The following is a 108,803-nucleotide window of genomic DNA, read 5'->3' as shown; positions in this document are numbered from 1 at the left end:
TTGTTCATGAAATCTTGACATTGTTGGTTAGTGCGGAAATTTTAAACACTAAGCATTTAGGTTTGAGTTTTATTATATAATATTTACATTATGTGAGTTTTCAGTTTTAACATATGCGTATGTCATGTATGAGTTTTATTTTAGATTATTTTGGCTTTTACTTATTATAAGGATGGTAATGAAACAGGGTGAAGGTAGATGTTGCTAAATTCACTACCGCTCCACAATTGGCACACGTTATTACGTTTTTATTCTTTTAATAGTTATATATGTACAAAGATAAAATAGTAAATTTATATAGTGACGCAAGACAAATTACCATAATTGTTCTATACCCACTGTCCAAAAGAGAAAAATTCACCTCACCTTACCTTGCATCCATTTTCTTTTAAATGAAGTAAATCGATTCAAAATTTATCGAATTGTTCAAATTTTACCATTCCTAATCTATTATGTTTTTTTAGTACTTTGATTTTTCGCTATAATTGCTTGAAGAGACATGCATTTATACTTGAAAATAATCGAGACAATGTTAAAAATGTGACAAAACCATTATATTGGATGATAAGTTTAATAGCAATGAATGTGTATATACAATTATATATTTATTGGAAATGGTAATATAACAAAAAAATCCTTAAACTAATACACTTTATTTAATTAAGCCTTTATGCTTTTCTTTGACCATATAATAATTTTTAATTTTTTTATTCACGAGAGTATCTAATTTTTTAATTATAAGTGAATATACATTTGAAGAAACTCAAATACCGAAGTTATAAACAATGTTATTGAGATATGAAACTATATTAAAAGGATATAGTTTTAATTTTTAATTTTTAAAAGGAGTCCAAATGCAATTTCTTTGTTTCAACCAAGGGAGCCCTGAATTATATTAAATAATAAAAGTACTTATACTTTAATTAAAATTAAAAACTTTACTGAATAAAAATCGAACAACAAAACCTTATTTAATTATTGGAACAATATAAAGGCTTATTTGAAAAAATATATTATCAATTTTCATCCACAAAATGGAGGAAAAATTAAAATATGCTTTCTATATATTTAAAATATGGTCTATCTATTTTTACTTTTCAATAATTTAGTCACTTTACTCTTTTTTTTTATTTAAAAATGCAGTTTCAATTGTTAACATCGTTAAAATTATTATGTTAAATTTATTGGTGTGACATTTTGAAAATTATTAAAAAAAATTAGTTTATCTACTTTTATTTTTCAAGAAATTAGTCACTTTATTTTTTTTATTTAAAAATTTAGTTCAGATTGTTAACATCGTTAGAATTATTTTATTAAATTTAATGGCGTGACACTTTAAAATAAAAAAAACCCTTATTTGGTAACCATGTAACAAAAAGATAATATTTATAATGGACCTTAATTTAATAAAATAATTTTAATAGTATTAACAATACGATTTGCATTTTTTAATTTGAAATGTAAAGACGCTAAGTTATTATAAATAAAAATAGAAAAATTAAATTAAAATTTGTTATAATAAACGTCGATAATGACGATATATAGAACGATCATAAATCAATAAGAAAAGAAAAATAAGAACATACAGATTTTACATGGTAATCTTTTCAGGAAAAAAAAAACATGGGCAGAGGAGAGATTCGCTAATGTTAAAAAATAAATGATATAAAAGGAGTTTCGACTATATCTATTTAAGGGTTGAAAACCCCTGTTCTAATAGGAGTTAAGAGGAGTTTCAACTACATCAAACAGAAGAAAGATCTTGCCCTCGACACTTTGCCCCCACAGATCCCCTTATTTTAACATTATATTTATTTATTCAACAAGTGACGAAATTCAGGTCTCGCAAACTCTAACAAAAATATATAAAAAAATATAGGGACTTGAAACGTATTTTAACCTCAAAAATATTGTAGAAAAAAAGAAGAAAAATAATGATAACTAAAGACTTTATTTAAGTGGGGGCATTGAAGTCGTTGATACTTCAAATCTAATTGATATGATTAGAGTTGCTTAATTGTTTCCTTTATTTCCTTTTTAATATAAGGCCAAATATTTAAAGTTGTATTTCCTTTTCTGCTAAAAGCATTAATTGGTAATGATTATTGTTTTTTCTAAAATTGATGTTTAATTAGACAATTAAGGGTTTTGATTATACTAAAAATTCAACATAATTTATGGGTTAATATACCTTGGTTTTATTTTTTACTGTGGTAAAAGGATAAGGTCGGAAAATTTTTTTGAGGTCGGAATTAAATTATAAATTTTAATAAGAGTTAAAATTTGATTTCACCGTTGTATTAGTTAATATTCTTATAATTTTTTAAAAATTAAATTAAAATTTTATTATTTTTGGGATCAAAGTATAAATTTACCATAACTAATTTATAATTAAAGGTAAAAATTATAATTTACTATTTTTTTTTGGAAGGGCAAGGCCCCTACGTACCCCTCTCTCTGGCCTCCCCTGATGTGATGCTCAAATTTTTTTATTCAATTTTAATATCTAAGTTTGGCTTCCATCGCATAAAATGAGATGTGGGACAAACAATGTTAACTTTTTTACGTGGTCCAATGAAATAATTGGAACGTGCCAATGATGACATCATCATTTTTCATCATCCAAAAATTATATATAATAAATATTTTATGTAATAAAAAGTTATGTGAATTAATAAATATTGTAAAGATTATAAAATTTTTATTTTGTTTGTTTTTTTATGGAACTTTATTTTTCATATATATTTAAATTTTTAATATACATGTTTCTATTAATAATTTTATTTTTTTAGATTTTAGAATTTTTTTTAATATTTGGATGATGTTGTCATTGTGATCATCATTGTCGTGTATCAAATATTGGATTGGATTAGCCATGTGTCAAATATTCTTTAGGCAATATGAAAAAGTTAACATCATTTGTCTCGAGTATCATTTTGTATAACAGAAACTAAACTTAAATATCAAATTGAACAAATAAAATTAAATGCCACATTAAACATTAAAGTCAAAATTATATATTAAATTGTAAATTAACTCGTAATTTATTAAAAAATAGTAATGAATTTTAAATTTTAATAATATAAATTTTGCATGTTATTCGTTAATCTCTGGTTTTAAAAGGAAAAAAAAGAGAAAATATTTAATTTGTTGGGATTATAATGAAAATATTTATAAAAGGTAAAAAATAAAATATTTATAACTATCTTTACTAAATTTTATAAGCACCTTGTTCCCCGCTAAAAATACAAGTTAAGAAAAATATATATTTTTTAATGAATCATTCTAGGAAATCCTATCAATTGGTGTGGATTTTGTTATACTATACGTCAATAATTGCCGTAGGAATTATCGCAAAGCAATAAAAAAGAAAAATAAGAACTCACAGATTTTACGTGGAAACCCATTGTCAGAAAAAATTATGGGCAAAGAGGGAGAAATTCATTAATATTGAAAAACAACGATAAAGAGGTTTTCGACTACACACGTTTTAAGAGTTAAACAATATTGTTATAATCAATGTCTAATAGAAGAATTATAGTCTTATACAGATTTAACTTGTTCAACCTTCGGTCTTTCGCCCCACAAATCTCCAAAATTGTCTATCTATTTTGTTTATTTAACAAGTGAGTTGCGCCTCAAACTTGTCAATCTTAATCAAACGAGATTTTGGTCACACAACTCTAATAAATTTGTTTAGGAATTAATAAAAAAGAGGGATTTTTTTTATATAAATTTGGGCCATAATAATTATTATGATAACCAAAAGTAAAATTTCCAAGGTGTCATTTTGTTTTTGTCTTTGGGGATTCAAACCAAAATGTTATGATGAGATGCTAAATGATTCAATGTACTTTATGAACAATAAGATTTCCTATTTCTTTTTCTTTTTTAGCCCTCAATTCTTAATTGGGTTTTAATCAACAATGCTTTTAAGTGTAATTGATAAATAATTTATACTAACATTATGTATTAAATGCAATAATTGAAAGAACAAAAATGAAAATTATGGCCAAATTTATTTAATTAAAAGTTTAGATACATAATTGATGCATATGAGTATAAATATAAGTAATCATGTTCAAATATTTTGAGTAGTTTAGTATAAAATTTATTTAATAAAAATAATAATAAGGTGCTGAAATTTATAAGTAGGTCCAAAACCCAACATGAAAAGTATCCCTGAGAAGCTTGTTATTGAAATTAAAATTATCAACCACACAATACCACTTTAGTTTAAAGGAATATCCAAAGGGTTTATCTTTTGGTAAGTGTTACCTTTGTATTTGCTTTACTTTTTCAGTTTTGATCCTTATACTATACTAAAATTTTAAATTTTAATTTTTAAATATGATTTGATATTTATACTAATATAATGTCATTAGTATTAATATCAATTTTTCTTAAAAACATTATTCCAAATCAAAATTAGTTTGAAGAACAAATTTATATTAGCATTTTAATCGAAATAGATTTATTATTCGATATTAATTCATGGTGCATATGAATGTGAGCTAAGACATATTCATTAGCTAATTTGACTTCCGTTCAAATACAATTATCAAAATTTGAGTTGCTTAGAAGAATAAGATTTTCAGTATGTCACATCATAAAATTTAATAGAAGAATTTTAACGGTATTAACAATTGCAACTAATTTTTTAAATCTAAAAAGTAAACGGACTAAAATCCTAAAAAGTAAATTTGCAAACAATTATTTCAAATAAAAATTATTTAATAATTCTTAAATTTTTTATATAGAATTTTTAGGTTATTTCCACTATTTTAAATGGAATCCGGTTCAATTTGGATGACTGATTTTTAAACTTGTAATTCTTAAATTATCCAAAACCTCGGTACGGATCAGTTTTTGGTTTCTCAATTTTTCTTGCTTATAGTTGTATGTATCAATTAAAGGCTATATTATTACTACTTTGAGATTTTTTTTTTCATTTTTTAGTACAAACTACAAGTAATACATGTTCGATTAATTAGAACTACAATCAACTTAACATAAAGCACGAATTCCGCAAAAAAGAAAATGAAATATGTTTGAATTTAGGCTGTGATAAATTTGGACAAAATCTAAATATAATGAGACTTAAACTCAAAATAATTTGGAGAAGAATTCACGCATAACGAGATTTGGACCTAAATGCTTTAGGACTTAGAGGAAAAGTCGTAAAATTTTTTTAAGGGCCAAGAATGAATTAAAATTTTTAAGGGGCCAAACTACAATTTACTATTATATACCAACTTATGATTTCCTAAAAACTAAAGGGACTGTATAAGAATTTTTTATCTTTGGGCAAAAGCCACTTCCTGCCCTTCCCTCCCCTTACCCAACGTCTCAACCTTTAAATGCTTATACTAATTTCTTTTAAATGCTTTAATTATATATATATATATAAAATAAAAGTCATGGTAAATATTAAGGTCTCTCTTATCTTAACCCGTGATTAAGAGTTCAATTCTTACATTATCAATATCTACTCTTTTAATAGACCTATAGAATTTAGAGGATTAATTATTCAAGCATAGAATATCCTTCAATTTATATCATTAGGCACTCAAGAATCCCACTTCACCTAACGGCTTGAGACTTTCAAAACCAGACAATCTATAATCTATTTTAAATACAATAATTAAGAACCAAAGAAGATAATTAAAAGAGTGATAGTTTTCATAATTTGTCTTCTAATGCACTCCAAACTTAGTAATAGTTGCAACCAGATAGATTGAATTGAGAACGGGGCAATATACCAGTTTAGATAAAAGATTAAATGGATTTTAAACGAATTTTTTGAAACTGTTTGAATCGATTAAACAATTCAACTGAACCAATTAAAATGTGTCGAAACCGCTTTTTGAAAAACAAAAATTTAGTTGTCGACCTTTTTTTAAAATAAAACTGGAGTCGCCACCGATCCTTTATTAAGGTGTGACCGGCACACCTTAAAAACTATTTTGGTCTGCGAATTTTGAAAACAGGTTCGGGAGTCAGTTACGTACGAGGAAGGGTTAGCACCCTCGTAACGCCCAAAATCGGTACCAAATTGATTATTTGATGTCTTTTGTGTCGAAAGTTAAAAAGATTTTAAAATAAGCTTGAATGATGAAATTTGCAAAAGGATATCTAATTGTTCAAGTCATGTACAGAAATCGAGTCCCAATACGTTAGGGTACAATTTCTCATAATTCCCCAAACTTGAATATCACTTTTATTTTATACGAAAATCTTCATTTCGAGAAAATAACATGCCACACCCAACACGTTAGGGCACAATAAGTTAAGTTTCCAAAAATGATTTTTATGCATTTTGAATAAAAATATTCTCAATCATTTAGGATTGACAAAGAAAATCAGAACCCAATACGTTAGGGCTCAATTTCCCTTGTAAATCCCAAACCTCAAATAATACTTTTATTCAAAAAAAAACTTTTAAATCAAAAAAACTTTGATGACGGATTAAAACCAAAATATATTTTCAAAAGGGTATGTTAAAGAGCTAATATACAATATGATACAAATCCTTTAATTTTCAGTATACACGAATAAATATTTGCAAATATATATATACAAATACAATATAGCAATAAAGCTGCAAACATGTGTTCACACATATCTAACACATATACAAGTATACATACCAATAAAAGGAATAAAATATACCCAATAAAACAAACACAAAAACATGTATTCCAAATAAAAAAGGGAAAAAATGCATATGTATATATTTACAAAATAGCAAAAATATATGAGTATGTATAAATATATAAAATATAAAATATATAAAAGTCTAAGAAAAGAAGCATATACAAAAACGTATGTACATAGGCATATATATATGGATGCAGAAAAAAAATTAAGGAAATAAGATAATGTATATAAAACAAAACACGCATATATAAAAACCTAAAATACATGTATATTAAATGGGCCTAGGTATGATGTATAAAACCTGTGTAGGTATAGATGAAATAATGGTAATAATAACAATAAATGAAATCATGATATAGCATAATTTTTTAAAAAACAAATTAAATAAATAAAGTAGCCAAAAAACTAAATTGAACCTAAAAAGGAAAAAAAATGGGTAAATTTGAAGCAAATTAAAAGACAGGACCACATTGAATGCGCGTACAACAGTGGAGGACCAAAAGGGAAATTATCCCCTCTTTCCAAAACGCTGCACAGCAGGGGACTAAATTGAAACGGACATCAAATATGCGGTCCAATTTTAAAACAAGTAAAAAGGGTTTAACTGGAGCGCGCTACAAAAGGGAGGGACCAAATACGTAATTTTCCCTTTGAAGCCAAGCGCGCGGATCCTCCCCTTCGGGTCGGGTCACTGCGCGGGTCAAGGCTTAGACGAAACGGCGCCGTTTTACTTCATTACTTAAAACAGATTTTTTCTTTTAAAAAACATTTTCATCAGATTGGAAAGAGAAAAAAAATAAAAAAAACTCCCTTTGCTCTGCTAGGGTTTCGTCCCTAGCATCATTGCACCGCCGTTCGTCAGCCTCCTCGCCAAAGCTCCGATCGCGACGGAGATGGCGACGGCGCGACGCTCTCGGGTAAGTTTCCTTCGTTCTTTTTGTATTATTATTTTACAAAACAAAAAAATATCAAAAGAATAGATGAAAAAATAAAAAATAAAATAAAAAAATAAAAAAACGATTCACCTTCAAGAAAAAAGAAATATTCTTTGCAAACTCAGTATTTCTTTCTATCTCTGTTGCTGTTTTTCAAAAAAAATTTCTTCCTTTTTCAGTATACAAATTTGGCTTTATATAGCCCGATAAAATGCTTTATTTTTACAATATTTTCTTCTTGGACTCTTAGTCCGTGTTTGCAGGGATCGTGGGGAGTGGTCGGTTCCGAAACGTGCGCCGATTAGTCTTGCTGGCGACGCTGGAAGCTGCTGGGAGCATTGAGCAGAATGCGGCTAATGGCTACTGCTTCTGAATACTTGCGCTGGGCCATGCCGAAATCGGGCTAGGGCAAAGCCTAGGCTTTGGGCCTGTACTTGTTGGGCCGTGTATTATTTTATGCAGGCCTGGCAAAATTGGTATTACAGCTGCCCCTCTTTCCTCGTTATTGTGTAACGAGAATAGAGCAAAGACTTAAAAAAGACCAATTTTGCCTGGTCGTATGGACTTTGGCGTTCTTTTTCTTCAAGTAGCATCGTTCTTTCCTAGCGCGTCCTCAGAGGTATAGGAACTGGCACTTCAAACTACTCCACTGGAATGTCGGAGAGATAGAATTCATACGTTGTAACTTCTCAAATAAACAAAATTTGCTATCTTTAATGTATTCCACTGCAACTTCAGGGAGATATGACCTATAGCTCCAATTTGTTCTGCTACAACCAAAAAATAAATCTTGACGCGATCTACTCTACTGCAACCTCAGAGAGATGAGATCTGCGGTTTTAATCTATTCCATGTCTGCTCCACTGTAACTTTAGGGAGATAAGACTTGTATCTTCGATCTACTTCACCACATTTATGGGAAGACAAGATCTGCTTTCTTCGATATACTTTACGCCAATACATGAAGACAAGATCTGCTTTCTTCGATCGATTCCACTGTCGACCGGGGGATAGGATTACTGGCTTCAATATACTCCACTGCAACTTCAGGGAGGTAAAATCCGCCATCTTCGATCTGCTCCACTACTGCTTAGGGAGGCAAGATCTGTAATCTTCAATTTGTTCAACTGCAATGTCGGGGAAACCAGATCCGCCGTCGTAGCTTCAATCTGTTCCACCACATCGTCAGGGAAGTAAGATCCGCCGTTGTGGCTTCAATCTTTTTAATTGCAATGCCAGGAAAACTAGATCCGCCGTCGTAGCTTCAATCTATTCCATTGCACTGCTAGGGAAGTAAGATCCGCTGTTGTAGCTTCAATCTTTTTAATTGCAATATCCGGGAAACCAGATCCGCCGTCGTAGCTTCAATCTGTTCCGCTGCACTGCTAAAGAAGTAAGATCCGCCGTTGTGGCTTCAATCTTTTTAATTGCAATATCCGGGAAACCAGATCCGTCGTCGTAGCTTCAATCCGTTCCGCCGCACTGCTAAGGAAGTAAGATCTGCCGTTGTGGCTTCAATCTTTTTAATTGCAATATTCGGGAAACCAGATCCGCCGTCGTAGCTTCAATCTGTTCCGCTGCACTGCTAAGGAAGTAAGATCCGCCGTTGTGGCTTTAATCTTTTTACTTATCAACCCGCTCCATTGTTACTCAGGGAGACAAGGCTTTATGATTTCACCGATCTGTTCTCTGTGGAATATGACCTGTATGACTCACTTTATGAGCCTAATTATGCCTAATGATTAGGATGTCATGATCAGAATGAATCAAATGCTCCTAACTAGGTGTGTATGAATGACATTTGAATGTTATGTCATGAAAAATGAATATTGAATGCTTAAAGTCATTATTGCTCATTAAGGCTTCCTTTGTGACAACAACGCTTCGTCAAAATTTGAAAATTTTAATCTTGACTCTTGACTCCTAGATATCTCCGACCTTTTAACCCGGTGGAGTCTAAACAATAGTCCTGCTTCAGGCTCCTGTGTTATTTTGAGATTTTTAGAGTAATATGAAAACTTCCTTTGTGAAAGTTTTATTAGTCCATTAATCGTTATTCTAATGCAACATGCTTGCGAAAAGATCATAACGATGGATAAAACAAGATTAGTTTGGGAGCATAGCTCGCAATGGATTGTCAAAGATAGAGGAATTTTCTGAGGATATTTATATTGGAGAAGAAGAATGAAATATTCTAAAACAACGAATTCAATACAAATACTATGATCAGGTGCCCCAGATATATCTGATTTGAATTTCTCTGTACAAACTTTTTTTGAAGACCCTTCTGAATTCAACACGTGTTTAGAAGATTCACAGTAGTTTGTTGATGCCCCAAGATGTCGTCCACTCCTTTCTGCCAATTTAGGTGCAACAAGACTACCACGTGACGAACAAAATTTGAGTCGCCTTTTTCAGGTTTTCAACTCAAATCCCCTTTGGTCTTAAGGTGCCCTTTTGCGGGTTTTCACCTTAGCCTCTCCTCTTTTTTGGGGGGGGGATCAAAGCGCCCTTTGCGGGTTTTCACCTTGGTTCCCTCCCTTCTTCAAGTAAAGTACCTCTTCACCGAATCTGAATTTACCGGATTAGGCAAGTTTTTTCCATCCATTTCAGCCAGGATCAGGGCTCCTCCAGAAAAAGCCTTTTTTACAACATAAGGACCCTCTCTATTCGGCATCCATTTCCCCCTAAAATCCTTTTGTAGATGAAGAATTTTTCTTAACACCAGGTCCCCCTCGTGAAATTCTCTAGGTCGGACTTTCTTGCTGTAGGCTCGCATCATTCTTTTCTGGTACATCTGACCATGCTGAATAGCCTTTAGCCTCTTTCCCTCTATTAAGTTCAATTGATCGTACCGAGATTGAACCCATTCTGCTTCATCCAATTGTAGCTCAGACAAAACCCGGAGAGAAGGGATTTCAACTTCGATAGGTAAAACTGCCTCCATGTCATAAACTAAGGAGAAAGGCGTTGCCCCGGTGGAGGTCCTGGCTGACGTTCGATAAGCAAGGAGGGCAAACGGTAATTTCTCGTGCCAGTCCCTGTAAGTTTCAGTCATCTTCCCCACAATCTTTTTTATATTTTTATTGGCCGCTTCCACTGCACCATTCATTTTTGGGCGATACGGCGACGAATTGTGATATCTGATCTTGAATTGACTACAGACTTCTGCTATGGAGCTGTTATTCAAGTTCAACGCATTATCGGATATGATTCTTTCAGGCATTCCATACCGACATATAATCTCCCTTTTCAAGAACCTACTGGCTAATGACTTTGTAACGTTAGCATATGAAGCAGCCTCTACCCATTTGGTGAAGTAGTCAATAACCACGAATATGAAACGATGCCCATTTGAAGCCTTCGGCGATATTGACCCGATAACATCCATACCCCACATGGAGAAAGGCCATGGAGAAGTCATGACATGAAGAGGCGAAGGAGGTGCATGCATTTTATCACCATAGATTTGACATTTATGGCACTTTTTGGAATAATTGATGCAATCCCCTTCCATGGTGGACCAGTAGTATCCAAATCTCATTATCTGTCTGGCCATTGTGAAACCACTAGCATGCGTTCCACAGATGCCCTCATGGACTTTCTCCAAGATTTTCTTTGCTTCCACAGCGTCCACACATCTTAGCAGAACTTGATCCTTTCCCCTCTTGTATAAGATCTCCCCATCTAAGACGTAATCAATAGCTAGTCTTCTCAAAGTTCTCTTTTCATTCTTTGTTGCCTGGCCAGGATACTCACGATTTTTTACATATCGTAGAATATCTTTATACCAAGGGCTATCATCGATTTCTTCTTCTTCAATATTGTAACAATAAGCCGGGTCTTCATAGATACCCATTTGGATTGGCTTCATATCCTCATGTCTGTTCACATTGATCATGGAGGCTAAAGTGGCTAGTGCATCAGCCATCTGGTTCTCGTCTCGTGGGAGATAGCAAAAAGTGATGTCCTCAAACTCCTTAATCAATTCAAGGACCAACTTTCGATAACTGACTAATTTGGGATCTCTCGTTTCCCATTCACCCCTGAGCTGATATATCACCAATGCCGAATCTCCGTAGACCTCTAACACTTTGATTCTTCGCTCTATAGCTGCACGAATCTCCATGATGCATGCTTCGTACTCTGCCATGTTGTTTGTACAATCAAAATCTAATTTGCAAGTGAAAGGATAATGATCACCATTCGGGGATACTAAGACTGCCCCAATTCCATTACCCACAGCATTCGAGGCTCCATCAAAGTTCAACCTCCAACCGTGACCTTCTTGGGGACTTTCCTCAGTAGCCGCTATACACATCAGGTCTTCATTTGGGAAATCAAAACTCAACAGCTGGTAGTCCTCCAGAGCTCTACTAGCTAGAAAGTCAGCAATTGCACTCCCTTTCACAGCCTTCTGGCTCACATAAAAAATATCAAATTCAGACAGCAAGATCTGCCATCGGGCCATTCTCCAATTCAAAGCAGTTGACTCCATCATATACTTTAACGGGTCTAACTTTGAGATTAGCCAAGTCGTGTGGTATAACATGTACTGCCTTAATCTTCGGGTTGTCGAAATCAAGGCACAACATAACTTCTCAATAGGCGAATATCTCATTTCACAGTCAGTGAATTTCTTGCTGAGATAATATATCGCCCTTTTTTTCTCCCCGTTTCATCATGTTGGCCTAGTACACACCCCATGAAATTATCAAATACTGCCAGATATAATATCAGGGGCCTATCCGGGCTAGGTGGTGACAGCACTGGAGTGTTAGACAAATACTGCTTCACCTTGTTAAAAGCTTCTTTGCATTCTTAATCCCAAGTACCAGGATTATGTTTCTTCAGAAGACGAAATATAGGGTCACATTTCTCAGTCAGTTGTGAAATGAACCTAGCGATGTAATTCAGTCTTCCGAGGAAACCTCGAACTTCTTTCTGCGTGCGAGGCGGAGGTAAATCTCGTATTGCCTTGACTTTGTCTGGGTCAATCTCGATTCCCTTTTCACTAACTATGAAGCCTAGCAACTTTCCTGACCTGGCCCCAAAAGTGCACTTCGCTGGATTAAGCTTGAGCTGGAACTTTCTCAATCTTAAGAATAACTTTCTCAAGACCCGCACATGTTCACCCTCCGTTCTAGATTTCGCGATCATATCATCAACGTAAACCTCGATTTCCCTGTGCATCATGTCATGAAACAAGGCTACTATGGCTCTTTGGTATGTCGCTCCTGCATTCTTTAATCCAAACGGCATTACTTTATAACAAAACGTCCCCCATAACGTAATGAACGTAGTCTTTCTCATGTTTTCAGGATGCATCTTTATCTGATTATACCCAGAAAAACCATCCATGAAGGAAAACAATGAAAAGCCCGCAGTATTGTCTACCAATGTGTCGATGTGGGGCAATGGGAAGTTATCCTTTGGACTAGCTCTGTTCAAATCCCGGTAATCCACACACACTCGTACTTTTCCATCTTTCTTTGGAACTGGTACGATGTTAGCCACCCACTCAGAATACTTGACTTCTTGCAAAAATCCGGCATCAAACTGCTTTTGGACCTCCTCCTTTATCTTCAACACGATATCAGGCCTCATCCTTCTGAGCTTTTGCTGCACTGGCTTGCAATCTTCTATTATAGGGAGACGATGAACTACCATGTCGGTACTCAACCCCGGCATATCCTGGTATGACCATGCAAACACGTCCTTGAACTCTCGGAGTAATTCGATGAGGTCCTGTCTTGTCCTTGCAGATATATCCGATCCGATCTTCACCTCTTTACCTTCCTCCAAGCTTACAATTTCTATTGATTCCCTGTGAGGTAGGATTTGCTTCTCAGTCCTTTCTACCATTTTCAAAAAGTCAGGAGACAAATCACAGTCTTCGTCATCCTCAAAATCATGCGATCCCTCTAAACACATGTTTCGTTCAAAAGGAGACTCTAAATTTGTAAGAGTGACATTCGTATCATTGATATCGTAGGACCTGTTATAAAACAACAATATGGATTCAGGAATCTGTTTGGTACAATATGGTCATGAATGAAATGCAAGTGTAGTTGAGAGAGACTTAAAATAACTGCTCTTATGGAAATAAATATTTGCTCCAAAAATGACTGCAAACATGAACTTTATTAAAATAACGATTTTCTGGACACAAGCCTATTTCACAAAGGAATCCTTATCACTTCTAGGCTAAAAAGCAATAAGGGTGTTCTGGACATTACTCTGAGGAAATCCTAAAAACTATACGTATTTCTTCTGCAGTCCAGTTGTTTAGCTCCCTTTCCAATTTGTAAGGACGAATATCTGGCAAAGTTCTTCCTCGCGTCGCTTCTTCATACACGGCATGAATACTCTCTAGCTCCGTGTTAATACTTCTGACCCCTAGCATTCCTGGATAGACAAATCCTCCTGATACAAAAGTCTTGGATAGGTGAGGAAAGGTCATGGGTTCCCATTTAACTTCATCTCCTGCCAAACCTTCTTCTCATTTGTTTCTTCTCTCGCTCCATCCTCATTTGCTTAAGATCTGGTTTATAACCTAAGCCAAAACGATCGTGCTTGCCCTTCAATACTGAGACCTCGACTCGACCCTGAAGATATCTCCCCAATCCTTTCTCTGGCAAAGCTCCTTTTCCAACTGTCAATTGCAGCCCCATCCCTGTGGTCTTTGATATTCTCGACATCAGGATCTTGTTTCCTTCAAAGATGAATGTTGCATTTACGAACTCTAAAGAACGGAAAGAGCACTCGATTGCATCATCACTCGTCTCCAAATAAGGTGCATCGTTAGTCACAGATGCAATGATATCCTCCTCAGCATCTATCGTCACCACCCGACCTTCTGACAGCAACTTCAATTTTTGATGTAACGATGACGGTACCGCACCTGCTGAATGAATCTATGGCCTTCCTAATAGGCAACTGTAAGAAGGCTTGATATCCATAACTAAGAAGTCTACCTCATAGACAGTTGGGCCGATTAACAAGGGTATGTCAATTCTTCCCATGACTTTCCTCTCGGTGCCATCAAATGCTCTCACCATATTCTGACACGATTTCATATGTGAACTATCCATAGGTAGCTTGTTGAGCATGGATAGAGGCAATACGTTCAGTGCCGACCCGTTGTCTACCAGAACTCCCGGTAATATACACCCTTTACACCTTGCAGTGATGTGTAAAGCTCTAGTAGATCCCATACCTCTAGGTGATATTTCATCATCGCTGAAAGAGATGAAGTTATCAGCGTTTATATTGCCGACCAGTCGATCCAACTTGTTAACAGAGATATCGTCGGCCACATAAGTTTCATTTAGCACCTTCAGTAGTGCATTTCGATGTCCCTCCGAGTTCAGGAGTAAAGCTAGCACAGATATGCGAGCTGGTTGTTTATGTAGCTACTCCACAACGCTGTACTCGCTATGCTTTATGAACTTCAAGAACTCTCTAGCTTCCTCCTCCAGGATTGGTTCATTGACCAACAATTCAGGTTCGACTGCCTTCTTCTTCTTTCCAATCAAAGTTCATTCTTTTATTGGCTCTACTCGAGCCTTCACCTGTTCGTCATGCCCTCCTTCATCATGGTCCTCCTTATTAATTACGTCCTCCTTCCCTGGGATTGTCACATTACAATTGGAATTCCAAGGAACCCTCCTGTTATCCTTGTAAGTAAACACGGTCGGTTTTTGAATGATAACCTTTGGTGCTACTCGCGCTCCAGCCTCACTATTCTTAGGTCGTGAGATGATGACCACAGGATGGTTAGCCTTTGGAACTCTCACTGCCAACTCTGACGTACATACATGACTCTCCTTCTGAATTCCTTCACAAAATTCCATCTCTTTATTATCCATCATACCCTGTACCACAGCTCTGAACTCCGTACACTCTTGGATTTCATGCCCCATTTCACAATGGAACTCACAGTAGTTCCTCCTCTTCTCACAGCTTTCCTCTGAAGCAATTAGCCCCTTTTTCACCATATCTTTCCAGACCCATCTCAAAGGAGTCTTCACGTCCGCAATGTCTGCCTTAATTTTTCTGTCCTCGCCTATCATATTTATTCCACTATCAGTATGGTTTGGTAGTGGATTTTCTGCTTTGGTGGCTTCATCAAATTTAACAACACCCATACCAATGAGCCTTTCAACCAACTTCTTGAAGGCCGTACAGTTTTCTATGGAATGCCCCGTGATTCCTGCATGATAGTCGTACTGTGCATTTGCGTCGTACCATTTGGGGTACGGGGGTTGTAAGGGCTTGAGATAGAAAGGAGAAACTACATGTGCGTCGAATAAGTTTCGGTATAATTCCCTGTACGACATAAGAATTGGCGTGAATTGGGGCCTCTCCGTATTTCGCCTTGTACCAGCCTCTTGTCTCGACGGGCTTTGCTGATTGGCAGCCACCTTTCCTGGCTGACTCACTGTTACTGACTTCGAGTAACCCTTGTTGTACATGCTCGCGTTGTTCACCTTGTTTTCCTTTCTCTTCGAAACTGATTTTCTGTTACTCTCTCCAGCATCGATCTTCCCACTCCTGATGGCATTCTCAATCATCTCGCCATTCATTACTATGTCAGGAAAGCTTTTTGTGGCACTTCCTAACATATGTGTTATGAACGGTGCCTTCAGGGTGTTAATGAACAACATGGCCATTTCCTTTTCCAGGAGCGGTGGCTGAACTTAGACTGCGACCTCCCTCCATCTCTGCGCGTACTGCATAAAGCTTTCGCTCAGCTTCTTCTCTATGTTCTGAAGGGTGATTCTATCAGGAGCCATGTCTGTCACATGACTATATTGCTTCATGAATGCTTGCGCTAAGTCTCTCCATGAACCAATCGTGGTGCGACTCAACTGATTGTACCACTTGGATGCTGCTCCTGCAAGGCTGTCTTGGAAGCAATGTATTAATAGCTGGTCATTATTAACGTATCCAGCCATTCGCCTGCAGAACATGGTGATATGAGCCTCTGGGCAAGTCGTCCCATTGTACTTCTGGAATTCAGGCATCTTAAACTTATGAGGGAGAACTAGATCTGGCACTAAACTCAGCTCTTTTGCGTCAATGCCTCGATAACCCTCAGTGACTTCAATCGCCTTGAACTTTTCCTCGAGCCACTTGCATCTTTCCTCTAACTGTCTCGGTAACTCCTCCTTCACTCTTTCTTTCTCAACCACTTCATCAAAGTCAGGAATGGCAGAGTTAATAGGATTATTTTTGGGATTAAAACCCGGCCCAGTTTGGAGGTTCGAAACACCAGCTCGAAATTGCTGAGGCATGATGGTGACAGTAGGTTTGCGCGGGTATTCAGCTTGAGCTCGCTCATGTGGAGGGGTGAAACCTGGAGGATAGAAAAGTTCATCATCATTTCCCTCATCGACATCTGTCATGGGGCCCTTTCCTTTGTCACCTCCCTTAGTTATCAGTTGGGTTAACTTTGCCACTATATCCTCTTGAGATTCCCGCATCTTCTCAGACATCTCTTCTTTCATCTTGTCTAACCGCTCCTGCATTTGTAGCTGAAGCTGGTCTTGCATCTCTTTCTGGTACTGTTCGAGCTTTTCTAATCTCTGATCCATATCTTTTGTCTTTGCTCGCGTGTTGTATCGGTGTCGGGTTGGTTGGTTGGTTTCCAGGTTAACTGAGCAATAATTTTAACTTATTAGGATTTAATAAAGGTCTTTAATGCATATGAAGTGATGCTAATGCATATGATGCGATGCATGAGGTGAATGCAAAAAAGGCGTTAATTATAATTCAATTCCACTCAGAAAACTTTACTAGAGAAAAAATTTCTTTACATAAAACAACTATAAATACTGCTTTGCCCTAACACATAGAACTTTAATCTCCCTAAGTAATGATGCCAACTTTTGCCTCTGTTCTGATTCCGATTCATACTTCACACTTAGTACATCAGCTTGTACTGCCAAAGTCTGCAGGTGCTCAGCTACCCCTTGAATCTGAACCACAGCTTCTCCCATGATGTGATCCCTTCTTGCAACTTGATCCTGAAGATAATGAAGCTGTTCATTTTGATGATCTTCATTTGCTTCCAGATGTTCAATTCTGGCTTCATAGTCTTGTAATATTACCTCCAGTTCGGCCACCCTAGCTTTTAATTCATCCTTTTCGTTCTGGCTTTCGGACAAACTCCTCTCAAAGGACTTATTTTGCTTTTGAGCCTCCTGAAATCTCTTTTCCCACCTATCAGCCTTAACCTTTTCTTCTTGAATTTCTTGACGCCACTGCTCTGAGGTTTTTCCCAATCCAGCAGTTCTCATTGACATACGTAGCCTCTTATAATCCACCTTTAAGCTATTCAAATCCTCCTCAGCTTTGCGCTTTTCTTTCCTCAGGCCTTCGGTTTCCAGCTTCTGAACATCCACATCCAGCTTCAGACTCATCTTTTCCTCTTCCATTTGCCCTATCTTCTTCTCAAGCTCAGAATTTCTTCTTTCAAAATCTTGTTTTATGATTTCTAGCTCAGAAGGGACCATATGTACATGCTTTTATACTAATTGGCTGTCTCCTTGACCTGGTACAGGTATATTATCATTGACCCTCCTACCCAACCAACTGATATATTCAAGAGTCATCGACGGACCTACTGACAATTTCTTCAATCGACGAGTCTGCCTCCAAGCATTTGTCATTTCTCTAATCTTTTTCTTGTAACCATCACACTTATACGAGAACTCACTTTGAGCTAATCATTGGGTTGTAGGTACGAACTGCCTCGATCTATACTTCCTCAATACCAGTAACGGTGCATAACCAATAGCTCCCCAAATCCCAAGTAGAGGAACCCAATCGAAATCTCCACATCTATACAATATCTCATCTGACAGCAACCAAGGAGCTCTCCACTCAATGTCCTCCTCTTGAAGATTCTGAAGAATTGCAATCCATCTTTCTTCTAAGGCCCCATCTTGCATCGGTATTTCCACTATTTCTTTTAAGGGCGAATAAGTTTCAGAAAAAACTCGATAAGAAAATTTATCAACCTTCCTAAAATGACTGTGAAAGAATGCCAAGAGAAGCTGTGCATATCCAATGAATCTTCCTTCACCTACTCTTCGGCATTCGTTCAGTGACCTGAAAGTTTCTGCTAAAATTGCTGGAACCGGTGTGACTCCTTTATCAAGTCGATCGAAAAGATCAGTGACTGCTTCATCGATATGTCCCAAGGCTTTGGGAAAGACAACTAGGCCGTAGATGCTCAAAGCAAAAACATCAACCTTCTTCTTCGTGTCTGGATGTACTTGAATTAAATCTCTCAGATTCTTCCAAGGAATACATTTACTATCTCCCTTCTGTTTGATTCGTGCTCTGACCCACTGCTCACTCATCCCAGTTATATTCACCAACTTCTTCAAAAAGGTTGGAACATTATCAGCTCTTGAATAGGCTTTATCCACTTGAATTTTTGAACAACGAAGCAATGCCGTGTATTCCTCCACTGTAGGCACTAAATCAACACTTCCAAAGGTGAAACAACAATAAGCCGAATTCCAAAATTGGGCTAAGGCACGGAACAGGCGCTTATCCACCTTTACGTCGAGCAAGTAAGGTAGGTCTCCATAGCTAGAGTAGAAAAGTTGCTTAATCTCGTCATTCCACTGATCCCAAATTTCCTTTAGTTCCTGTAGGCTATTCTGAGTCACGCTAACACGAGTGATGTCCCACAACTCTGACACATACCCATCGGTCAAACTATCACCTTTCTCTTGTTGTGCTGTCTCAGACCAAGTTTGGACAGCCGCATTATCTTCCACCTTATCAAGAAACCCTTTTTCCATGATAAGCTTCCTATCTAGCAACCGAATATGAACTAACGCCCTTTTAGGATGAAATGTTATGCAATCATGATGTCATGCAATCAAAACAAAAGAAACCCAAGTCAGTATCACATATAAAGATATAAACAAGCATAAAATAGCAAGAAACACCTAAACAGGAATCCCCTAGGGTTTTGGGATAGTTCTACCTAGGTCAAGTTCCTAAAACTCACTATATGAGGTTTAGTTTCTAGAGTAAGGGTACCCAAACCAGCAGATTCCTCGATCCTCACCCATTATAGGCTCATGTGGATCGAGTTCGGTTCAGGGGGACACATTTTCTTATGGCTGCACGGAGATGAAAATCTCACGAAGACATAGGTACGGATGTATCCCGGAAGCGGTCCACTACCCTGCACGGAGGTGAAAACCTCACGAAGGACTAGTTTCTCGCTCCCACTTAAAGGGTAAAATGCAAAATGCAAATGCAAGGTTACCAACATACCGAGATGAAAAAACGATAAATGCGAAGGGAACTCATGAATTTTTTTTAAAACTTTTGATTTTCGACACAAAGGCAAATATAATCAGTTTATGGCTCGACTCTCAAGTGTCACCAGCAGAGTCGCCAAGCTGTCGAAACCGCTTTTTGAAAAACAAAAATTTAGTTGTCGACCTTTTTTTAAAATAAAACTGGAGTCGCCACCGATCCTTTATTAAGGTGTGACCGGCCCACCTTAAAAACTATTTTGGTCTGCGAATTTTGAAAACAGGTTCGGGAGTCAGTTACGTACGAGGAAGGGTTAGCACCCTCGTAACGCCCAAAATCGGTACCAAATTGATTATTTGATGTCTTTTGTGTCGAAAGTTAAAAAGATTTTAAAATAAGCTTGAATGATGAAATTTGCAAAAGGATATCCAATTGTTCAAGTCATGTACAGAAATCAAGTCCCAATACGTTAGGGTACAATTCCTCATAATTCCCCAAACTTGAATATCACTTTTATTTTATACGAAAATCTTCATTTCGAGAAAATAACATGCCACACCCAATACGTTAGGGCACAACAAGTTAAGTTCCCAAAAATGATTTTTATGCATTTTGAATAAAAATATTCTCGATCATTTAGGATTGACAAAGAAAATCAGAACCCAATACGTTAGGGCTCAATTTCCCTTGTAAATCCCAAACCTCAAATAATACTTTTATTCAAAAAAAAAAACTTTTAAATCAAAAAAACTATGATGACGGATTAAAACCAAAATATATTTTCAAAAGGGTATGTTAAAGAGCTAATATACAATATGATACAAATCCTTTAATTTTCAGTATACACGAATAAATATTTGCAAATATATATATACAAATACAATATAGCAATAAAGCTGCAAACATGTGTTCACACTTATCTAACACATATACAAGTATACATACCAATAAAAGGAATAATATACCCAATAAAACAAACACAAAAACATGTATTCCAAATAAAAAAGGGAAAAAAATGCATATGTATATATTTACAAAATAGCAAAAATATATGAGTATGTATAAATATATAAAATATAAAATATATAAAAGTCTAAGAAAAGAAGCATATACAAAGACGTATGTACATAGGCATATATATATATGGATGCAGAAAAAAAATTAAGGAAATAAGATAATGTATATAAAACAAAACACGCATATATAAAAACCTAAAATACATGTATATTAAATGGGCCTAGGTATGATGTATAAAACCTGTGTAGGTATAGATGAAATAATGGTAATAATAATAAATGGAATCATGATATAGCATAATTTTTTAAAAAACAAATTAAATAAATAAAGTAGCCAAAAAACTAAATTGAACCTAAAAAGGAAAAAAATGGGTAAATTTGAAGCAAATTAAAAGACAGGACCACATTGAATGCGCGTACAACAGTGGAGGACCAAAAGAGAAATTATCCCCTCTTTCCAAAACGCTGCGCAGCAGGGGACTAAATTGAAACGGACATCAAATATGCGGTCCAATTTTAAAACAAGTAAAAAGGGTTTAACTGGAGCGCGCTACAAAAGGGAGGGACCAAATGCGTAATTTTCCCTTTGAAGCCAAACGCGCGGATCCTCCCCTTCGGGTCGGGTCACCGCGCGGGTCAAGGCTTAGACGAAACGACGCCGTTTTACTTCATTACTTAAAACAGATTTTTTCTTTTAAAAAACATTTTCATCATATTGGAAAGAGAAAAAAATAAAAAAAACTCCCTTTGCTCTGCTAGGGTTTCGTCCCTAGCATCATTGCACCGCCGTTCGTCGGCCTCCTCGCCAAAGCTCCGATCGCGACGGAGATGGCGACGGCGCGACGCTCTCGGGTAAGTTTCCTTCGTTCTTTTTGTATTATTATTTTACAAAACAAAAAAAATCAAAAGAATAGATGAAAAAATAAAAAAATAAAATAAAATAATAAATAATAAATAAAACGATTCACCTTCAAGAAAAAAGAAATATTCTTTGCAAACTCAGTATTTCTTTCTATCTTTGTTGCTGTTTTTCAAAAAAAAATTCTTCCTTTTTCAGTATACAAATTTGGCTTTATATAGCCCGATAAAATGCTTTATTTTTACAATATTTTCTTCTTGGACTCTTAGTCCGTGTTTGCAGGGATCGTGGGGAGTGGTCGGTTCCGAAACGTGCGCCGATTAGTCTTGCTGGCGACACTGGAAGCTGCTGGGATGTAATGACCCAAAATTCACGGGCATCAAAAAATATAATATCGGGCCACCGTCTTAGTAAACTGAGTCTGAAAATAATTATTAGAAATATTTACTAGATTAGTTGTGTATTTAATTAGGTTTTAGAAAGGTGAATTTAGTTTAATTAAGAGTAATTATGAAAAAATGATTAAAATGAATAAATGGTAAAAGTCTAATTATAAATCAAAAGAAAATAAAAAGGATTAAAATGGAATTAAGCCATTAATAAGAAATGGGACGGTAAAAGTGATAAAAATCTTAGATTTTTATGTTTTATATATATTATTTTATTATATAATATAATATATTATATTGTATTATATTATATAAATTAAATAGATGACAAATGTATGGTAAAGATTAAGACAACTGTAATAGTAATAATTACATAGGTACACTTGTAATAAAAATAAATATATGCTTAAATAATAAGTAAAAGATTTTTATAATTATTAATATTATTAGTTATAATAAAAGAAATCAAGTAAAGTAAATAAAAGAAAGTAAAGAAATAAAAACAAAACAAAAGAAACAGAATAGAAAGAACAAATAAACAGAGAAGCAAACGAAACAGGGGAAGAAAGAAGAAAAAAGAAAGAAAAAGGGGAAAATAGATTTTTTTAAAGCTTGGAGTTAATTTAGTAAGTCAAATTAGCCCTTTTCTCTTAGTTCTAATGTTTTAAAAGCTTTAAAACAAAGTTTTGATGGAATCAAGTTGATATTTTGTAAGTTCATAGGTTTTCAAGAATAGTTTATGTTGAACAAAAGAGATGAATTAGGGATTAAATTGAAGGAATTTTAAGTTAGAATTGAAAAAGGGATTAAATTGTAAAAGAAACTATAAGTTTTATGTTTTAAGGACTAAATTTAGAGAAATTCGAAATTAGCAAAATATGCTGAAATTTTGATAGTTAAATTTTAGTTTGGATGAAATTTGAATAGAAATAGAGTGTGAATTGAATTAGGGAAGTAAGTGAATTTGGTTAGGATTAAATTGAGAATTAGGAAGAAATTGAAAAGAAATTCAATTATTTATTATAATTAGTGCTGTAATTAATAGTATAAATTATTATTATTTTCGTAGCAAATAAAGAACCCGAGGCATCAGCATCAAAAGGAAAAGGGAAAGCTATCGAGGACTAAAGCGGGAGATTTACGGTTTGTATTACTATAATTCAAGTTATTTATTATTAAATGTTAAATTTTAATTTATGTGTCTAGTAAATAAAATGTGAGGTAAGTATTAATATTAGTATTATTATTAGTGGGAATTAAATTGAATAGTCGATATGAATAATATTTGAATTGTTTGTTGATTGAAAGCAGAAAATGAATTTGAATCGAATTGTGAATGGTATTAAATTATATGGAAATGTATTGAGTTGTGAAAATGTGTGAATTTGTGGATTAATTATTGATTGAAAGGTGGAAAAATGATTGAATTGAAAATGTGAGAAATTGTGATTGAATTGAGATTATATGTGATTTAAATACCCTATTAACTAGTCGGGCTGAGTCGGATATAGTTGGCATGCCATAGGATTGGAAGAGTTCAGGGATACTTCGACCTCGAGTCGATGAGACACTGGGTGTCCCAATATTTCTTCGGATAGTTTCGATGAGGTACTGGGTACCAACTTTCTTCGGCTTTGCCGATGAGACACTGGGTGTCAACTATTGCTTCGAACTATCCGATGAGGCACTGGGTGCCATTCTGGTGTGTTTGGTTGGATCCGTGTATCTGCCAAAGTCCGAGTTTTGTTAATAGGGTAAATGATGAAATGATAAACCGAACGAGTTGGTCAAACGAGCTATTGTAATGATATGAAAAAGTTGAATTGTGAATTGAAATGTGAAATGAGATTGAGAAATGAACCTAAGGTTCATGATTTATTCAAACTCAAATTGTGGATATACGATATTGGTTGATGAATTGCTATTGTTGAAATATTGAATTTAAATTGTATATACGAATTATGCATTACATGTTTATTATTGTTATAATTTGAATTATGGTAATACCACTGAGTATGAAATACTCAGCGTACGGTTGTTTCCGTGCGCAGGTCGATAGAAGTCAAAGGTCCCGGTTCAGCATCCAGATTAATCCCGACTTCAGCATAACTTTGGTGATGTATATTTTCCTTTGGGTAATGTGGCATGTACATAGGATGTGTATAAAGGTTGTTATGTTTTAATATAAATGGTTAAAAAAATGTTAGTATTAAAAATTTATGAATTATTATGAAAGAAGTTTATCTATTTTGATTTATTTATTACCTTGTTAAATTTTAAATTGATATTATGTTGATTGAGTTTGATTAGAAGTAATTAGAATAGAAAATGTGAATGTGGAATGAATTGGTTGATTTGGTTATATTTGGAAAAGATATGGTTTTAATTACAGGGGGTTCTATGTAAAAATAAGCAGAAATGCTACCGAAATTTTTATAAAATTTATAAAAAAAAAGAGATGAAGTCAATAGTAAATAAACATATGAATTTATGATTTTATTTCAATATGTTTGTAGTTATTTAAGAATTTTTTTTTGTAAACTGTCTGATATGTCCGGTAATGCCTCATAACCCTGTTCCGGCGATGGTTCGGGGTTAGGGGGTGTTACATGGGAGCATTGAGCAGAATGCGGCTAATGGCTACTGCTTCTGAATACTTGCGCTGGGCCATGCCGAAATCGGGCTAGGGCAAAGCCTAGGCTTTGGGCCTGTACTTGTTGGGCCGTGTATTATTTTATGCAGACCTGGCAAAATTGGTATTACAAAATGGTTTTATTTTTTTATATGAATTCTAATAATTTAATTAATTAAAATTAAAATAAACTATTGAACCGGTTGAATCAAGATTTAGTGATTTGATTGATGGACTACTAGTTTAAATTTAACAACATTGAGGAACATTTTTTTAGATCCATGATTATTAAAAATTTTAAGTCGGATCAGACAAACTGGATAGAAAATCGACTGAGATGTCAGTTCGGATAAAATGTTGAACCGGTTTTGAATTAATTTTTGAGCGAATAGTTTTGAATCGGTTGAATCAGATTAAAAACTAATTGAATCGATTTTTTATTTTAAAAATATATATTTAAATTTTTATAAAAAAATAACAATTTATTTAATTAAAATCGAACCGATCGATGAAATTAAAAATTGATGATTTGACTAATTTGGTTATTAAAAAACCTTTTGAAAATTTTAAGTATATGATTATTAAAATTGTGGGTTGAATATTTTATTAGCAGATCACATGGCTATTGATTAATGTATTCGAAATTTGTTTCTAGGATTTGAAAAAATTCGTAAATTAATAATTAAAAATCAAGAAAAGCCCACAAGAGAAATTAATTTCATTCAATGAAACATGAAAAATGTGGCATGGAAAACTCATTTCATCACAACCACAGTACAAATAAGGTTAGAAGGTTGTGTATTATAAGATATAATAAAATATTTAAAAATAAATATTAAAAAAGAAGAAGAAGCGCGTAATAAAATTTTAAAACAACTTGTGGAATAAAAAATATATACTATCAATGTACTAATTACTAATCCAAAATATTACTTGTCCAACTTTTTTTCCGTTAGCGTGTAAAGCATGGACATATATAAATTACTAATAAATATAAGGGTAGATTACACCCATGGTCACTAAACTATTTGTAAATTTTTATTTTAGTCACCTAACTTCAAAAAATTACAAAATGATCATTGAACTATTTGAAAGTTTTCATTTAAGTCACTGACTTGTTAAGTTTCTTCTTCTTCTTCTTCTTCTTATTCTTTAAGTATGACTAGCAAACTCTAAGCGACAATTCGACATTCGGTACAATGGATTAGTACTTATCGAGAAATAGAAGAGCATACCTTAGATCCAAGTCAATCTAATGGCCAGTCTTGAAGATTGGAGAAAAAAATATTTAGATTTTAGTTCACAGATTCATGATGCTTAAAACTATTTCATGAAAAAAAAATTGAATTTTAAAAGAGAAGAGGACGAAGAGCTTTTGATTGGTGCAGACAATGTGCACAGAGAAGGCCATATACAACAACGACTTTAGTAGCTCGGTGACTTACATGAAATTTTTTGAATAGTTTATTGACGGTTTTGTAACTTTTTGAAGTTGAGTGACCAAAACGTAAATTTTTTAATTGTTTAGTGACCTTGTGTGCAATTTACCCTAAATATAACATAGAGTACTTTTAATTTTACACATTTATATTTAAAAATTTAATTTTTGGAAGGAAAAAAAATTGAATGAATGTTATTGACTGAAGGCATATAAAAATGTCATGTGATAAATATATTGATATTGAGTATGAATTAGTTAAAAAATTTTAATATTTATATTTATTTTCATTTTTTAAATTATTTGATAATGTATTTTAATTACAGTGGTTGAGAATATAATTTAGTTGCTGATTGTCTAATCAAGTTGAGCTTAACTGAGGTCAACGCTGCAGATTTTTTGTATTGCACCAATCGAGGTCTCAGAGTTCTTTCAACAATACAAAATTAGTGGTGTCTTTGCTTAATTTACTTTGATGTTATTTTCCTTTATTTATCACACACACAAAAAAGAAAAAAAAAGTATTAAAGGTTTTTTTCCCCTTAATTTTTCTATGGATGAATCTGTCAATTTGTACTTTCCCCACATTTTTCAATATAAAAAGCACATCAATTAATTAATTTAATTTTGATCCAAAAAGTTATTATCTCTGTTCCACTAAATTTATTTTTAAATACTTTAATTAATTAAAATTTTACAAAAAATATATTTAAAAACTATTTCGTTAAATATTTTTATCTATATTAAAAAATAAAAGGTCAAAAATGTGTGACAACTTTAATTGCATAGAATCATAAAAGATTTAAAATCATATTCACGAATGGTTCAAATTTATTTTAATTTAAATCTCATTAAACGTGATTCATGTTTAAATTTATTTTAATTTTAATTTAAATATATGTTAATTATGAATCTAATTATATGTGGTAATAATTAATTCACTTGTATCCTCTTAAAAATAATAAAATAAGATAAAGATGTGGTTTTCAGAAATCAGGGAAATTAATTAATAAATAAATCAAACAAAATCACATCGTTAATCGCATGTGAAAATTTTGACTTTAGCCTTTTCATAATTCAATTAAAAGTCTTGAAGATTGAAAGACTAAAAAAATCATATCAGCTTTAGTTACTCCTCACACTTGTCCATCCTAAAATCAACATAACCTTAATCAAACTACAAATTTATTTTAATTTAAGTTAATTTTTAGTTTAATCTTAGAATTTAATAATTTTTTTCAGCTTGGATTCCGTTAAAATGTGATAACGTGTAAATCGCTTGAAAATTTAAAAAATATAATATATATTTTAACAATTTTTAAGGTGATAAAGTAACATCATACATTAACAAAATCTGAATTTAGAGACCAAATAAAAAAATAAATTTAAGTTCAGATACTGTTATGGACCTAAAAATTTTCAAAGACTAAATATTATTTTAGCCCGTTTAAATTTTAACATAAACATAGATAGTAAAAATAACGCTAATGTGCCAATTGAATTTTTGCTTGATCGGCATCGACATTATTGTCAGTGCAAGAGGACGTGAGTTTAAGTGCGCTGAAACATTTTATTCTACTATTTAAGAGTTGGAGAGGGATTATGAGTAATTTTAAATATTATACAAAAAAGAACAAATAAAATAAATATTAAAAAGTTAACCCAATATCTTTGACCCTTTTTCTTTTAATTTATTGAAAAAGTGAAAAGAAAAATTCTTCTCCAAGCTTTGTATCTCCTTATAAATAACTATTGTTCTTGTTTCTTAGAAAAACAAAAACCAATGAAAGCAAAACAATTGTATGCCAAAAAGCTCAAAGGTTCTAGCATTATCCTTATGGACCACATTGCTAAAACAATAAAACATCAAATCTCTCTAAGCATAACTCTTCCTAACCAGGCAAGGTATATATATTTTTTAATTCACTTTGGTATGAAATATTATACACATTTTAAGGTATCAAATACAAATTCAGGATTTGAGAATATAGATGAGGGCAATTTGGTCAAAAAGCATACTTTTTATTTATTTATTTAGGATTATGCACCAATGAGCAATATTTTCTTGAACGAAATTTGAGATTTTTTCTTCTGGTTTTGTCAAACTCTGACATTGATATTCTTAAGTAGGAGGAAATCCAGAGAACTCTTTTAACTTTGTAATTGAGGTTGAAATTAAATTATAATTTTTTTTTATTTTTTAAAGGACTAAATATAATTTTACTGTACAGTGACTTTCAAGGACATATTTTTTATTAAGGGCCAAGATTACCCCTCTCTGTTTAAGCAATCATATTAATTATAAAAGCAAATTATTATGGACTCGGTAATTAAGCATGGTTAAAAGTAAGAACAAATTGATTAAAATTTTTAATTGAAAATCTTAAAAGAATTTAAAATTTTTAAATTTAAATACTAAATTTCAAAATTTTTCGTAGGCTAAGGAGATAATTTGACCTTAATGATTCCATAGTAAAGGACTAAACCCATTTGTAATTGTATTTTCTTGCATTTGCATTGGAATTTCATCCCCGAAATACCCATTATTATCTTCATAATACCAAGGCATGCCACTGGGATTCAACAGCCACCCGTCAACCGGGTCCATGCACACGAACTCCGTCCCTGACTCAACAGATTCGTAACTTGTCCCTAAACTCGGCAACTCCACTATCTGGCTCAGCTCCTCAGGTGTCGACACGTCATCCATGTTCATCGATGACGAAGACGAAGAAGACAAAAACGACGTCGTAGCATCGACGTTGTTATTAGTATTATTACTTAAAAACTCCATTGCGGCTGCTTTAGCGGCGGCGGCTTGGACATCACGGGGCGAGTTAGAAACCGGACGCGGCAACAACTCAGCGAGTTCAGGGAAGTTGAGGATCGCCGAGTTACCCTTGATGCTCAACGCGGCAACGTCGTGAGCACGTGCCGCCATTTCCGGCGTCGAGTAAGTACCTAACCAGATCCGGCTCTTTTTTCGGGGCTCACGGATTTCGGATACCCATTTACCCCACGCCCGCATTCGGACCCCACGGTAAACCGGGTGTTTACTAATACTATCCCTCGGACGACGCTTTTCGGGTACCGGGTCAGTTCCCGATCTCTGTTTACCATCATAAGACTTATTGCCGCGAGTGATCAACTCAGATTCCGAGTTTGGTGAGTCAGCCATTGCCTTTTTTTAATATAATGCTAGTACTATGTAAATCATGCAAGTTTTTATGAGTTTATGGAGACAAAAAATGCAGTTAGGGTTTTTTTTTCTTGGTGGGTTTTCTAAGAGAGGAAAAAGAAAAAAGGAAATGAGAGGAAAGAGAGAAAGGAAAGAGAGGGAAAGTGGAAGGAAACAACGAAATTTGAGGCAAAACGTAGGCGTTTTATAAGTAATTTTCTCACGGTAATATAACGGACCAACTCGACCGACCATGGATTTTTAACGATATCTCAGTGATTTAAATAATGATTTGTTTAATACCAATAGTATAATAATTGTAATAATAGGGGTTAAATCTTAAAATTATCCCTCAATTTTGGTCAAATAATTTTATACATAAAATTTTGATTTAATTTAATTTAATTTTAACAATTTATAACATAGTTATTGATATAACACATCATTTTACGTTTATATATATTATATACACAAATAATTATATTTATCTAATATAAAAATAAGTTGATGAATTTATTTCTTTAAATGTGTATGAATCAAAATTAAAATTCATGTATCAAATTGCACATTGAATCAAATAACATGTATAATTTTGAGATTATCTCGGATAATATATTAGTAATAACGATTTATTCAAAGTTAAAGTACCTTGGAGATCCCTTAATATAGGGATTGGATCAAATTAGTCCCAAAACTATTAAAAATAATCAAATAAGTTCAATTGTAATAGTGCTAACATTTATTCTATATAAAATATCTTGAAAATTATTGTTTTTCAATTGCAGTTCGATTCCAAACAAAAAAAATTCATTTACAAAATCATAAAAACTTCAAAAATGTTAGCTTTTCTAAACAATAAATGATAACTCTATTATAATTTGACCTAATTTGATTATTTTTAGTAGCACATGGACTAAATTGAATCATTTAATAATAGAGGGACCTCTTACGTATATCCACATTTATTTATATCTCAACTAACGAGTTTAATAGCATGATATAACATAAGTTGGTTATTTTTCAATTTGGTTTTTAGATTTTTTTGTCCATATTAATCTTAGAATTTAACAAAAAAAATCAATTTGATTCATGAACTTGAATTTCATTAAAGCGTGATGATGTGACACATTCGTAGAGTGCCATGTCATCACCTATATATAATCTATAAAAGTACAAAATACTTTAAAGAAATCTAATTTTAAAAGTTCCACATCATCACAGTGCCACGTCATCACCTATATATATATATATTAAAGTGCCACATCATCACACTTTACCGAAATCTAATTTTAGTGACCAAATTGAAAATGTTATGTTTTGAGACTAATGTGAAAAAAATGTTAAATTTGGGGACTAGATTTTACATGATGTGTTTTTAACCATTTTGTTGACCTCAAAGCTTTGCTATATGTGGTTGATCCACATTCGATGGTCTAATCTTCTTTAGACATGCTATCATTTGTAGCAAATAATAGGATGAGATGCCATTTATTTTTATTTTATTTTTCATAATTTTTAATGGGGTTAGCTTGAAAGTTCAAATTACTATTTATAACAATATATAAAATAATTGGGAGACGGAATGGGTTGGTTGAGATCTAAATCAAACTCTAATGCCTATAATATTTAAATATTATTATTTTTATACTTTTACAACTCAATGATGGAGATGTTCATGAGTCGAGTTTAACCAAATTCAAGTTGGATCCATGCATGGTATCAATATTGTACATAATTGCCTAAGCTCAATGCAGTTCAAAATACTAGACTCAAATTTTACCAAAATCTGTCTATATTTATTAATGGATAACCAAATCTATTTAGGCCCGGACATATACATTTTTTTAATTTTTCAAAGCTATAATTATTTTTATTTAATATTTAGTAATTATATATTTTTATTTTACTAGTTTTTTTTGCCTAAGTTAATTTTTTGAATTTAATATTTTTATCTAAACATTTTCAAGTTTTCAGTGGACTTTTAAATTTGGACAGATAATCCGACCCTTAAACATGTCAAAATATTCCAATGACAACATATCGAATATTAACTATATATATATGTCTATATTAAAGATTTGTAGTTGGTACACTGTCAATGCACTCTTTTAACTTCACATGTGGTTAAAAAAATTGCCACGCATCCCATTCTTTTTATCTATTTAATTTTTCTTTATTATATCCTACAATTAAAGGTATTCATTGATTGGGTTCATATTGGATTTATGCATGATATTAGTACACTTTATGCTTGTTTAAGCTCAACCTAGTCTAAAATATATGTCTCAAAATTTGTCAAATTTCACTTATATTTGTAAATGGCTAATCGAAGCTCATTTTAGATCCACCCGTATTATTTATAAAAAATATTTAAACTATTTTAATTAAATATTTAATATTTTAAATATAATCAAACATAATATATATTTAAAATGTTTATATCATAATATTTATATATATTAATATAATTTAATGACGATGCCTTACAAACTATATAATGTGCAAAAATAATATAATATGATATAGGGTAAACTACAATAGACGTAACACAATCATGGTTTTATTTTGTTATCTAATTATGAAAAGTTACAAAATAGTCACATAACTATTAATACAATTTTTTTGGTCACTTAACTATGAAAAATTACAAAATGATCACCTGACTATTCAATTTTATTTTATTTATCACCAACTAGCTAATGTAAAAATAGAAACACCCAAAAATATAATATAGTTGAGTGACTAAAAAAAGACAAAATTGAATAGTCGGGTGACCATTTTGTAACTTTTCAAGTTAAGTGACTACTAATGTAGTTTACCCTATAATATATTACACTTAGAAAACAAGTCAGGTTGGGGTCAAGCTTTGAATGTTTGAGCTCGAGTCCAACTTATATTTTAAACAAATTCAATTTTTTTTGTCTAAACCCATCTTTCAAACTTATTATTTTTGTCCCAATCCTCCTAAATTTTAGACTCAACTTCAAATTTAGACAAATAACTCAACCTTTAAACGAGTACACCGATGTTACCCTTACCCTCTCAACTCATATATGAATGAATTACAATAAATGGAATCCATGAAATAACAATATATTCGAGAGTGATTTATATTGGAAAATATGGACATCACATATATAAGAAGAGTAAGTACATATTATTATTTACTATCATAAAAAGTTAGCCCAATTTAAAAGTGGTATAATTTGATTAAGGTTTATTAGACTTTAGTTATTAAATAAAGTACAGGCCAAATATGTGTAGATGGTCTAGTAACTAATTTCTAATTAATGACGGGCTAATTAGAAATTGGGGTTAATGTGCAAAAGTTATATATATTAGGGTTATAGTTCCCAAATTACACACACGTAACTTTTTTTAACATCTTATCTTTAGAAAAGAGAGAGTCACGTTCTCTGAACTATTTGTGTGCTAGTTTGAAAGATCAAAACCATAAGATTTAAATATTTCAATAAATCGATGGATTTAAATATACTTCCATATCTAAATTTTATATTAGATATTGTTTTTACGAGTCTAACACTTTAATCAAAAGCTTATTTGTTGAATTATTCATATCATATCACGGATCCAATTCTTGAAAAAAAGTAATATCCTTAATTAAAATGAAGAAGAACACGTACACTGTGACTTTTCCAATATTCTACTTATTTTGGAATGCTTGAAACATTGAAAATGACTTATTAGAAAATAAATAAATCAAAGAAAATGCAAAGCCATGAATGGTTTTAGAATATCTTTGATTTTATAATTTTTTTAACAATTTTGATTCAATGTGTAATTTGATACGTGAATTTTTATTTGGTGCAATTATATATATGAAATTTTAATTTTGATTCAATTGTACACATTTAAATAATAAATACATCAATTTATTTACGTATTAGATAAATATGCAATATATAAAGGTAAATGGTTGTATATTAATAATTGTGCCAGTGATTTGTAAAAATTGAATCAATTGAAAATTTCATGTGTAAAATTGCACAAAATTAAAGTTTTATAGTATACATGGATGTTTATGAGCTGAGTCAAGTTGGGCAGTGACTCGATTTTAAAAAACTAATATAATACTCATAAGGGAAATTGTTATTACATTGTCTGTGGAGCTTTTAGACTCCATCAGTAGAGTTAGAGGGTTGACAAGTGTCCTATAAGAGTATAGTAAAATATTTAAAAAAAGAGGCACATATCAATTTTTTAAGGTTGTTTGTGGAATAAAAAAAGTACGTTGCCCTATTAATAAATATACTTTCGTATTAATATTTAGGGTTATTATTTAGCATATTGACGGTATATTTATTTAACTCCACAATTAAATTAAAAATTGTCATATTTGTGGAGTTTTTGAACTTCACTAATAATGTACTAAATATCCGAGTTAGGGCAGCTTGAGAGGAAACTATTCTTACCCAAGTCTAGCAAAGAATGAGTCGATCAGTCGGTCGGTGAACAAATTTGTATATATAATTATATTAAAATCAATGTTCCTAATGTATAATATACGAAATCTAAATTTGTATTGGTAGAGTTTAACCTGCCAAAAAAAATTACCAAGTGTCGTTGATTTAATGAAATTAAAATCAATGTTCCTAATGTATAATATATTAAAATTTTTAAAGAAAAATTAAACATCAAAATGCTTTCATTGTCATGTGATTATCATCGTTTGTCCTTGGACTTTCTTTTTAATCACTCCAACATGATAATGACATGATTGGAAGAGATTAATTCGGAAGGTTATTTTTTAATATATTTTAATTATTTATTTCCTCTTCATTTGAATTACTTTTATATTAATTATTTTTACTAAACAGTATGTTCAGAGTTTCTGTATTTTTTATATCTTTAAATTTTCATCTTATATTTTTATTTTTAAGTATGTACTCAATTTATTTTTTGGATTAAAAAATTAATCTATTAAAGCTACTGGTGTGACATTCTAAATTTAAAAAAAAATGTACTCACTCAAAAATCACGTGACAAAAAATGACAATATAATGAACTTGAATTTTATAAATGATTTTAACGATGTTAACAATTCTAAAAATTCACGTTAACATTTTAATTAGAATAAAATATTTAAACTAACTAATAACATTATAAACGTTGAGGTACCGATTTTATGTTGATGGCATGAGTATTGTTGCCAATAGAGGAGGTCGTGGGTTCAAGTGCATTGAAGCGCATTATCTTCCTATTTATGGGTTGGGGAGGGCTATGGATAATTTTAAGCAATATGTCAAAAAGAATAGATATAGTCAGGATTTATAATAGGATTGTTCTTACTTGTAACTAAATTTATAATTTTGACAAAAATATAAATTTATAATTTTTTTAATCTCAAATTTAATTTTTATCTATCAAATTTATGGTGACAAACAAACAATCCTATTCTTAAATGACAAAACCTAAAAAAACTACTAGTCTTTGAATTTAGCAAAAAAAAACAATGGCCTAAATTCTCTTACCCAAGTTAATGTTCTTCCTCATATAACAAAACTACAAAAGTGTCTCAAATCAATACCATGTTTGTGAGCTGTTAAAAACTAAGAATCTAATTGATGAAATAAATTTGTTTTTTATGCCATTTTCCTTTATTTTTAAATTTACGGGTAAATTACACTAATAGTCACCCAATTCTTAGTAAATTTCTTTTTCGATCACTAAACTATTAGTAAAAAAGTTTTGGTCATCCAATTATAAAAAGTTAAAAAATGGTCTCCTAACGATTCAATTTTATCTTTTTTGGTCGCTGTTGGGTAATGGTGGCAGCTTTTAAAATTGGCATGGTAGCAACTTTAACTCTCAATATTTATAAATCATTTCGATTTAGTATTTATTCCAAAATAAATTTAACCCTCAACATGTACATGTTGTGTAATTTGATACTTTTTCTTACAGTTTTACTTTTCTTTGTGATCATTTCACCTAAAAAGCTAAAAAACGACAACCAATCAATATAGCACATGCCATAATATTGCTAACATACATTAACTTTGATTTTGTGCACTTTTATACATTAAAATGTTAATTTGATCCATTTTTTACAAACCACTAACATAATTATTGATATAACATTATTTTACATTAACATGTTGCATATACTAATTATATTTTTTAATATTAAAATAAATTAATATATTTATTTATTTATTTAAATGTAAATAATTGAATCAAAATCAGAGTTGCATGTGTATATTTGAACTACAATAAAAAATTCATATGTATAGTTATACTAGATAAAAGTTCATTTGTATCAATTTGCACATTAAAACAAAATTTATGTATAATTTTTATATTTACCCTTTTTCTAAAATAATAAAATTTCATTTATCTTCTACTAGTAAAACCAAAACCCTGAGTATGTTTGGTTTGGTGTATTGGCATAGCCAATACACCCCTAATCGGTGGGCCCACTTAATCCCATGTTTGGTTAGGTGTATTGCCCTAATACGGGCCTATTACGTTACGTACGCAATCCTCATTTTCTCTGCTTCAACGTTGATTTCCAATCCCTTCCAAAAGAAAGGATTAGCTAATCGGTGTCTGTTTTACCCTTCCCAGCAGAAATCGTTCTCTACCCCACCCTCTCCCTCTCCCTCTCCCTCTCCCTCTCCCTCTCCCTCTCCCTCCCCCTCCCAACATCAACAGAAGTTGCCACCGAACCAAACCTCCACCCGCTCAGATCTTTCGCCGACTTTCATCTTGGCATCTTGGCATCTTTCACCAACATCAACAGAAGCGGCAAGTGCTTCTTCTCTTTTTTTTACTTAATTTGGATTTTTAATTTTCTTCCTCATGATTGTTTTGTCGACAAAAAACAGATTTGTGTTCTTCAACTATGGTGGGTTTTGTCTGTTGAAATTAGGGGTTTTTTGGGGATAAATTATCAATTCTCCTGCATTATCATTCTATCTTGTATCCTTCAGTTGTCTGTTGAAATAACTCTAGTTTGGAGTAGAAAGTTAAAACTGCGTGGATTAGGCTTCTGTTTTTTTTCCCTTTATTTCGCCATTCAAACTTCATGTGTGGTGAAGCCGTTATATAATGATAAAGTATGATTGAGTTTATAATATCGTAATTACATGGTGGATTTTAATTTCTAAGCAAGAAGTTCTGTGGCTGAACTTTCTGTTTTGTCGTGGCCAAGCAGGAGTTTTAATTGTGAAATGGTCTCTGAGGATACTGTCCACGCATTAAAAATGAACAGCTGATTAATAATCTTGACAACTGCGGAGAACTTCTGATCTATTGCATTCTCATTTTTTGGAGTTTCTGTTTCATTAGATCAATTCATTTTATACAACTTTTCTTGCTTTTGTTTGAATATTTGTTTTATGCTGTTTCTCTTTTCTTGGATTTTAATTTTGATCTAAAGTCACTTGATTTTTGGATTTTAGTTTTGATCTGAAGTTACTTAAAAAGTAGCATTTATAATCTTCAAGATGTTCGATTTTCAGTATTTCTGGATCTTATTATGCCTTGTTTGTTGAGAAATTCTAATGTGTGGTTTTGGATATAGGTTTAGTTGAGGCAAAAGTACCATGTAACCTTTTAGTTGAATGTTTTACATGTGGAGTAGTGTATAATCTATCATATGTTTTACACACTGCTGGGAGGTACTCAGTTAAGCGTTTTAGAAAGGCTCAGTGCCCCATTGTTGAGAGGCTTACAAACTCATTGATGATGCATGGCCGAAACAATGGAAAGAAACTTATGGCAGTCAGGATTGTGAAGCATGCTATGGAAATTATTTATCTCCTGACTGATCAGAACCCAATTCAAGTCATTGTTGATGCCATTATCAACAGGTGGCCTATATGACCTTTAAGAATTTCCTTTTTCAAATGTATCACTAGCTGACTTTAATCTTTAAAGTAGCAGATGATGTTAATTAAAACATCTTCCAATTCTGGGTTATCTTTGTTGGATCAATCTTTGATAATCCTTGTTGATTTTTGATTGATAAAACAGTGGACCTCGTGAAGATGCTACTCGTATTGGTTCTGCTGGTGTTGTGAGGCGTCAGGCTGTTGATATTTCTCCTATTCGTCGAGTGAATCAGGCCATCTATCTCCTCACCACTGGTAATCGTGAGTCTGCATTCAGAAACATTAAAACTATCGCTGAATGTTTGGCTGATGAGCTTATTAACGCAGCAAAGGGATCATCTAACAGGTAAATAACAGCCTTTGAACTCCCGTGTTTAAACCTTATTTTGCTTTGAAACTAGGAACTGTCCTTGCAATCCCATTTATTTACCACAGCTTGCTTCATCATTCTCGCGTTGTTTGTGCAGCTATGCCATCAAGAAGAAGGACGAAATCGAGAGAGTTGCCAAGGCCAATCGTTTAGGAATTGGTAGGACTTTGCATAAACCATGGCAGTGGACACTTCTGTTTTTTATTCAGTACTTTATAAGTTACCTATTTTGTGTTCCGAACATAATATGAATGTTCCGTTATTTAAGTTGAGATGTTATTGAAGAAAGCATATCCTGTTTTGGTTATATATGCTGTACTTATTTTGCCATGGTTTGAAGCTGTTGAGTTCATCTTTGCTGCAAACAAAGAGATGAGAGTGCTTGATGTGGTTGTTTTGACCACATTAAATCGCCCTGCCTGTTGCTGATAATTAGTACTTAAAAAAGAGACAATTAAAGGAAGAAATCAAATTGAGTTTTTCCAATTATTGAGCAGATGAAATTATACAAGTCTTTCAAAAACATTGTTATGAATTTCTAACCCAGCCAATAGAAGCAAAGAAAAAAATATTAATTGGAGCAATTGTACAAACTTCTGTTTGAAGTTAAATACAAAGGCCGTAACACTATTGAAATCAAGCCTTTCAACCTGCATTAACAATGGAAGAGACTGCAGTTCATCAACGTCAAATTTTATATGTTTTATGAACATGATTCTCTCTATCTACAGATAAAGAAATTTTTTTTGGAACTTTATACTACAAAAGTCGATTTAATAATCCCCGTTCTAATACTGCTTATGTTGTTTGGCTTGTTTCAGTTGGAAATATAATTTATTAGTTATAATTATTTTAAATTTTATTAAATCATATATTTTAATTAAAATATATTTAATATTAATTATTTCATATTTTCTTTTATAGTATCATATATTATGATTTGAGTAAATTCATATAAGAATATTAATTATTAAGAATTTTATTAAATTATATATTTTAATTATAATATATTTAATAATAATTATGTTAATTTATATTTTACAGTATCATATATTATGATTTGAGTAAATTCATATAAGAATATTAATTATTAAGAATTTTATTAAATTATATATTTTAATTATAATATATTTAATAATAATTATGTTTAAATATGATTAAATTATTTATTATTGATATTAATAATCTTATTAAAATTTAAATAACAATAACAATAATAATTTACCAAAACAAATTTCTGCTAATTATAAGAATTTTATTAAATTATATATTTTAATTAAAATATATTTAATAATAATTATGTTTAAATATGATTAAAATATTTATTACTGATAATAATAATCTTATTAAAATTTAAATAACAATAACAATAATCATTTACCAAAACAAATTTATGCTAAGGGTATTCTAGTCATTTTAGTTTTTTCCATTATGCTATTACACCTCTATTCCATTCAACCAAACACAAGATTACTATTACGCCTCTATTCCATTACATTTAACCAAACAGTTGATTTGCTATTACACCTCTAATCCAATACACCTCTAATCCAATACAGCGAACCAAACGCACCCTAAGGGTAGAAAAGCTATAGCTTGGCTTTATTTTGTGTTTTGGTTTTTTATCCTATACATAATGAATGGCCAAACCAAACCCTTTTTCTATGTTTTGTGTTAGATATTTTTTTAATAATTCTTTTTTTTTCTATTTTTTTATGATTTTTTTCAAATTGTTTTGTTGATTTTTTTATGAGAATTATGTTTTTATTGATGATATGATTGTGCACTCTTTTCCTATTTTCTTTGTTCAAATTTAAGCATTTATATGAGTAGGATAAGAAAAGTGTTTTTAAAAAGGTACAAAATTTTTTTAACCAATTGAGTCTTAGCTCGATTGGCATCAATATTGTTGTCAGTGTAAGAGAACGTGGGTTCGAGTGCAATAAAGCGCGTTATTTCCTATTTAAAGATTGGGGAGGGGCTATGGATAATTCTATTTCTTATATAAAAAAGAACAAATGTAATAAGAACTTATAATGTATAATTTATTTTTCCTCCCCAAGTGCCAATTATAGTATCATTAATGGGCTAAGGACTCCTTTGGGCCGACCAAATTTATTGCCGAAATAATGATTTATGGGATTTCAAGTTTAAACCCCAAAGTATCATTTTCATTATGGATCCATATACTTCTATAACTATATAACAATGTAAATTGCTATTTAATTATGGATAATTAATTTTTGCATTCTGAGATAATTATAAATTTAATTACGGAGTTTTTTATTTTACCATTAATGGATAGAACAATAACTTTTTAATTAAACACAAATCCTTCAAATACTTAAATAAGAGAATATTACGTGTTTAAACAACCGGTAACCTCTAATATGCTACAACAACTTAATCTGCATAATCTTTAGTGCAGTATTATGTTTGTTATGGTTGTCTGTTGCAAAATGTTGTTTTATCTTTTTTTCTTATTCCATATCTCTTTAGCTAGGTTGCGCCAATCGGTCACTAGCGACCACCCTGAACGGAGGGCTAATAAACCGACAACACCGTAAAAGAACACGAAAGGCGCTATCACTGCTCGTTGGAAAATATACGAAGGAGTTGTCAATTGGACACCGTATAGGAAGACCATATGAACGGAAGCAATCACAAACCACATCATTAACCGAACGTACTCCCATCGGATTGAATTCGCTTTGAGCTTCGAAGGGATCGTCAACATTACTATAATATTCATGGATGCCAAGAATCCAATGGAGTCCCACACCAAGAACCAAGTTAGGCTCTTCGGCGTGACTTCTCCCGCAATTGATTTGCCTTGTATGTGGTTCCCCGTAAGCGGCCTATCCACGTTCGAATCTACATTTCCCCCGTCTTGCCAAACTCCCCCAGGAGGATTCAATGCTACTTCGAATGTCACAGTAGCTATTAGTACTGCCGCTACCGTGGTACCTCTTCGCATTTCCTCGAGCCATTTGAAAGAATCCACGTTATTCTTTTTCGAGGTTGAGTCTTTCATCGTCATGTCTACTTCGACCACTGCATCGACCACTGCATTGTTAGGTCGAGATGGGTCGGTTAATACTTGGTTTTCGAGTTTTGGCATGCTTGCAAGATGGAGCATGTGGGCAATCTCTTCATCATTTGATTGCTTTGGACCTTTTAGCAATATATCCAAAGCCTTTAGATTATTGGAATTCACTGCGTTCACATCAAGTTCAGGTTGTTGTAGTAGTAAATTCATTACCTGCATAAAAAAGTTTAAAATTATATTGTTAGTACATGTACTTTGACAATAATCAAAATTTAGTCCTTAAAATTAAATCTAGATTTAAAAAATTCTAATCTAATAGTTTAGTGTGTCAGCATTTTCCCTAAAAACTTGTCATCAATAAATCCATAACATCATATTATCTTGAGAAAAAAATCATAATAAACTCAATAAATATATTTAATATTATGCAAATTTTGAAGGAAGATACAAATGAAGTCCGCAATTGAATTAAAATTTTTAAATAAAAAAGCAAATCCCATTAACTTGAACCCTAAACTTGATTTTAATCATAAAAGCTAACAACTTGAAGCCATCAAGCCTAAACTAAAATCTAATTTAAATTCTAAGTGATTTGACTTTAAAATAGATAGAACTTGTAATGGTTCGAAATGACTAAAACTCACAATGATCTAACTTGAAATCCTGAACTCCGATTCCAAAACAGCTGAAACTCAAAATGATTCGAATTTGAGGTGATCAAATGGGCCTCCTAAAATGGGAAAATATCATTTTGACTCCTTTAAATTTTATAAAATTATAGGTTAGTGTATACTAAAATTACAATTTTAACCCTAAATAATAAAATTTTAAAAAATAATTTCTCTCTTTCTCTCTTCGTGACTTGAAAATCTGAACCACGCGAATAAAAAGTAATGAAATTTAAAATAACCCGAATCAAACTAAATTAAATAAAAGCTAAAATTTTAAAATACAAAGTCACCAAGACATATACCTCATGCTGTTTCCTCAAAGCAGCCAAGTGCAACACGGTGTTACCATCTTCATCCTTCAAATTCAACATCTCTTTAGCTTTAATCCCATCAATTAAACCCTTAACAAATTTACATCCATTTTCATTCTTCCCAGCTAAATGCAAAATCGTCTCCTTTTTGTCAGTAATCTCTTTAATAGATTCCGGGCAAGCCATTACCAATTCTCCGGCGACTCTTTCCCGTCCTTTAATCACCGCTAAATGCAAAGCAACACGGCCCTTATCATCTTTCCTTCTACAAAGCTCGTGGCCGCCGATCTCCCTTTCGATTTTCAGCAACTCGTTCACCGTTTCGACGTGTCCGTTCGCGGAGGCCAAGTGAAGTGGGGTGTACCCTTTGCGATTCGCTGTTTTGGCGAGACCTGGATTTTGCTTGAGGATTTGGCGAACGAAATCGGCGTGGCCGTGAGAGGAGGATACGTGCAACGGAGTCTCCAGTGAAGCGTGGTGGGTGTTGTCTTCGAGGATGAGTGGATCTTCTTCGATGAGTTGAAGTAAAGTTGAGGTTTCGCCTTTGCGAGAAGCTTCGAATAGCTTCTCGTCCATGGCGGAAACTCGCTGTTTAAGCGGTTTTTGGGGGTTAAACTCAATAATTTTGATGCAAAAATTTCATGGAAGAACGAACCTCTTTTGTATTGCAGAGTCAACCTTAATTGGTCAACATTATTGACAATAAGGTAATAAGCTCCATAACTGTGACGTGATAAGGTTCCTCTAGAACCTGCATAGTTCTCTAGGGTGAAAGCAATTGGTAAGTATTTGGTAAAATTACCACTTACGTTATTAGTAATTGTTAAAAATTAGTTTTTATACATCGGCGTAAGGTATATATAACACATTACATGGCATTGTCTAGATATTCTTGCAGCCAGTTTTTAACAATATAAATTAATGAAATGTTTAACAGAAATAACTAATTTACTCTTTGGTTTAAGGTACAGGACTAATTTTTTCATTGTTTTAGTAGAAAAAGTAAAATATAATCTAACTCGTAATATATGGGCCTTTATGGTACTTTAACCATAGGCACTTAAATTACAAGGACATGATGAAATTGATCTCTATATTATTAAAAAAAATCAAATAAGATCAAATTTTAATAGAGGTAACGTATACTGTTTAAAATATGTAAATTACTGTTTAGCAGAGTTCATATTTTGAAAGTTTTTGTGGTTTTGCAAATGAAATTTATTTGTTTGAAGCTGAATTACAAATAAAAATAAATTTTGTATAATTATTTAAACAATAATATTAACTTAATTATTCTTTAATTGTATGATAACTAATTTTACCTATTTTATAATAGAGGACTAATCTGATTTAATCCCTTTCACCATTCTCTAATGCTAGTTTAGTATTATTTTTTGAAAACGTTTTTTAAAAGTACAATGGATGAGTGATTTTAAAACGTGGTAATGAAAAGTTTAGTTCATGATTTAAGCTTTAGCACTCTCGAAAGTTGCTTTTAAGAATATAAAATATTCATTTTAAATATAATGTTGTAAAATTAAAATATGTATTTAAATGGTATTCAAATTCGTTAGTATTATTATATTTCGATAAAAATATAAGAAAATAATTTATTATAACTTGTTATTGATATTTCGACATATAAAATATAATTTTTTGTTGATGAGTGGTATCAATAAGGGAGGATACAAAGAGGAGATCAGGGTGATGGAAAGGAGTTCAATTCACTTAAATATGTAGAGAACCAAGGAAGGACAAGAGGAGTAAGATTGCTACGAAGGCTGAGAAGCCTAGGTGTAAAGAGTAAATGCTCAAGGTTGCTATGCAAAAGAAGATCCTTTTTCCCTCATCTTGAAAGGTATTTATATGAGATACTCATTTGTCTGATAGTTGTGACATGACAGATTGTTACTAAGGAGTTGCTATTATGGAATGCGTGGGAGATGTATGTGGTGGGATTCATTCTGTTATTCCTTTGAGTCAATACAATATTGTTATTATCAGGTAGAGCTTCACAGCCTTTGAAAGGAGTGTTCACAATTGTATGAGTGTTTAGACTGAAAAGTGGATAGCTAGGCTATAGTAGCAGTTGGTTTGACGTTGGTGTTCGTCCGAGAGGTTGGATAGCTGGTGACAATTTGAAAGACGAGAAGCAAAGGACCATCCATGGGTGTCTTTCTAGCATCTCTCGGAGTGCCACATGTCCAATCCAAGCAATGTTTATAAAATTTGTCCTTTTAGATTTAGGATCAATTTGATAGAATGTACAAACATTGATGGCCTAAATTTATTATCAGGCCAATAAAACAAAAGTCGAACGGAAGAGTGACTAAATATTTAATTTTAAAAAGTTCAAATGAATAAAATGGATAAAAAAATAGTTGAGTGAAAGGATTTGATTTGATTAAATTGTATAGATAGGGCCTAGGTTTGTTTTTAAAAATTTTCCAAACCGTCCAACCTGCGGAAATGGCGAATTTCATTGTTTAAGATATAATATAGTATTTTCTATTTAATCTATTTATAAAAATATATAAGTATTAACCTAAAATTAATTATATATATTTTACAATTTTGAACAATGAATTCAAGCCAGTCCAAAGCGGATCAGACCAATCGAAACTAGTGGGCTGCTGGTCATGAACACCTTTAATTACAAATTATATAAGTTTAAATAATTATAATTAGAATAAAATTAATATAAAAGCATAAATTAAATTGAAATATATCTGAACTTATGAGATTTTTTTTGAGTAATCTCATAATAGGTTTTAATCATATCTGTTCTTTTTAAAGATAATGCTTAGAACTAACAGGGACAGAGTCAAAAAAAATTTTTAGGGAGCCGAAATTAAATTGTAATTTTTATGATAGTAAAAATGTAATTTCACCATTTTAATAGCCTATATCTTTATAAATGTTAAAGGATTAAATCAAATTTTTATCATTTTTAGAGAGGATCAAAGTACAATTTTATATTTACTAATTTAAAATTTTAAAAATCTTAAAGGGCTAAATGAAAAACTTTCCATTTTAAGGTGGTTGAGGCTCCTACCAACCCCTAACTATGTCGCTGTCCATAAATAGGAGGATCATAATGCGTTTCAACACACTTGAAGCATATGTCTTCTTGCATTTACAACAGCATCCTATGTCGATCAAATTCATACTCAATTCACCGAAGTCATGAAAAGTAAATTGAAAATAAAAAAGAGAAAAAATCCAACACCAAACAAGACAGATTTAAGTATTAGCAAAAGTAAATTCAATGTATAATTATTATATTAGAAAAGGATAGATTAGGCCTTGATTGATTATAAAGAACGGTTCACATTTTTTGAGTTAGAAACTAAAAATAAAAATAAAAGTAGCATCTTATCTTTGTCGAGGACAAATTGTGGATCACATAAAGGCAATGCAACCCTCAAAAAGGGTGGGTTAGAAAATTTTTATTTTCTTACTTTTTTATTTTAAATATAATACAAAATAATTTTAAGATTTTTAAATATATTATATATACACACCAATTATCAAGTACATATTTATATCGAATCTAAAGTCTAAACATATATACTATGGCCATATGCAATTTCGAAATTAAAAAAAAATACAAAAAAATAATAAAAAAATATAAAATATTACTATAATAATAAACAATATAAATCTATTACCAAAATAAAGAATTACCTCATTAAAATTTAATGTAAGATTGGGTTTTAAATTCTCAATTAAGTATTTAAAGTTTTGATTTTATTTCAATTTACCCCAAACGTGATAAAGAATGCGACGCATGATACGTTTTTACGATAAAAGGGGACGGAATAACCAAATTTAATTGTCAATGATATATTAATTTAGTTTTCGAATTTTAAAAATTATAGAGGGACTAAAATAAAATTTTTATATCATCGTTAATTCACAACCTCACTCACCCTCGCTCACGCACTCTGGGTTACCACTTTGCACAGACAAAAGCAGAGAAACAAAGAAACGAAACTCAGGTAGAGGGAGAAAAGGCTACAGTTACGGTCACAGTCATAGACAGCTCTGCTAGGAAATTGAAACTGATTGGAATTTTCATTTGTTGTTTTTAAAATAAACAAAATTTAGTATTCTAGAAGATGGTGAGGATAATTCCCATGGCGTCGTCCTCAATACGACCTTCGTTATCTCCGTTTAGGTGCTCCGGCGGTGTTTCTTCATCGCGGTTTGGTGTTTCCCTTTCTCCGGTTCACCTTCACCGGCACCTCGGTTTCTCTAATCTCGGCAGCGGTAAGCAGAATTTGTGTGTGTGTTTATATCAAATTAATTTCCTCTTATGCCCTAGAATTTCTTTTACTGATTTAATTATTGATTGAAGAAATATATGGAATCGAGCATTGATGTGAAATCTCCGGAGTTCATAAAGAACAGATTTATAATGCAAATTATATTAGGCTTAATTGCACTAGGCGTACCAAACTATGGCCTAGATTCTAGATTGGTCCCAAACTTCAAAAGACGTTCAATTGAATCCTCAAAGTATAGTATCATCGTCAGTCGCACCATTAGCTTTGTCGAGGGTCCCTGATTCTGTTTAGAGAAGTCTGTGAGGTATTGTCTGTTGAGAGCCGGTCGATCCTCTAACATGTCCGGAATTGTCCCCGAGGAGGTTTTGTTTCCTGATTATGTCATAGAAAAGTCCGGGAAGTGTCGTTTGCATCTAAACAGACTGCCGAGTTTGGCCACAGCTGTGGCTCTTAGCATCGCTATTAAACCATGTGAACCACCCTGTACCAACTAAAAACAGCTCTCAGGCTAAAATGGAGCATAGACACCCAAAAACACAATACCAGCTTAATTGTTAAATGCCAGCTTAATTTGGGATGTAGCATATTTAAAACATGTAAGCCAAATTTGTAAACATTACTTGAGTATACTTACGGTATGATTTGCTTGGATTTGATGTGTTAAAAAATAGTCCTCCTGAATGTTAAGGACACAGTTAATTTTTTAATAAGTCAAGTTATTCATACAATAGATATGAGCGTATTTACAATTTGATTCGCATGTTTTTAAAATGTTTTATATAAGATCTGAACTGGCATTTAATACCTAAATTGATAGTTAGCTGATACAATATTGATACTTTGAGGACTTATTTAGAATGTTTTGAAATTTAGGGACCAATTTAGAATCTAGGTGATATTTAGGGACTAATTTATTGAAATAATTTCATTTTTCTCACTTGTCAGATTGTGAGAATGAGTAACAATATCTGGAGTTTCTATTGAGTTTTATAGAATAGAAGAAATGATTTTGAAGATATTTGATGTAAATGTAATCTCTTTTGAAATCTTATCCAGTTGTTCCGCAGTCGCAATTCTTTGGTTTCAAAGCCTCTAAGATGTCGAGAACTGAAGAAACTAAGCTAGGGAAGCCTCTGGTTGGAAATGTGGTACGAGCAAGCACGGCTGCTGCACAAGAAACCGAGGCCCTACAGTGGGTTGAAAAGGACAAACGAAGAATGCTCCATGTCGTTTATCGAGTTGGGGATTTGGATAGGACCATCAAGTATGTCATTTCAAGATAATGCTATTGTTGTTAAAAAAAAAAAAAGATAACGCTATTGTTCATGTTTCTTTTTATTGATCTTGTGAGCGGAATGTGAGTAAATGGATTTATTCTTTTGTATACAATCTTGTGGTTTGAATCTTTGTATCAAACTCGAATATGTTGTGGTTGCAGATTCTATACTGAGTGTCTGGGGATGAAGCTGTTGAGGAAACGAGACATACCAGAGGAGAGATACACGAACGCCTTTCTTGGATATGGGCCAGAAGATTCTCACTTCGTTATTGAACTCACTTATAGTAAGCTATCACCTAGCGGACTACTCTTTGGCTTTTCTAAGCTATAATAAATCTGAAATGTATCTATATAAATATATATATATGAGATAAATTTCTATTGTATACATGAATATTAGAGTTGACAGTATATATGAGCTTAGCTATAGATAATTTTTTTCCTTGAATGTTATTACCAGATTATGGAGTTGACAAATATGACATTGGAACTGCATTTGGTCATTTCGGTATTGCTGTTGAGGATGTAAGTTCGAACTATTTTAACAAGATGATAGACTGTTATGTATCTTAGAACTGCTATGTCCTTGTTTGCATAGCAGAATGCTTATATGCTCCCCTGATTAGGTTGCCAAGACCGTGGAACTCGTAAAGGCCAAGGGTGGAAAAGTAACCCGAGAACCTGGTCCGGTGAAAGGTGGTTCTACTGTAATTGCATTTATTGAGGATCCTGATGGTTACAAGTTTGAACTGCTTGAAAGGGGACCTACTCCTGAACCTTTGTGCCAAGTAATGCTCCGTGTAGGCGATCTTGATCGTTCCATAAATTTTTATGAGAAGGTTAGAGTTTCAGATATTGGGCCGCGGTATCTGCTGTTATTCACATTCTTTTTCATGAACACCCTTTTATTTTATTATTATTATTTTTGGTGCGTGGGGTTTAAGTCGTGCCGTAGGTCTTAGTTTCTATCTCCTTTTGTTGCAGGCATTTGGCATGAAGCTTCTTCGTACACGAGATAATCCACAGTACAAGGTAAATAACTTTCCTCTATTTTGTATGGTGAATAGAAACTGTTAAAATATGTATTCCAGGGAGAGACATGGAAAAAGAGGATTCAAGTGTATATTCTTATGTTGCTCTGACGCTTCATTTTTGTTGAATTTACCATGTTCAACACTCGTGTCTAATACACGGATACAAGAATATAATCCCCAAAGATCCTCCATATACATGTAAAAACTTAGAAAAATCTGACCATACCTGTTTCGGGCACCCATGTCCTGAATTGCTTTGTTTATGGCTATATGTTTTGGTTTTTTGTGTTAATGCGATTGATGAAAATATTCCATGAACCTTTTAGTAACAGTATTAAGATAATATACATTGACATATGTTTGTGAATTTTCCTTTAGTATACTATAGCCATGATGGGTTACGGGCCTGAAGATAAAAATGCTGTGCTCGAGTTAACGTACAACTATGGGGTCACTGATTATGACAAAGGAAATGCTTATGCTCAGGTAGAAAATTTTCTGCTTTCTTTTCACTTCAGTGTGAAAAAGATTGTTTTCGTAACTGCATTCAGTATGTTTCATGATTCTACTTGTTTTCTCTGACCTTATTTCTTAATGCCGGAAACAAGTTAAACGCATATCAATCACGTTTCTGCAGATTGCAATCGGCACAGATGACGTTTACAAAACTGCAGAGGCAGTTAGACTTTTTGGTGGAAAAATTACCCGAGAACCTGGACCTTTACCTGGTATTAACACCAAGATCACCGCGTGCTTAGATCCCGATGGTTGGAAGACGGTATATATACCTTTTGAGCCATTTATACATTGATGCTTGCTTTCTGAAACCCAAACTTCTTTTTCTTATTTGCTTCTCGTTCATCTATACCACCTATATCTCAAAAACGAAAAAAGTATATCGACATTGTTCTCTAATTCGTATGCGTTGCTCTGATACCGAGTTTTATTAACTTTCTGGACAAAAGACTCTTCTGTCAGTCAGGATTATGAGACTTCTTTACGTCATTATTTGCAGGTTTTCGTCGATAACATTGATTTCCTCAAGGAATTGGAGTGAGTTTCGGTTGAACTCGTGTTCTTATCCTTCAGACAATGAAATTCGAATCCAAGCTGAAAGGATTTGTCGAAGAAAGCCTCCATAGAGAATGGCAGCCAATTCCGTTTTGTAGATAAATGTTTTTGCGGTGACAATCGGGTAGCCCGTTAGATTCGTTAGCGAAGAAATCTTTAGATATAAAGTGTATGTTCAGTGATCTTCCTGTTTTTATTTCAATGAAGCATTTATGTATATTTTTCGATACATATTTGGATATGGATATTGAAAAATATGATCTTTTAAATATATTAAAAAATCTTGAAAAAAAAATGAATATATCGGTTTTATACATACACTTTAGTCCAAACATTTACATCTATGTTTAAGATATACCTCTAAAAACGAAGATTCTTTTGAGGATATACAATAATAATATTATGGTACAAACATTTTCAAAGACAATCAAAATAAATTATTTGTAACGAAAAAGAAAAGTGTTATTAGTAAATTGGCCTCTAATTTATACTTCAAGTTTTAGATTGGTCTTAAAATTTTTTTTAGTTATAAATGGTCTATGAACCATCGATTCTATCTGGGTTTATCAAAGATAAATATCAATCGATAACAATATGACATGTGACATGTTATTATTAGCTGTGACATACATTTTGAATTAAAATAAGATAAATTGATAGTTTAAGAATCACTCTAGATAAAAAAAAAACTTAAAAAGACTAATCTAAAATTAGAAGCTACTTTACCAATAAAATCATAAAAAAAAAAACAAAACCAAAATTATATAGAAGTATAACATTTTATATATCTAAGATAAGACAAATTAAAACAAATAAAAATAAAAATCCAATATGGTTTAATAAACCATTCTCTTTTTAATTATTTTAATATTTAAATTTCTTTAATTAAAAATTTTAAACTTCCATCAGATTTTATTTTATTTTTTAAACTATTTTTAGATTTTAATTAGAAATTTTTAAACTCTTATATAGTTTTGTGATATGTATTTTATTTAATCTTCAAAATCAACAAATTATGTAATATTAATATTTTAATTATAAATTATAATTTTTTATATAATTTAAAAAATGCATTTCTATTTAATCTTGAAAATAAACAAATCATGTAATATTTCCTTTTCCATGAGTCAAGGTTTAAATATTTAATATATTAATTATAAATTTTTAATTTTTATATAATTTTAAAAAATGCGTTCCTATTTAATCCTGAAAATAAACAAATCATGTAATATTTCCTTTTCCATGAGTAAAGATTTAAATATTAAAATTTTAAATAAATTTAAGTTGGAAATATAAATCATAAAAATGTAGTCAAAGTGAGGACAAGAAAAAAATTCGCAAATAAATAAATTAAATTTTTCATATGATCTTCAAAACAATAGTGGGTGCAATAAAAATGTAAATAGAATACTTCATATATATAGACGATTCAATGCTTCCAGTCAAATATTTATGGCAAAATTTGTATCCATATCGATCGAAGGCAAGGCACCCCATTGTAGTTTACGAAGAGCATGTAGTAACCAGGTTGCGCAATGTTGCCATTCATGGGAGCTTGAAGAACAATGTTGTTTGTATTTGGGGTTACATCTTTATTAAATTCCAAAATTCCCAATTGAATCAATCTCTGATTCATGCAGATCCCGTGGGTCACAAACGGCGGCGAGTAAATCGTCACTTGAAGCTTTTGTTGGTCGATTACACCGCTTCCACGGATCTGCACTGTGAATTTCTGGCCATACTTTAATTTGTTATCGGACTTTTCGGCAATGATCTCTTGTCGGAACATGGCCAAGTTAGGGTCCAAGTAATGTGGTGAGAATTTCTCGACCCGAACTTCGGTGGGAAACAATGCATCATCGAGGTAACCTGGGTTCGTGTTGCTTCCGGCGATGAGGACTTTTGCATCAGGGAGGACAGCGAACGAGGAGTGGTACATGCGAGGGATGTTGGATGGGTTAAGCACGGTGAACTTGGGACTAGTTCCATCAGTTTGGAATTTGTACAAAACAGGGTTCAAATTTGGCTCCCTGGCGTCATCCCAACCGGCTGAACCAGTTTTTGCACCGTTAACAATAAGCACATCTCCTGTTGGAAGAACTGCCATATCTCCCAACAGACGAGCTGACGGCATGTTAAAGATATTCCATTTGCTGTCCCTTTTGGTGAAATCAAGGCGAGCACAATCACAGCTCCCGGGCAAAAACACCTTAGGACGCTGCAAATCAGCTTTTTCAAACGCATTGTGCGGTGCTCCACCGCATATCAAAATCTCGGCGGGGATCACACTACGATCCTCATTAGGCTTGAGTATGATCGGAAGGAGGCAAGCACTTCCTGACGCAGGATAATTACGAGCACCATTAGGGAGCACCGGGAACTCGTGGATGATTTTGTGGGTCTTAGGGTTCAAAATAACTGAACGATTGTTAGCGAAGATGAAGATGTTGCCGTCAGTCGAAAGGTAAACGAAAGGGTACAAATTATTCTCCACGGGATCGTGTGTTTCCACCAAGAAATTGAAATCAACCACATCTTGATGAGTGTTTTTCTTGCCTTCTGGTGGAACAAATTCATATGTCGGGAAATCTCGACCTCCGAACACCATGAATTTACCGTCACCTAAGGTTACTTGTGTGGCATACCTTCAAACCCCCCAACCAAAAGAAAAAAAGAAAAAAAAAGAGAGAGTCAAATTCAAGCTTTTAATCCTTAAAAAAATAAAAAAAATGTAATAAAATTTAGGGTTCTTACCATCTTCCATTTGCAAGTGCACCGGGATATTCTTTCCAATCACAAGTATCGCATAAGTCGAGGATTCTCACAGTGTCGGAGCCATTGTTAAAACCACCAGTGCTTACCAATCGACCATTGATATCAAGACCACCCGATGAACACCAAGTGTCATAGTTCAACTGTAAAAGAAAATGAAAAAGTTAAAAACAAACATAAAATTGTAAGAAATCATGACGCAAATAAAAAATTGAGAGAGTTTTTTTTCCCTCTTTGAGGCTCCATCCAACTACTATTGATGTTACATCTCGTCTCAAACTCAAATGTTTTTAAAAAATATTGATCTTAAATAATAGGGTTAGATCCTAGTAATAACCAAGAAAAACAAGATTAAAAAAACGTACCCTAAGTGGCCTAAGCTTTCCTGTTTCAATGTCCATGAGAACCGAATGAGCAAAGCAATCTTCTTCATTGGTTCCCTCGACGTGTCGGCATGGCGGTCCCGGTAATTTTATCTTCGAGATCTTCCATACTGTGGCGTCAAACACCAAAGCTTGATTGATCTTAGGAAGCAATATCAAATGCATGGCAGAAACACCGCCATTCTCAAGGAACAATTCCCAACTTCCTTTAAACGTAGTTGCAGCCTCAATCAAATTTGCATATCTAATTCCATCATTGTCTAGAGACGCAACGAGGGTATCATCTTCGGGCTTCCCAACCGTCACCTCGGTAGTTCCACCTTGGTTGCCGATAGTAGCAGTTGCATCATTATCAACAACCAAGGGACCGCTAAAGAAACCGCCACCATCGGTAGCAAGAGTGTCTGGCCCCTTGAAACCAGCTAACTCGGCTTTGCCAGGATGACGGGAAGGGTACGTAAAATGTTCACCGTTCACATATGCAAAAAAGAGAGGTAATATAATAAGAACTCTCCAAAACAAACCCATCGTTTATTATTTAGATATACAATGTAAAACTTAGCTTGTTTTTTATTCTGTGAATCATCTGCTTCGTTTTTTCAGAATGGGTTTCGTTGCCTTTTATATGCATTTTTACGTTTCAAAGTGCATGAATTTCGCGAGGAATTAGTGATCTCACCATGTTTAGAGGAAGATTAGTTAATAAAATGTTAAATTTGGCTATTAATTCTTGTATTATATTTAAATTGTAAATTTAGTCCTTAAACATTAATTTGATATTTTTTGCCACTATACTTTTCAATTTTTAAAATTTTAGTCTTGACTAAATGGTAACTGTTAAATTCATTTAGTTAAATTATGTTATTTTTAAAATTTAATATCATATGTGTAATGCCATGTCAACTTGCTATTTTTATGCATTACTCTAAAAAAGTTGATTGATTTAATGATTGTTGTTTGTGTCAAAATTTAAATTTCAGAATTTGAAAAGTATAGAGACTAATAAAAGTGATCTAATTAGAGAATATGGACTAAATTTACAATTTTATACAATTGGCATCGAGCTATTTTTCCGTAGGACCTCCCTACAATATTGTTACCGCAATAAAATTTAACCACCAAGCAGTGGCGGAGTCAGGGGACCTAACCCACCTAAAATGGAAAAATTTTCATTGAGATATTTAATAGTTTAATTATAAAATTTTAATTTTTATATAATTTTAAAAAATGCATTTATATTTAATCTTGAAAATAAACAAATCATGTAATATTTCTTTTTCCATGAGTCAAGATTTAAATATTTAATATTTTAATTATAAAATTTTAATTTTTATATAATTTTAAAAAAATCATTTCTATTTAATCTTCAAAATAAACAAATAATGTAATATTTCTTTTTTCAGGAGTCAAGATTTAAATATTTAATATTTTAATTATAAAATTTTAATTTTTATATAATTTTAAAAAATGCATTTTTATTTAATCTTGAAAATAAACAAATAATGTAATATTTCTTTTTCCATGAGTCAAGATTTAAATATTTAATATTTTAATTATAAAATTTTAATTTTTATAATGTTGACACCATTTTTTTGATAAAAACGAGGTCGACTTGGGTTTTGAAAAATGAGACTGGAGTCGCCACCAATCATTTTTTATGAGGTGTGATTGGATCACCTTGAAAAGTGATTGTTTTTAATAAACGGTTTGATTTTATTAAAACAACAAGTTTGGTCCACGAAATTCAGAAAAATTGGTTCGGGAGTCGGTTACGCACGAGAAAGGATTAGCACCCTCGATGTGCCCAAAATTGGTACCTAGTTGATTATCTAATGTCTTGATGTCGAAAATTGAGAACTTGAAAATTTTAAAAATACGATCATTGTATTAAAATGAAAAGTTTTGGGAAAAGAAGCATATTTCACGTGATTCGAGAAAGAGAATCATACCCAGTAAGTTAGGACACAATGGCTCAAATTCCCGATACGCGAATAAAAAATGCTAAAATTTACTTATTTAAAAGATATTTTATTATCTCGGGTTTAAGAAAGGGATCATGCCCAGTAAGTTAGGACACGATCTTTTCTTAATTCTCGAGATCGTTTAAAACTTGAGTTTGAAAATATTCGTGCATTTAGATTTATTGTGAAAATCGAAACCCAGTAAGTTAGGGTACGATCTTCTCGAATCTAAACACGAAATGCCATTTTTTAAAACAAATTTTATTATATCGAGCAAAATAAAAACACGAAGTCGTAGTAAAAAAATGTGAAAGCAAATTACATTGTTGTTACACATGGCAAAACCATAATGAATACAAAAGTATAAAAATGATATGAACAACGATAACAACATACAAACAATAAAATATATAAACGAACAAGATTAAATCCTTCATTCAAAATACTAAATGAAAACAAAATAAATAAATAGTGAATACAAAATGAAACCACGGTAAATGTAAAGAGATGTATATATGTGGACATAAATTAAAATATGTGTATATATATATATGTATATATATTTACAAAGGTTAAAATATGTACATATATATATATTAAGAAAGGTATACATAAATATTACAAAACATAAGAATATATGTATGTAGATGAAAATATATATATATGTGGATTATAAAAATAAAATAAATAATATACATATTTTAATATGTATAAAAAACATATTTATATAAATATGTATATAAAATTGAGTATTTATATATTAAATAAGTTAGAAAAATATATATATGTATATGTATATAAAAACAATTATATAATAATATATTAAAACAAGTATATTTAAAAATTTCATAAATGAATATAAAAAAACATAATAATAACAATAATATTAATAAATATAATAATAATAGTAAAGATAATAATAATGATAATAATAATGATAATAATAAAATAATGAAAAAGCTAAAAAGGGGACTAAATTGAAATGAAAACAAAAAAAACTGGGCGTATTAGAAATAAAAAAGACAGGTGGGACCAGATTGTGACGCGCGCAAGTGGAGGGTGGCCGACGTGATGTAGGCGGCGGCAGTGTGATGTTGGCAGCGGTGGCAGAGGATCAAAAGTCAAGGGGCGGTGCCTAAGGTTTCAGTCTCTGAAACCCTAGGCAGATATTTTTTAGGGAACTTGGGCCCGGGCTATTGGGCTTTGGGTTTGGGTGTAAATGGGTTTTGGGTTTAATTGTTTTGGGCTGAGGGTTAATGGATTGTATTGGGTTTTGGGCTAAAAATTGTGCTTGTACATATATAATTTTAAAAAAAGCATTTCTATTTAATCTTGAAAATAAACACATAATGTAATATTTCTTTTTCCATGAGTCAAGATTTAAATATTTAATATTTTAATTATAAATTTTTAATTTTTATATAATTTTAAAAAATGCATTACTATTTAATCTTGAAAATAAACAAACCATGTAATATTTCTTTTTCCATGAGTCAAGATTTAAATATTTAATATTTTAATTATAAATTTTTAATTTTTATATAATTTTAAAAAATGTATTTCTATTTAATCTTGAAAATAAAAAAATCATGTAATATTTCCTTTTCCATGAGTCAAGATTTAAATATTAAAATTTTAAATAAATTTAAGTTGAAAATATAGATCATAAAAATGTAGTCAAAGTGAGGACAAGAAAAAAATTCGCAAATAAGTAAATTTAATTCTTCATATGATCTTCAAAACAATAGTGGGTGCAACAAACATGTAAATAGAGTACTTCATATATTTTTATATATATAGAAATAAAATAATTATATATAGTGTATTCGACGATTAAATGCTTCCGGTGAAATATTTATGGCAAAATTTGTACCCACATCGATCGAAGGCAAGGCACCCCATTGTAGTTCACGAAGAGCATGTAATAACCAGGTTGCGCAATGTTGCCATTCATGGGAGCTTGAAGAACAATGTTGTTTGTATTTGGGGCTACATCTTTATTAAATTCCAAAATTCCCAATTGAATCAATCTCTGATTCATGCAGATCCCGTGGGTCACAAACGGCGGCGAGTAGATCGTCACTTGAAGCTTTTGTTGGTCGATTACACCATTTCCACGGATTTGCACTGTGAATTTTTGGCCATACTTTAATTGGTTATCGGACTTTTCGGTGATGATCTCTTGTCGGAACATGGCCAAGTTAGGGTCCAAGTAAGGTGGCGAGAACTTCTCAACCCGAACTTCGGTGGGAAATAATGCGTCATCGAGGTAACCTGGGTTCGTGTTGCTTCCGGCGATGAGGACTTTTGCATCAGGAAGGACAGCGAACGAGGAGTGGTACATACGAGCAATGTTGGATGGATTAAGCACGGTGAACTTGGAACCAGTTCCATCGGTTTTGAATTTGTACAAAACAGGGTTCAAATTCGGCTCCCTGGCGTCATCCCAACCAGCTGAACCGGTCTTTGCGCCGTTAACAATAAGCACATCTCCTGTTGGAAGAACTGCCATGTCTCCCAATAGACGAGCTGACGGCATGTTTAAGATCTTCCATTTACTATTCCTTTTGGTGAAATCAAGGCGAGCACAATCACAGCTCCCGGGCAAAAACACCTTAGGACGCTGCAAATCAGCTTTTTCAAACGCATCGTGCGGTGCTCCACCGCATATCAAAATCTCGGCGGGGATCACACGACGATCCTCATTAGGCTTGAGTATGATCGGAAGGAGGCAAGCACTTCCTGACGCAGGATAATTACGAGCACCATTAGGGAGCACCGGGAACTCGTGGATGATTTTGTGGGTCTTAGGGTTCAAAATAACTGAACGATTGTTAGCGAAGATGAAGATGTTGCCGTCAGTCGAAAGGTAAACGAAAGGGTACAAATTATTCTCCACGAGATCGTGTGTTTCCACCAAGAAATTGAAATCAACCACATCTTGATGAGTGTTTTTCTTGCCTTCTGGTGGAACAAATTCATATGTTGGGAAATCTCGACCTCCGAACACCATGAATTTACCGTCACTTAAGGTTACTTGTGTGGCATACCTTCAAACCCCCAACCAAAAGAACAAAAGAAAAAAAAAGAGAGAGTCAAATTCAAGCTTTTAATCCTTAAAAAAATAAAAAAAAATGTAATAAAATTTAGGGTTCTTACCATCTTCCATTTGCAAGTGCACCGGGATATTCTTTCCACTCACAAGTATCGCATAAGTCGAGGATTCTCACAGTGTCGGAGCCATTGTTAAAACCGCCAGTGCTTACCAATCGACCATTGATATCAAGACCACCCGATGAACACCAAGTGTCATAGTGCAACTGTAACAAAGAAAATGAAAATGTTAAAAAACATAAAATTGTAAGAAATCATGACGCAAATAAAAAATTGAGAGAGTTTTTTTTCCCTCTTTGAGGCTCCATCCAACTACTATTGATGTTACATCTCGTCTCAAACTCAATTTTTTTTAAAATATTGATCTTAAATAATGAGGTTAGATCCCAGTAATAACTAAGCAAAATAAGATTAAAAAAACGTACCCTAAGTGGCCTAAGCTTTCCTGTTTCAATGTCCATAAGAACCGAATGAGCAAAGCAATCTTCTTCATTGGTTCCCTCGACGTGTCGGCATGGCGGTGGTAATTTTATCTTCGAGATCTTCCACACTGTGGCGTCAAACATCAAAGCTTGATTGATCTTAGGAAGTAATTGCAAATGCATTGCGGAAACACCGCCATTCTCAAGGAATAATTCCCAACTCCCTTTAAATGTAGTTGCAGCCTCAATCATACTTGCATCTTTAATTTCATCATTGCCTACAGACGCATCGAGGGTATTGTCTCCGGGCTTCCCAACCGTCACCTCGGTAGTTCCACCTTGGTTGCTGGGAGTAGCAGTTGCATCATTTTCAACAACCAATGGACCGCTAAAGAAACCGCCACCATCAGTAGCAAGAGAGTCTGGACCCTTGAAACCGGCTAACTCGGCTTTGCCAGTATGACGGGCAGGGTATGTAAAATATTCACCGTTCACATATGCAAAAAAGAGAGGTAATATAATAAGAACTCTCCAAAACAAACCCATCTTTTATTATTTAGATATACAATGTAGAACCTAGCTTGTTTTTTATTCTGTGAATCATCTGCTTCGTTTTTTCAGAATGGGTTTCGTTGCCTTTTATATGCATTTTTACATTTCAAAATGCATGAATTTCTCGAGAAATTAGTGATCTCACCATGTTTAGAGGAAGATTAGTTAATAAAATGTTAAATTTGGCTATTAATTCCCGTATTATATTCCTGTATTAATTCCTTAAACTTTAATTTGATTTTTTTGTCCCTATACTTTTCAATTTTTAAAATTTTAGTCTTGACTAAACGGTAACTGTTAAATTTATTTAGTTAAATTATGTTATTTTTAAAATATAATATCATATGTGTAATACCATGTCAACTTGCTATTTTTATGTATTACTCTAAAAAAGTTAATGGATTTAATGATTGTCGTTTGCGTCAAAATTTAAATTTTAGAATTTGAAAAGTATAGAGATTAAAAAAAGTGATCCAATTGGAGAATATGGACTAAATTTATAATTTTATACAATTGACATTGAGCTGTTTCTCTGCAGGACCTCCCTACAATATTGTTATCGCAATAAAGTTTAACCACCAAGTAGTGGCGGAGTCAAGGGGGCTGGTAGGGGCCCCGACCCACCTAAAATGGAAAAATTTTTATTTAGGCTCTTTATAATTTATAAAATTTTAAATTAGTAATGGTAAAATTGCACTTTAACCCTTCAAAATTAAAAAAATTGATTTAATCCTTTTAAAAATTATAAAGATATAGACTTATAAATTTTACTGTGAGAAAAATATATAATTTAATTCCGGCTCCCGCAAATTTTTTTTTTTACTTCGCCATTGCCACTAAATTCGGGATGGATTGGTGTTGTTTTTGTACTCCTAGGACACTAGAATATCAAACCATAAATGAAAAAAGACATGCGAGAAAAGGAAAAGCATATTAGCTAGTGATTATGAGGCTCCGATTCTTGATTGGAGGGGACACCAAAGGCCTCCACCCTTCCATCCCATGGATAGATAGAGAGAGAAGGTAGAGCTTTTGATTTTTTTCATGTTGTCCAAGAGTTGAACAAAGGATTTTTCGTGCTATCAAAGAGTTGAGCAATGAAAATAAATGGCGAGTGCCTAATCGAATTGATCAAGTCATGTAGGAACAAGGTTTCAAGTTTACTGGTCTATTAGGATGCCTAAGCTGCAGCATACATCATTGCATCTATCATAATGATAGATGGCTTGTCTCGCGGCAACATTTTCTTAAATTCTCTCTGCGCTTGATTACTCGACGTTTATTGCCGGCATGAGAACACAATTTAATATATTGTAAAGGAGATAGCACGATTTAATTAAACAAAAAGAAATAAAAATAAAAAAATACAATATAATTTACTAAACCACTCTCATTTTAAATATTTTAATATCTTTAATTAAAAATTTTAAACTCTCATAAGATTTTATATTACGTTTTAAAACTATTTTTTTTATATTTTAATTAGATGTTTTTAAACTTTTATATGGGTTTATGATATGAATTTTATTTATTCTTCAAAATCAATAGATTGTGTAATATTTCAATATTTTAATTATATATTTTAAATTTTATATAACTTTACAATATGCATTTCTATTTAATATTGAAAACAAACAAATCTTGTAATATTTCCTTTTCCATGAGTTCTATTTAAACTTTTAAATAAATTTAAGCGATTCATAAAAATCATAAAAATCGAAATATAAATCATAAAAATCTAACTAAGGTCACGACGAGAAAAGCAATCACAAACAAATTAATCCAATAGTCCACATTTTATATTGTATATGATCTTCAAACCAATAATGTGTGCAACAAAATGTGACCAAAGTGATTCATATATTTTTATTTATAAAAAATATAATAATTACATATAACGGCTTCGACGATTCAATGCTTCCGGTGAAATATCTATGGCAAAAATTGAACCCACATCGATTGGCGGCAAGGCACCCCATTGTAGTTCACGAAGAGCATGTAATAACCAGGTGGCGCAATGTTGCCATTCATGGGAGCTTGAAGAACAATGTTGTTTGTATCTGGAGCAACATTTTTGTTAAATTCCACAATTCCTAATTGAATCAATCTCTGATTCATGGAGATCCCGTGGGTTACAAATGGCGGCGAGTAAACCGTCACTTGAAGTTTCTGTTGGTCGATTTCGCCATTTCCACGGATCTGTACTGTAAATTTCTGGCCGTACTTCACTTGGTTATTGGACTTCTCGACAATGATCTCTTGTCGGAACATGGCCAAGTTCGGGTCCAAGTAATGTGGTGAGAATTTCTCGACCCGAACTTCGGTGGGAAACAATGCATCATCGAGGTAACCAGGGTTCGTGTTGCTTCCAGCAATGAGGATTTTTGCATCAGGGAGGAGTGCAAATGAGGAGTGGTACATGCGAGGGATGTTGGATGGGTTAAGCACGGTGAACTTGGAACCAGTTCCATCAGTTTGGAATTTGTACAAAACAGGGTTCAAATTCGGCTCCCTAGCATCATCCCAACCTGCTGAACCGGTCTTGGCACCGTTAACAATAAGCACATCTCCCGTTGGTAAAACGACCATATCTCCCAACAGACGAGCTGACGGCATGTTTATGATCTTCCATTTGCCATTCCTTTTGGTGATATCAAGGCGAGCACAGTCGGTGTTCCCTAGAAAAAACACCTTAGGGCGCTGCAAATCGGCCTTGGTATACGCATCATGTGATGCGCCACCGCATATCAAAACCTCGGAGGGGATCACTCTACGATCTTCATTAGGCTTGAGCATGATCGGAAGGAGGCAAGCACTTCCTGACGCAGGATAATTGCGAGCACCATTGGGAAGCACCGGGAACTCGTGGATGATTGTTTGGGTGTTAGGGTTCAAAAGAACTGAACGATTGTTAGCGAAGATGAAGACATTGCCGTCAGTCGAAAGGTAAACGAAAGGGTACAAATTGTTTTCCACGGGATCGTGTGTTTCCACCAAGAAGTTGAAATCAATCACATCTTTAAGGGTGTTTTTCTGGCCTTGTGAAGGAACAAATTCGTATGTTGGGAAATCTCGACCGCCGAACACCATGAATCTACCATCGCCTAAGGTTACTTGTGTCGCATACCTTCAAAAAGAAACCCAAAATACTCAAATTCAAGCTTTTAATCATTAAAAAAATGAAAAATGTAATAAGTTTAGGGTTCTTACCATCTTCCATTTCCAAGTGCACCAGGATATTCTTCCCAGCCACAAGTATCGCATAAGTCGAGGATTCTCACAGTGTCAGAGCCATTGTTATAACCGCCAGTACTTACCAATCGGCCATTAATATCAAGGGCACCCGATGAGCACCAAGTGTCATAGTTCAACTGTAACAAAGAAAATGAAAATGTTAAATAAACATAAAATTGTAAGAAATTGTAACGAGTTTGATGTCTTTTTAAAGCAAATTATTTTCAAGTTTTGCAAATAAAAAATTGTATTTTTTACCTCTTTGAGGCTCCGTCCAGCTAATAATAACTAAACAAAACAAAATTAGAAAAACGTACCCTAAGTGGCCTAATCTTTCCTGTTTCAACGTCCATGAGAATCGAATGAACATAGCAATCTTCTTTATTGGTTCCCTCGACGCGTCGGCATGGCGGTCCTGGTAATTTCATCTTTGAGATTTTCCACACTGTGGCATCGAACATCAAAGCCTGGTTGATCTTAGGAAGCAATATCAAATGCATGGCGGAAACACCGGCGTTCTCAACAAACAATTCCCAACTCCCTTTAAACGTAGTTTTAGCCTCAAAAATATTTCCGTTGCCAATTCCATTTTTGGCAGCAACTTGAGTCGATTCGACACTATTTGCACTGCCATTAGTATTATCACCGTCGGCCTTTCCAAGGTTTTCAACCTTCACCTCGGTAGTTCCACCAGGATTGCCGTCAGCAGTAGATCCATCGTCATCGGCAATCAAGGGACCGCTATAGAAACCACCACCGTCGACGGCAAGAGAGTCTGGCCCCTTGTAACCGGCTAACTCGGCTTTGCCAGTATGACGTTTAGGGTACAAAAAATGCTCGCCGTTGACATATACAAAAAGAAGAGGTAATATAATAAGACCTCTCCAAAACAACGACGTCATTATTTATTATGTTACTATATAATTTATAAATTAACTTTTTTTATTCTATGGATCTACTGCTTGGTTTTTTCACAATGGGTTCCATCTCCTTTTATATGCATTTTCACGATTCGAAGTGCATGAAATTTAGGGAAAATTAGTGATTGCTCCTTGTTTAGAGGAAGATTAGTTAGTAAAATGTTAAATATTTTGCTGTTAGTCCCTTTATTGTTCCTTGTTTAGAGGAAGTTTAGTTAATAAAAAGGTTAAATTTTGGTATTAGTCCCTATATTATGTGTAAATTATGAATTTAGCTCTTGTACTTTAATTTGATCATTTTTAGTCCTTGAACTTTTTCATTTTTAAAATTTTAATCTTGACTAAACTGTAACTATTAAATTCATTTAGTTAATTTTTTTTATTTCCAAAATATTATATCATATTTGTATTGCTATATTAACTTGATATTTCACTCATAAAGAAGTTAGTTAATGGATTTAATGAACAAATAGTAGAATCTGACCTTAATAAAAATATTTTAGGTTTTTTAATAGCATTCCTTGTTTAGAGGAAGATTAGTTAATAAAAGGTTCAATTTTGTTATCAGTCCCTATACTATGTTTAAATTATAGATTTAGTCCTCACACTTTAATTTTAGTACGTCATATACTTTGTGAATTTTAAAATTTTAATCATGATCAAACAAAAAATGTTAAATTCATTAAGTTCAATTCTATTATTTTCAAAATATGATACTACTAACATATTATTATGTTTAATGTCATATCAACTTGTTATATTCACATATTAGATTATGTTATGGTCAAAGCCCCACTCAAGGTGACCTAGTTGAATTGGGAGAAGTTGTAGGTATTATTGTGGGGCAATCCATTGGAGAATCAAGAACGCAACTAACATTAGAAACTTTTCATACCGGCAGAGTATTTAGTAGAATTTGACCTTAATAAAAATATTTTGGGTTTTTTTATTAGCTCTCATTGTTTACAGGAAGATTAGTCAATAAAAGGTTAAATTTTACTATCAGTCCCTAAACTATGTGTAAGTTATGAATTTAGTCCCCACACTTTAATTTTAGTCATTTTTAATTCCTATACTTTCCGAATTTTAAAATTTTAGTCATGATGAAACGGTAAATGTTAAATTCATTAAATTAAATTCTATTATTTTCAAAATACAAGACTACAAACATATTATTATGTGTGATGTCATGTCAACTTGCTATTTTCACATATCATTCATAAACATATCAGGTTAAAATTGGAAACCCTAAGAAATATGAGTATTTTGGGTAGTTCTAATTAATTTAATTTTCTAAATATTTAGTTAAAATTTAACAATAGAATTTAAAATTAAAAAAAACAGAATTTGATTAGTGACATAATACAAAAAATTATAATTTTTAAATAATAGAATTATATTTTTTTAAAATATTCTTTACAAAAATTATTTTCTCCTTAGAATATTGTTTTAAAACTTTATACACTATTCATATAGTATTTAAAATTTTTATAATATATAGTATTTGAATACAATGTTTTTACAATAAATAGTAGGTAAAAATATTGTTTAAAAATTTAAAACTTTTTTAAAATAAAAATATTTAGATGAAATAATATAAATCTATTTTCACAATTTTACTTATTTTTAGAAAAATTTTAAAAAAATTTAATATATACAACTAGCCCGTAAATTACACAGGTAAGAAAACTAGTATATCATATTACAAAATCTTTAAAAATAATCATAGACGGCATATTAAAAAAATATTTAAAAATTTTAATGCTTAATTTTTAATATTGAAAAAATAATTAAATATTAAAAATTTTAAATATTTAAACTTGTTATATCCTACTTTACTATCTTTCTCGTTTAATTTTATACTAATTTTTTAGCAAAAAAAATATAAATAGTTTAAATTAATACAAAATCAGTTCGTGCAAAAATTGGTATTAATATAAAATTATATATTTTGTTATTGTTTAAATAGTAAAATAAGTTTATGGGTAGGGCGAGCCGGGCTTGGAATTTCTTTTGTAATTTGAGCCTCGACTTAGCTCATGGACAAGTTTAATCTATTATCGTGAAGTTTGTTATATCATTTCATGGATAAAAAATGTAGAATAAAGGTTCAACTATGTAGTGTTAATTGTATCAAATGTTCTTAAACTATTACGTAATTTTTATATTGGTCTCTAAATTTAGGGTACGTAACAAGACGGTCTCACCCTGACCTGATTTTTACACCTCTTATGTTTACCATTGATTGGTAGAGTTGTTCATGGCTAATCAGCACAATTGGCTCGACTTGCTTTGGGTTAGGCTCGAACTTATATTTTACTAACTTGATTTTACTCGTTTTACTATCTATAAATGCTAACAATATAAAAAATAATATTAATGTTAATATTAATATTAATATTAATATATTTGTATAATTATATTTTATTTAAAAATTTTCCTCGAACCATCATTTAACCTCGAAAAATGATTTATGATATATTAATTTCACAAAATTAAACCAAATATCTGTTATAAAATATTATAAAACTAAGAAATTATAAAGAGAAATTAAAATAAATCTAATTATCCACATTTTATATAAGATCTTCAAATAACAACTTGTGAAACAAAACGTGAACAATGATTCGTATTACATATAGTGGCTCTGACAATTCAATGCTTGTTGTGAAAGATCTAAGGTAAAATTCGAACCCACATTGATCGACGGCAAGGTACTCCATTGTAGTTCACAAAGAGCATGTAATAACCAGGTGGTGCAATGTTGCTATTAACGGGAGCTTGAAGAACAATGTTGTTTGTATTTATGGCAACATTTTTGTTAAATTCCACAATTCCCAATTGAATCAATCTTTGATTCATAGCAACCCCGTGCGTCACAAATGGCGGTGAGTAAATCGTCACTTGAAGCTTTTGTTGGTCAATTTCGACATTTCCACGGATTTGCACTGTAAATTTCTGACCGTATTTCACCTGGTTATTGGAATTTTCAACAATGATCTCTTGTTGGAACATACCCAAGTTCGGGTCCAAGTAATGTGGCGAGAACTTCTCAACCCGAACTTCGGTGGGGAACAATGCGTCATCAAGGTAACCTGGGTTTGTGTTGCTTCCAGCAATGAGGATTTTTGCATCGGGAAGGACAGCGAAGGAAGAGTGGTACATGCGGGGGATGTTGGATGGGTTAAGCACGGTGAACTTGGAACCAGTTCCATCAGTTTGGAATTTGTACAAAACTGGGTGTAAATTCGGGTCCCTGGCGTCATCCCAACCGGCTGAACCGGTCTTGGCACCGTTGACAAGTAACACATCTCCCGTCGGAAGCACCACCATGTCTCCCAATAAACGAGCTGAGGGCATGTTTTGGATCTTCCACTTGCCATTCCTTTTGGTGATGTCAATGCGAGCACAATCGGTGTTCCCTGGCAAAAACACCTTAGGGCGTTGCAAATCGGCCTTTGTATATGCATCATGCGGCGTTCCACCGCACACCAAAACCTCGGCGGGGATTGATTTCCTATCTTCATTAGGTTTAAGCATGATTGGAAGGAGAGAAGCGCATCCCGATGACGGATAATTACGAGCACCGCCAGGTAGCATTGGGAACTCGTGGATAATCGTGTGGGTCTGAGTGTTCAAAAGAACCGAACGATTATTGGCAAAAATGAAGAGGTTGCCGTCAGTTGAAAGGAAAACAAAAGGGTATAAATTGTTCTCAACGGGATCGTGTGTTTCCTTCAAGAATGGGAAATTGATCACTTCGTTGATGGTGTTTTTTTGTCCTTCTGGCGGAACAAATTCGTATGTCGGGAAATCCCGACCGCCGAACACTACGAATTTACCATCAGCTAATGTTACTTGTGTGGCATACCTTTAATGAAAAAAACAAAAAAAATTAAATTCAAGCTGTTAAACTTTAGATCCTAAACCCTAAACATGAAAATTATAATAAATCTTTAGATTTTATTACCATCTTCCGTTTCCAAGTGCACCGGGAAATTCTTGCCACTCACAAGTATCACATAAGTCAAGGATTCTCACGGTGTCAGAGCCATTGTTGTAACCACCGGTACTTACCAATCGACCATTGATATCAAGAGCACCCGATGAACACCAAGTGTCATAGTTCAACTATTATAAAGAAAATGAAAAATTTAAAAGAAAAACCTTTGAGTTTTGCGAATAGAAACAATAAAGGAAATTTGTAGTAAACCATTGTGAAATATAAAAGAAATAAGCAAAACAATAATTAAAAAACATACCCTAAGTGGCCTAATATGTGCTGTTTCAACATCTAAGAGGATTGAATGTGCAAAGCAATCTTCTTCATTGGTTCCCTCGACATGTCGGCATGGTGGTCCCGGTAATTTCAGCTTTGACACCTTCCACACCGTGGCATCAAAAATCAAAGCTTGATTGATATTCGGAAGCAACACCACATGCATAGCGGAAACACCAGAGTTTTCAACGAACAATTCCCAACTCCCCTTAAACGTAGTTTGAGCCGTCACTACATTATAGCCGACGAGTTGAGACGAATCGTCGGTATTCCCGTCACCACCCTTTTCGTTTACAAGGCTTTCGACCGGCAATGTATGGAAACTTTCATCGTATTTTTTGTCTTTCTTGCTATTCTTTTTCTCCTTCTTATTCTTCTTATTCTTCTTTTCATTCTTCTTTTTACTCTTCTTATCACCGTCGTCATCGTCATTGTCATCATCGTCACTCTCAGCTTCAACGACGGTCTTCGAAGCTTTGACACCATCATCGGCTTCTATGGGGCCACTAAGGAAACCACCGCCATCGCCGTGGAGGTAATCAAGGTCCTTAAACCCGACTACCTCGGGTTTATCGAAATGTCGTTTAGTATATATAAAATGGCTGCTTGCATACACAAATAGGAGAGGTAATATAATAAGCCCTCTCCAAAACAACGCCATTTTTATTATTTATATAATTTAAACCTAGATTATTCCTAGGATCTACGACTCTGCTTTTTCACAAAGAGTTTCGTCGCCTTTTATATGCATTTTTACGTTACAAAGTGCATGAATTTAGGGGAAATTAGTGTTTAGTCCTTGTTTAGTGGAAGATTAGTTAACAAAAGAGAATATTTTAATCATTCAACAACGGTTTTTTAGGAAGTTAAAAGATTTAAAGGCCTTTTTTTTGTTAGGAAATTAAAATAAAATAAAAATATTTTTTTTCCAGAAAAATTAAAATATTTTGTTAATGTAACATCCATTAGGGATAAATATCAAATTTATATATGAAATTTGGTCTAATGTGTAATTTGATACATGAATTTTGATTTGGTGCAATTATGCACATAAAACTTGAATTGTGGTTTATATGTGTAGTGAAACTTTGAATTTCATTTAATTAGACACATTTAAAGAAATGAATACATCCATTCATTTTCACATTAGATTAATATAATTGTTTGTGTATGCAATATATTAATGTAAATTGGTGAAAATTCAATAATGTTATTAGTGATTTGTGAAAACTGAATCAAATTTAAATTCTACGTATAAAATCACACAAAATCGATGTTCATGTATGTCATTGCACATTAGAATAAAGTTCATGTATAGTTTTGATATTAAATTATTTATCCCTATTACCATGAAGTTTGTTATATTATTTCACAAGTTTTCTTACCTAACAATGCATGATTTAATTGTATCTATCAATTAAAATATGTTAAAATTGCTAAGGAGAGGTCTACTCCTCCAGGAGAAGTATTTGAAGTGTCGTCCTTGGAGACACCGGCTGTAACACCCCTAACCCGTATCCATCACCAAAACAGGGTTATGGAGCATTACCGGAGTTTACAGATCAATTAAACAGACTTTTCAAACATTTCATATCACACAATATTCATGTCAGAAACCAATCAAAATCAAACATATTGTCCCTTATACGAGACATCGAGACCCAAAATACGCATTAGAAACAAGTCGGGACTAAATCAGATACTCAAAGAATTTTTCGTAAAAGATTGAAAATTTTTAAAACTGTAGGGGACACATGGCCGTGTGGCCAAACCGTGTGACTCACACAACCAAGAGACATGCCCGTGACTTAGGCCGTGTGGGCATTCGAAATAAGAACACACAGCCGTGTCCGTGCTCGTGTAACTTCTTGACTTCGGTCACACGGCCAAGCCACACGCCCGTGTGCTAGGCCATGTGAGCATACTGACTTGCATTCTTAAGAAGATATAGGGGACACACGGTTGTGTCACTTGGCTGTGTGTCACACACGGTTGAGACACATGCCGGTGTCTCTGCCTGTATGGACAAAAATAGGCCATTTACCAAGCCACATTTCTCACCAAATTGGTACCAACCTAAAGACAACAATTTGCATATAACCAAGTCATAAGTAGACATCCAAAACCAGCCAAGATCAAGTTTAAAACATGTAATATCATCACATACAACCAATATGATAAAGTCACATATATATATACACCTCAAAATATACCAAACACAAGCCAAATATGTGGCTAGTTTCAACAAAACACTTATATGCCAACATTGACTAAATTAACCTATACATGCCATTATAATCGGAATTTATTTACTAAAAGTACCAAATGAGCCGATAGATAGTGTGATATAGCTCCGACAAGCTTCCAACCCGAACGAGCTTCCGAATCACTATAAAACACGAAAAATAACACAGAGTTAGTAAGTTCGTATAACAAAGAAATTAACTTACCATTTAATCACATTTAAGGTAAGCATACAAAACATATCCAAACCAATTTGGCCAAAAGCCTAAACACATATCCTCAACATGTTAGCCATGTAAAACACATATAATAACCAATAAACATGGATGAACATAACCACTAAGCAAGTTTCATATATATGTATAATCCATTTCATGTTCCAATATATCATGTAATATCCTTTCCATGTATTTCATGTATTTATCTGTAATAGTTCGTATCGAACTCATATTGTCTCATAACAAAACATTGCCCGTTGAACCCTTTAAAATATCATTAGATACACGAGTAGTACACATAAGGTGTACTAATCTGTAATCCGTCAATTAATGTACATATATGCTCATACGAGTTATGAATCGGTATAATCTCACAAGCTGTGAATCAGTTAGCTCATACGAGCTGAGAATCGATAAGCTCTCACGAGTTGCAAATCGAGAAGCTCATACGAGCTGTGGTGTGTCCACAACACATTCAGGACCTCAACCAAATTGGTAACCCTAATGACATGTCATTTGTATCTTACGAATTCCTAAGGTTTAAACGGGACTCAGTAATCGTCGGATATGCAATCAGTATTTATACATGGCAATTTATACGAATCACATACATATAATTCAATTTAAAACGTATAAGTATACAATTTAATTACACAAGCTTACCTCGACGAGTGTACGTACATACGGAGACGGCTAATCTGATGTTTTCTCTTTACCACGATCTAACTCTGTACGAGGTTTGACAAGATCTATAAGAATGAATTTAACTCATTTCAATATAATTCTCATTCAAATTAATCAATATGGAAATTTTGGAAAAATTATCATTTTGCCCTATACTTTTAATTCCTTTATAATTTAGTCCCTAGGATCGAAAAATGAAATCCATACAATTTAATCCTTACTCAAGCCTAGCCGATTTTTATACATATTAATAGCAGCGCAAATTTTTCACAAAATTCACAAATTTTACCATAAATTTATCACCTTTTTCAATTTAGCCACCAATTGATGATTTCACCAAAATTCTCTTTACAAAAGTTGTTTATCTAACAACAACCATTCATTTTCTATCATCAAACTTCAAAACTCAAGTATGTTCATCAATAGCAAAACCCTAATACTTTAACAATTTTACAAATTAATCCCCGGGCTCGCTAGATTAAGCTACAACGATCCCGGAAATATAGAAATCATAAAAAACGGAACAAAAATACATACCTAATTGAGCAAAATAAGCTTGCCTAATTTCAAGCTTCCATGGCTAGGTTTTTTTTTTTCTTTTGGTGGAAGATGATGATAATAGATGATAATAGTTTATTTTATTCAATTAATTATAACTTTAATCACTAATTTCTAAAAATAAACTTAATGATTCCTTCAAATTCCAATGATGATTATTCATGCTTATCCACTAACAACCTTAATAGCTAATTACTATATAAGGACCTCCAATTTAAAATTCTATAGCTATTTAATACCTTTAGCTATTAGAACTTAACTTTTGCACTTTACGCAATTTAGCCCCTTTTATCAAATTAAGTATGTAAACGGTAAAATTTCTTAACGGAATTTTTATATGGTATTTCTATCATACAGTAGAACATAAAATAATAAAAAACTAAATTTTCTAACTTCAGATTTGTGGTCCCAAAACCACTGTTCCGATTCCACTAAAAACGGGCTGTTTGCCCAACTCAGTTCCTCAACAATGGAAGGTATTGTCCCCTGAGGAAGGGTTTCTACGAAATGTCATGTATGATTAATAGGGGAGTCAATAGACCTATTCATGGGTTGGGCTACCTGCCTAGGCCCGTTTGAAATATGGGTTGGGCTTAGGCTTGAACATTCAAGGCTCGACCCGTTTTAAGTTTATAATACTTTATATTATGTTATTTTTAGATATTATGTAATTTAGAACACATTAAAAAATAAACATATATTAAATATATAATACTACTCTAATGTAAACACTAAAATAATGTTAAGACCACTATATAAAAATTTTCAATAAATAAAAAATATAAAATTATTAAATATTAAAATAATATTGTAGCACCCCTAACTCGAATCCGTCACCGGAAGAGGGTTACAGAGTATTATCGGAGTTTATAAATCAAACAGACATAAAATGTAAACATTTCATATCATATAACATTCAAGTCAAAAACCAATTAAAATCATACATATTATCCCTTATACGAGCCCTCGAGGCCCAAAATACACATTAGAAACAAATCGGGACTAAATCGAAAACTCAAAAAAATTTTGAAAAACTTTCAAAATTTTCAAAGGTGCAGGGGACACACACCCATGTCTCAAGCCGTGTGGACATTCGAAGTAGGGACACACGACCATGTTCCAGTTCGTGTCCAAAATTAGGTCTTACTGACTTAGGTCACACGGACAAACCACACGCCCGTGTGCTAGGCCTTGTGAACATTCTGTTTTGCTCAATTTAATAGATACAGGGGACACACGGCTGAGACACACATCCGTGCCTCTGCCCATGTGGACAAAATTAGGTCATTTCTAAGCCACATTTCTCACCCCATTTGTCATCAACCTAACTTAACACTTTTACACATCAACAACCTATATCATAGCATTCAAATCAAGCTAAACCCAAGTTTTATACATATATTATCATCACATATACTCTAGTATTCAAACTTATCAAAATGACCAAATTCACATATATGCATACTTGTACTAAGTATTAACATCTCTATAAGATTATTATCATTCAACTATACCAAACACTCACATCTAACATGATATAGCCTCATATATGCACATTAAAACATGTTCGTCACAAGCCATCCCTATGGCTAGATATAAAAAAACATTAATAAGCCAACGTTGGCCAAATTAACTTATACATGCCATTATAAACAGAATTAAATCATCCAAAATTACCGATAGAACCAATGGATAGTGTGATATAACTCCAACAAGTTTCCAACCCGTTCGAGCTTCCAATAATCTGTAGGGTAAATAAAAACAAATACGTAAGCAATGAATGCTTAGTAAGCTCGTGTAGTCTTTAATCATATTAATTCATTTCAAATATGAAATCTATACATATCAAGAATAATCCAATATTGATACCATAATATTCATGAAGTTACATCCATCAATTCACAATATGAATAAATCCACAGTATCACTTATACATATTATCCCAAGCTTAGTAGGATTTTATATAACTTTTAACTCTTCCAAATTTCTTTATTTTCATTTGCATTTCTTTACTTTCCACACTTATTCCATATGCATGACAAACACGTCATAAACATATCATTCAACCATGGTCACAAGCTAGTGCATTTAACCAAAGCCTTTTTCGAATTGATCACATAATAAGTCATTTCATAAGAAATTGCGTACTTTAAACATTACCACTCTTTCATGAGCACTAACATATTTTCACTTAAATACTTACCAATTCAATGCATCATATAAATAAACATATTACCATTCAACCAATAGATTGACACTTGCCTAAGCATCAAGTAACAACACTGGCTAGCGTCTTGCACATATTACATATAAATTCAACATTGATAAATTTGTTTCTCGACATGACACACTTGAGTTTATTATTCGTCTCAACATACATAATTTTCTTGAATCAACATATCAAAGATAGTCGCATATTTACATGTCATGATACATATCATTTTCTTGTCGTTTATTCATAAACATATATCATTCATTTCATTATATCAATATTTCATGTACCATTATTTTCATGAATTTCGTGTATATTTATTCCGGTAACAGTTCATAATCATGAATATGCATAATTATCAGGCAAGTTTCATATACATGTATTTTCCATGTCATGTTTTAATATATCAAATAAATAATTATCAGACAATAAAACAATTCATTTCCTACAATTTGGTCATTTTAACATTTTTACAAAATTATCCCTAAAGTTTTCTTTTATTCAATTTTGTCCCTGAGCCCAAAACATGCAAATTAACCATTTTTAATACAAATCTAAGCTAGCCCAAATATTCAAAGCATTCAATACAGCCCATTTTTTTCAATAATTTCACAACAAACCCTTGTATTCATATTAATTCAATAATTTAGTCCCTAATCAGAAAATTCATCAAAAATCACTTAATAAAATACTTTTAAATAACAATTAATATCTTAAATTCATCATTTAATATAAAAAATAACAAGGTTCATAAATGGAAACTTTCAAAATCTTTAACAGTTTCAAAATCGAAGGTACAGACTAGCTGGATTTAGTTGCAACGATCTCAAAAACATAAAAATTATTAAAAACGAAACGAAAATCACTTACCGATTGGATTTTAAAGCTTGGCCAAACCCTAGATTTATTTTCATGGAAGCTTTTGGGTGTAATTTTAGGGAAGAAGATGATAAGCACACCTTTTTCCTTATGTTTTTATTTTAATTTAATTTAATCCATCAAATTACCATATTACCCTTAGTTAATAATTAATTTAAAACACCAAAACTATGCCCATTTTTGTCCATCACATAAATATATGGCACAATTACCATCAAAGGAAGGTTTTATTTCACAATTGATCATTCAATTTAATTAAATTTTAACTAAATAAACTTATTTACAATTTAATCCCAAACTTATTAGGACTAAAAGAATAATTAATCCAAAAGCTAGTGGAATCAATCATAACACATCGCTTGGAAAATTTGACCATGGTTTAATTACCATTTAAGTCCCTTTTCCTTTATCAATTACCCATTTACTCAAATAGTGATTAAATTTTACATCTTTTACAATTTAGTCATTTTTAATTAATTAACTACCGAAACGTTAAAATTTTTCAACAAAACTTTAATACCAACTTAATGCCACTCCGTAAATATTTATAAAAATATTTACGACTCGGTTTATAGAAACAAGGTCTCGATACCTCATTTTCTAAAACCACTTGACCTAAATTATTATTATAAAACACAAAGTATCAATTCAAAAACCTTTTTAAAATCCCTATTTGACTCGTAAATATTAATAATAATATTTATGAGCTAACTCATCAGATTTGGTGGTCTCGAACCACAATTTTTGACACCACTAAAAATTGAGCTATTACAAATATAATATAAATAAAAAAATTTAAAAATAATATGGGTGGGCCTCAAATGAACTTGAGTTAGTCATTTGCAAATATGGGCAGGTTTGGGTAAAATTTTAGGCCTAGATTTCGGGTCAAGCTGGGCTTGGGCAAGCATAAAGTATGTTAATATTATGCTTAGGCCCGACCCATGAGCACCTTTAGCGGAGTGTCTCAACCATATGTGGACGTACGACCACCCATCTATTAGATCTGGTGCCCTTAGTGCAGTATTTTCGTCTAAGTTTAATAAAACGAGAGGAAATATTGACATGTTAGTTATCTAACGTTTAACTAATACTAAGCAGTATTACATGGTTAGATCATAATACGAAAAGACAGCTTGTATTAATAGATGAACCTAAACCTGTCCTTAGTTTAATCGGAAATGAGTAAACCGATTGAAAGACTAATATGCCATCTATCAAATCTAATTAGGGAAAAACTTTGTCTTCAACATCAGAGCAAATGACTTCCAAAAGATAGAGACATAGATGTGATTGACTGGAATGACAGTACATTGGACAGGACCCAAGTAGAATAGATCATAAATCCGTTTATTGATTTATTCGCTTGTGACGTTTATAGTGTGGCATACCTTAATCCTAAGTGGGTGATGGACTATATATACGTGACTATTATACTTTAATGTAATGCATGTTAATTACAATGTTGTTTTTTAATTACATGACTACCAAGTAACTTTTTAAAATTTAAAATGTTAAACAAGGAAATTTGAAAAAAAATACAAATGTTAATAGTTGAACATGAATTTTGAAATTTGAAAAAGTAAATGGACTAAATTCCTAAAAATAGAAATATAGAAACTAAATTTCAAAATTCCAAAAAGTATAAGGACTTATGGTATATTTTAACCTTTTATCTTCGAGGGTCAAAGATATGATGAGCTATGACTATGGGAGTGAAGAAAATTTTACTTTATGTTATTCAATGTTTAAGCCAATGAAGAGTTCTAACTAATGAAGAAAGTGAGAGGGAGTTCTAGCACCAATAGTAAGAAGATGAATATTGAGATGATACCAAGGTTTTCATAAACAGATTGGTGGGCAAATTGGTCAAATCATGATTCTTGGTTCAATTTGTTTGTCCGGTTCAATTGAATAAAATATTAAAAATCATAAAAAATTGAAAAAAATAGAGAAAACAAATTCAATCACCAATCAAATCCATTCACACCAGTTTAATCGATTCGTACCAGTTCATAAGTCAACCTATCCAACCTCTTATTTCAGATCGACACCCCAATTGATTTTCGATCCAATTTTGAAAACAATGGATGATACCCAACTTTATATTTGTCTTAGAGCTACTCTTTGACTCATGTGAGAAGGGTCGGCTTATTCTCATTTTTGGCCTTTTGTTGACAAATTTAATAAGATTTAAGGTTTAGGTTGTGGTGTGGATTTAGGGTTTTTGTGGCTTGTTTATGGAAATAGGTATAACATACATTACTAGATTAAGGTACACCCACCATAGGGGTGGAAAACAAATTTGTGTAACTAATATATTTATATAATAATATGAAAATTTGATGAGGATTTGGTTAAAATAGTAAAATAAATATATTAAAAAATTAATGAGGCTTTGATTGAGTAGGTTTGTGACTTAAGGTTCTTTTGAGTTGCATCATTACAGTTTGGATAATTTTTTGCTTTGGTTACTTTAAGTCTAGATTATTTTAGGCTATTTATTCAAATCAATTCATGTTTAAATCGTTTTTGGATTCGATTTGTTTTGAGTTGCAAGTTCAAGTTGTTAACTTTTTTGTCAAAATCGAATTGGATTGTGTTTGAATTAGTATTGATAATAATTAATTGTGATGGAGTGTATCTAAAGTGAAAAGTAAATTACATCTAAAGTCACTAAACCATTAGCAAATTTATATTTTGGTTACTTAATTTCAAAAAAGTTATAAAAAGGTCACTAGATTATTCAAAAGTTTTCATTTAAGTCACTAGGCTATTAAAATTATTGTTGTATGACTTTCTCTATTTGCACCGTCTGTACCAATCGAAAGCTCTCATTTCCCTTTTTTTTTACAACTCAGTTTTTTTCCATAAAATAACTTTTGACATTACGAATCTACGAACTAAATCTAAACAATTTTCTTCTTTGATCTTTAATATTAATCGTCACATTGATTTAGAATTAATGTATGTCTTTCTACTCATCAATGGGTATTAATTCACCTTACTTACTGCCAAATTGTAGCTTGGAGCCTGCTAGCTACACTTGAAAAAACTTTAACAGCCCAGTGGCTTAAATAAAAACTTTTGAATAGTTTAATAGCTTAAATGAAAACTTTTAAATAATTTAGTGACTATTTTATAATTTTTTTAAATTAAGTGACCAAAACATAATCTTAAGAATAATGTAATGAAGTTAGTGTAATTTACCTTAAAAAAAAAAGGCAATGCTATATTTTATTACATTATTATATTTGTTACCTTCAAGCTATAGTGCTATACCAAAAAGGAAGCAAGTTCAGCTGTTAGCATTCAAAAGGGGACGCAAAGAGTAATTTTCTCTTAGGGTTTTTTTCTGCTACACTTTTTGTTCTTTGTAATCTCTCTCTTCTCTTATCTTTCTCGCCATTAATTTTCGTTCATTTTTATTACAATTTTCGTTTTCATTTACCCTTTTTAAGTTTTAGGGTTTCGTTTTGTGTTCTCAATTGACTTCGATTGTTATTGTGGATTTTTTTCATTGTTGAAGGGGGGAAACACAAAATGGTATTGTCGGATGATGAAATCAAGAGGCTTTTTCGAATTCGAAAGACTGTAATGCAGATGTTGAAAGATAGGGGTTATTTCGTTGGAGATTTTGAAATTAATTTGTCAAAACAACAATTCATTTCCAAATACGGCGAAAATATGAAAAGGGAGGATCTTGTTATCAATAAAACCAAGCGGAATGATAACTCTGATCAGGTATCCCTTAATTGTTTCTCTAACTTTTAACCACAAGTGGGTTTCAAATCCATTTCTAAATTGCTTTTTTTAATGTATTGTACTATAGCCATGTTGAGTGTTTGGGTTTCAAGCTATTTCTGAATTGCTTTTGAATGTATTGTAATATGGCATGTTGAGTGTTTTAGAACTTGTTATTGTTGTTCTTGGATTTTGATCAGTTTTCTTCTTTGATTGTCATCTATGTATTGGAATATGGTGTCTTGAATGTTTAAGAACTTGTTGATTTTGAATTTGGGCTTATATTCATCTTTGTTTGTTGACTTACTGAATTATGTGTTCTAAATTTTGCATACTAGATCTATGTATCGAAATATGGTGTGTTGAATGTTTAAAATCACATCTTTGCTCTTGGATTTTGATCTGCATTCATCTTTGTTTGTCATCTATGTATTGAACTATAGCATCTTGAATGTCTTTGTTTGTCGACTTATTAAATTATGTGTTATAATTTTTGCATACTAGATCAATGCATTGAAATATGGTGTGCTGAATGCTTAAAATCTTATTTTCGCTCTTGGATTTTTATCTATATCCATCTTTGATTGTCATCTATCACGTCTTTGCTCTTGGATTTTGATCTGTGTGCTGAATGCTTAAAATCTTGTTTTCGCTCTTGGATTTTTATCTATATCCATCTTTGATTGTCATCTATGTATTGGAATGTGGTGTGTTGAGTGTTTAAAAACTTGTCTCTGTTCTTGGCTTATGATTTAAATCATCTTTGCTTATTGTCTTATTAATTTATGAGTGATAATTTTTTTGCGTGCAAGATCTATGTTTTCTTCCCTGAAGAGGCCAAAGTTGGTGTTAAGACAATGAAGACGTATACCAACCGAATGAAATCAGAGAATGTATTTAGGGCTATACTAGTTGTGCAACAGAATTTAACTCCCTTTGCTCGAACTTGTATAAATGAAATTTCTTCAAAGTTCCATTTGGAGGTTTTCCAGGTAAAATTCATTATGTTTATGATCTTCAAATTCCACCCAAGTCATCATGATGTTTACCGATAATTTTCTTAATCAATGACTTGCTTTATCCAATCTCTCTCAATGTGATGCTTGGCATATATTATTGTATAAGGAAAGCTTTGAGGCCAATGGTTTATCTAATCAAGCGTACATTCTTGAGCTTATCAACATGATAGGCGAACACCATTTATTAGAAAATTTTTGCTAAAATCGGTATACATGCATTTGTATGTATGTATCAGTTGTATAATCATATTATAGCAACTGAAGCATTGATGTTTAGGTTGCCTCATTCATGTATATATATCAGTTGTATAATCATATGCACCCCTGTTCTTGAAATCTGCTTTTTCAAATAGCATACACATATATTTTAAAATTTCTCTTCCCATGGTTCTTATTTTGAACTTTTTTGGTGCAGGAAGCAGAGCTCCTGGTCAATGTAAAAGAACATGCTCTCGTGCCTGAACATCAGGTGCTTACTAATGAGGAGAAAAAGACTTTGCTTCATAGATATACCGTAAAGGAAACACAGGTCAGTATTCTGTAACCCGAATTACTATGTATCCCTAGAACCCAGTATTGTAAAGTGATTTTCCCAAATCTTTGTTAGCCTACATGATATTAGTTGTTTTTCAACTTTATACTTAGGTTCATATTAATATGTTCTTGCAAGCGGTTAATTAGGTGTAGAACCACAGCTCTACTTGAATCATGTTTTGTAGAGTCTTTGCTAATTTAACTCGAGATATTAGGTGCCTTAGTGGGCATGCGTGATTTGTTTGCAAGTATATTGGTTGGCTGGCTAGCTTAGTAAAAATTCTGAAAGTGTTTGAGCTCGCCTTTGCTTGTTAAAGCTGTATGTGCATGTGTATTTGTCAATTGAAATCGCATACTTTCTGCTACAGTTTCCCGGATGTAATGCTACATTTCTAGGACTAAAATTTGTGTTCTTGATTGTTAGCTCGGGTAGTTCCTGTTTCTGTTGTTTTGGTTACCTTTCTATGGCTCCCTTAATCTTGTGTGAGGAATATTCCTCTTGGGTAATGGGAAGTGAGCTAGTCTCCAGAAATGCCCATTCCTTTGTTGTTGGGACTAGAAATCTTCCTTGTTTGCTAGGCACCAAGTAAAGCGGCCAGTAAGTCTGGTAGGCAGTGAGTACATACAGTGCAAGTAGGGGCTCTTTTGGAAGAGCCCAAATGATGTAACGAGACGGTCTAACTTCGAAAAAGCATTCTGCCCTGTTATAGTCTATTCAATAGACTGACACAAGATAAAACAGTTGGCTAGTTCGTACAAAGATGTCTCGGTAATTCCAAGCTACAGGAAATGTGTGCAAGAACAATGCAAATCTTAGATATTAATTCATGATAGATGCTGTTTTAAGGCTTGTTCTCTGTGTATGTCCATATCATATAATTTTGGAATGGATTGAATGCAGCTGCCTCGTATCCAGGTGAGCGATCCAATCGCAAGATACTTCGGGCTGAAACGTGGACAAGTGGTGAAGATAATCCGGCCTAGTGAAACTGCCGGTCGTTATATCACTTACCGATATGTTGTGTAAGCATGTTCCCTGTTCGACAACATTATCCTCCGATAAAGCAATTTTTTTCTAAAACAAACCCCGAACTAACCGGCCCGTATCCTAGTATTCATGTTGTATTCGTGTATTGTCAAGTGTCAAGTATCATAATTGTGCTCAAGAAATTATATATTTATATAAATTTTGATACATTAATAATTCGAATTGATGCAATAATTTATTATAGTCCATCTACTATAGCTTCATCATTTTAAACTCTTCTATTATATATGTATTTTTAGTCCAAGGTCAATTTTTTTTTTGGTTAATTCAGTCTAATAATTTGATGTTGCTTGTTTCTTGAAACATATAATGATGTGACTCAGATATATGGAATTTTTTGGGCAAATAATTTTATTTTGCACATATAAGAGAAGGTAAAAGAAGAAAAATTATCTAATATTTATCTAATTGTAAAAACAAATTCAAAGCATGCATATCGTGTCACTCGCTACACGTTTAAAAATATTTTTAAATTATTTGATGAAGTTAATGGAAAATATATGAACTAGCGGATTAAAGTTTACCATGAAAATTCATTTCTTTCAAATAAAAATTCTTTTAACTAATTTATTAATAATTTGGACAAAATACATTATACCCAGATGATTTACTTATGATTCAATCTATAAAAAAATCAACTATCCCCAAAAATCTACATATTTTTTGAATTTTTATGTGGCTGAAAGGAAATATAACGAATTTTTCAATAAAAATACATGGAAGTTTTTGGGGAGATAATTGGGTTTTTTATGGGTTGGGTTATGGATAAATCAGTTGAGCATGATACTTATTTTTTTAATTTATTAGTAAATTAACAATAAATTGTGAGGGTGTCATGATTTGAATAAAAATTCAATGCATAATAATTAACCTGAAGACTAAAATGAACTTTACAAAGTGATATAGGGACTTATTATCGAACTTTACAAAGAAATATTTATCAGCTGCCTAGTAGAATTTGACCAAACTTGTTGCCGGCAAAAGAAATAATCAAATTGTAATAAAAGAATTAAATTCACTAAAAACACGTTTGTACAGGGACTTATTATAGGATTAGACCTATATAGAAATGTAGGAGGGTCCCGCAATGGCATAGATTTTTATCTCCTTCCTTTACGGTTTTGCTTCGGATCTCAAATGTGTATCAAATCAAGCTAATAGGTTGCTTTTTTGTCACCCTTTCAAAATCCCCTATAAATATATATACACACTGTCCGTTTCTCTCACTGTCCAAACCCTCGTTTATATCACCGATCCAATCAATCGCCTCAACTACCTCACCGAACACATATCCAATGGCTCCGATCGCTGTCGGCGACGTGTTACCGGACGGTACTCTCTCCTACTTCGACGCCGATGATAAGCTCCAGCAGGTGTCCGTACATTCCCTGGCTGCCGGTAAAAAGGTTATCATCTTTGGCGTTCCCGGTGCCTTTACCCCTACTTGCAGGTAAAATGGTCGGCTCCTTCTCTATCTGATGTTTTTTAACGGTCCGTTGCCGGTGAACGGTGGTCTATTATTATTATTATTTGGTTCATGGAGGGTTTTGATTTGGTGTCAGCTTGAAGCATGTTCCTGGATTCATCGAGAAAGCGGGGGAGCTTAAATCCAAGGGCGTTGATGAAATTATTTGCATTAGCGGTAAATTTCTATCTTTTATTCTGTTTTATTTGAAAAAAGAAATCAATTAGCGTCAATTTAGTCTAATTTTTAATTTTTAGCAGTCATGAAAGAAATATATTGTTATAAAATGTTGATGCCATATTTGATGAAATCTTCTCAAAAGCATAATGTGAATTTGAGTTTGTATATGAAATACTAAAAGTGAAAGAAATGTGCAAATTAAGCCCTAAATAATAAATCTGGGTAATTTGGTCCATGTACGTTTTATAATAAAACAATGGAAAACTGTCTAAATTTTGAGCTAAATTTATGAAATTTGATAATACACATCTGTAGGTAGATAGAATTGAAGCAGGAAAAAGAATTTCTTAACAAATATTCTCGGACCCTATTAATTTAGTCCATATATTATTAAATTTTAACAGAGTTAATATTTACGGTTTTCTAGTGTTAATATCTTTTGAAGTTTTTTATGGTTTTTGCAAATAAAACTTTTTGTTTGGAGTTGAACTGCTAGGGAAAAAAATATTTTGCTTTATTTGCCAATTTCTTTAGCCTATATACTCTCGTATTTCAGTTCGTATACTTAGATTTTACTTGTTTGCACCAATATCAAGCGTACCAGGATTTAGTTTACTTAGTTGTATAAAACAGGGATTAGATTGCACTTTTGACTATAATACGTGGTTCGTTTAGATATTTTAACCCGTTAGTTAATTCCTATCTTCATTTGGATTAGATAATTTTAGAAAAAAACACTCTTTGAAAAGCAAACCCTAAAGTTTGTTGGGTGTAAAAGTTTACAAGCAATAGAATGTGTAAACCCTAAAGTTTCCAATTTTTGATTGCCCGATTCAATATTAGTTTATCGAGAGAAACCTGACTTGAATAACTTGAATTTGCAGTGAATGACCCCTTTGTGATGAAGGCATGGGCCAAAACTTACCCTGAGAACAAAGATGTCAAGTTTCTAGCTGATGGTTCAGCAACATACACCCATGCCCTTGGTCTTGAGCTCAACCTTGGCGATAAAGGTCTCGGCACTCGTTCTAGGAGGTTCGCACTCTTGGTCGATGACCTCAAGGTGAAGGCGGCAAATGTCGAATCTGGAGGGGAGTTTACCGTGTCAAGCGCTGATGATATCCTTAAAGCTCTTTAGATTTGCTTTGTGCCTAATAAGGTCTATGTTTTCTTGGCCTTGGCTATTAATGTAGATTGCTTTATTTAGCACACCTTTTATGGTATTGTTAATAATAAAATACGTCTCTTGGAGCATGTAAGATCGAGCGTGTTTAAGAGCGAATATGTTCCGTTTTGTATCGAAGAACCATGTTCCGTTTTGTGTCAAAGAACCAATTACTTCTCTCTTATTTTCCTTCTTTGTGTGGCATGATGAGAATGTTGCGGTATCAAATTAAACTGGTTTTATATTTTCTTTTATATTTTTGCACGTGCATGTCAATTTTGACATTCATGAGATATTATGCATTGACAGGTATTATTTTATTTAAAAATATATATTATTATTTAATTTTTTAATTGAATTGGCATCACGATTTAATTGAGTATCGATTTGATTAAAGAAATTACAAAAATACCATTTCGCAATTAAAGTGAGTTATATTATTTAGTATCTTAGTCTTTTCATTTTAACAAAAACTAATAAAAATATACATATGGTGATATTTGAATCCATTTCAATTGGGTTAGTAAAATTTTTAATTTACTAATTAAAGCTTTATTTTAACAATTTTATACATTTTCATTTTATTATCTCTATCAATTGTATATATTCATAATGTATTAAAATTAATGTCACAAGTTAACTCGACATCAACCCAAAATTGATGAGAACACTATAGTAAACAATTTGATTCAATTTTTTTAATTTTAATATTGTACATATTTCATGTTTTATTATTAATTAGTTTTAAACTATCATTTTTATTATTTATTTTATGTTATTTTTAAATATATATCTATATTATAAATTTGTAGTTTATGCTAAAATTTTTAGTATTGATAATAAAATATTTTTATTATTGGTTTTTTTTTCTTTTAAATTGTTTTGTAAGCAATTGTCAGTGTATTTTTAACAACTTTCACCCAAAAATTTATTGGACCTATGGAGATGCAATAAGTATTTTTAAATTTATAATTTATGACTTCTTTTAAGTAAAAATGAATTTATGAAGTATGAACACTTAGGGTGGGTTTGGATGGGCGGTACGTTTACCTGCGGTTAGTGTAAAAACAGCGGTGGCGGTGAGATTAGATACTGTAGCGATACTGTAGCGTGAGATAAAAAGTAAGCTAAACGCACCGCACCGCACCGAACCACATCCAATCGCCCATCCAAACCCACCCTTAGTAGGCTGTTCTTTTTTCTAAACTTTTAAGTAAAAATAATATTTTATAACATTTTAAAAGTATCTTTAAATTAACGTTATCCAGTGCAGGAGTTACCTGTAATAAAAGGAAAATTTGAGGGATTAAACACAAAATTAAAAAGCATCGGGGGCTATTCCAAAATAAAATCTCTCACCTCTTACGCAATAACACATGGCCGAATAAAAACCAGACACGTGGCGCTAGGGTTTATATACTATATCCCCCACCGTTATGGTATCCATAATCTCAGCGGTCAGCTGTTATAGAAAGGAGAAGAGAGCGAGAGGAAGAGAGACAAATGGGGTCTAGAGACAAGGACCAAACGACATCGCATCATCAGCCGCTCCTTAGCAGCCTTGTTGTAGGACCTTCGGCAAGCGACGGAGCTGACGGTGGTGCAAGCGGAGGACGAGGCCGTGGTGGTGGTGGTAGCGATTATGAGCCCGGGGAGGTCCGGCGTGAACCGCATCCTTATTCTCGTTCTGATCGATACAAAGATGAACCTGGTTGGTTTTTATTTTTAATGGAATCGTTTTACCTTTTTTCTTTTTTTAATTTCTTCTTTGGTTTAATCGATTATTGTTTATTGTTTGATTTTGTTTCAGTGTCTTTTTTTTAATATATCGATAACGGTGAAGTTAAAATTATTTTTCGGCCTTGTTTTAGTCGAAAGTAAAAAGGAATCATGTGATTTGAAATTTGAAACCCTAGATTGATGTAGGTATTGAAATGTATGATTATGTTGGATATTTATAGGTATTGATGAAATTAAACGTCTTAATTTGAATGTAAATTTACATGTCCAGTAGATTTATACTGCTATTGAGGAATTAATAAAGCTATTAAGTGAAATTAGGGTTGGTTAATAAGAGTATGGTTCGTGTCCTCAAGATAGGAAATTAAGCTGTGAGGCAAATAGCCTAATTGCAACGTGTTTGAATATTCTATGGATACAACTTAGTCTAAGGGGATTTGTTTATGCTTGCTGAGGGGAGCCCGACTTTTTCCGGAGAAGTTTTTCAAGTGTGTCATAAGTCAGGAGCCGACGAGGTGCTCCCGCTTTGTGAACCTGCTGCCGCTTCACGTAGCTTTAGGCACTCAGGTTCTTGTTAGAGTTGGGAGATAAAACTCCTACCGGGGACGATACCGACCCATTGAGGGGTCTGTCGGCTCCCAACAGATGATACTTTGAAGACTTTTCCTGAATGAATCGGTCTCCCTTCAGCAATGTTTATAATCCAATGTCATGTAAACAGACCCGCTCTTCATGTTGTTCTACTTCTAGTATTCCTCATACCTTGTTTCTATATGATTTATTTGCATATGGGTCTTGTAGCCCTTCTTAAATGCTTAGATGTTTATGTAAACATTATTTGGTAACTATTCCAGTTCAATGATGTTTGTTCAGTGTCTATGTAATAGTTACACAACAGTTGGGAATGTACAACCCGTTATCTCTTCCTTATGTTGCATGTCGAGCAAATGGATCTAATACCCTTATGGTGTATTGAGTTGCGAATGAATTTTGCTGTTGTGTGTTACAGCTGTGAGTGTTTCCTGCAAGAACTTGGGTCTTGATGAAGGAATGTTGGTATGAGTGCAATCTTGGATCATTGTTGGGGTTAATTTTTTTTAGTAAAACAGGTTGTGTTTTCTGTCAAATGCCATTGATATGTGTTGGGTATGATGAATGGACTTGTGGTACTGTTCACTAAGGACAACATTGCATCTCGGTCTTGAAGCTATTATCACTTATCAAATTGGGCAAGAATTTGAAGATAGTTACTATGGGGTTGGGTTTGATAGAATGACATGTCTAATTTGAAATGCTAATTTCAATTGCTATTTGAGAGGCTTGCGGTCAAGTTTTTCAAGATATTTGCAAAACATCATATGGGAATTGGAATACTGACAATGTCAAGCGGTTTAAAATGGCTATCAGTGGTAAGGTCGGTCCCTTGGCTGGAAAAAGTTTGAGGGCTTTACGCTTATGGAACACTGCATAGGGCCATGATAACTAATTATGTTTGCGGGAGTGAGCGGTCTCTCCTGGACTTTTGTTGGTTTTATTAATTTACGGAATGATAATGGAGCTTCTGGTAACCTATAATGAACTTTTGGGGTGGAATTCGCTTGGTCTTTGCATTGTTTTTTTTTTTTTCCCTTTTCCTTGGGGTGGGGTAAGTGGGTTTAGCTTTGATGGCTTTTGAATAATACTTTATCGGGGATAGTAGTGTCATGTTACAAGTAAATGGGGTATTATGGAATATCCTTTGTATACTATATTCTATCTTCATGAAGCAACCTCTCTGTTTCTGTATTATTTTGTGTTTAATGGGGTATAGTTGAGCTGGTGGGCAAAGTTATCAGATAATTAAGCATTTAGCATAAGCAGTCTCCCTTGGGGATGGAAGAAGCCCTGTCGGTTTGTACTTTCTATCCATCAAGTTATGCATAGGGAAGTTAACTCATGTCAGGTGGATATCTTTTGTGGAACCTTTTCAAATAATGTGCTGAGATGTGCCATTCCGCAAATTCGTTGGCTACTGGTTAATTTCAAGTTTCACAAGGGGGGATATCTTTTGCGGTTTACATCCTTTAGTTCTCCTTCGTTGCCTCAGACTACTTCTCTTTATCAGGGCAATTTGTATGGAGGTTTTAGGTGTATTTGGTTGTTAATGGTTTTTATGTTGCGTATATGCTCGTTTTATTCACTGTGGGGTGCATTGTGGATGCTCTCCTTCGAGTCCTTTCTACCTCTGCTGTATCAAATGTGGTTGCTCCAGGTTTTCGATTTTGGGGTCCATAGTTCAGATATTAGGTTGAAAACCCATAGTTCAGATATTAGGAAAGCGACCTTTTTTTCTTCCTGCTGACTGAGCTGTTGCATGGATAATGGTAAATTGGTATTGCCCCTGCATTATGTACCGGTAATTGGTAAAATGCTGTATTTGAAAGTAACAAGGGCAGTTAACTTTTGAAACAAGTTTCCTTCTGTTCGGGATTTTTCTTTCCGTACTCATGATGAGGAGATCTTGACCAGTGGTAACCATCCTTGCGAACTTTAATCTATTGGACAATTGAACGTTTGATTGACCGACATATAAATACATCTTTTCCCATATTCTTTCTCTTATTTTAATTAGTTTTTGCTTATCTATGTGCTGTTGGCTATTTTTTTCCAGGATATAGAATTCGTGCAGGTTCAAGTTCTCCTATACGTCGTAGGGATGCAGATCACCGTAATGGTTCCCATTTTGATCGCTCAGGTGGTCCGTCACGGGGCCGTGATTTTGGTAATGGGAGGGATCCTGGTAGATACCGAGACTCTTCACCTCCTTATAGTCGAGGGCCAGGTGGTGGCAGGCAACACAGCAGCCGGGGTTTTGATGGAACTGGTTATGGTCCTGGACCTATCGGAGGTGAAGGCATGACTCGAAATAATCCTAATGTACGCCCTAGGGAAGGTGACTGGATATGTCCAGATCCTTTGTAAGTTCATATCACCTTCATAGCCTGAATTTTGTTTCGTCCTCTTTAATGTCTGGGTAAACTACATTAGCTGTCACCCAACTATGAATATTTTTTGGTCACCCAACTTTGAAAAGTTACAAAATGGTCACTCAACTATTAAATTGTCTTTTTTGGTCACCCAACTATCTTGGATTTTTGGGTGTTTCCATTTTTACATTACCAATTGGTGATTGAAAAAGACAATTGAATAGTTGGACGACCATTTTGTAACTTCTCATAGTTTACCCTTAATATTTTTATGCTGCTTGCTTTGCATTTTGTTGACTACTCCTTATTTCCCCATTTTTTAATCTGTAGAGACTCTTTTTCCATTTATGTCACAGATGTGCGAACTTAAACTTTGCAAGGAGAGAATACTGCAACAATTGCAAGAGATTTCGGTATGCGCCCACTGGAAGTCCCCGTGGAGGCTACCCTGGTCCCCCACCTCCACATGCCCCTCCCAGGCGCTTTCCTGGCTCACCTGTGGATCTATCACCACCTCACAGGAACATAAACGGCAACTTCAGGTCTCCTCCTCGTAGTTGGGCTAGGGAAGGTCCACGAGACTTTAGAGCTGCTGGTCCACCACCTCCAAGGCATGAAGGCAGGTTTTTTGATCAGAGCATGCGTAGAGACCGACTTGAATATCTAGACGATGACTACAGGGGAAGGAGTAGATTCGATAGGCCAATGCCAATGGATTGGGGACAGAGAGATCGTGGAAGGGATCACTTCTTCAATTCCAGGAAAGGATACGAGAGACGACCACCATCTCCACCACTTCCACCACCACAGCTTCCACCCCGTGGCAGACCACGTGACATGAGAGAAAGGAGTAGATCACCAATCAGGGGTGCACCTCCACCAAAGGAATACCGTCGCGATATCTACATGGAGCGAGGACGAGAGGATCTACGAGGAGGTGCCGGACGAGACAGAATAGGAGGCCCGTATTAACCAAATGGCAGAAAAGCGTATTGGGATATAAACTTTTGTATCGATTATTTTAGCTAATAAATTCGGGATTTACAGCTTTTTTTGGTTGGGTTTGGTTTTTACACTATAAATGCAGCTTGTTATCGTTGTAAACCCTTTTCCAAGTGTTATGAAGACAGCTAGGACTTTATTTCTCAGTGCTTTGGTTAAAACATGAATCCAATTTGCTTTCCTTGCATTCCATTTAGGTGTTGAATTTGCTGCCTTGGTACTCAATTGCATCATTATCTTTTTGAATCTGAAATCAAATTAGTACATCAAATCCGTTCTTTCTTTTTTGTATAATACCTACCATCTCTAAATCCAAAGAAAATTGTATTCTATCAATCCTGAGTTTACCGTAGCGATAGTCACAACCTCGAACAATTATACTCTTAGTTGACAAATCATCACTTGATTTAATGGACTGAGTTTGAGAAGTTCCAATTTTATTGTTTTATTAATTTAAAAAGCTCTTCTATATTTTATGTCTAATTTTTAAAATTTTAAAATCGTACCATATCATTGTTAAATCTTAAAAGGCCTTTTCTACATTATGCCAAGTAAAATTTTAATTATCGAAATACTATACATTTTCTACCTGCCGACTTAACTCAAATCAAATATTAAAATATTCATACCCGAACTCAACCCATTCAATAGCTCAAACCAAACCAATATTTAAAGAATGCCCATATCAAGGTCAAGATTTATTTTAGGTCCAAATGCCTTTATACCAAAAATATTTCTTGATACTACTAAATATAAATTTATATTTTTTATGTTAAGAAAAAAAAAAGCATAATGTTTATTGCTTTCAAGCATTAGGAGCTGGTTCCGAGGAAATTAAGAGAAAACACACATTCTATATGAAAACCAAATTCTAATTGCTTTTATTACCATAATAATAATAAATCACACCGGGAATCCGTTTTTGTGGGTGAATTTGAGAGCCTTACAGCCTTGATTTTGTTGATGCAGATGACGTAGCCGGTGCACTCTACAAATATAAAACATAAATAAATAAAGGTAAACGACAATTTGGTACAATTAAATTCATTCAAAACTACAAAAATCATCATCATTATTAGATTATATTTCAGGTAAAAAAAATTTATATAAAAACTATATTTATTAAAAGTATATGTAAAAAAAAAAAACAAAAAACAAATCAAGGTAAAAAAATTTCTAAAATTCATAGTGTCATTAGTTTATTAAATGAGTTTTTATTAGTTTTATTATAAATATAAAAAAACAAAAACACCTACATAATAATATAACTTAATTGGTAAAAAACATATCTTTTAATCATTCTCCAACTAAATTGATATCCGATTAATTTATGACACCAACTCAACGAAGGATTTTAAATATATTACTATCATACAATTGTTTAACTACAAATATGGCAACATACTAAAAAAATTTCAAACCATTTTGGTATATAATAAATAAATAAAAAATAAACAAAAACGGATAATAAAAATGGAACCAAAATAAAAATTTTCATGTAATTTTGAAATTGATCTCAAAAAGCTTTAAAACAACTATAATACGTGCGTTGAACATATTATATTAATTTGTTTTATCATATATATGTATATGTATATGTGTATATTATGTTCGTATTAGATTCGACTACTAGCAACACCCAAAGATCAATAAATACGAAAAACTAAACTAAAATAAAATAGAAAGATAGGGGTCTTACCAATGGGATGCCCTTCATAGCTCTTTCTTCCAACAACTTTGATGGTTTATAAAAGCTACCGTACATTTCCGACCATTTTTTAAGACTTCTATATACATGGTTCGCGCCGACCATATCTGCCCAAAATACTATACCACCACTGCCCGAAAGAAAAATATTGATAAGATCATGGGTGAATTATGTCTTAACAAAGTAAAATCAAATTAATACAAAATACTGGACTGAGAACCGAAATAATCTGAACTAAAACCGACTCACATGGCAACAATGAGACCTACATAAGACAATTATGCATGACGAAACTCAAACTTGTATACTCGAGACCTTAGCTTTTACAAACGATGCCTCGACATAGTTGGCAATTTTATTTTTTAAAATTGTGTGAAAAGATGTGTATAATCAAGAAACCGATCCGGTTTGTAAAGGATCTATAATTTCTCACGTCGCTGAGGAAAATATCTAATGCGTTCAAAAATGTGAAAAACATTTTCCATGAAAAATTGGTTCCTAAACGAATATTAGGAATCAAATATTAGATTTGAGGATGAACTTTGCAATGACATTATATCAAATTTCAAAAATGCGAAAGACATTTTCCATGAAACAATGATGTCTTTCCATGAAACAATGGTTCCTAAACAATATTCGGAATCAATAATAGACTGAGGATGAACTTTGCAATGACATTACATCAAATTACAAATGAGAGACTACGGCCAATGCCGAAAGACTTACCGATAAGATGGGAAGCTCATCCCAAGAACAGATGCAACATCAAGGTCTGATGCTCGAACCACAACCCCTTCATCAAGAACCCGGCATGCCTCGTTAACTACTGGGAAGAGTATCATCTCCAGAACTTCTCTATCAGTAACCGAAATAGGCTGTCAAACAAAAGCAACGATGCATTAGATATTTCACCTACAAAGGCCAAACGAATCATAATCTTGTTTAAAGCATTATATGTTTGTGTTTTTGTTCAGGTCCATCTTACTTTTTACAGTCTTCTAGTAGCTAGTTTCTCATGTCGTATACTTATGTCTTCAAAGTTACCGGGTGATTATCTTAAAGTTGGCAGTCAATGGACAAAATTCCGTACCTAGATTATAGAATATTTTGGAGGCAAGGGTACATACCTTTCCACCGGGCATAACATTGGTAAGCCGTCTAGATTCCTCGATAATAGACAATACAGAAGGATCAGGCTTTGCTTTGCTTCCCTTCTCATAAATATAGTATCCTTTCCCGTTGTTTTTCCCTGAAATGCCAAAATTCATTGAACATCCCAATATGGAATATGCATTGACAACACTGTTATAAGTGAGAAAAAATGTCCCAGGAACAGTATGTGTTTACCATTTCTTCCTTCTTTAACCAAAAGTTCAAGCAATGGAGACTCGAATATTCGATCAGAGAATGCCTTAGCATATTCTTGCCCGACAGCAAAGGCCACACCATAGCCAGCCAAGTCTTGAAGCCTGCAGAATTGCAAAGGAGAAGCATAACTTATCACCATATATTATACCAGGGCATATAAGTTCGAAAACATTACTTCAAAGTGAATCGCCACAACCAGATGGACCGAAATCTGATCTTTACTAGAACTCTAAGCCTATGATTTTCTGCTTAGATTATCCAATTACGGAAAGACCTGTTATACCTTCCTTTTCAAATTGCAGAAGCATATATTATGATGAAATTATTATTGTACCAAAGCTACAATATATATAATCAAAGTTGGAAAAGCGCTCACTGAAATCATGAAAATATATATAACTAAAAGACATAATGCTAAGGAAAGAAGATTACTGGAAAGGACCCAGAGGAAAGCCAAAATTGCAGATCACCCGGTCAATTCTGTACGCATCCACACCTAAATTGACCAATAAATGCGAACCTTGTGTATAGGGGAAGAATGTTCGATTGACTGCAAAGCCAGTGCAGTTACCAACCACAACAGGAACTTTCTTTATTACTTTGCCAACCGTCATAAGATCAAGAATTATTTGTGGGGAAGTTTTCTGTGTTCGTACAATCTCCAAAAGAGGCATCAGATGGGCAGGACTGTTTTAAGAGAGCCAAAACAAATAAGCAAATAAAAAAAAAATTCAGTTTATTAAGGACCAAAATCAGACGATATATCTATAATATCTATATAATCATATATAAAAAGGTCATGCTGACACGTGGAATGCCTTCTCTTCCCTTTTTTTTTTGCATTTTATAGTAAAATGGTAAATTTTCAATTTTAATCCTCATGCTACACTCAAATTTTAATTTATACAATAATGGTCAATTTTCAATTTTAATCCGTGTTACACTCAAATTTAAGATTCAATCTTTATACCTATACTTTTTGACATAATTTGGTACCTCAAGTTTTTACAATGACATTGATTAGCTCAAATACTTTGTTTTGAGTAAAATGCTGATATAACTTTTAAGAGTGATTAATACTAATAAAATTATTTGTTAAATTCAAGTCCATTGCAATGCCTTTTTTACTCTCTTTTTTTAATTTCAAAAAGTTAAACCAACAAATTTAAGAGAAGAATTTAATGGTGTTAACAATTGGATCTGAATTTTTAAATTTGAAAAATAGAGGGACTAAATTTCTAAAAATAAAAGTACAAATACTAAATTTTAAATAAACAAAGAGTACAAAAACTTTATGCATATTTTAATATTCAAATATTTACTTGATAATTTGACTTAAAAATAATTAATAATTATCCCAACGCAAAGCATGGTAGGATCCATGCTAGTATATATATGTGTGTATGCATATACCAAACTCTTTTATTTAATCTCTAATTCGTTCAAAAGTACCAAAATATGATCCCATTCGAAAAGTCATAGAGGATTTAGATTAGATTCCTCCAAATATAAAGAAGCATATGATAGAGAATTAAAAAGGCAATAGCATAGCACAAAAAAAGGGAAAATAAGTTCAATAACCTGAAAAAGTGAGCTCCTATAAGACGATCTTGCGAGTTCATTTTTTCTCCTATTAAATTGAGGTCAATAGTGGATGTGTTTGTTGCCAAAATGCAGTGAGGAGGGCAAGCCTTCTCTATCTCACTGAATATTTTTTGCTTTAAAGCGACATTTTCAATAACAGCCTGCAATTAGAAGCTACATTAGAAACATTTCATTGCAAAACCTCCAACATCAGAAAAACCCAAGTTAGAAAGTAGAGACTAGTGATTCACAGATTACGAACAAGAATAATTATGAAATTTATGTGTGGCCAGGTCATGGTAATCAATAGTTCACCTCTATGACCATGTCTACGTCTTTAAATTCAGAGTAATCCAGAACTCCTTTAAGCATTGAGAGAGCTTTTTCCGCCTTATCCTTGGTAATTTTTCCTCTATTTGCTAAACCTCTAACATTCGCTGCCAACAAAAATAAGAAAAGAAAAAAATATAGTATTAAATTTCTGTAACATGTACATAGTTCCACATGCAACATAGACGTCTCAACACATTCATTATCTTTTAAAGTAAGAATTAAAACATTATAATTCCTTGCGAAGAAAGGAAAACAATCATAGTTTTTTGGCTACTAAAAGAGCAACAACTATGAATAACCCACCTTCTACCGTTTTTATTCCCTTCAGGAGATATTCAGAGTTAACTTCCTTGAGAACAACAAATATATTGTTCACAATAAGAGCTGTAGCTATTCCAGAGCCCATTAGGCCTCCTCCAATAATAGCAACTTTCTTTACTTGCCTTGGTTTGAGACCAACATCAGTAACATTTGGCACCTGCAAAAGTAAAATTTCAGAAGAAAAAAATACCACAAAAAATCCCAATTGGTTGTCAGACTTCACTATCAAAAAGTTCGAATTCCTCAACACCTTATAGACAGCCAACTATTTTCACATGGCAAGTGCTACCACTTGCTGAATTACTGCTGAAGGAATTAAAATGAGAAAAAAGTGCAAAGTGTTCCAGCTATCAGCAACTACCTTTGATGTAGCCCGCTGGGCAAGGAACACATGAACAAGACCTCTTGATGTGTCTGAAAGGACTATCTCCTTAAAAACTTTAGCCTCCTGCATAGATAAATTCCAATGTGAATAACAAATATGAACAATCCAAATGTTTAAGCACAACTGAGTGGAGATTCTTATGGGACTAAACTATCACAGAAAACATTAAAGGGAAAGGATAAATGCAATAGGTCTGAAAACCAGAAACTACCTTTAGAACTCCACTATATCCCCCATGGACAATACCCTCCTCAATTACATCTAGACATACTTGATGCTGAGGCAAATTTGGAGCAGTTTTTTTGGCTTGTAGTCTTGCCATTCTCAACACCTCCCGTGCTTCAGAGAGGGATCCAATTTTGTCGGTTCTGTGAAGTGAACGCAACCATGGCTTACGTCTCTCTGCCATGTCTAAAGCCCATGCACAAGAAACTTTCAGAAGCTCTTTAGAAGGGACAAGTGCATCAATAAGACCTAGCTTCTTCCCTTCTTCAGACATGATTGGTTTGGATGACTGCAAAGCATTATACTTGCACGTATTAGATTTACCAAGTGAAAACATTGGACTCCACAACTATTAAAAATGAAAATCTTTTTCAAGCTTGGAAAGCGCAATACAGCATCAGCTTAGGGTCATGGGATAAATAACAGAGGTAGATTTACTGTCTAATCATATCATATTATTAGAATAATCAAAGCAAATTAAATCCAGTTATCTCAATTTTTTTTTTCATAAAACTTGACTTTCTTAATCCACTCAATGTGTCCAGCAACTAGGTTACAACTAAGGAATGAAAATTTAATGACAACATTTTCTATCTTCTATAGAAGATGGAACTAAAACCATGAAATTCTAACATTTTGATGACAACCCTCCCCTCACAATCCCTCCCTTTTCGTAGTAACAAAGCCATTAGAAATAGGAAAACAAGCCATTAGAAAGTTCAAAAAGCATTAGAGACACAAAGTATTACCAGCATCATTTCAATAGCTTTTGAAAGCCCTACAAGCCTTGGGAGACGCTGTGTGCCTTTGAAAGAGCCATAGCACAACAAGCCAGTCAGTGCTTGAAAAGTACAAACTAGTAGCTATCATCTAAAGACAAAATAACTGCTCATCTACACATGTTCTTGTCAGCATATACTACTGGCCATACCTCCAAAACCAGGAATCACTCCAAGTGACAATTCTGGCAAGCCAAGTTGAGTCCTAGGAGCAGCAATACGTGCATGGCAACCCTGCATAAGAATAACAAAGATTAGACAACCAAGCAAATTTACAATCACGACATACAAAATTGTTAGCAAAAGAAGATAATGACGTAAAAATATAAATTAGGAGAGAAAAAACACAAACCATTGCAAATTCTAAGCCACCTCCGAGAGCCAATCCTTCAACAGCAGCCACAATAGGCTTCTTGCAATCTGAGAGAATGAAAGTACTGCATAAGATAAGCCATAAATAACAGCCAAAAAAAAATCAACATAAGAATAGGAATCAGGAACCTTCTACAGCATTAGTGACAAGATCAACAGATACATCAGGCATGATCGACACATCACCTGTTTAGCCACCAATCCAATACACAATCAGAGATTCTAAACTTCCACTCCTCACTAAATTTAAGTAATTAACTCGATAATCACTAAATTCACACTCAAATTAAATTGCCTAACTAATAAACTCATACCGGTTCCATGAACTTTCGTGAAAACATTGATATCAAAACCACCGGAAAACCTTCCTCCCTTGCCTTCGTCAACCAATTCAAAAAAAAAAAAAAGTCAGCGAGCTAAATTCGAAGAATCAACATGCAATAAAATGATGATTCGATTAAAAACTCGAGACTCACCGGTAAGAACAATAGCTTTAACATCGTTTCGCCTCGTCGCCTCAGCGAATTTCTCCTTCAATCCATCAATTACTGCAAAAATTCAAAAAAAAATCAAATCACCGAATCATAAATCAAGAATAAAGAAATGAAAAAAAAGGTAAATCAAAAGCTTTACTTGGAATAGCTAAAGCGTTAACAGGAGGATTGGAGATGGTGATGACTGCAACGCCGTCGTTTCCGACCTCCATCGTCACTTTACTTTGCGACATCGTTCTTTTTAGCTCTTCTTTTTATTTTTTTCTGCGTTTTTTTTTTTGGCTGTTATTCAATCTATAAATAATTTAGAATGCCGTGCTTTGCCTTGCAAAACTATTGAGTGTGAATGTGAATTGAAAATGTTAGTTGACAATAAATAAATGGTGAACTTGTGCTATTAGTCCCTATATTATTAGTAATTTATGTATTTAATCTTTATATTCTAATTTGAGGATTTTTATAGTGTATTTTACGAGTTTTAAAATTTTAATCTATGATCAAATGATAATAGTTAAATTTAACTGACCAAACACATATAGTGACATGTCAATGAACTATTTTCATATATATGCTTGTAGAAAAGCCATCTCGTTTTAGTTAAATAGATTTAATGGAATATTCTTTAAATTAATATTAAAATCTCAAAATTCACAATGTATAGAATTAGTTTTTATATGAAATTTTCTTTTCAAATTGGGGAAAATTTTTCTAATGATCTTAATAAGTTAAAATTTTTAGCTTATAAGTTTTGGAAAATAAATTTTGAGCTAAATTATCTATTTATTTCATTTATCATAACCAAATTACTTTTATTTCTCTTTTTTCTAATTTTATTTACAATATATATTTTTATATCTATTTGAAATATGCAACATTGTATATTTCACACAGATTTATGTTTATATGTAAATATAATATTTAAAATATGATTTATATATTCAAATTAAATTTTACAAGTTAATTACATTTATTACTTAAAAAGTATTTATACTTTTCAAATTGTTAAAAATATTAATAATGAGTTGTTATAAAGTCTTTTATATTTTTATTATAATTATTATAATATTAACGGATTTAAATATAATTTAAATATATATTTTTACATTAAAAATTATATTAAAATAAATTTTTAAAAGAACATTTCGATAAAAAATTTAAAAATTTTAAAAATAATTTCAAAATCACTTTTTCATGGTGTTTTAAAAATAATTTTTAAAATCACTACTAAACTAACCTTAAAAATATTAAATTTGAGAATAGGACTAAATTTGCATAAAATAAAATTTGACCAATTTATATAAATTGAGCGAAAATTGGGAAACTATATATTTTGTCCACGTTTTTAAATTAATATTTTCTCATATTTGCGGTGCAGTGCTTTCAGTGCCACGTGAATTTTAATGCCTTAGGTTGGTGGCCGTCTGGCTGGTAGGATGTAGGAACTACGGCGTTTTGATGTCTCATCGTCTCCTTTATCAAAAAAATTTCCGACCTTCCAAGAATGAAATTTATGCCTTTTTGTGAGTATTTTTAATAGAATATGATTATACATAGGGTAAGCTATACTCAATCTGGGACAACACCATAAAATTCTTTTAGAATGGGTTCAAATTAAATTGTGTATTTTTATGATAGTAAAAATATAATTTTATTATTTTGATATCTATATTTTTATAATTTTAAAATGATTAAATCAAAATTTTATCATTTTTAATAAGGTCAAAGTATAATTTTACCTTTACTAATTTAAATTTTTATAAATTTTAAAGTGGCCTAATTGGAAAATTTTCCATTTTAGGGGGCGGGCCCTATCAGCCCCCTTGGCTATGCCCTGTACTCAAGGTCACTAAACTATTATTGAGTTTACATTTTGGTCACTTAAGTTCAAAAGGCTACAAAATGATTATTAAACTATTTGAAAGTTCTCATTTAAGTCACTAAACAACTTGAAAGTTTTTATTTTTAAGTCACTAGACTATTAAATTTTTCTTTTAAAAGTTCAATTAGCGAGCTCTAAGTAACAATTCGACGATCGATACAATGGATCAATACCCATTGACGAGTTGAATAACATACCTTAAATCCAAGTCAATCTGATGGTTAGTGTCGGAGATTGGAGAAAAAAGCCATTGAAGTTTTGGTTCGAAGATTCATTATGTTCAAAACTATTTCGTGAAGAATTAGAATTATAAAAGAGAAGGCGAAGAAAAACTTTCGTTTGGTATAGGTGATGTGAACAGAGAAGACCATACAACAACAATTTTATCAGTTCTGACTTAAATTTTTTATTTCAAATAATTCGGTGACCATATTATAACTTTTTGAAGTTGAATGACCCAAACATAAATTTACTAATGTTTTAGTAACCTTGAGTGTAATTTACCCTTATACAATACAAGATATACTAATAATAAAATTAAAAAATTTATACAAATGTAATTCTAATATAAAAATGGATGTATAAATATATTTAATGTTACAAATAAATTATTAACTTAAAATCAATTATATATAAAATAATTAACTACAATGATATTGAAAAATAAAGTTAATTGCACTAGACGTAGCTCCTACGCTTAAATTTTGTCCGTATTTATCTGTGTTAATTTTTTTTACATGTTAAATTTATGTTGTTTATATAGTATGTATATATAGGATTTTTTATTTCAATAATACAAAAAAAAAACTCAAATAGTATGCCCATGAGATTATTTATCAAAATGGTATGTTTGCTACAGTGTTCTATCGGTGTCGCTTGACAAATTGGCGGCACCAAATTGAAATATAATGATCTAAAATATTTAGGGACCTGATATGTAAATTTATCGTTTTGATTGAAAAGCTTTTAAGGGTGCCGCTGACCATGTGCTTGTGTCACGGGCCGCAGTTCAAAGCCCGTGACCATAGCACCAAATGCATCTAATGGAGGTCTATTGCTCAGATGGGGATCATTTGGCCCACAAGAACTGGCCCGATTCAAAGAGCTATTGGACAAGCCTGTCAGATTGAAGCCTGGTTGGCCCGGTAATGAAGAGAAGGCAACTTAGGCTAAATATAGTAACTAATCTTAGAAGATAGGGGGAACCTTATCTTGTAAAGATTAGATTAGATTTGATATGGCTTATCTTGTAAATCCCTAAAATTAAGGGATATGGTTAAATCTCATTCGTCGATGTAATTGTATCTTTACCGTCGGTTTTGGGGGAGCTCAACTATAAATAAAGAGCCTCCCCCTCATTTGTACTCACTCCTGAATTGTTTCATTATTCTTTGTGAATAAGAATTGAGAGCATTTACTCAAACACTTTGCGAGCGCTCTTTTTGTTGTTCTTTTGTAGCTTCTTTTGACACAATCGCTTCCGCTATACAAATTGGTGCCTTAGAGGAATTCTAAGGAATCCTCACTTTTGAGGCGTAAAGGCTGACTTAGGCGAGTTTGAAGCAAACGGATCGCCTAAGGCAGCACGGTTTGCGAGACGAAAGGTCTAGCCCCGTGACAAGTGGTATCCGAGCAGGTTTTGAACCAAGTGATATTCGAGTTGGTTCGAAGGTACCGTTAGGATGTCGAGAGAAGCATTTGAACAATTGTGGGCGAGAAAGCCTTTGAGAGAGATGTTGTCGGCTGTTGAGGAACGCGTGGGGAAACTTGAGGAGTCCATGGAGGACGTAAAAGAGTTGGACAATGCGCTTGGGAAAAGCATTGATGACTTGAGGGAGCAGTCCAGGGACTTTGTTACCGAGTGTCTCACTTCCCAAAGGGATAACGTGCGAGAGTTGCCAGATTCCCAAAGGAAGAAGCTGACGGAGAGGAACGATGCTCTCGAGGCCATGATGATGGCTTTGGAGGAAACAATGGCCACGACGAGGGCTTTGAGCACAAGAATAGAGGAGCTCGAGGGAGAGCTAGCCTTGTGTCAAGCAGTCGTGGGGAAAGGAGTGGCAAATGCAGCATTCAATAACGAGGATGTCCCGAAGCCGAAAGAGTTTGTGGGGACAAGGTCTGCATGCGATGTGGACAATTTCTTGTGGAGGATGGAAAACTACTTCCGTGCCAAAGGCATCATGGAGGATGCGGTTAAGGTAAACACTGCTTCAATGTTTCTTACTGACATTGCGCTTTTATGGTGGCGAGGTAGGACCACAGATAAAAGGCAAGCTGAGATTGGGACGTGGCAAGAGTTCCAATGCGAGTTGAAGGGACAGTTTTACCCAGAATTTGCCGAGGAAGAAACTCGGGCAAAGTTGCAAGGGATAATGCAACGGGGCACAGTGGGTGAGTATGTTCAAGAGTTCAAGGAACTCATGCTCCAAGTTTCAGATGTGACCGATGAAGAAGCATTGCTTACTTTTCAAAAGGGATTGAAGCAGTGGGTCAGACAGGAGGTGGAACAAAGAGGTGTCCAAAAGCTGTCGGAAGCCATGACGGTAGTTGAGTCCGTGGTGAAGCTTGGTCTAGGGAAAGACAAGCTTGGGTCTTCAAAGTTCGATGGAAGGAGCGTATGTGAAATGGATCACAATGAAGATAGTGTTAATGGCAATGGCAACGGCGATAATGGTGGTAATGGGAAACCACGAGTTGGGAAGAAAAAACCCAAGAGGAAAAGGGACAAGCTAAAATGCTTTCTCTGCGATGGTCCACACATGTTGAAGAAATGTCCGAGGAAATCCGCACTTAAGGAGAAGCCGGTAGGTAAGGCCTTGGTACTTGGTTCGAACGCAAGGGGTGTCGAAGCCAAGGAGGCCGAAAGCGAGAAGAAGCCAGTAGAGTGCTTCTTGTGTCATGGTTCGCATAGGTTGCGGAAGTGTCCGAGGAAGTCTGTCATCGAGGGGAACGATGGAGCAGACAATGAGCCCAAGAAGCTTGGTTCGAGCAAGGGAAAAGCCGAAGCCAAGAGGACAAAGAGGAGCAAAAAGAAGCGAGTAAAGTGCTTCTTGTGCCGTGGTCCGCATGAGTTGCGGAACTGTCCAAAGCAAGCCGGAGTCAAAAGAAAGGCAACGTCTAAGCTTGGTGAGTCGTCGAAGGGGCTTCCACCCAAGGAAGAGGTGGGTTTGTCATCGAACTTAGTGGAAAAAGTTGCGATGAAAACAGTGAAGCTGGGACCAATGAGGCTCAAGTTGAGTGAAGTGTCAGAGTTGGCCGAGTCATCGACAATGCTTCCACCTATGGGAGAGGTGGGTGGTGCATTAGACTTCAAGGAAAAGGAAGTGATGCATGAGGGACAGTTGACCAGAGTAAATGCGAAGGTACATTCCGAACACTGTGATAGTGTTTTGCATTCTAACTTGTTGACTTGGCGAGAACGTAGGGGCTCTTTCGAAGTTCTTGAGCAAAGAGGCCGAGAGACTGTGGGCGAAGCGAAGCCAAGTGTGGCGAATCAAGAGGATTCTGTTCGAGCAAAGTTAGAATGTGAGCAAGAGAGCGACATAGCTTCTTGTCATCGAGATGTACAAACGAGTAGGACGGTTCGAGTGAAGAAGCGATGTAAGCCGACGCAAAAGTCCCGAAGGAAGGGAAAGGCTAAGGCATCGAGACGAGATCGAGGCGAATCAAGTCAGTGCCATTCAGAAGTCGCAACGAGGGCGTTACGAGAATGGGTGGGGGAGAATGTCACGGGCCGCAGTTCAAAGCCCGTGACCATCGCACCAAATGCATCCAATGGAGGTCTATTGCTCAGATAGGGATCATTTGGTTCACAAGAACTGACCCGATTCAAAGAGCTATTGGACAAGCCTGTCAGATTGAAGCCTGGTTGGCCCGGTAATGAAGAGAAGGCAACTTAGGCTAAATATAGTAACTAATCTTAGAAGATAGAGGGAATCTTATCTTGTAAAGATTAGATTAGATTTGATATGGCTTATCTTGTAAACCCCTAAAATTAAGGGATATGGTTAAATCTCATCCGTCGATGTAATTGTATCTTTACCGTCGGTTTTGGGGGAGCTCAACTATAAATAGAGAGCCTCCCCCTCATTTGTACTCACTCCTGAATTGTTTCATTATTCTTTGTGAATAAGAATTGAGAGCATTTACTCAAACACTTTGCGAACGCTCTTTCTGTTGTTCTTTTGTAGCTTCTTTCGGCACAATTGCTTCCGCTATACAAATTGGTGCCTTAGAGGAATTCTAAGGAATCCTCACTTTTGAGGCGTAAAGGCTGACTTAGGCGAGTTTGGAGCAAATGGATCGCCTAAGGCCGCACAGTTTGCGAGACGAAAGGTCTAGCCCCGTGACACTTGCACCAAACTTTAATAAAGTCAATTGCTTCATAAACCGTTCTTGTTTATTATTGCTTTTTATTTCCTTGCAACACCAAAAATAGAGAGGCCTCTTATCAAGTTTAATTTCTTTTTTACCAAAAAATATTTTTGTAAAAAAGTTGATTCCAATTGGAGTAAAATAATTTAAACAAAAAAATTATTTTTTAAAAAATAAATAAAATTTAATTCCAGTTGGAATTGACTTTTTACAAAAATTCACTTTAGTAAAAAAAACTTTTTAAAGTAATTAGTAAGAGACCTCTCTATTTTTGGTGTTGAAGGGGAATAAAATAATAATAAATAAAGAAGGTTTATGAAGCAATTTACCTTATTTAAAGTTTGGTGCCACACAAAAGTTCAGCCAATCAAAACAGAAAATTTACATATCAGGTCCCTGAATATTTTAGGTCATCATATTTCTAGATAACACCGACAGAATATTGTAACAAACGTACCATTTTAGTAAATATTCTCATAGGCTTGAGCTTTTTTTTATATTATTGGGTAAAAAAGTTGTATATACATTATAATTTAATTTATAAATTTTAAATATACATCGTGTTAGATCCGAATTTATCATTTAACTGCTAGATTGAGAATTAGATTGAAAAAAAAGACATGATCAATACAATATGAATATTTTAAGAATTTAATTAAAATAATTTGAAGTTTAAAGATAATTTAGGGACTTATGATGAAATTAACTCCAGGAAAAGTACATAACGAGGATATAAGTGCACGCATTTTAATGTTATGTCACATCCTTTTAATGTTATGTCACTATCATTTTCCTTTTAAAACAGAAAATATCATATCTTCTATGCTCTTTTCAAAAAAGGGTAATATAAATTCTGCCCTTAAATTTATCAATTAAATTCACTTTGGTACATATATGTTTTTTCACACTAGTACTTAAATTTGGTAACTAGATCTATTTGATCAATGAATTTGAGTAAAAAGTATTATGAAGGTCTCTGTACTAGGAGTCAGATTACATTTTGTTCAATCTTAAAAATAGACAAATTATACATTATCTGTTAGATTAAAGAGTAAATTGATTATTCTGTTAAAAAATTAGTTCTTTTACATCAACATAAGGTACAAGTGGCACGTCAATTTTTAATAGTACAAATGGATGAAATTATTAACAAAAAAATCAATTTACTTTTTGATTTAACATATAATGACTACTTACTTTTTTTTTACAAGACAAAATGAATTTTGACTCTTAATACAGGAGCTTCCATGATTCTTTTACCATGAATTTGATTTCCATCTATATTATTTGATGCAATGGCACATTGAGTTTGTACTATGTCATCACCTGGAAATAAAAAAAATGCCACATTATATATGAGGTTAAAATATGTTTAAAGTTTTTGTACTAATCATTTATTTGAAAATTAGTTTTAGTCTCTCTATTTTATCTGTAGAAAATTAATTCGTATGCTTTTTAAATTTCACGATTAAAGTCCAATTGTTAATTTTTAAAGTGTTAAATTGATAACTCTATTATTGGATTGTCGTCCGGCATATCTTATTTAGAATTAATATATCTTTTTTATTTTTAAAATATATTATTTTTCTCACTTTAATTCTTAACGTTTTCTTTCTCGAATCAGAAGGGGTGACTTGGTGTTTGAGATTTTGAAGATTCTAAAATCACTCTTAGTAGTGTAAAATATAGTAATTTTTTATATTATTTTCTATTTCTCTATTTTTTTTCTTGTATGCTCATGTAAATTATATTTAATAATTAAGTAAATAATATTAATAGGACAACCAATAAAAGGAAAAGGGTAAACTACACTAAAAATCCAAAAATTAAGAGAAAATAATCTTATTCAATATTCACAATTAAAGGTACTCAAAAAAATTACAAAAGAAAATTTAAAATAATATTTAAAAATTCAAAATATTCATAAAACATTTTTCTTCCAATATTTTATAAATATATAAATTCAAAAATTAAAATGTATTAAAAATTTTCAAAATTTATATAATAATGCTAAATTTATATATATTTTTAAAAAACCCAAAATGATAAATTTGAGTCTTAAACAAGTAAATTATCAAATTAAGTTAAACATTCCTCTTATTTTTTTAAGAGTTCTTAAATAAATATATATTCAAGGTTTTTATGTTCTTTAAATTAAAAATTAGTCATATTGCCAACAAGATTTCACTATGGTTACTTGAACAAATTTATTTAATTCAACTCAAATTTCATTTCACTCAACTTAATATAAAGAAAATCAAATCGAGTTGAGATTATAAAATAAAACTCGTTGTAAAAAAAATCATTTCATTCAACTTAAATTTTTTTCACTTAATTTGATCGAATGCTCTCAAATGCATTAATTTTAAAACTTAAATTAATCACTTTTTAAGATCCAAATTTTGAATGAAGAACAATGTAAATTATGCAAAGTTATTGTTACGTCGGAAATCCTACATAGGGTTTGAATATATTAAAAAATATATACATAATGCAAGTTTTGCTTCTAATGTTTAGTGTTCCTCTTGTTTTCCTTTTCTTTGTAAGGTTACGTTAATCATCAAGCAATTTTTCATATCAATTGTCGCTCAACTCAGGAATGGGAGGTCTTGGGGTCGGACTAACCGGAGGCTTGGATGCTTTTTTGTCACTATCAACCTTAAACAAGTTTTCCATATCAATTGAACTTCTCTTTAGGGGATCAATGCCCCAACCCATGAAATCCAAAAGTGTCGGTGTCTCCGCAGAACTCAACCTCGTGGCGTCATCATCGGAATTCGAGGACGAGGATTGTGCAAGGCTATCGGCATGAAGGACGTCCTCGATTCTCGACAAGATTGAGAAAGCCAAACTTTCGATAATCCTCGAATAGCTTTCCAGGATAGCATGACCTATGTCCTGCGAATGTTCGAAATAGTGTAAAATCTTTTGAATTTGAATACATCGAGGAAATAATAATTATCGTTATACTTATTACCTTGTTATCTTGGATCTTAGATATATCGAGTGAGGATTGTGGAAGCCCTGGAAATCGATACTTAAGTAGGTGAAGGATCGTCTCAACTCTCTCTTCGAAGAGTTCCCGTTTCTCTATACTAACGGCGGAACCCCAAGACGACTTTCCTTCTTTATGATGCATCTTCCTCTTCCAAATAATTATCGATGCTTCGATTCTATTCTTAAGGTCGAGAACTTTGTGTTCGGTTGACAAGTCCATAGACGAAAGGAAATACGCTGGATCGAAATACTCAACTGTTATACTTTTATAAATCGAATCACCAAGGCTTGATCTCCCATTCTATATCGACATCACGGCGAACATCGATCAAAATTATGAAAAATTGTTCAATGTTTTAGTTTCCAGGGAGTTGAATTTCTTTTACCTTAGGGAGGGAATCGATGTAACTCTCGGGGACTTCGATTTCAGATAGGACCGAAGCATTAATGGCCATGGCTGCTTTTAGTACTTGGCTCACAGCTTCTTTTTCGGACAACAACCATCTTCGCGATGTCTCCGACAACCCACTTGGCGGAACCTTAACCTTCGGATGCCACCATTTCCCTTCCCTCCGACTACTTTCGTTTTCCGGATCATCATTTTTCGACACATACCAAAACTCTTGTTCTTGTCCGAAATTGTCTAGTGTATCCTATTACATTATAATTCAATTAGAAACCGTAGCACTATCCCAATTTTAATCATGTTAGAAATATGTGATTACGTACGATAAGTAATGTATCGAGCTTTCGTAGGCCGGGTATGTTAACAAGCAAATCCTTCCTTTGTTTCGTGACCATAATCTATCAAAATCGAAACAATATTAAAAGCAGTAACAAAAAAATGCAAACATTGAAGTACATCAGGTTTTTATAAGAAACCGTGACTCCTATGTGGTCGGATCGGTACCTCCATATTCGTCCCGTCTTTCGATTTTTGTTGTGAAGGAACAAATTCAACAATGTGATCAGTTACAGATAAAAGCCAATCCATTTCTTTTCTCCATCTAGCTTTCCTTTCTGGTGCCATTGGTGCCAATTTCCCTTGCTCTCCAAAAATGGATGCTACATTATATAATTAAGCTCAAAATTATTCATCATCAAACTCGTATTACATTCGTATCGTATATGTTCGACACATATTCAGACATAAACAACGAACAAAATGTTCTTACCGGCTAGATTCGTCACTGCATTCGACAAAGCCAAAGCCGAAGAAACACCTTTGCCTCCTCCAGACATGTCTTCACCTAAAAGCAACTTAGCAAACCTTTCCTTCATTTGGTCCATATCTAAATCACCCAAAATAATAACAATAACAATTTTAAAGAATAATAATAATTCTAATCCAAAATTTAATTTAGTTAGTTCATGAAATCAATTTTAAAACATGACATCAAATAGATTTAAAGTTGAAATCTAAGTATCAACAACCCTTTTTCGTTTTCTTTTTTATCCCCATTCTAAGGCTAAGGATTAGTGGCGGATGTAGATTTTTTAAAGAATTTAATGAGAATTTTCAAAAATTTTGGTAGGCCTAATTAAAAATTTTGAAAGCTTAACGGTAATTTACAAAAAAAACTTGGGGGCCTAATTAAATTTTTAAATATTTTTGGGGGTCAAATCCCTCTTTGCCCCAATGACCGTCTGGCCTTACTAAAAGATAGCAATGAGGCTAGATGGTGTTTTTTTCCTTTCACCCCAACTTAACCCAACCGAGTTTTAGGTCTCTCATTGAAATTTAAAAGGTGATTCAAACAAATTTAAAATTAAAATCTCAGTATCTTCACCAATTTTTCCTTATCCTATGTTGAGGTCAAGGATCGCAATGAGGCTAAACAATGCTGTTCTTTTTTTCAACTTGACACCAAGATGACCTGACTTTTAAGCATATACCCCATCCTGAAATTTAAAAGTTGACATTTAACAAGTTTAAAGTTCATATCTTTGCATCTTGAAACTTTTTTATCTCTATGATGAGGTTAAGGGTTACAATATGGTGAACCGGGATGGTCTCAAATCCCAACTTTAGCTCAACTTTTAAGTATATATACTCGAAATTGTCTCAAATTGAATTCTAAAAGAAGGCATCGAAATCGAAGTTTAAAGTTAAAATCTCTATATCTTCAACCCTCTTTCTTTGTCTTATGTTGAGGCCAAAAATCACAACATGACCGGACAAAAATGTTACAACATAATGAGGCAGAACGGTCCTAGGCCTCAACTTTTGACCCAAAATCGTCTCACCTTGAAGACATCAAAATCGAATAACCTTAAAAGGTGACATCGAACAAATTTAAAGTTCAAAACTTAGCATATTCAAATTTTTAGCCCTTATCATCGTGTTGAGGTTTTGGGTTACAACATGGTGCGGCAAGACGGTATTAAACCCCAACTTTTGACTTGAATTTTAGGTATATATACCTGAAACTATCTTGCCTTGAATTAGAAGAAAAAAAAGACATCGAAACCGAATAAGTTTAGAAGGTGACTTTAAACAAGTTTGAATTTCATATATTAGCATCTTTAGTTTTTTTTTCTCCTTCATCTCCCACTTAAGGTTAAGGGTTACAACATGGCGAGGCAGAGCCATCTCAAACCCCGACTTTGACTCGATTTTTAAGTATATATACCTAAAACTGTCTCATCTTGATTTTTTTTAAAAAAGACATCAAAGTTGAATAAATTTCTTACCTTAGAATCTTTAACCTTTCTCCCATTTATCTCCATGTTAAGGCTAAAGGTTACAACATGGTGTGGCAGGACCATCCCAAAACCCAATTTTGACTCAACTTTTAGGTATATATACTCGAAACCATCTAACCTCAAATTTAAAAAAATATATATCGATATCGAATAAATTTAAAGTTAGAATTTTAATATCTGCAAACCTGATTGAGGCTTCTCCTTAGGAGCCTCTCCTATAAAAGGGGGTTGATCCTCCATTGGTTTATTTGTATTTCTTGCATCAATGGTCCTCAATTGTTGTTGCTGCTTATGATCATCATCATCGTGATCATCATCATGATCATCATGATTTGTTCGCCTAATACGAAAAGATCCCCAACTTTGAATGCTACATCGACGAGACAATGTTCGAACCATTGTCTCAATTGTCTTCTTTATTTTTCACCGCTTCTTTTTTTTTCTTTGTGTAAACAACAAAGAATATAAAGGGTTTTTATTTATATTTATTTTTTTAGTTATAACAACATTTTATATATTTCACAAGAAAAAAAAGGAAAGAAAAAACTACAATTTAAAAAATGAGAGGCTAAACAAAGGATTTTTATTTATTTTTATTTCGGTTGTTAATAGATAAACATAAATTATGAAGAAAAAAAAGGTAAACTTTGTC

General features: G+C 33.0%; 13 protein-coding genes across 14 annotated transcripts; 5 read left to right on the top strand and 8 right to left on the bottom strand.

The window, feature by feature from the left end:
- Positions 1–28,577: 28,577 nt before the first annotated feature.
- Positions 28,578–29,605, bottom strand: LOC107939485 (ethylene-responsive transcription factor TINY). Its single transcript, XM_016872822.2, has one exon. It carries the CDS (start codon positions 29,396–29,398, stop codon positions 28,679–28,681), a length of 720 nt encoding a protein of 239 aa, XP_016728311.2. The 5' UTR covers positions 29,399–29,605; the 3' UTR covers positions 28,578–28,678.
- Positions 29,606–36,925: 7,320 nt separating this feature from the next.
- Positions 36,926–37,931, top strand: LOC107915399 (40S ribosomal protein S5; the record flags this gene model as incomplete). Its single annotated transcript, XM_016844563.2, has 3 exons — positions 36,926–37,233; positions 37,397–37,600; positions 37,722–37,931. Coding segments are annotated over 3 exons (666 nt in total), but the record flags the coding sequence as incomplete, so codon positions are not given.
- A 1,955-nt stretch (positions 37,932–39,886) lies between these two features.
- Positions 39,887–42,535, bottom strand: LOC107939477 (ankyrin repeat-containing protein ITN1). Its single transcript, XM_016872816.2, has 2 exons — positions 41,647–42,535; positions 39,887–40,886 (listed from the first exon to the last, which is right to left on the bottom strand). The coding sequence occupies exons 1-2, from the start codon at positions 42,229–42,231 to the stop codon at positions 40,092–40,094; spliced, it is 1,380 nt and encodes a 459-aa protein (XP_016728305.2). The 5' UTR covers positions 42,232–42,535; the 3' UTR covers positions 39,887–40,091.
- A 2,923-nt stretch (positions 42,536–45,458) lies between these two features.
- Positions 45,459–49,644, top strand: LOC107939499 (probable lactoylglutathione lyase, chloroplastic). Its single transcript, XM_016872841.2, has 9 exons — positions 45,459–45,927; positions 47,001–47,208; positions 47,383–47,507; positions 47,684–47,748; positions 47,850–48,062; positions 48,208–48,255; positions 48,636–48,743; positions 48,895–49,035; positions 49,273–49,644. Exons 1-9 carry the CDS (start codon positions 45,777–45,779, stop codon positions 49,312–49,314), a joined length of 1,101 nt encoding a protein of 366 aa, XP_016728330.2. The 5' UTR covers positions 45,459–45,776; the 3' UTR covers positions 49,315–49,644.
- A 1,018-nt stretch (positions 49,645–50,662) lies between these two features.
- LOC107939483 (aldehyde oxidase GLOX1) lies at positions 50,663–53,078 on the bottom strand. Its single transcript, XM_016872820.2, has 3 exons — positions 52,466–53,078; positions 52,083–52,243; positions 50,663–51,973 (listed from the first exon to the last, which is right to left on the bottom strand). The coding sequence occupies exons 1-3, from the start codon at positions 53,009–53,011 to the stop codon at positions 50,779–50,781; spliced, it is 1,902 nt and encodes a 633-aa protein (XP_016728309.1). The 5' UTR covers positions 53,012–53,078; the 3' UTR covers positions 50,663–50,778.
- A 3,066-nt stretch (positions 53,079–56,144) lies between these two features.
- LOC107939482 (aldehyde oxidase GLOX1) lies at positions 56,145–58,594 on the bottom strand. Its single transcript, XM_016872819.2, has 3 exons — positions 57,984–58,594; positions 57,604–57,764; positions 56,145–57,494 (listed from the first exon to the last, which is right to left on the bottom strand). Exons 1-3 carry the CDS (start codon positions 58,524–58,526, stop codon positions 56,300–56,302), a joined length of 1,899 nt encoding a protein of 632 aa, XP_016728308.2. The 5' UTR covers positions 58,527–58,594; the 3' UTR covers positions 56,145–56,299.
- Positions 58,595–60,375: 1,781 nt separating this feature from the next.
- Positions 60,376–62,731, bottom strand: LOC107939481 (aldehyde oxidase GLOX1). Its single transcript, XM_041099013.1, has 3 exons — positions 62,084–62,731; positions 61,743–61,903; positions 60,376–61,659 (listed from the first exon to the last, which is right to left on the bottom strand). Exons 1-3 carry the CDS (start codon positions 62,666–62,668, stop codon positions 60,465–60,467), a joined length of 1,941 nt encoding a protein of 646 aa, XP_040954947.1. The 5' UTR covers positions 62,669–62,731; the 3' UTR covers positions 60,376–60,464.
- Positions 62,732–65,242: 2,511 nt separating this feature from the next.
- On the bottom strand, positions 65,243–67,683 carry LOC107939480 (aldehyde oxidase GLOX1). Its single transcript, XM_016872818.2, has 3 exons — positions 66,949–67,683; positions 66,657–66,817; positions 65,243–66,557 (listed from the first exon to the last, which is right to left on the bottom strand). The coding sequence occupies exons 1-3, from the start codon at positions 67,624–67,626 to the stop codon at positions 65,363–65,365; spliced, it is 2,034 nt and encodes a 677-aa protein (XP_016728307.1). The 5' UTR covers positions 67,627–67,683; the 3' UTR covers positions 65,243–65,362.
- A 9,278-nt stretch (positions 67,684–76,961) lies between these two features.
- Positions 76,962–80,261, top strand: LOC107939474 (DNA-directed RNA polymerases II and IV subunit 5A). Of its 2 annotated transcripts, none has more exons than XM_016872811.2 (5): positions 76,962–77,091; positions 77,290–77,504; positions 78,317–78,496; positions 78,939–79,052; positions 79,959–80,261. In XM_016872811.2, the coding sequence occupies exons 2-5, from the start codon at positions 77,304–77,306 to the stop codon at positions 80,082–80,084; spliced, it is 621 nt and encodes a 206-aa protein (XP_016728300.1). In that variant the 5' UTR covers positions 76,962–77,091; positions 77,290–77,303; the 3' UTR covers positions 80,085–80,261. The 2 variants fall into 2 exon arrangements, with proteins under 2 accessions (XP_016728300.1, XP_016728299.1); XM_016872810.2 differs by having other exon boundaries at positions 76,979–77,136.
- An 898-nt stretch (positions 80,262–81,159) lies between these two features.
- On the top strand, positions 81,160–83,099 carry LOC107939497 (peroxiredoxin-2). The gene is made up of 3 exons (XM_016872839.2): positions 81,160–81,555; positions 81,668–81,747; positions 82,635–83,099. Exons 1-3 carry the CDS (start codon positions 81,401–81,403, stop codon positions 82,886–82,888), a joined length of 489 nt encoding a protein of 162 aa, XP_016728328.1. The 5' UTR covers positions 81,160–81,400; the 3' UTR covers positions 82,889–83,099.
- A 1,257-nt stretch (positions 83,100–84,356) lies between these two features.
- LOC107939488 (transcription initiation factor TFIID subunit 15) lies at positions 84,357–88,815 on the top strand. Its single transcript, XM_016872825.2, has 3 exons — positions 84,357–84,626; positions 87,306–87,612; positions 87,978–88,815. The coding sequence occupies exons 1-3, from the start codon at positions 84,419–84,421 to the stop codon at positions 88,591–88,593; spliced, it is 1,131 nt and encodes a 376-aa protein (XP_016728314.1). The 5' UTR covers positions 84,357–84,418; the 3' UTR covers positions 88,594–88,815.
- A 456-nt stretch (positions 88,816–89,271) lies between these two features.
- On the bottom strand, positions 89,272–96,540 carry LOC107939487 (peroxisomal fatty acid beta-oxidation multifunctional protein AIM1). Its single transcript, XM_016872824.2, has 18 exons — positions 96,332–96,540; positions 96,175–96,246; positions 96,013–96,075; positions 95,828–95,884; positions 95,679–95,746; positions 95,479–95,560; positions 95,297–95,352; positions 94,534–94,836; positions 94,299–94,385; positions 93,920–94,094; positions 93,599–93,720; positions 93,281–93,444; positions 92,132–92,386; positions 91,679–91,800; positions 91,459–91,580; positions 91,058–91,206; positions 90,323–90,461; positions 89,272–89,611 (listed from the first exon to the last, which is right to left on the bottom strand). Exons 1-18 carry the CDS (start codon positions 96,423–96,425, stop codon positions 89,567–89,569), a joined length of 2,175 nt encoding a protein of 724 aa, XP_016728313.1. The 5' UTR covers positions 96,426–96,540; the 3' UTR covers positions 89,272–89,566.
- An 8,260-nt stretch (positions 96,541–104,800) lies between these two features.
- Positions 104,801–108,653, bottom strand: LOC107939486 (rho guanine nucleotide exchange factor 8). The gene is made up of 7 exons (XM_016872823.2): positions 108,337–108,653; positions 106,621–106,737; positions 106,356–106,510; positions 106,175–106,249; positions 105,832–106,098; positions 105,426–105,746; positions 104,801–105,346 (listed from the first exon to the last, which is right to left on the bottom strand). Exons 1-7 carry the CDS (start codon positions 108,548–108,550, stop codon positions 105,026–105,028), a joined length of 1,470 nt encoding a protein of 489 aa, XP_016728312.1. The 5' UTR covers positions 108,551–108,653; the 3' UTR covers positions 104,801–105,025.
- Between the last annotated feature and the right edge of the window lie 150 nt (positions 108,654–108,803).

Source organism: Gossypium hirsutum, chromosome D08, assembly GCF_007990345.1.
Source record: "Gossypium hirsutum isolate 1008001.06 chromosome D08, Gossypium_hirsutum_v2.1, whole genome shotgun sequence".
Lineage (NCBI taxonomy): Eukaryota > Viridiplantae > Streptophyta > Magnoliopsida > Malvales > Malvaceae > Gossypium > Gossypium hirsutum.
This window is presented reverse-complemented; position numbering and strand designations above follow the sequence as displayed.

Excerpts from the sequence above, each read along its gene's own strand:
- LOC107939474 (XM_016872811.2), top strand. The coding sequence starts at position 77,304 with ATGGTATTGTCGGATGATGAAATCAAGAGGCTTTTTCGAATTCGAAAG. Across the intron at positions 77,505-78,316 it reads GGAATGATAACTCTGATCAG|ATCTATGTTTTCTTCCCTGA; the intron begins GTATCCCTTAAT and ends TTTGCGTGCAAG. Across the intron at positions 79,053-79,958 it reads ATACCGTAAAGGAAACACAG|CTGCCTCGTATCCAGGTGAG; the intron begins GTCAGTATTCTG and ends GATTGAATGCAG.
- LOC107939499 (XM_016872841.2), top strand. The coding sequence starts at position 45,777 with ATGGTGAGGATAATTCCCATGGCGTCGTCCTCAATACGACCTTCGTTA. Across the intron at positions 47,749-47,849 it reads TCGGTATTGCTGTTGAGGAT|GTTGCCAAGACCGTGGAACT; the intron begins GTAAGTTCGAAC and ends TCCCCTGATTAG. Across the intron at positions 48,063-48,207 it reads CCATAAATTTTTATGAGAAG|GCATTTGGCATGAAGCTTCT; the intron begins GTTAGAGTTTCA and ends CTTTTGTTGCAG.
- LOC107939482 (XM_016872819.2), bottom strand. The coding sequence starts at position 58,526 with ATGGGTTTGTTTTGGAGAGTTCTTATTATATTACCTCTCTTTTTTGCA. Across the intron at positions 57,765-57,983 it reads GAAAGCTTAGGCCACTTAGG|TTGCACTATGACACTTGGTG; the intron begins GTACGTTTTTTT and ends TCTTTGTTACAG. Across the intron at positions 57,495-57,603 it reads GCACTTGCAAATGGAAGATG|GTATGCCACACAAGTAACCT; the intron begins GTAAGAACCCTA and ends GGGGGTTTGAAG.
- LOC107939481 (XM_041099013.1), bottom strand. The coding sequence starts at position 62,668 with ATGACGTCGTTGTTTTGGAGAGGTCTTATTATATTACCTCTTCTTTTT. Across the intron at positions 61,904-62,083 it reads GAAAGATTAGGCCACTTAGG|TTGAACTATGACACTTGGTG; the intron begins GTACGTTTTTCT and ends TCTTTGTTACAG. Across the intron at positions 61,660-61,742 it reads GCACTTGGAAATGGAAGATG|GTATGCGACACAAGTAACCT; the intron begins GTAAGAACCCTA and ends TTCTTTTTGAAG.
- LOC107939486 (XM_016872823.2), bottom strand. The coding sequence starts at position 108,550 with ATGGTTCGAACATTGTCTCGTCGATGTAGCATTCAAAGTTGGGGATCT. Across the intron at positions 106,738-108,336 it reads TAAGGAGAAGCCTCAATCAG|ATATGGACCAAATGAAGGAA; the intron begins GTTTGCAGATAT and ends TGGGTGATTTAG. Across the intron at positions 106,250-106,355 it reads AAGACGGGACGAATATGGAG|ATTATGGTCACGAAACAAAG; the intron begins GTACCGATCCGA and ends CGATTTTGATAG.
- LOC107939480 (XM_016872818.2), bottom strand. The coding sequence starts at position 67,626 with ATGGCGTTGTTTTGGAGAGGGCTTATTATATTACCTCTCCTATTTGTG. Across the intron at positions 66,818-66,948 it reads CACATATTAGGCCACTTAGG|TTGAACTATGACACTTGGTG; the intron begins GTATGTTTTTTA and ends TCTTTATAATAG. Across the intron at positions 66,558-66,656 it reads GCACTTGGAAACGGAAGATG|GTATGCCACACAAGTAACAT; the intron begins GTAATAAAATCT and ends TTTTCATTAAAG.
- LOC107939483 (XM_016872820.2), bottom strand. The coding sequence starts at position 53,011 with ATGGGTTTGTTTTGGAGAGTTCTTATTATATTACCTCTCTTTTTTGCA. Across the intron at positions 52,244-52,465 it reads GAAAGCTTAGGCCACTTAGG|TTGAACTATGACACTTGGTG; the intron begins GTACGTTTTTTT and ends TTTCTTTTACAG. Across the intron at positions 51,974-52,082 it reads GCACTTGCAAATGGAAGATG|GTATGCCACACAAGTAACCT; the intron begins GTAAGAACCCTA and ends GGGGGTTTGAAG.
- LOC107939477 (XM_016872816.2), bottom strand. The coding sequence starts at position 42,231 with ATGGACGAGAAGCTATTCGAAGCTTCTCGCAAAGGCGAAACCTCAACT. Across the intron at positions 40,887-41,646 it reads CTTTGAGGAAACAGCATGAG|GTAATGAATTTACTACTACA; the intron begins GTATATGTCTTG and ends TTTTTTATGCAG.
- LOC107939497 (XM_016872839.2), top strand. The coding sequence starts at position 81,401 with ATGGCTCCGATCGCTGTCGGCGACGTGTTACCGGACGGTACTCTCTCC. Across the intron at positions 81,556-81,667 it reads GCCTTTACCCCTACTTGCAG|CTTGAAGCATGTTCCTGGAT; the intron begins GTAAAATGGTCG and ends ATTTGGTGTCAG. Across the intron at positions 81,748-82,634 it reads TGAAATTATTTGCATTAGCG|TGAATGACCCCTTTGTGATG; the intron begins GTAAATTTCTAT and ends TTGAATTTGCAG.
- LOC107939487 (XM_016872824.2), bottom strand. The coding sequence starts at position 96,425 with ATGTCGCAAAGTAAAGTGACGATGGAGGTCGGAAACGACGGCGTTGCA. Across the intron at positions 95,561-95,678 it reads GTGGCTTAGAATTTGCAATG|GGTTGCCATGCACGTATTGC; the intron begins GTTTGTGTTTTT and ends ATTCTTATGCAG. Across the intron at positions 91,801-92,131 it reads TTTCCTCTGGGTCCTTTCCA|GCTTCAAGACTTGGCTGGCT; the intron begins GTAATCTTCTTT and ends GCAATTCTGCAG.
- LOC107939485 (XM_016872822.2), bottom strand. The coding sequence starts at position 29,398 with ATGGCTGACTCACCAAACTCGGAATCTGAGTTGATCACTCGCGGCAAT.
- LOC107939488 (XM_016872825.2), top strand. The coding sequence starts at position 84,419 with ATGGGGTCTAGAGACAAGGACCAAACGACATCGCATCATCAGCCGCTC. Across the intron at positions 84,627-87,305 it reads TCGATACAAAGATGAACCTG|GATATAGAATTCGTGCAGGT; the intron begins GTTGGTTTTTAT and ends ATTTTTTTCCAG. Across the intron at positions 87,613-87,977 it reads TGGATATGTCCAGATCCTTT|ATGTGCGAACTTAAACTTTG; the intron begins GTAAGTTCATAT and ends TTTATGTCACAG.